The sequence below is a fragment of the Cryptomeria japonica genome, chromosome 11 (assembly GCF_030272615.1).
Source record: "Cryptomeria japonica chromosome 11, Sugi_1.0, whole genome shotgun sequence".
NCBI lineage: Eukaryota > Viridiplantae > Streptophyta > Pinopsida > Cupressales > Cupressaceae > Cryptomeria > Cryptomeria japonica.
The window spans coordinates 216,622,913-216,767,091 of NC_081415.1; the positions used below are offsets into that span (position 1 = coordinate 216,622,913).

At 37.4% G+C, this 144,179-nt stretch overlaps 1 protein-coding gene and 1 pseudogene across 1 annotated transcript; one reads left to right on the plus strand and one right to left on the minus strand.

The window, feature by feature from the left end:
• Positions 1–30,659: 30,659 nt before the first annotated feature.
• On the plus strand, positions 30,660–90,456 carry LOC131078447 (probable LRR receptor-like serine/threonine-protein kinase At1g56130; annotated as a pseudogene).
• Positions 90,457–96,499: 6,043 nt separating this feature from the next.
• LOC131068769 (uncharacterized) lies at positions 96,500–97,493 on the minus strand. The gene is made up of 2 exons (XM_059214513.1): positions 97,124–97,493; positions 96,500–97,047 (listed from the first exon to the last, which is right to left on the minus strand). Exons 1-2 carry the CDS (start codon positions 97,491–97,493, stop codon positions 96,500–96,502), a joined length of 918 nt encoding a protein of 305 aa, XP_059070496.1.
• Between the last annotated feature and the right edge of the window lie 46,686 nt (positions 97,494–144,179).

A 144,179-nucleotide genomic window follows, 5' to 3' on the forward strand; every position in this document is an offset into this window, starting at 1 on the left:
AGGAGGTGGAACAATCAGCTCCACCAACCCATTCATGCAGCAAGGTACTTCCTCAACCCTCGTTTTAGGTTTGGGGGTTCTTACTCAGATTCAAATGGAGAAGTCATGGAGGGCCTCAGTACATGCATTGAGAGGATGGTACCTGATGTTGAGGAGAGAGCCCTCATTGTGAGTGAGCTCCAAAATTATGAGGGAGGGAGGGGTAAGCTATTCTCTTCAGAGCTAGCTAGGAGAGGAAGAACCACTCAAACCCCAGGTATAACATTTGCCATTTGGATTTTGGGATCTAAAGACTAAAATGATTGATAAATTATGTTTTCTTTTTTCTTACTAACTTTTCCATTTTATTTATTTTGCAGATGCTTGGTGGCAAAATTGGGGTGGAAACACCCCACATCTCAAAAAATTTGCCTGAGTCTTATGTTAGCCTTGCAGCTCATCCAATTGTGAGCGCAATTGGAGCTTGTTTGAAGCAATCCACACGAAGAAGAGGAGCAAGTTAGTGCAGAAACAGCTCATTGACCTTGTCTACGTGCAATATAATCTTCGATTGCGCGTAAGGAAGGTAGAGGAACTAGAAGGTGGTCCAATTGACTTGGATGATATAGATCCTTACAGTGATTGGACATCACAAGAGCAACCTCCATTGTTTTCCGACACTGACATCACTGATTTGGAGAGGCAGGCTATGGAGGAGGGGGGTGGATTTGGTTTCAGGCTGGATGACATTGAGGAGGATGAGGATGAGGATGAGGATGAGGATTCATTGCCAGTGCCAGAGGCAGGTGGAGACATAGCTTCATCCAGGATGGAGGATGAGTCTCAATCAACCATACCGAGCGAGGAGGCACAGTCACGCCCAGTCTCACAGCAGACTTATACGACTAGACAGTCTAGACCCTCTAGTTCTACCTCTCCCCAAGTTTTTGCTAGAGCTAGGAAGAGGAAGTTGTAATTGTAATTTGTAATGATGTATTTACTTTTGTTTTTACAAAAACTATTTAGTAATTTACTATTTTGCTTCCAGGCTTCCAGCCATCAGCATTCCTCATGAGGATGCGATTTTGTAGACACTTTGCATTTAAATATATCTAGAATCAGCTTGTTTCTTTTGTGTTATCATTTATTGACTCATTGGATGCATCTTCTCATTAAATTTTGCAAAAAAAAATGCATTTTTTACTAAGTTTAAGCGTGTTTTTAAGTTGCCGAGTTTTTTCGAGTTTTTCCCGAGTTTTCGCCGAGTTTTTTTCCCAGAGGCTTAGCGAGTCGAGCCGAGTCGCAAGTAGTTCAACTATGGTATCACGTACTCCTTCAAACTCTGTCGTTGTCCTTTGTGTTAACGCCAATGGAGGAACACGAGATTCGGGGGCATGTTGCAATGGTCTTAGCAGGTGATCAATATATCCCTTAGCTTGCTCAGCACGAACTCGGTACATATTTCTTTTAGTAGTCATTTTGTCGAGTTGTCTGAGCATATTCTGTACGGAGTCCTTGAACTCCTCCCTTTCTTGTTCTTTGGTGGCTTGCCCTATCGGGATGGTTGCAATGCTATAATCGGCCAATGCAATTTGATCTGCTGGCTTATCGATAGGTGGGGTGGCGATATGGATGGTGCGGTTCCTCTGCTCATCCTTGGTGATGCGGGAGTAGGTCTTGAAATTTTTATTTCCTTTGGAATTGTTTCCCCTATGCGAGAGAAGATATCCTCCAAGTTGATAGGCGTCTTGACGACTGCCTTCCGCTGTGCATGAGCAATTAGCCAATCTTGAGGGATGGCCTGCCCGGATGTTATGGCCAAATTCCCACTTTGTTCCTTAGAGGTTTCAGCTGGCCCACTGCTGATTTGTAATTGATTTGTCATAGAAGAATAGATGCAATATCCAGCCCTTTACTTATAGCTGAGTTGTCTCCTACCTCACTGAACAACTGTCGGGTATCCCCATGTGATGGTTGTTCTTCAGTTCTGTCGAGCTCGTGGGTCTCATCCGCCTTGTGTTCTCCTTCGACGGTGGTGTCATCTTTACCGGCACTATTCAGTTGCAATTCATGCCGACTCCCCTGGGTGAGTTCATGCATATCAGCCTCTTGATTAGGCGGAATTTCTCCTTCCTCAACTTGATTTCCAGGTTCACTAGAACCAATGATCCTTACCTTTGCATCTAGCTCATCTTGTGCTGGAGGATCATTAGCCTCGAATGCATCAACATCGCTCTGGGAGGGCGGAGCAGGTATATAGTCAAGCTCAACAATGTCATCCTCCGAACTGGGGTCCTTGGATGATGAACTGACCTCAGGCCTTCTAATAAGGATCTTTTCCCTTCTAGTTCTTTTTGATGCCCGAGTTCCTCTATTAGCTCTGGCTTTCTTCCTCTTCTTCCTGGGTTTCTCAACCTCTTCCTTTGGTGCACTTGAGGTTCCCTCATCTTCAGAAGACTGGGAATCGAGACTGCCCATCATATGGTATGTAAATTGAACTCCTTCATGGGTTAGTCTCTCAATCTGCTGGTGTAACCAATGATCGGTGTACCTTCTTGGAGCTGCCATTATTGCCTTAAAATCAGTAATCGGATCTTGAGACCAATCAATGCCTGGCAAAAGGTTCTTCATTGCCTCAAACTCCTGGACCTACAAGCAATTGCTAGAATTTGTCACTTGATCCGGGACCCAACGGTACTCATAAAGTTGCATCTGCTGCACACTTAACCTTGAATACTCACGCCGTCAGACCTCATAGTCATCAGCACAATTTCTCCAATAGTCCTCAATCGATGCCTTTGCCCTGTAGTGCCTACCATAGGCTCTTTTTGCCAAATTGTCATGATCAAAACATTTCCTTGGGAAATGTTTTTGTAGGCCATAAGATGTCAATTCAGCAAGTGACTCATCAGCTTGTACTGAATTTTTGAAATGTACATCGAGGTTACCCAAAATCATAGGGAATGTGAACCCGGACTGTTTCTTATCTCTAAGCAAGCTGCCCGCTAGATGTGATTTTCTTGCAACTTCCATAAGAATTATTTTATGTGTAATCCCCCTTGCATCAACCTGACTAGGCGCATTGTGAAGGCATCATTGACATGCTCATATTGATCAATTGCATAAGCAACGTTGTTCTTTTCCCTCTGAGCTATGTAATAGTAGTGTAGCTGAGGATAACAGTCGTACACCTTTACCTGATTGGGCCCATTCCCAATTTCACCCTTCTTGATTAATCCTGTCAGCGGCTGGTATTGGGCAAACATATAGACCAAGTAGGAGGTCATGGTGAAGTACTTTTTCTCTTCAAGTTCGACCAACTGGGTATGGATATTATCACTGATGATCTGGGCCTAGTCGAACTTGAATTTTCCGGCAAAGACCTGCTTCGTAAAGAAGAACATCCACTCCTCAAAAAAGTTAGACTGAGGGAGTCCCATAGCCCGGTTGAGTAAGGTGACCATATCACCATGCTCGTTATGAAAGTCACTTCTGGGGGTCTTTGTAGTGATTCTAATACTCGAAGGCCTTATCTCCTTATACCATTCCTTGTTTAACAACGTCCTGCGTTTAGCAGGATTCATGTCATAAGCGACTTGTGCTTCATCTATAGTTGTGGCAATGGGATTATTAGGAAATGGGATGTCAAACACTTCACCAATGGCCTCAATTGTGAAGTTAGCTAGGACCATATTCTCTAGAACCACTAATTTGGTCTCTGGTTGATAATGTCGGGCAACCTCAACTACTAGCTCATAATTCTGCACTGATGGGGGAAATCTTGCTGCCTGGGCGATACCACTTTCCATCATCCACCTAGGCTTGCCATAGGCGTTAGGAGAATATACCCGGTCTCTGAAGCCCTGAATGTCTATGTCGCCCAAGTCAGTATCACCTATGTTTTCCCATATGCTCTGGACCTTTGACTCCCTCATTCCTCCTCTTTGGTACTGGTACTTCATCCTCTCGCCTTTGCGGGGAATGTCTGACTTAGAAACCCGAGATGTTCTAGTTGCACCAGGTGTCTTAGAAGATTCTACCGCAGATTTAGGCATTTATCCTGCACAATCGGATACGGATTACGAGACGAGATGAAGGAAACAAATAGGTTAGTCAAAATAGAGGAGTAAGTTAGCATGTTAGGATCAACGGGGAAACTGAAATTTGAAGAAAGAATGACTTTCAGCGAAAGAGCCTGATTAAATTGAAATGCTATTAAGCTTCTTCGTTTAAAATTTGCTACTTGGCTATGGTTCAGGGCTTGGGTGTTTGATGATTGCCAGTTTTGCACTCAAAGTCCTAAGTTTAGTTTTTTGAAAATGTTTAAAATTGCTCCAAGTCTAAATTTTACATTCCTGGGTTAATTTTGGCAGGTTTTGCTGTTGCGCTACGTTTAATGCCTTTCAAAAGAAAATTGCGGTCTACAGAATTTCACCATTTGATTAATTCTTCATTATCTGCTTAGTGACCAGTCTTGCATTTATTTTAAATGATTTTAGAGGAGATAAAGCGAGCTTACCTAGCAAACAAGGTGTCAATCCTGCGACCTCCCCAAACTTCGAGTTAGAAGGGCTTTATGCAAATTTGGCCTGCAGGGTCGTTCTGAAAACTTTTAAGAACTTCCTTATTGCGATTTTGAACTACGGAGGGGTTTGAAAAGGCTTTGCAAAAATGAAGGGTTAAATGCCTTCTCCTTTTATCGCAACTTTCGGCCAAGAGAAGTATTTTGCAAGCTTTGAAAAAGTTAAAACGCCGCCTATGAACTGCGCGATTCTTTACTTGCCCAATTTTCGGGCCGGAGGAAACAAATGTAAATCCTAAGACGCCGCCTAGGCTTTATTTCACGACTTCCCCTCCCTTTATTCTTGCCCTTTTGCAAGATTTTGAATTTTGGTTAAAACGTTCTTCATGAATTTCGGGCCCTTTGGCCGAAATGCGAGATCTGCCTTGAGGATTTGATTTTCGGCCCAAAGCGTATATGTGAGCTCCTTTGCCTTCTTATTTTTTGGCTTAAAGGCCTGAATTTGTGAATTTTGGCCTTTAGAGCCGTTTTGCAAGATTGGACTTTTATTATTTTCGGCTCATTGACCCGAAATGTGAGACTTGGTTTTGGTGTTCAACCCCGTGGATGAAGTTCGGGATTTTTAAAATCGCGTGATTTTGGCACTTTAACTCATTTTGTGAGCTTCTTCACTTCGCGTTTCACCTTTTCGGCCCACCAGGCGATTTTGGAAAGGTTTGTAATTTTCGCGTTTTACCTTTAGCCCCCGAAAATCGACCAACTTGGCACTTTTGCAAACTTAAGTTTATGACACCTTACCCTCGCTTTAGCGTTTTCGGCAGGAATGGACCTTTTGCAAAGTTCTTTAAGTTTCACACTTTCACTTGTTTCGGCGAAATTCGGCCTAAAAGTGACTTTGGCAAGGTTTTATATTATAACGTTTTACTCACCTTTCCCGAAATTCGTCCCATAAGGCCATTTTGCAAACTTTCATTTTGATGTTTTCACTCTCTTCGCCTTGAAATTCGGCCTTTAAGGCATTTTTGCAAACTTTCACTTAACTTGCCCCGAAGTTCGGCCTGAAAGTCATTTTTGCAAACTTCTACTTAACTCGCCTTTTTGGCATTTTTGGCAACATTTGCAAGGTTTTCACTTTTGTTATGACGTTTTTATGACTTGCATCTAGCGAAATTCGGGCCAATGGCAATCTTTGCAAAGTTTCCTTCAAGTTTAACGTTTTAACTTTGGGCCCTAAAATTCAGCCTTTAAGGCCCTTTTGCAAACTTTGTAAAACTCTAACATCTGCCCCCCAAGTAGCAAAAATCAGGCCAAAAGGCCATTTTGAAATTTAAAAAAAAACTCTAACTTTACTCGCTTTCGGCCTAATTTCGGGTCAGGAAGCCCTTTTGAAAAGTTTGTAAAACTTTAACTTTGTCCTTTGATTTGGCGAAAATCGGCCAAGAAGCGATTTTTTGCAAGGCTTCCAACTTAGGCGTTTTACTTCATGGCGAAAATCGGCTCCCTGAGGAATTTTGAAAACTCTTGAAACTTAGGTGTTTTACCCACCTAGCAGATTCTCAGGCTTATGCTATAACTAGATCTCCCATGGATTGATTTTGGGCATTCAAATTGCGAGGCTTTCTGCGACATGGCCCTCGGGCCACGTGACTTAAAATCGAAACACACTCTCTCTTCAACGATTACAAAGCATACTGCTTCACCACTTCCTGGATCCAACCAAAGGGATGGCAGACAAAAATCAAAACTCGGAATTCAGTAGGACGAAGGCTGAAAACCCAAAGAGGGGGACCCTATCAGTGACAAGGAGTGTGTGCAACGCACAACAATTAACTAACTTGATGAAAAGAAACCATGGAAACAAGAGAAGGCAAATGGAAGAACACCATGCTTCAATGCTTTATTCATTTGCTTCAATTGTTATTACAACAATCTCTACTCAACAACTCCTACTCTATTCTAGCTTTACTTCTAATTCTAACTTCTACTCCTAATATCTACTTTCTATCTTACTATTTTCTAACCTTTCTAAACCTTTACAATGAGAGAGGCACTAGCCTTTCATAGATTTTACATTTTGAATCAATGGCTAGGATTTAATCCACTCAATGGCCCAAATTTTCCTTCTAGAAACCCGAACAACTTTGAATTAATGGTCTCAACAACTTCCAACCACTTTCCAACTGCCTTCAATTAATCCTACTAAAAGACAGAAGCTCACGAGGCTCAAGACACAAAAAGACAAACTTGGTAGCTGGGTGAACAACTAACTTTTGGCCCCTCTTGAATTGCATTAAATTGGGCCCAAAAGTTGTCATTTTACAATAAAATAATTGCCATTACAATAAATTCAAATTCTTGTCATCTCTAGTTGTTCAGTCTCCAGTTTTGCATGTCTCCTATAGCATATTTCTGTCTTGTCACTATCTTCTAGAAATTTTCATTGTGGTAGTGGTCTTTCATCCTCTTACTTTGTCTTTGTGGCACATTCACCGACATCTTTAGGGTTTTGATCTTGATTTCTTCCTCTTTTCATCTTGGTAATCTTCAGGAACACTTGGAAATGTTGTCTCAATTGCTTGGATCCTTGGCTCCTCCGGGTGTTCTTTATCTCTTTGATCCTTTTATCTTTCGGACTCATTTGGGTGCCATCCATCCTGCATAGACAAACAATTTCAAGGATCAATCACATTCACATGGTACTCAATCCTCATTATAACATTAATTTTCACTTGGACACACGTCATCATTCACTCTTCTACTCATAGACCTATTCAAGAATCATGGATTTCACTTAGAACTATTGGAGGATTATCCCCCTGCTATCAAATCCTTAAAACATCCTCAACCTTCCTTGTAGGCATATTTCCGACTTGTGTCTTAACACCACGTGGAAAGCCACTTTGGAACTTGGACAAAGACTGCTGCAAACGGAGAATTTTCTGATTCAAAACCCCCTAGCTTGGAGAAGGCTGCAAAGTACACCATTAGTACAAAATTCGGTCCTAGGGTAACTCTTGAGAACAGTGCCTATTCTGTTTTGAATTGTAATAAAAAAAATGAACCCGCCCTTTTCTACATATTTCAGCAACGCAAAACATTCTTTAGAAAAATAGACCTGCCTTCATTGCATACTACCATCTAGCAAAATGTTTTTAACCTTCTGACCAAACAGCACACAAATCATCATCTTGATACACTGAAAAAAAAAGTGTCTCAGTTCTTTCAGCCCAATACCCTAAAACAAAGCGCCTCTCACATAACAAAGAAAATAACCTCTCCTTGCTTCAAAACAGAACACGTCATCATGATAATTCGCTGAAAAAGAACGAACCATGTTCAAAACGGCTCTAATGATACTGCAGAAAGAAGAAGTAAACAAAACGTTAAATTAGATCGTATTTAGCCACATTTTCACGTACAAAAGATGCATATTGGAAAAGATGCGAGAATAATGAACACCTGTCCAAAACAACTCTCCTTTGCAAAAGAGGTAAGGTAGGAACATCACACACACAGCTATCAATTAACACACTTCACACAAGTAAATTGCCCAACCATCATCGTAACTTATTTCCAGCTAAGAAAAAGATATCACACAAAAACTTGAAGAATTCATCCCCTGAAGATGTAGCACACAAGCTGACAAAGCACACAAACAACCAGCTGAAATAGACACTCAACCAAGAAGCTCAAATGCAGCCACTTAAACAACATTGACATCAATGACAAAATGCTCTACAGTCTTTTTCACACACAAAGGCAAAAAAAAATGTAATCTTTGAGAATAAGAAAGCTATTTTCTTGAATACCCATTTGCCTTTGTTTCACTGTTACTTTCTCCCATGACTACTTCCTATGCCATTTTGGTGTTATATACTTCTTTAGTGCTCTCTTCACAATTAACTTGCATTATTTACCTCCTTTGGAACTCTCACTAGCAATCCCTCTTGTCCTTGTTTGACTGTCCTCTTGAAGATCTGCACTGTGTATAAGATCCACAAAGACTTTAACATGGTGACTGAACCGTCTTTGCAATTCTAAGACCTTACTATTATTGCCACAACTGTTATCATCATCTTCTCCAATGGACTGTCATTGCATCATGACCATGCACTAGTCATTGTCCTTTTGGTCACTCCAAAACTGTGACAATCCTAAGGACTGATTGTCCTCCTTATCTCTGCCATCTGCTTTATTATGGATTGGCATTTAGGATTTAAGCACTGCCTTTTGAATGTGTAAGACCTTGGTGTTAATTTTAAGTGCTCAAATGCTAGACAAACCAATTAACTGTAATCAGACTATGAATAAACAGTAATAGTAATGAAACACAAGACACAAGACACCAATACCTTGGGAAAATCTCCCTCTTGGAGGTGAAAAACCCAGCCTCAAACTATGATGTATTATCTCAATGGTATGCAATTACAACATAACAAACTTATCTTTGATTGCTGTCCAAATAGCAAGTTGGCAAGATGATAGAGGATGCAGCCCTAACCAGCAGTAGATGACCAAAGGAGCAGATCAGCAGAAGATGACTCCAATAGGCTGGAGCAGAATCATAGATGATCTTGACAACTTCGCTCAACAATGTCCTTGAAGTTCGCCAAAGTGTAGCACAACAGATTTGCTAAGTGTAGAAGAGCAGATCGCTAAGTGTAGAGGAGCAGATCGCTAATTGTAGAAGAGTAGATCACATTGCTATATCAAAAATGTATGTGTTTGACTTCATCTTGAAGTTGATTATATATATCCTCCTTTTGGCGGTAGACATCCTTAGGTCGGCTTGCAACATTATTTATTTACTGTTATATTGTTATTGCATATTTCCTACGTTGGACATTTAGGTCCAGCCCAATGCCTTTGCACATTAAATTTTGGGCCCAGCCCAATGATACATTGAATTGCCTTTCCCACATTACATTTGGGTCCAGCCCAATAACAAGTACATTGAGATAATACATATATATTTGATTGTCATTTGACTGCATCAAAGTTCGATAATTAGATATCCGAACTTAGCTAACATTTTCAACACTCCCTCTTAGCTAAGGAGGATAACTGCCACATGTCATGATCCATTCATGACTTTCATCTTGCATTGCCCGCAAGAGTGAATGTAAAAACTTCATAGAGTATACCTGCAGTAAAAAACACATAAGTATCATGAACTCATTTCATGATGTCCATCTTACATTGCCTACAGAAAATGGAACCACCTTTCATTGCTCGTAGAGGGTGGAAGAGGTTTTACACCTCAGCCTTATCCTAGAGAAGGATACACTGTCACCTTGCATTGCCCGCAGAGGGTGGAAGCTGCAAACTGAATTGCATCACTAAGATTGAGACTCCCTCTCAATCAATGTTGTGTTCTCTACCATTCCAAGCTTCTCTCTGAAGTACTCAAACTTCACCCGAGTTGGAGGCTTGGTGAGAACATCAGAAACATGTTCATCGATGTTGATATATTTCAGCTGGACAACACCTCTTTGTGCCATATCACGAATATAGCGATAATGAGTTTCCACATGTTTTGACCTATCATGAAATAGGAGATTGTTAGACATTTTAATACAACTCTGGTTATCACAATAAATAACAATGGATTCTCATGGTTGTCCAAACAACCTAGCAAGAAGCTTGCAAAGCCAAACTGCTTTTCTAGTTGCCACACTTGAGACAATGTATTCAGCTTCTGCAGTACTTAATGCAACTGAGGATTGTTTCCTACTGGCTCAAGAGATCATAGCGGAACCCAAGCTGAAACAGATTCCTGAAGTGTTTTTCCTGTCAGTAACACTTCCAGCCCAATCAGAATCAGAGTAGCCTTTCAAGTTGATTGTTGTGTTGATCGAATACTTCAGCCCATAACCAATTGTTCCACGCAAGTATCTCAGGATGTGCTTAGCTGCCACCAAGTGAACATGCTCTGGCTGGTTCATGAATTGGCTAAGTGTACTCACTGCATAGCAGATATCTGGTCTAGTGTTGACTAGATACATCAAGGATCCAATCAACTGCCTGTACTCTGAGGGATTTGTAAAATTAGAGTTAGCTACAGAAATACTCAATTTCTTTAAGTTAGTTTCCATAGAGTAGACATGGGTTTACAATCCATCATACAAAATTAGAATAATTTCATTAGATCTTTACCACACTTCTAACCCTAGATAGTAATGCATTAGACCTAGATCCTTCATTTCAAATTCAGTAGCTAATTCTTTCTTACACCTAATGATGAGACTATCTTCACTAGTTAAAAATAAATCATCAACATATAAAACCAGAATTAGCATTTCACCATTAAATACTTTAAAGTAAAGGTTAGGGTCAGCATCATTCTTATAAAATCCTAAACTAACTAAGTACTTATCAATTCTTTCATACCAAGCTCTAGGAGCTTGCTTGAGGCCGTAGAAAGCTTTCTTCAATCTGCACACATGAGTTTCTCTATTATGAATCTCATAACCTTCAGGTTGTTCAATATAGACTTCTTCCTCAATAACACCATTAAGGAAGGCAGTCTTTGTATCCATTTGATGTAATTTCCAACCTTTGGCTGTAGCAATAGCTATAATAGTTCTAATAGAAGTATATCTAGCAACAGGAGCAAATGTTTCTTCATAATTTATACCTTCCTTTTAAGAAAAACCACGAGCTACAAATCTAGCTTTATATTTCTCTATACTACCATCAACATGTTTAATTTTAAACAATCATTTGGAAGAAACAACAGACTTACCTTTAGGTCTAGGCACAACATCCTAGACATCATTCTTGATGATGGATTGATACTCTTTGTCCATAGCTAACTTCCAAACTTACTGGTTCATAGCTTCTTCTGTGCTAGATGGTTCAGCCTCAATGATGTTGCACATCATTGCAACATAGTTGGAGAGCTTCTGAGGTCTCTTACTTTCTCTAAAAGTGCCACTGGGAGCAACAAACTTTTCTGCATCTTGAATTGTGCTTCTAACCCAAAGTGGTTTTTTCTTGCTAACTGCAATTTCTCTAGGTCCATCAGTTGGAACTAGAGGCTCAGGAGGATCATCATGCTCAATAGGTTCAGGAGGCTCAATAGGCTCGCTCGGAATCTTAGGGTTAGTATCAATATCCATATTTTGATTATCATTAACTTCTTTATCAATATCACCAAGAGAACCTTTAGATTTCTTAAAGACAATATTTTCTTCAAAGGTGACATCCCTACTTACCTCAATGTACCTTTGACCAGGAATGTAGATGCAAAATGCCTTGGAAGATTCACTATACCCAACAAGGATACCCTTCTTTCCTGAGGGCTCTAACTTAGTCCTCTTTTCCTTTGGCACATGAACATAGACAGGACTCCCAAAGATCCTTAGGTGGCTGATATCTAGTTTGACTCCTATAAAAGCTTCCTCAGGAGTTACGTTCTTCAGGACACGATGAGGACATCTATTCTGAATGTACACACCAGTCTTGGATGCTTCAGCCCATAAGAAGGTCTCTAGGTCTTGATCATGAATCATAGCTTTAGTAGCTTCAACGATGGTTCTATTCTTTTGTTCAGCTACACCATTTTGCTGAGGATTCTAGGGAACGCAAAACTCCCGCTTAATTCTTGTTTCTACACAAAAGTCATTGAAGCTACTTGAGGTGTATTCACCTCCATTGTCAGATTTTAACACTTTAATTCTTTTTCCAGACATATTTTCAGCTAGAGCTTTAAATTCCTTAAACCTACTTAACACTTCATCAGATTCTTTAGATTTTAGAAAGTAAATCCAAGTCTTTCTAGAAAAATCATCTATGAATGTAACATAGTATAGAAATCCGCTAGGTGAGGGAACAAACGTAGGCCCACATAGATCAGAATGAACAAGTGCTAATTTTTCCTTAGTTCTACTTTCACTTTTATGGAATGGACTTTTAATGTTCTTACCTAATGCACAACCTTTGCAAGCATCATCATGAGATTGATTAAGTTTAGGCATACCTTTAACCATCTTTTCAAGTGAAGGAAGTGCCTGATAGTGAAGATGATCGAGCCTTCTATGCCATAGCTCGCTAGATTCAGGAGCTTCATGAATGAGTGCTCGAATGGGGTTAGCTGAAAGCTTATACAAACTGTCATATCTATTTCCAATAACATGAGCAGATTTAATACTAGATTTCTTAGGCCATGCAAGTACTTTACCCTCAGAAAATGCTATTTGATAATCTTTATCTTCTAGAGCAGAAATAGAAATTAAATTCCTCTTAATTCCAAGTACAAATAAGATATTACTAAGATGCAAAGACATACCAGATTCTAAATTTAAAGAAGTGCTACCAAAGCCTCTTACCGAATACTGAGCATCATCACCAATTACCACATGAAGGTTGGACTCTTTCTCCATCAAGTCGGAGAGATGCTCTTTATATCCCGTGATGTGTCTAGATGCACCACTGTCGATTAACCAAGTGTTGCTATTGGTTGGCACATTGCTAGACAAGGCAGAAATGAAGTAGTCTTCATTGTCTTCTGAGTTTGCAACTTCATTCAGGTTGGCCTCTCCTTGCATGGGCGAATTCTGACATTCTTTGGTATAATGTCCAAACTTGTTACATTTGAAGCAATGGACACGTGAAAGATCTCTTGGCTTCTTCCTTGAATCGAACGCTGGAGGTCTGAAGTCTATCTCTTTTGAAATTTTTCTTCTTCCAATGGCTTCCCTTTCTCCTAACATGTTGAGATGCAAGCACATGTTGATCTCCTCCATGAGAGCCTTTGTGCATTTCTCTGGCAGCTAGGCGCAAGCTTGCAAAACTCGGTGAGCCATTAGAAAACTCGCAAGTAATCGCGAGCCCTAATGGCGTGCGAGTTACTCGCGGAAAAACTCGGCATGATTTTTTCATATAATTGCCGCGATTTTATTGACGAATACTCGCCGTTAATCGCCAAAACCCGCCTGAAAACGCAGCACAAAACACGAGAAAAATGCGACTTAAGTCGCAGGCAAAAAAAAAACCTAAGTCTTTATTCCATTTCGCACGACTTCGGAAGGCAAAAAACACCACGCGATTTCCTGTAGGGTTTGCATTTGCATGCACGACCAGGTTTTTATTCGTGATTTTTCTTAGATCTTTTTGCATTTGCAGCAAGATTCGAAGTTGTATTTGTTTTTAATTTTTGTATGATTTGTATTTTGTAAAAAACTATTGTGAATTTGTATTTGTCTTTTCATTTTTGTATTACAGTATTACACTTAGTAACTTACTATTAATTTTAATTGATTGAATTGTTTTATTTTGAATTCACAATCATTTTAAATTTTAATCGACTATGTATTCACAGTCAATTAAAATGACTATGTTTTAAAATTTTAAATGACTGTGAATACATAGTCAATTAAAATAACTGTGTATTACACAGTCTCGGTCATTTGAAATGACTGTGTAATACATTAATGTACATTGTAATTAATGACTGTGTATTACACAGTCAATTGTGAAATGACTGTGTAATACAGTCATTTGAAATGACTGTCAATTGTGTAATGTCAATGTGTATTAAAATATTTCATTTAAATTTAAATTTGAAGTTAAAAACTTAAAAAAATATACAACCAATTAAAAATTTTAATTTTAGATAGTCATCTATTAATAGATGAGTGTAAATAAAATACAGTTATATAGTCATTGTAATTTTTGGATGTTTGTGATTTTTTTGGTTAACAATGTTATTGATCTCTAAATGTTGTCTCTCTTTTGCTAGGTTCTTTTCCACATCTTTTTGAAAGAAAATGGATTCAGCTTCTACAGTTAAAGTTGGTGGCAAAAAGAGAGACCCTTGTTGGAAACATGGGAGACCAGGTCCAAAATGAGGAGATGTTTTTTGCAACCATTGCAAAAAAATTGTAAAAGGTGGCATTAATAGGTTCAAATATCACCTTGCAAAAATTCAATGCCGAGATACCACAAGCTGTACGGAATGTACTGAAGAGGCTACGAGAGATGCAATAGCAACGCTTGAAGCATATGATCAAAGGAAGGGAACAAAAAAGAGAACAGCAGAGGCAATGGCAGCCCCAAGGGCAGATTTGAGTTCCATAGGGTCACATACAGATGTGGGGACATCTGGTTCTTCCCTTGGGCCACGGATACGAGCAAAGGAAACTTTGGACAGCAACATGGAAAACTTCTTTATTCCATGTAACACTCCTGGTGCACAACTTGGATTGCTTGGCACTGCATGGAATAAAGAGGCTCACCAACAAGCCAAGGTGGTGTGTGCTAGATTTTTTATCTACAACGATGTTTCGTTCAATGCTATTTCTAGTCCATCTTGGGACCAATTGGTCACTGCATTGACTGTGGCAGGTAAGGGGTTCAAGTCCCCAAGCCGTTACGAGGTAAGTGGACCGTTATTGCAGGATGAGGTCCAAAACACTCATGCATTAGTGGAAGAACAAAGGACTATTTGGGAAAAGAATGGTTGCACCATTCTTTCTGATGGATGGACAGATGGTAGGAATAGGACACTCATCAACTTTCTAGTTGCTTCAGGAGGACAGTTAGTATTTTTAAAATCAATTGATGCCTCCAATGAAGTGAAGAATGTGGAGACCTTGTGCAACATGTTGGATGAGGTGGTGATGGATGTGGGAGTGCAGAATGTCGTCCAAGTTGTGACTGATAATGCAGCTGCATATGTGGCAGCCGACAGACTTCTAATGGCTAGACATCCGACATTATTTTGGAGCCCTTGTGCTGCCCATTGTCTTGACTTGCTCCTTGAGGACATAGGGAAACTAAGTTGGGCAAAGAAAGTGGTTGAAGATGGAAGGAATATCACCAAATACATCTACAATCACACATGGGTCCTGAATCTTATGAGAGAGCACACTGAAGGTAAGGATCTTGTGCGATCGGGGGTCACACGCTTTGCTACCAATTTCCTCACCTTGCAGAGCATACTTGCTACATTGCCCAACCTGAAGCGGATGTTCGTGAGTGAAAGATGGTTGGGGAGTCCTTATGCTACAAAGCCTGAAGCAGAGAAGGTTGTGATCAGAGAAACGGGACTCGCCCAGACTCGCCCAGACTCGGCGAGTCCGAGTACGAGTCATGCTTGGCAAGTCTTAGGGACTCGGACTCGGACTCGTCCAAGTATGGCGAGTAAACTCGCCAAACTTGCCGAGTTGGCGAGAACTCGGCGAGTTTGGCTCAAAATCGCCAAACTCGGCGAGTCCTGAGCCCTAGACTTGGCTACTGGCTGGGTTAGTAAAATGACAAAAAAAAACATTTTAAAAAGTTTTTTTTTAAAAGTAATAAGTTTTTTTGGAAGGGTCAGGAGCGAAATTTGACATTTTGGTCTCTCCGTCAGGATCATTTTATGGAATATAACATTTAAGTATAAGAAATGTCACTTATACTTTAAGTTATATTCCATATATACTGTCAGGATGTTTGAGAGTGGTTTCGGGCCTCCAGGAGTTATATTCCAAAATCTAGTTTTTTGAAGGATTCTTCAGTTTTCCAGACTTAGTCAAATTTCAGGATTAGGACATTCCAGACTTAGCCAAATTTCAGGGCATTTGAAGATCAGGATGACATTCCAGACTTTATCACTCACCAACTTGACCTAGCTCGGACCTTCAAGAATGATACTCACTCACCAAGCAAGACCCAATTAGCAACAAGAGCAAAACCAGGCCCTAAGGAAGACTCTCAAAGAAACCCTAATTCAGACTTGTAATATGTTTTTTTGGCCTCGCGGGGCGCTACCCCTCAACCCCGCCCTGTATCGTGACAGGGAGTGCGCAAGGGGCGATGCCCCCCTTGACCCCACCTTGGGGGCACTACCCCCAAACCTCTGTCGAAAAATATGGGGGGAAACTACGTCGATAGAAGTAGAGAAAATTTAACCTCCAAGTCTGACATTGATTGGATCGACCAGGTAGATATAGAGGCTGAGACTGTAGCCATGGCAGAGGAGGAGTGGAGAGCACGAGCACAGACTGGAGATTCAGAGGCAGATAGTGACATGGATGTTCGTGATGTTGGTGAGCATGGCATGGTGTCATGGGGAGCGGCTATGGCAGTCGAATCATCTAGGACCTACCTTAGACCCCTTCGCAAGGGGTCGGGGCCGGAGGGTGCAGGCTCCTCTGAGCCATAGACTTCTAGTTGTATTTACCTTTGGTATTTGTATGAAACATTTGATGATGATCATATAATGACATGGATTTTTTATTCCATGAGTTTTGTAATATTGTATACATTTGACAATATTTATATATCTATGTTTGTTATTTTCTTCAGCTACAATTTGCATTTATGCTTATGTGATTGATGTATACTTGTGTATGTAATCAAATGAGCCGAGTTTGATGATGTTATTGTGTCTTTAAGGTGTATTCAATAAAGGGTGTTTGAAACAAGTTTTAAATATTTAAAAATCTATAAATTTCTTGAGTTTTTCAGTTTCCCGAGTCCAGCCGAGTCTAGAGATGAGTCTGACGCCGAGTCCGAGCCGAGTCCGAGTCCCGTTTCTTTGGTTGTGATTGCCATTTTTGATACTAATTTTGCCAAGATAGTGGAGGAGATCATCAATGTAAGTTTTGAAACTTTAACTGATGATTTATTATTTAATTTTCTAATATTTCAATCTGCTAATTTTGTTAGATTTTTTATATCTAGGTGTCGGAACTGTTGGTGAGGGTGCTACGAATGGTGGATGGGGATCATAACTCCATGGGGTATCTATACGAGGCCATGGATAAGGCCAAAGAGGCGATTCAACACTTGTATGGGTCAAACAAGACCAAGTATGAACCCATATGGCGCATAATTGATCGGAGGTGGAACCATCAACACCACCAACATATTCATGCTGCTGCCTACTTCTTGAATCCCAAGTTTTTTTACTCTCCGAGTTTCAGAGCAGATGGAGAGGTTAAAATTGGCCTTAACACATGCATTCGGAGATTAGTTGATGATGAGATCGTTCGAGACCTGATACTTGATGAGTTGCAGAGCTATAAGAAGGCCTTAGGGGAATTGTTTTCTTCACCTGATTGCAAACGTAGGAGAGCCACCTTACGAAAAGGTTAAAAAAAACATATGTTTAATTTTTACCATTTATTTCTCTCTTTAAGATTATTGAAATCTTTACAAGTTATAAATCACATTTTGTATCCTTGCAGATTTGTGGTGGGAAGATTATGGTGCCACAACACCTAATCTTCAAATGCTTGCCATTCGCATATTATCACAGCCTTGTAGTGCTTCTGGTTGTGAGCGCAACTGGAGTGTTTTTGAGAACATCCACACAAAAAAGCGCAATAGGTTGACTCAACAACGCTTGAATGATCTTGTCTATGTGTGGTACAACATTCAATTACATGAGAAGAAGGTGCTAGGGCAAGATTCACATGAAGCACTTGACTTGGATGACATTGATCCATATGCAGCAGAATGGGTTGCTTCTCCTGATGATGTTGATAATGATTTGGATCCATTCCTTACTAATGAGCAGCTGAGTGAGTTGGAGAGGGCAGGAGAGGAATGGGATGCGGAAGTGGCAGCACGTGAGGAGGAGCAGGAGGTTGATCATGCAGCAGAGGCACCTGTTAGTGTTGAGGATGTTGCCACTACTTCAGCACCACCCACCCAGTGGCCACAATCTGTTTTGAGCTTTAGTCGTAGACGCAATTTATGATTTCTTATTTTCATTGATACCAAACTTTGAACTTGATATGTAATCAGAATTTCAGAGGTTCTTGTTTTGTGGTCTATGACTCTATGAGTCTGTCACTATGATACGTTGATATGTATTGAACTCTTATTCATATGTTGCACTTGGTTTTTGGTTTATGCTATGATACTTGCATTTGTTGCTATGTATTACCAAAAAAATTTGATTTATATATCATGGAAATCATATATGTTATACAAATTTGGTGTAAATGTGTGTTTTTGAATTATATATAAAAAAAAAATGTATTTTCAAATGTTCGATAAAGTTGTCGAGTTTTGCCGAGTTTTTCACCGAGTTTTGGCGAGTCTCGAGTTTTAAAATTTTTTTGGCCTTGTCGAGTTATTGCAAAATCCAAGTTTTTCAAGCTTGGCTAGGCGAGACTCCTCTTGAATACAATCTGATTGGAGGCAATCGAAGGAAGGGAATTCAACTATTCCACTTATGCTTTGAATGAAGGGATCCCAAGGTTCGGGAAGACCATTCAACGCAATCATGACAATATCTTTGTCCACAACCTCGCTTTCAATGGCACTGAGTTGGTCCTTCAATTCTCAAAATCTTCAAGAAGAAGGACATGACTGAATCTCCTTTGCACATTTTGACTTGGAGAAGTTGTTGCCTTAGTGTGAGTGTTTGGCTGATGTTGTTGATCTCATATATCCCTTCTAGGTTTTTGAACATCTCTCGAGCTATCTTCAATTTGGAGATGACTGAAACAAGATGATCCTTCATGGAATCAATAAGGAACTTCTTTGCTTTGAGGGCATTCTTCTTGAACTGCTTTAACTCTTCCGGATCCGAAGGTTCAGTTAGATCCGTATCTTCCACAAACTGTAACAGCTCTAATTCTTCAAGGGCAACGAGGACACGAACCTTCCATGATGTGAAATTTAGAGCACCTTCAAGTCTATCCTCTACTTTCAGACCTGTAGCCATCTTGCAAAACTAAAACAGCAAACTAAAAGTGAAGAGCAACTAATAATCTGATTATTTAATGAACCTAAAGCTCTGATACCATGTTAATTTTAAGTGCTCAAATGTTAGACAAACCAATTAACTGTAATCAGATTGTGAATAAACCGTAATAGTAATGAAACACAAGACACAAGACACCAATACCTTGGGAAAACCTCCCTCTTGGAGGTGAAAAACCCAGCCTTAAACTATGAAATGTATTATCTCAATGGTATGCAATTACAACATAACAGACTTATCTTTGATTGCTATCCAAACAACAAGTTGGCAAGATGATAGAGGATGCAGCCCTAACCAGTAGTAGATGACCAAAGGAGCAGATCAGCAAAAGATGACTCCAATAGGCTGGAGCAAAATCATAGACGATCTTGACAACTTCGCTCAACAATGTCCTTGAAGTTCGCCAAAGTGTAGCACAACAAATTTGCTAAGTGTAGAAGAGTAGATCGCTAAGTGTAGAGGAGCAGATCGCTAATTGTAGAAGAGCAGATCACATTGGTATATCAAAAATGAATGTGTTTGACTTCATCTTGAAGTTGATTATATATATCCTCCTTTTGGCGGTAGACATCCTTAGGTGAAAGATCCCTGATGGATCTCTTTTACCAATCTGCTGTAATTTTTATTTATTTAAATTGATTTTTCCTGCTTATTAATATTTTCTTTCAGAAATAGACAGAAGTTGCAGAAGGGTTGAATTCTTTTTGTATTTTGATGATTTTTCAACAAGTAAATAATGAAGTACAAGTACATGAACAAAGTACTGAAAATGAAGTTCATATACAGCCAAAACAAATTCGATTCAAGGCAGATTTCTGAATATAAAATCAAATATTTGACCAGATGAAGATTTCCAATAATTTCAGGAAGATTACAATCAGGAATAATTCCAACCTGGATGCTGAAAGAGTAACATAACTAGGAATGAAGTTGTGGCAAGATTCCAGCCCTCCAAGTGCTGCACGTGGGAAGGAAAGTGGCTGCCAGGTACAGCCGTACGGCTGCCAAGTACACCCAACTGGTTAGAAACCCCAAACCCCACGCTGAACTCTGTCAGAATTGCTGAACCTCCAGAAAGAATGCCGTACAATCTCCAAGATGCTAATAGCTGCAAACAAATCCAAACCACTGTATTGGGGGCTACGTCCCAAACAGGCAAGGCATTGGGGTTGGCGTCCCAGATGCTGAAAAGCTCTTCCAGAGCCAAATCTCAAATCCAAGATGTAAAATGTGTAAAAGATAATAAGAATTAGGTCTCAACTTCCTTATAACACCTTCCCACTAAGCTCAAACCCTAAAAGTGACTCAATGGGGCGTTTAGGGTTAAAATGTTATATTTCTCATTTTAAGTTGTCAAGTGCATAGAAAATGACCTTTTTTCAAATATAAAGAAATCCGTTCACCGAAAGGATCTGAGTCAAAAGAGAAATATTTAGAAAAGTCCAAGACCTTTCCAACGAGCTATCACACCAAGGGATACGCATCCAGATGAGGCCAAAAACCCCTTATCACTCCAAAATGGCTATAAACATAGCCTTATTTAAATAATTAAACGCTAACTTAAGAAATATTTAAATATATTAAAAATATATCCCAAATAGCTCTAGAAGGCTCAAATGACTCCAAAAACCTGAAACGGAATTTGCCACCTGTCTGTGACTGAAGTCGGAAATCATGGATCAACTGGCAGTCTCATCCCTAAAATCTAGGGATGCTCCTAGAAACAAGGAAACACACCCAAATCTCCTGAAACTGAAACCATCTAAAAGGTCATGAATAACCTCACGACTGGCAACTGTCACGACCTCCTAAAATTTAGGGATACCCCCTAAAATCTAGGAACTGCTCCAAACTGGCTCCAAACTGCCTGTAAAGCCAAAATCCAATCACTATATGCACTGAATGAGTCCCAATCAACCTCTGCTAGCCTACGAGACTCCAATGATAGGCCAACTCCTCCGTCTCCGATGTCCACTCTAGAAAGGGGACATGACAAGCCTCCCCTCTCAGAGTTGCTTGCCCACAAGCAACTGAAACACCAATCCTCCACCATCCCAAATAAGATGTAAACAAATCATTGCATGTAACTGCTGCTCATCTCTGATATAAACAACATGCAATGCCCCGGTTTGGAATGGTTCCTCAAAATGCTGAAGCACCTGTGCTGTCAAATCAACACTGTCTGGGTCCCAGAGCGAAGCATAGCTCCCGCTGAATACCTCAAGTGAGCAATGGAAAACTATATCATCTCCATAGATCAAATATCCATAAATGCCAAGACCACTAGTGTGTCTGTGATCACCAACATGCATAACATCCGTCATAATATCCAATGAATGCCAATCCATGGAAGACCCTCTGTGATCTGACCCCATCTGACACAAGTGACACACAACTGCCACACACTGTTGCTGATGTGCCGGAAGATCTAATGCCAACTCACTAGACAATATATAATACTGACTAAAATCATCACTGTCCAAGCTGGCATCTAAAAATATGTAATCACCAACTAGCAATGAAACAATCACCCTGTCTAAAGAATCAGGTGAAATTGCCACATCAACTGGCTCAAAGTACTCACTAGGAGTAACATCACATAACTCATCCACGCCAGCTATCTGATGACAATCAACCTGTGGATCAACTGTCGTCCCACTCTGCTCGATAAACTGAGATGGATAGTGGGTAAACTCCAGCTCCATCCTCGTGATATTCCGAACATACCGTCCAAGTGTCAACAACCATTGTACACCCACGACTACATCTATACATCTGAAGTGAAGCAACCCATGTAGGATCCACGAAAGGAAGGTACTACACATGTCTATACCATGATCCCACACAAACCACCTGTAGGACATAAACTGCTCCTGCTGCTCTCCTCTGATATAAGTGCCATATAATCTTAATATCTGGAGCAACATACTATAATCCCTATAAGACGCTGTATCAAATGAATCAACACCTGGATCCCAAATAAAACTAAATCCACATCCATCTGTCATGAAGAGACAATGATAGTAAGAGGCATCCTCGATACCGTGTCTCTCTATAGCCATTGTGAAACCATAAATACCACCAATCTTCAATGTTGAAATGGACCCATCAATAAGACAATTTCCAACAAGCAAAGTGTGATGGAAACCTCTCCAAAACCTTTGATCAGCGGCTGCAACTTGCCCAATTTCTCCACAAGTTAGTATGTCTTCATTGGAGGATGCCAAATAAATATATTGTTTAGCCATGCACCAAATATAGTCTCTTACACGCTGATCTTCATAGCCCACTATCACATCTAAGAAAACTGAGTCACCAATTAATAAGTACATCGCTGCCCTATCATATGAAAGAGGTGACAAGTCCACAAATGAATAGTAGATGTTTTTGTTCTGCAACATGGATAAACCTTCAGTGGCTGGTCCACTATGAATGCCACCTAACAACTCATAAACTTCACACCTAGTCTTCCCAACTTGAATGTTCTCAATGCAAGGTTTCAAATTTGACTCATTAGATGAAGGAAAATTGCTGATCAAACTCAGAAAATCAAACTGATTTCTATTTCCATTCAATATATCTTTGCTGTCCTTTTCTTCCCTTGGAAGAAATAAAGATCTAATGGATGATTCTCTTTGTATCCTTGCGTCATCTAACCGATTGTGACGCTCTTTGACTCTTTGGAGGTGGTGTCTTGCTTGGGCAGCAAGCGTTTTTGCTTGGGCAACTCTATGTAACCAATCTTCGTTCAACTTTTGGCAATGTTTTATATCAGCTGCCCCAAAGTACACAAAATCAGACTTATGGTGAGTTGTATTATTTGCATCAGCATAACCCATGCTTGTACCATAAGCACCCGCAAATGTAGAATGCAAATCTCTATTCTCTTCATGACCAAAGGCTGTCATATCTTGAGGAAGATAAGTTACGTCACTGCTGTTATGGACTTCAAAATTATGATCATACTGTGGTGACAAATCTTTGGATTCACTACACACCATTAAATTTCGACTTTCCTCATGGTCTTCCCAATTGAGAAGAGGAAGTAGTGTGACAAATGAATCCAAACTTACGCTGTCCATTTCAACCTCATGTTCTTCATCAATTGCTGATTCAAAATCAGTCTTTGGGCAATTTGAAAACTCATCAAACCTCTCATGAATGTCTTGTGTATTGCTTGAAGTTACAAACTCTTCCTTCACATCTTCCACCAAAAATGATGGGACAGCGTTGTAACCAACCAAAGAGGCACCAATTGGATCTACATGTCTCTCAAAATCTTCAAATAGTTTCCTACCAATCTCACTGGTAAACATCATATCTGCTCCTCTTCCTTTGCTTCCCTTGCTCTCAATTGACTCTTGTTTTGTTCTTGGTTGATGACGTGGACTTGAAAACATCAAGTCATCTTCAACTGGTACACCCATGAATTGTGTGAAGGAAAGGTGGTCACATATCTTTTTAGGAAGAGAGCAATACTTATCATAGTTGTTCATAACTATATCATTGAATGTCTTGGCAGGAGACCTTCTCCTTGTACTTGTTGAAGGAGTTGTACCCTTAGACTGTCTGGAACTCCTTGAAGGTGTTTGTTCAAATTCTTTTCCTGCTTGTTTATTTCTAAACAACCCTGTCATGATGTCCAATTTGATTTTCAACCAAACTAAACTCAAATCTGAATTAGAACTCTTGATCTTCACCCAACAGGCTGGCAAGATCAAAGCTCTGATACCACTGAAAGATCCCTGATGGATCTCTTTTACCAATCTGCTGTAATTTTTATTTATTTAAATTGATTTTTCCTGCTTATTAATATTTTCTTTCAGAAATAGACAGAAGTTGCAGAAGGGTTGAATTCTTTTTGTATTTTGATGATTTTTCAACAAGTAAATAATGAAGTACAAGTACATGAACAAAGTACTGAAAATGAAGTTCATATACAGCCAAAACAAATTCGATTCAAGGCAGATTTCTGAATATAAAATCAAATATTTGACCAGATGAAGATTTCCAATAATTTCAGGAAGATTACAATCAGGAATAATTCCAACCTGGATGCTGAAAGAGTAACATAACTAGGAATGAAGTTGTGGCAAGATTCCAGCCCTCCAAGTGCTGCACGTGGGAAGGAAAGTGGCTGCCAGGTACAGCCGTACGGCTGCCAAGTACACCCAACTGGTTAGAAACCCCAAACCCCACGCTGAACTCTGTCAGAATTGCTGAACCTCCAGAAAGAATGCCGTACAATCTCCAAGATGCTAATAGCTGCAAACAAATCCAAACCACTGTATTGGGGGCTACGTCCCAAACAGGCAAGGCATTGGGGTTGGCGTCCCAGATGCTGAAAAGCTCTTCCAGAGCCAAATCTCAAATCCAAGATGTAAAATGTGTAAAAGATAATAAGAATTAGGTCTCAACTTCCTTATAACACCTTCCCACTAAGCTCAAACCCTAAAAGTGACTCAATGGGGCGTTTAGGGTTAAAATGTTATATTTCTCATTTTAAGTTGTCAAGTGCATAGAAAATGACCTTTTTTCAAATATAAAGAAATCCGTTCACCGAAAGGATCTGAGTCAAAAGAGAAATATTTAGAAAAGTCCAAGACCTTTCCAACGAGCTATCACACCAAGGGATACACATCCAGATGAGGCCAAAAACCCCTTATCACTCCAAAATGGCTATAAACATAGCCTTATTTAAATAATTAAATGCTAACTTAAGAAATATTTAAATATATTAAAAATATATCCCAAATAGCTCTAGAAGGCTCAAATGACTCCAAAAACCTGAAACGGAATTTGCCACCTGTCTGTGACTGAAGTCGGAAATCATGGATCAACTGGCAGTCTCATCCCTAAAATCTAGGGATGCTCCTAGAAACTAGGAAACACACCCAAATCTCCTGAAACTGAAACCATCTAAAAGGTCATGAATAACCTCACGACTGGCAACTGTCACGACCTCCTAAAATTTAGGGATACCCCCTAAAATCTAGGAACTGCTCCAAACTGGCTCCAAACTGCCTGTAAAGCCAAAATCCAATCACTATATGCACTGAAGAGTCCCAATCAACCTCTGCTAGCCTACGAGACTCCAATGATAGGCCAACTCCTCCGTCTCCGATGTCCACTCTAGAAAGGGGACATGACATTAGGTCGGCTTGCAACATTATTTATTTAATGTTATATTGTTATTGCATATTTCCTACGTTGGACATTTAGGTCCAGCCCAATGCCTTTGCACATTACATTTTGGGCCCAGCCCAATGATACATTGAATTGCCTTTCCCACGTTACATTTGGGTCCAGCCCAATAACAAGTACATTGAGATAATACATATATATTTGATTGTCATTTGACCACATCAAAGTTCGATAATTAGATATCCGAACTTAGCTAACATTTTCAACACTTGGAATGTCCCAAGAGACGTGTAAGGTTCCTTGTCAAATTTGACGTGAACCCCTGATCTTTTGCCTTAGACAATTTGACAAACACTTTGCCTGCAACCAGTATGCTTGCTGGTTTGGTGTTCCTGTTTGTATTGTTTTGGTTTTGTATGCTACAATTGATGTCTTTGAATGCTTCTAACAATGCAAGATTGACTACAATGACATAGAAATGATAAGCCAGTTGTTTTTTTTTAACTTTTCATATGCATATAACTACAGCTACTTGACAAATTATCAAATACTTGACATGCATCTATTCAACCCAATAAGAAGGTACAGCAAAAGACACTTACAGCTAATAGACATTTAGACAAACATGTGGCATGAAACCTTGTATCTCCTCCTTTAGATGCAAACCAAGTATAATGCTGATATACAACTGATCTTAATGCAATGCCAAGACTCTTGGCTTACAATCAAAGGGCGTTCCAATGGCTGATATAAAATGTGCACCTAGAGTAATATTGATGGTAGCGATCAGATTTATTCCTTTAGACAATAAAAATGCAAGTAATGAACCTAGAGTAATATGCTGTTATAAATCGATGGTGCCAAGGGAGACCTAGCAGCAATGAAGATGCCTCCGCAATGAAGAAATATGCTTAAGTCCCAAGGCGCTTTGACCTTAAGAAGACACGCCAGCCCTAGAAGAAGGTACGGCTCATCCTTGAGAAGATGTACGGCCCTGGATATGTGTGCCAGCAATTAATAAATCCAACCTTCAAGATTTATCTGCTCTTCGAAAGATTTACTCTTCAAACCCTTGAAATAAATTTCTGAAAACTTCACCAATGTGCTCTAATTTGGCCTCTTGATGAAACCAACCCTTGGCAATAATTCAGCTGGTATCTCACAGCCTCAAAATTGTACAAACACTGAAGAGTTTCCCTTCTCCAATGCTGAAATGTCGAAACCCTTGGTCTCAAGTTCATAGACAAACTTCATCGAAATGCTCAAGTGTTCAATGAAAAAATAACTCATTAAGGCCCTTTTATAACTTCTCCAATATGGCTCTATTTTCCCAAAAAGCATTTAATATTTCATTAATTCATTAAATGCCTCACCTAGACCATTTTTAATAAGTACAAAAATAATTAGAATATTAATCATTATTATTCACTTATAATTAATTATTATTAAAGTATAACTTTAATAATAATTAAATATCATAACTCCAATAATAATCATTATTTCTCAATTCTGCAAACACCATAGGGTAGCCCACTGTGTCCACTGTTCATCTGGATGCCTTACTAAAAATAGTAAGGGTCCCTCTCAATCATCCACTGACTTACTATAAATAGTAAGTGTGTGAAACTAAGTCAAATGAAGGCCAATTCTAAACCAAACTGAGTTCCGGAGAAGAGAACGCTCTGCCAACTGCCCACCAAGGCCCTCTAACCATCTTCTTTAGCCTACGAGGGCCAAAATAATAGGCTAAACTATCAAAAACAGGAACAAGCTAGGAGGGGACATCACAATATGACTGCCCTTTCATAGTGCCATAGCCATGTATCCACCTTTGCTTGACTAAAAACCCTTCTCTTTATAGAGTTTACCTGCTACTATCTTTTGGTGCTCATTTTCATGCATTTCACAAAAATGCCATGTCTTCTTTTGACTGTGATCTTGGCTATGACTGTCTTTTTAATCTCAAGGTTGTCTTTGCTGGGACTGTCATTACTCTCGACAATATGCTTCCATTATAACCATGATGTGAGATAGGATTGTCCTTAAGCTTCACTGTCACTTTGTATCCCTTGTTAGAAGTGTCTTCATGCAACTATCATATTACCTCTTCCTTGCAAAAATGATTTTCAATCACCTTCAAGACTGTGACAATTATAAGGGCTGAGTGATGGCTATCACTATCTTTGTATACCTGCCTCTACTGATTGTGCTTTTAGGCTTCCCTCATGTATAACCCACAGGGTTACAATGTCCTAAACCTCTATATTCTTTCATGCATATCCAATCTCTTGTAACTGTTCATGTCAGTCCTCTTTGTAAGGTCTAGCCTTAGATATAACTGCTCACTATTCCTATTAAAGGAGCCAATATGACTGTGTTTTACTTATTTCCTTGTATGCTGGTGTGTTCTTTCCACTATTGTCTCCTTAAGATTGCCCCTTTTCAGAATCTAGCTATCATTTGACTATCTCTTTTTCATGCTCATGAACTTGGTATTGAAGACTACACATTATCCTTAAATATGTCTTCAACACTAAATTTTTCTTTGCTATCTACTGTCAAATACCTTCATTCTTCATTATCTTCATGTTGATCTCTACTCTCTTTCATCTCTACTGCATTCGTCCTTGACAATGATTCTCATACTTTTGACCCATGTTCGGAATGCCATCTTCTTAACTATGCAAGGTATTTAGCTTTCATCATTATCACTATACATGGCTACTTGCCTAGGATTGTCTATTGTGTTTGACAAGGAAGAATGTTGTCGAACCCATGAGCTTGCCAAAATGTATTCTATTTGTATCTGTGCTTCTCTCAACCAAAAAACTGCGACCAAACCCTCTGTAAGGAATACTGCCATATTTGAAGACATACTGATATTTTCTTGATCTAGTCTCCCACTATAAGGATAATGGAAAAGAAGCTAATGTTCTTACAAGTTCCTTCTTATGACCTCTTCACCTTCCTTTTCAATATGACTAGGACACTACATACTCTTGATGACTATATTGTGGATCTAAGACAAACTATATAGCATTCCTATTTTCAAAACTCCATGGAGGAACCCAAGTAATATGCCTTACTGAAGAAGCTATCATGCTTTTATGACAATGTGAAACTCCAAGAGGTAAGATTGAAAACATAGACCTGGATACCCCCCTTCTTCCATGTGCATGGAGATGAGGATGACTAAGAAAACCTGCTTTAAAGCCCACAAACCTTTTGAGCTTCAACTGCTTCATCAAATCCCTAGCTGCCATTGAAGGAGAAATATGTTGAAAAGAAACAGTCAAAACCCTAGCTCGACCCTTGCCTCTTATTTTTGCCTCCTCTTTTGTGATAACAAGCATAATGGAGTACTTTTGGACGTAGGAAAAAACAAACTTTGACTCTTTGACCTATGAAACTTTTACATGGGGACATGGCATAAACCTCTTAAAGAAATAGAATAAACATGTAAATGTTCTCCTTTTTGACAAGCTTCAATCTCCAAAACAAACTAAGAAACTTTACAATTTAACCTTTTACAAGCTTTAGGAGCAAGACCAAGGCATGAAACTCTGATAAAAATTATGCTAAGGGCTATTTAGGCCACAAAGTATAAATAGTCTAACAATTACCACAAGTTGATCTACCTCTTGGTATGGCTGGTTCAAGTATGAGTCCATACAAATAAGGCAAGAGATCTAGCCACCTGAGATGTGTCATGATGCCATTTTGTAAAGACTAATAATTATCCTTTCCCAGGATGGCAACAAGATGAACAAAAAATCACATTATAACTCCTCAAAATGAAAAATAAGACCCAAATAATCTTAGTGCATGTAAAGTAGATCTAATGATGACATATCATGCAAACAGATCCTTTCCAAGTGCCAAAATGTTTAAGTAATTTACTAATTTGTGAAAACACAAATTTAAATAAAATATATCTGGGGTAGATTCTGGAGAAATTTCACATATGAATTTGAAGTGCTTTGAACCGCCTTTCCAATGCCGCAAGAATTGCAAAAATCCAAGATACTGGTTAAAATATATGAGCTCGCAAGAAAAAATGGAAGATCTGACTTTGACTGAATATAATAGAAATTTGATGCTGAATTTGAAGATGAAACCACAATCATTGGAAAGTGTTTAGAACCATCTTTTTGATGATATCTTGTTTGACCAATTTGAAAACCGTGCGCAAAAGTTATGGAAAAAAGAAAAATAGGCTAAATTTAGCGAGCCGACAACTAGTGAACACGGTAGTCCTTGCGACTTAATTTTTACAAACTTTACTCATTGCATAATCTAACAAATACCTAGATAGTTTTTCGAGACTGAGAACAAAACCCATAAATCTTTTTTCTCAAAAATTTACAAAGAAAAAATTATGGCTGAATCTTGGTTTCTTTTGCCATTTTCTTGCTATATTGTTTTTTTGTTTTTTGTTTTTTATTTTCTCTCAAATTTTGACATATTTTGGAAAACTAAGAGTGACACAGATGGTTTTTTGTGGCTATGAAGAAACCTAGAAATTGTTTTTCTCCTAGATGATTTGATTTTTCTCCTCAAGATTGGATCTCTCAGAAAACAAACATGAATTTAGCAGATTTGGAGCTTTGATACCATGTTGGAGTTGATAGCTAACCCCACAGCTCCCAACAATCACCTCCAACCAAAACACCTATCACATCTGAAGAGAAAACGCAATGATTGATGCTATGCAACCTTGAGAGAGAGATTGATCCAAGAAAGCACGCAAGATATGCCTATATTGATTGATTACATAAACCTAGATTACAATGAATGCTTATAAAAGCATAAAGATGAAACCCTTGATGCAAATCTTAAAGAAAGATTAAAAGGGAGCTTGACAAGTGCTAAATAAAGCTCAATCTAAATATAAAAAGGAACTATGTTTAGATTAAGTGAATAAAGTAATAAAGGACCTAATTATATAAATAATTAGATAACGTCCTAATTACTCCACATAGGAAGTCATGGCTTGTAAGACGGATATACCATAACTTGATTGTAGAGTTGTAGACTTAACCAAACTAATGTTGATATGATTATTTTCTAATGGAACTATTTTAAAAAATGTAGTCAATAAAAATATAATTGTCAAGTCTTTTCTGTAAAATTTGTGCTCAAGGTTGAAACTTGATCGATGAAAACATCCCACTCATACATTTTAAGAAAAAATGTCTTTTATCATTAACTTATTTTGTCTACCATATTCTAGCAGGAGTTTCTTGATCATGTGGTAAATGCTATTCAACTATAAGAATAATCATTATTCTTGTTGACTGGACAGGTATATTGATAGTGCTGGAGTAACTGGAGAGATTCCAAGCAATTTCAGAAATCTACAGAAATTGAAGATAGTGTGAGATTCTGCAATAAATCTTCATAGCCCGTGTTCTTATGTTAGACTGACAGACTTCATAATGTGTTCCACCTATTGGGAGGATAGGCATCCTTATTTTTGTTTTGGCTTGCAGATGGGCATTTAACATTCTAATTTCAGGTGCAATACCTAATTTCATTGGAAACTGGACTGATCTGAATGATTTGTAAGATACTTTTACACAATTTAGAATTTATGGTTTCAAGTTGATGTAGTTTATTTGAAAATTAGTCCAATGTGTCAGTCCACTATACAGTCATTGGTAGATACCTTCATTTAATATATGTATTTGCATGCACATGTGTGTTCACAACAGTCTAGTTTTAATCACATATCACATCAAATTGACCTTGTAACCTCTATTGCAATAGGAGAGAAGTATAGCCCTGATGTTGCAAGGAAAAATCGCTATTGTATGATACATATATAAAATGGCACATGCATAAAAAGGAAGAGGGGTGTATATATGCATCTGTTGGTGTGTGATTGATGTGCCAACTTCATCAGCATTTGTTCATAGATTGTAGAGCTTTCCTTGACTTATTTTTTTGCACAGTAACTGTGGACTTTGTTCTCTACTATGTGATCCAACTAATCAATTACTGTAATATACAACTGGTAGAGGATGGGAAAAACTTTTAAGTACCATGTTTTCTGTTTTACTTGTGCATATGCCATAACCTGAAAACATATTATTCTTAATATAAATTACATAGTACAAACATACCTTGTACAGGCATAACTATGACTGTTTGAAGACAAGATTTCTTGGTGGTGGTTCTTGAATCTAGCCCAAGGGACTTTAAATTTATCAGCTGCTTACATTGATAAAATATTTTTTATGAAAGTATTAGCAATTCAAAATGGTGGTTTGTTAGTACGCCTAGCATTTTGTTTGCATCTTTGAAAACCTAACTAAAATTTCTATTGTTAATATAATTTAGAGCCTTTAGTTTATGGGAGAACTAGATTGTAGATTGATTTCTTGACAAAGAGATAGAAATATAACTGAATGGCATTCTTACATTATACTGATGATTGTGCTTTGAAATGAGGGCTTCCTACAAGAGGAAATAATTTGTGGATTTTTGACCAGGGTATATTAGTGGTGTTGAAATTTTCTCTCTTCTTGCCTACTATTTTGATGCCCAGTCTTTTTCTATTCTATAGATTTTGTTATATATGTTGACCAATTAGTTATGCAGGAGGATTCGAGGAACTGCACTCGAGGGTCCAATTCCTCCAAGCTTCTCCAACTTATTCTCATTGACAACTCTGCATGTGTTAGATCACTTAATTTTTGGTGGTTGGGTTCATCCTGTCTTTATTTACTTGATATTCAAATGCAAGAAGTAAATAAAATCATAATTGGACTCATACCTCCATCTTTTGAGCCATTTGGTGGATTTTTATTCTAGCAGGAGAATAAGTGACTTAACTTCAGGTGTCACATCATTGACATTCTTACAAGGCTTGAAACAATTAACTCAACTGTAAGTAAAATTACTTGCACCTAAATGGAAAGTCATGTGTTTTATTATTTGTTTATTACATAGCATTTTCTAACATATTATGTGTTGTGCAGAGTCCTGAGAAACAACAAGATTTCTGGTGAAATCCCCTCTTATGTTGCAGAATTGAGTAAATTGCAGCACTTGTAGGCTAATCTTGCATTATGGCACATTATTTTATTTGTTCTTCATTTTTATCCTTTATCTATCATGGTTATTTTTGTTCACTATAAATCAGAAAGTGCAGACACAGTTTCTATAGATTCATTACTTTCAGAGCAGTTAGACTGATTTCTTGCACTAAAGCTGATGTAGGGAGAAAATTATTACACACTCAACCACCTAATAAGTAAATGACAGAGACATAATGCCTTATACTATTATTATCAATGAAGCCTGCACCCTCTACTAAAGCTGTGAACTTCAGCTGCCTATTGAAACATGGGAACACTTCGAGGTTGTGGGTAACCTAAAGACTGAAGTGGACCTCCAGAGTAAGCTGGTTCTTTTCAAAATCTTCACCTAAACTAACAATTTTTTCAGGGAAAAAAGTGAGGAGGAAGACATATGAAACTAAAATCTAACCCTAAGGTGATGCACCAAAGTGATATGATGAAGAACTTAAAAGTAAGAAAGAGTGATACACAATATGACAGTAATAAAACTCTCTTTCACAACCCAGAAAAAGATAACCTTTGCATCAGTAATTTATAAGGAGGCTAGATAACCACAGTCCTAGGAGGAAAGAAAAAACTTTCACAATCCAAAATTGATAACTACTAACAAACAACTTATAACCTGCAAATGATTATTCCCTTGCATAAAGGCACCAAAATGAAAAGATATAGCTCCAAGGACAAGAAAACTCACAAGAAACTGCACTAAACAAGGACCCACAAGAACAGAAGAAAATGGGAAGGAAAGAACTAATTATTGCTGCAAAAGGTACCACCAATTTGTACTATTCCTGAAAATGTGTTACAAAATCATTCATTTTCTGCAGAGAGAACTCTTAAAAATTAGAGTCTGCCCAAAATAATGAACAAGTAAGAACCCTTACAATGAAGAAAGAAGGTGGTATATATGCTTTCCAAAAAGCAGATAATGAATACAAAAATCCACCTCCTCCTGGGCGAGTAGCACCAAAAAATCCACTTTCCAGGCCCTCAAATAGGTCTGAAAGGGAACACACTTGAACCAAAGTCACGCCAAACCATGTTGCTACCATAAAAGCTCCTAAATGCACCATAAATGGCCCCAAAAATCACTGACAAGCCTGCAAGCCTTTATAATGTCAAAAATATCTCCCTTTTGACTTTATCAAAAGAAAATACATTTCATAAAGTTACTTTTTTGAAATTTATTATTTAATTTAATATTTTGTTTTATTTCATGCTTATGTTTTAAAGGCAAAATGCTAATAAATGAAATAATGATGAAAATTATTAATAAAGTGATCAATTTCACTTTAATAACATTTTATTATTATTTTATTTGTTATCTTTTTTATTTTAATTATAAAAATGAAGTAAAATAAATTATTTAATTAATATAATTAAAAAAAATTTTAAAAAAAAAATCACTTTAATTAAAATGTATTTAATTTTAAACTATGCATATTAGAAGTCTTATAAAAGACATACTTATTAAGTGATTCATAATATCACTTAATAAAATATTTAGATTGAAATAAAATATTAAGTGATATTATGAATCACTTAATAAGTATTAACAATGCAAATATGACATTTAATCAACCCCTTGGCAGAAACATGAAGGGAAAAGAAAAATAAGGTAAGACAAAAGGTCTTAACCTATCGATACATATTAGGGAGAAAGGAAACCCTAAGAGCTCATTTCATTTTTTGACTTTGGCATTCGATAAAATTTTTTATCCCTATGCCATCGTGGAAAACCTTGGGCGCTGCCATGCTAGGGTTTGTTGTAGGCTCGAACTGCTATTTTTTGATGATTCAGGGCACATTTTGGGGGCCACCATGGAGATTTCCTTGTGCATTCTTCGCACTTTCTGAAAATTGGGCGTGGTTTTTTCGTACTCTTTGCCAAAAATAACAAGCTGGGCGATGATTCTTCTCTGGCCGCCATGGGTTTTTCGAAAATATTGCAGGTATCTTCTGCCATTAATGGCTGCTTCAGGCGATTTCTCTTTTTCTTACATAGCAACTTGAATTTTGAGTAATTATAAGGACTGAAAAAGGTAGAAAAAATTATAAACCCTCCCTTTGCTTTTCTAAATTTGTACTATGCCTGAAACTGTTTACAAAATCATTCATTTTCTGAAAAATGGGCGGATTTCTGGGGATATTTCACATATTTTACCTCTAAATCGGCTGCTTCAGGTTTGCTACTAAGCTCACTGGCCAGTAACTCTAGTAAAAGCCGCTGATGCTTCTTATTTTCTGAATCTCCACCTTCTGCAGCCTTTTGATCTTTCTCTGAGTTTTGGTCACAATTTGTTTTTAACATATGCATTTGTCCTTTTTATATCCTTGCCTATCAACTTCAGCTTTGATAGCTGTTGCCAGAACTGGTAGAAGGTGAGACTGTGTATTAACTTTAAATTCATCATTTAAACCCCTGTCTAAGTGAATAGCAAGAGTGGGTACTCGGAGAATAGGCTCATGGATCCTAACAAGCTCATGCCTTTATGAAATAGCATCATCAATATTTTTCTTTAGAATCACCCTTCCAGCAACTGTCAAATCTCGGTCAAACCAAGTGTGCCACAATCCACTTCCATATGTTTGAACAGCAACTCCTAGAAATCCCCCTTTACTAACATTTCAAAATGATTGTTTGTATGTATTGCTTTCTTTCTTGTTTCATAGCATAATCTGTTCACTGTGCATTTAGCCTTTCAGACTGTCAGTTTTGTGGTGACCGTCATCTTTGTATCTATGGCTTATATTGTTCACCATATGTATCCTTTTCCTCACATTTTGAGACTGTCTTGTAGCTGCATGAAGATATCCTAAACAATGACCCCTTGAAAAAATATCAATACCACCACTTGGCTGCGCATGCTTACTCTCTGCCTTGAGTATATCATTTGGTGTCTCCAACATCCAATTTATTACAGATCTCTTGTATTGCTTTTTTAATGAGCTGCTCATGAACTTGTTGAGGGACTGTCATTGCTTTGGGCTATGGATATTCTTATGATTTGCTGTCATAATTCTTTTGTGCTTATGGCTGCCTATATATATTGCTGCACTTGCTTATTTCATAGCATAGATTGCTATCTTTGTCTTTTTATGTATCGAGTCCAAGTTTGTAACATATAATGACAGTGAATTGGAAAATGACTCAGAAATTTGTACCTTAGCTGCCCCTCTCATTGCCAAATAATCTTAATGACTGCTTGAAAGAATGCGACTGCATTTACACTGCTGAGGGCTTTTCCTAAAACTGTACATTGAGTTTGAAATGATACGAGGCTCCTCATCAATACTATGACAGCTGAAAACCCATTAACCGTGGAACTATGTGATAATAATCCCCTCGATGGACTGCTGTAACTCACTATTTGTTAACAAATACTCCTCCATTTCTCATATGGCTGTGATAAAAATGGGTCTTTGCTGCTGTATACCCTTGCATTACCGTATTCTCCATTAAGCATGAATGGTGACTGTGGTGACTTTAAGCTTATATGACTGTTAAAACCATGTGTGGTGCATCTGAAAGCTGCTCCTAATTATACAGATGTATCTTTCACCTTTAAATCAGAGTATATGATCATATGTTGCTCTTAGATGCCTCCTTATTGCTTCAGGATCGCACCTATGACTGCATTCTACATGTTGCTGTGACTGATTTATAATTGAGGATTGTTGTAGGAAGGCTGTCATTCTGTTGTTCGGCGACCATTAATGCCTTACATCCTTTCATGACCCTTAAAAAGATATTAACTGTCCTTAACTACAACTATCGCGATGATCATGCAGTCTTCCTTAACTCTCTTGTGCGATGGTCTCCGTGAATGAGTGCCCCTCGCTTATGACAGTATGTTGGTGATGACATTTAGGAATCTCATGTTCTTATCAGCCTAATGCCATGAGCGACATGTACTCCTTTATTGTGTCCATCGTAGGAGACGGGTAGGGATTGTTTCACTGATATCATGATAATCTGTCTCTAATGTCATACATGCTGAGCTCAACCCTCGTGGGAGCCCATTTTTTCCCACATGCACATATTTAATTGAAGTAATCAGCGATAAAACTTTACCTGTATCTGCACATTTGGACAAATTGTTAGACAAAAACTATGAATTTTCAGATATGTTTCCTGTTGCTTCCGATACAAACAATGATTGGACTGGTATAATGCATTGTAGGAGTGGATTGTGCATGCATTGATGATGTATATACAAGGATATGGTATCCCGAGCTCTAATGCAATTCTCTTATCTTCTTGCAGACACTTGGAGCAGCAAGGGACCTCTGCAAAGGAGCTGGATATGAAGCTACTCAACTGCGGGGGGTTCGTCATTACGAGGCAATGACGGATCTCTTATCTTTGTTTATATTTTATTTTTACATGCATCATTTTCTTGTATAATGCATCATAGGTAGTCATTCCCACGGCTTGTGTGGGAGCATCTCATTTAACATTTATGAATAAAGAAAAATGTTTTTTTCAAATATGCAATGTTGTATGGTTCTTGATTGGTTGTGAACACTTGCATTTACTTGGAACTCTTTTAGCATTCTATAGTATCTCTTGGCAAAACACAAACAACAAACATGTCTCTTTAAAACTATAAAACTTGACCAGCTCCACCTGATTGAGCTGGAGAAAGAAAATGGGTAACAACTATAAGGAACCAAAATCTTTCAATGTTTCTACCTATAGGGTTAAGTCGATAAAAATAACTACATTTTTCTTGGTTTACAAAGAAATTTGTCATTTACAATAACAAAATAAAAGTCAACATTACAGCATATATGGTTCAGTGCATGTCCATGGTGGATTACAGATAAGCAGAAAACAAGTCATTCATAAGATCAACTTACAAGAGAATAATAAGGCAGATGAAGAAAGGATAAATGACAGAAAGTGTGTTTTCAACAGCTTGGTTTGGTAAGGACAAGGTGCAGGAATGCCTTACATTTGCCAATCAAAGTATAACAGCCTTGATAACGCCTACATCATCAAATACATCAATTTGAAAGGACAGTTAGATAACTAAAAGCTAAAACCTTTAATATATGACACAAGTATTTTTGCTCATAAACCACAAATGAACTTTGTTTTCTATACTTTAGTAACTAATTGTGCTGACAGAGCTGACCTGGCATTAGTTTACTTTGCTGAATAATTGATGCTTTCAATGACTCCATCCAAACGAGAATCAATCAAGAACTGTAAAACCTACAGATATCTTCATCGAACTTCGCTATAAATTTAAATGCATAGTGACATCAAGAAGACCAAAATAATGGCCAAGATTGATGTGACCAAGTTTGACCTCCTATTGACTGATTTTTCTGTTGCATCGTCCAAAGGAGCTTTTGTTTGTTTGATTTTCACAAAGGATTTCTCTTCTGTTATTGAAATTGGAAAGTGACATGACGTGCAGGATTCTCAAGATTCACATATGTGGACATTATTGGTTTGTATTTATCTGCTTTAGATAAACCTAGACAACTATATTTCTTTACTTAATTTATTTTATATATTAATGATTATTAATACCAATCAATGTTCAAATCATAAACTGCAAATATAACCATGATTAATGATTATCATAATCTAACAACCTCCCTTGATGGTCATATCTGAAAAGGCACCATACTTTTCTCTGAACTTGATTAATTTGTCTAGGCTATGTGTCCTAGTAAGCAATATTGAAGAATTTTCAGAGTTTCTACCTATTACCTCCAAGCTCATGCCCATCCTACCTTCACATTATGCCTAATCACTCATCCCACCCAGCAAGATAACTCTAAAACCAGAAAAAAGATGATTGGAACTAATAACATCTCTCTCAAGGGAGGCCATGGCCTCCAATCAGAGTCTTTTGCCACAAGGTCCAAACCGAAATTCAGGTTTTCAATTTCACATATGTTAGCATTTTAATTTGCACCTTTTAGTACAAGAAAAAAATGGATAATATGTGAAGTAAAAATCTCTTCAAATTGAAAGAGGAAGCTCCCTTATAACATAGAATGTAAAATCCCCCTTCTGAAATCTCCCGATCTTTTTTTAAGGCACTTATCTCTGATTATATGTAAACCTCTGTACTACTGTTTGATTCTTCAGATTTGCAGGTTAATGGTTTAATGCTGTTTTTGGAAGTTTAAACAAGGAACATGGCATACAAGCTTAATATGAAGAGTTCAAGACAGGCATAACAATATATTATCTAACAAAGCTATTTCTAACACCAAACGTGCTCAGAGAAATAACAAAAAGCTGACGTCATACATTCACAGCATTAACATTTGAAACAGTCAATTAAATTGATATTCAGGTCTTCTGGATAAAGCTACACAACGAAGTCATTTATGCCTAGTGTTGTAAGGTGCTAGCATAAACTTATCAGAAAACAAATCCTCTTATCTCATGCCCACAATGCACAGAAACTCCATGAATCATACTCCAACAAGCTCACATTCCAAGCAATGGAGGTAGCACGTCTAGCAAGCAGAGTCATGCAGCATGTCAAAGTACTTTTCCTTCAAATCAACAAGCATTTAGCTTCACATTTCCATCACTATGAAGTCCAGTATATACCAACATATAAACCTTCAAATGAATAGCATCTAATAAAGAAGGTTCAACTGGCAGAAAAGACCCCTTCTTTGCAGAATAGATACCGGTTTGTTGTGAGGTTTTGCGCCACAAAATAACCACTCGAACTAGTAGCAAGTCAACCACTCTAAATCTGCAAAACATCGACCTTAATTCTCCTTCAATGATGCCTCATTGAGAGGAGGAAAGGCTCCCAAAATCACACGACCTCCTTAAGAAAGAACCCAAGACTTTCAAGTAAAGGTGCAGCTAGTATAGAGGTTGCACAAAAACCCAAATATATTACCCCCCAACCCTATGACCAGCATAAAGATGGTGCCCAACACCATGTTCTTCAACCATGACTTTTCCTCTTAAATACAAGGCATCCATATGATATGCATCTTGCAAAATCTTCAAAACTCAAAATTTGTCTCTAATAGACGTCACAAACTTGACAAACTCAACTGCGAATGCATTGTGAAATACTTGAATGATATCTCCAACCGTTGAGTAGGGTAGATAGTTCCACCGTCGAAAGTAGCAATCCCTTAGGGTTTTTGGCCTAGGGTTTCAAGCTCCAAGAAGCTTTCCAAAAGTAATATGATAAAATAACTAAGCTTATATCAAATGGGCCTCTCATTGCTTTTTCATAACATTTTGGGGAAGCTTCTAGAACATATTTCAATTTTGCCACACTTTTTTAATATTCAACTTTAGCCCAGGGCAATGAAGTGACTTCATTAAATTCTTTCATAAATAACCACCAAAGTCACTTTATACAACTTATTAAATTAATTAATGAATGAATTCCCTCTTCTTTAACTATAGCCTATGGGAGTTAAATAGGCTAATTAGTCCCCATTGGATCACTCTACGAAAAGGGCCATTATAGTCCTCTCTTCTAAAAATGGCTTGCCCTTAAGCAATTGTAGATTAGGAGGTTGAAGAATCTATTCTCCCTCCCAAGTGGCATCCTCCACAAGAAGTTGTTGTGCCTTCCACACACTCCCCGTCTCCGACAAGGACCCCCCTCCCTTTGTTCGCCTCATCGAGGTCCTGCAATAATTCCTGTCCGTTTGTGTGTGTGTGTGTGGGGGAGGGGAGGGGAAGGGGGGGGAAGAGAGAGAGAGAGAGAGAGAGAGAGAGAGAGAGTGATTAAAGCTGGAGCATGATATGAAACAAGGCAAATGCATGCCCATAGATTTGAGTCTGGAAATTTAAACTACACTATGAGTAGAGGAGAGGACCAGCCTTCAAAGGCCAAGCCTGAGTTGAGACTTAAATGTTGAAGTCTCCCCCAAATTCTGGAAAGAATCCTGAAGGTCGGGTGTAAGATAAAGGGGAAAACGTCGGTGTCTACTACCTAAGAGAGAAATGGGTCGCTTATTTTTAGTATCCAAGTTTTGTCGTAGGATATGTGCTAGCCAATGTCTAAAACATAACTTCAAAATTCGGTATTTTGATAGCAATAGGATAATAACATTTTTCTCCCAACAACTTTGCAAACACTGAAACTAATATCAAAATTCATCTTTCAAGTGTTCAAAAGGTTAGATTTTAAGTGAAGTGACTTCAAAACTCGGTGTTTTTGCAACAAGAAGACGAAATGCTTTTATTTCGAAAATGTTGGAAAATACAAAAATTAATACGTTTTAAAGCATTTAAAAGGTCAAAGTCGAAGTCGTCTTTAGCAAGAGCAAAATAGAAAATCGACCCTTCCTAGACAGAGGTAAACACCGATTTTTGCTTTGAAGCATTTTAAAAAGACAGTTTTTTGACATAAGCCAAAGTCGGGTTTACTACTAAGGCGAAATGAAACTTTTTTTTCTCAGCGTCCTTGAAAATGCTGAAATTAACCACAAAATTAGTTTTAAAACATTTAAATTTTCAAAAGGCGCAAACAAAGTTTGACATTTGACAAAAAGAAAAGTAAACATTTTACAATCCTTCCAACGTTGATAATAAATACTAAAAATAGGCCCGAACTTCATGTCAAGTCACCAAGAGTCGAAGTCCTAAAGTGCTGAAACCAAAACTTAGCTGCGGCAAGCAAAATCACTAAAAAGCATTGTATTTTTTGACCTTCCTAGGCTGATGAAAATACCAAAAGAGGCACCAAAGTCAATTTTAAAACACTTAAAAGCTCAAGTTTTCAAAAGACGCAAGTTGAGTGTTATTTCCTTTGCAAATCGAAAAGAAACGTTTTCCCTTCCTTTGCTGATAAAAACACCGAAATTCTCCCAACGATTTTCAGAATCTTGTTTTGTTTAGAACATATCGCCCAAGCTCCACATCACGAGCTTAGAGAGTAAAAATGTAGCAAAGGGAAAATCATGTCATTAGGACTTGTTGTGCGATGCACACATCTCCCCATTTTGTTTCAAATGGGGACCCACTTTGGTTTAGCTTGCTGCATGAGAGAGAGCCAGTGGAGAATCATGTTCTTCCAAGCATCTCATTTCTGCCAAAAACATCAAAACGCTTCAAAACATTTACCAGGCAGTACAAAGTTCGGCATTTACAATGCCAGAGGCAAGAGAATGTCATTTTTGAAGCCTTGTTGTCCCCAAAATAAACCCCAATGCTTAGTGTTCGCAGTCAAAACCAATGAATAGAGGTTGAGTTTTTCTCTGATTTTCTTTGAAATCATTTTGTCACCACGCCTTGAGAAATACCGAGGAAAATACTGATGAAAGTCCCAAAATGTTTAGCATTCAAAATCAAAGGCAGTATAAGGAAATAGAAAGTTCGAACATAGTTAAAAAGCGAACCAAAGTGGAAATTTTGGAGGGAACGGAATAGAATCTGAAGTCTTGTCCAAAGCCAAATGCCCAAACCTGACTTTGCTCTTTGTTGACGTGGCTAAAATCGCATTGCTACGACTCTATCTGGCCAATGCAAAATAGAATTTACTCGCCGAGTATCCTATCCTCTCTTTTATAAGGAATCCCTAATGCTGTTTTAGTTGATCAAAGGCACAACCTCAAGGTTCCAAATGTCAGTTCTTGACTGCAGGATAACTCAGTTGTTTGATGTGTTTTGCTGGGAGCACAAGGGGCCTTACGGTTGCAACAAGCTGGTCTGCATCTAAAATGATGTTGTGATTCTCAGACTGCGAGATAAAAGCAAAAGAGAAGGGATGGGGGACCTAATATTAACAAGACTGGCATGCGAGTAGACGGATTCGACATAACCAATCCCTGCTTGGCCAGAATAACTCACAACCTCACAAGAATGATACAATCTTCAAGGGGACTTAGAAGATTTTCAGACTGCAAGTGCATGCCTAAGCACCCAATTTTGGCGCAGCTCAAACGGACACCTGCAATTGAACTAAAAACATTTTTTATGGCTCAGGATAACCATACACAAGGATACATAGTTAGCATATCCCCAATGGTATGAACCTGAATCCATCAATACCTGCACACCAAAAAGATCTATCTAAACTACTGAAGGAAACCATGCAAACAGAATAAAATCAAGATGATAAACACCAAATCAATGTCCATTATATTGATTCTAGCTGCCATTACAACAATTTTTGCAGCATTTCTATGCTACTCCTAATCACTAAATTCTAACCTTCTAACAATCTAACCTATTATAACTGTCTACAAAAACTCTCACCCTTTACAATGAGAGGCATCCTGCCTTTTATAGAATTTACAATTTCAATCGATGGCCAGGATTGATTGCATCCAACAGTCCTGATCTGCCCTCTGGAAGCCTGACAGCTTTAACCCATGCCTACTTAATTCTCAGTTATCCCCCCAACCATATTCTCAACTACCTACCACTATTTGGCATTAATTCGGTCAATTTGGTAGTTGGAGATAACTAACTTGTGTCCCCTCACTTTGAATCCATTAGATGGGCCCACAGACAACTCTCTTTTTCAATAAACAATTTCAATTTTTAAAAACTGAACTTCTGGAATTAAATCCAGCGGCATATCCTTCTGAGAATGCATATTTTGAACATTTTGTGTGTTCTTTGTCTTCAATCTCGTTGATGGACTTCAACTCTGTGGTTCAGGTGGTGGCGCGCTTCTCCGTGCTTCGTCTTTATCCTTTTGAGGTGCGTTCTTCATTGGTAGCGCTTGGGGTTGTTACTTTGATCCTGCGCTCCTCCATTTTCGCTTCAAGGCATTGGTCATGATCAAGGCTCCTTGACGTTTCAGGCGTTCTCCTGGTTCTTCCCAACAACGTCGTCGATCTACAAACAATCAATTTTGATCCGCATTAATCACCCTAAAAAATTAAATAGATTAATTTAACAAACACCAAATTATAAAGCGACGTTGGGTTTTGTTTTGATGCAGATGAAAGACGTTCACTCTAAAACAACCCGATCCTTTGAATTGAAATGCAAACTCGATCCCCAGGAACATTTTGCAAATTCGGCCATTTGGGACATATTACACGACTTTAATCCTCTATTTTAAATGCCTCCTTGCTTTAGAATGAAATTCGGGCTTTTGAATACAAACGAGAGAACTTTGTTATTTTGTCTCCTTTTCGGCATTTTGGACTATATTGCGAGCTTTCGTTGCTTTTCGGCTTTTATCCTCTCTTTTGCCAGTTTCACGATTTTGTTATTTGTTATTTTCGGTTTAGAGGGCAATTTTGGAGAGCTTTATCGAACTTGCATTTCGGCCTTAGAGGTTATATGTGCAACTTGTGAAGCTTTTGGAATGACTTCGGCCTAAATGGGGGATGCGCGATCTTTATTTGACTTAAGTTCTTTTTCGGCCATTTCCGGCTCATTGGTGAATTTTGCGAGAAACGTCTTTTAACCTTTTTCGGCTTAAATGTTCATCTTTGAAAACTCGGGCTTTTGACACCTTTTGCGCGATTTTAAAATATCTTAAAACACCCTTCATTTGAAATTCGGGCTACTTGGGAGGTTAGAGCGACTTGCTTCTTTTTGGAGTTTTTGGTTTTAAGGATTGATTTGGCGAATTTCGGCCCTTTGAAGCCCTTTGTGAGTTTTAGTTGTTTGCCAATTTTGGCCCAAAAGACCGAAATATGCGACTTAGAGGTTTTCGGCCTAAATGGGGGGGTGCGCGATCTTTACTTTTATATGATTTTAACTACCTCTCTTATTTCAGACCATTTCATCAATTTGTGCGATTTTCACTTTGCCCTATGACTCCATTTTAGTCGTTTATCGGCCATTTTGGGAGGAATGTGCGAACTTTGTTCATTTAGCTATATATGCCTAACTTCTCCAATTGTAAACTCGGGAATATTAGTGAAAAGGTGCGATTTTTTTCAAGCGACTCCCCTTGGTTAAGGCGAAAATACAAATACTTTCAAAAAACTTGTCTCTTTAAGACAAAATGCAAGAATTTTAAGACGCCTATGTTGTATGCCAAAGTGGGGCTTTATGAAGGAAATTTGCAATCTTCTTTTTGGAGGAAAATGTGAGACTTTGCAGATGGCTTGGGAGATTTTTGGCGATGAATGAAGAAATCAAACCATATTAGTTCCGACCTCCAACCCAATATTTTCTTCTATTTATTGATGGCCTCGAGCATTTCTCGGCTGTGCAGGGCGATGGGTCTTTGCTCGGGATTTTTTGCGAAAATGAGCGAACTTTTTGTGTTCTTTGCTGAACACACAAAATCACTGAACTTCTGAATTAGACGCCCTTAGCTACTTATAAAACTTGCGACTTTTACTAAAAAAGTGCGGAATCTCCCTCTTATGAAACTCGAGCTTTTCACGGGTTTTGAAAGGTTATTTTTGGCTTTGCAAGCCGATTTGAGAGGAGTCGATGAGATCACAAAACACATTTTACTGCAAAATACCGAAATTTTGCCCAATATTCACTGGAATTTGTGACTTTAACAGAGCCATGTTTAGCTTATGTGTTCACTATTATAGGCACTTCATTGGCTTTGAAGGCTTCAAGTAAAATTCCGACCCCATTCCGGGATTTTGGCGACTTACAGAGGATGCTAGCAAAAGCGATTTTGATCAGGTCCCTTTCTCTCTCATGCAAATTGGGCAGACTAGCACGAGGGTGTCCCTGTCTAAAGGACGGGGATGTGGGGAAAAATGCACAACACTCTCCACGTAGAATACACCAAAAATGCTGAGAACATTGAACAAGCAAAACAAAGAAGGAAAATCACATCCCTGTACAATCTCAAAAAGCCGAGAAATATCCCGATAAAAGTGAAGCTCAGGTGTTTTAGAAAATCGTTGTTTTGTCTAAGCCGAAAATCTCCTTCCAAAGGGGTCGAAAAAAATAAAGAGAGAGATAAAGTGATTCCTTATTTTGCCCTTCGCATCGCTGAATAAAATACCTATCAAGGCATTATTGATGAATTGAAATATAATGTTCAGGCTTTTGCAAAATGATTTCCTCTTTCTTGCACCTTCTATCACCAATAAACTCTCGGAGGATAATATTTAGGGCATGTTCGATAGGGTTATTCCCTTTTCTTTTGCTAGGCGCTATTGTAGATGGCAGTTCATTCAAATCGCATTTTCAAAAGTAGACCCTTTCAAAACCAAAGAGGTCGAACATAGAAGAAAACGTGGGGAAAGGAAAGTGAAATCTACCAAAAACATTTTTTATTGACGGCCTTGATATGCCCGATCAAAATACCGAAAGGGGGTGAGGCCTAAGTTAAAGTGCAAAAAAATCAAGTTGTTGACATTATTTAATCAAAGGGCTTTTGTATTCACCATTCAAAATACTAAGTAATGTTTCGAAGTCTCATTCCAAACGTTTGGAAAGGTCGATAAACTCCCGAACCAAACTTAACAAGCAGTCAGTGTTTAAAACTAGAGTGAAGAGTTCGAGCCAAGACTTTTTTTTTTAGTTGCCTTCTAAAGTGAAATGAAATTCTTGCAAAGAATACAATTAAAACATCAGACGTTTTCTTTGATGAAACACCTCTCATATTGCCCTTCACAATACCAAAAAATATATGGAAGAGCACTTTCAAAACGCATTCATAAAGGTTTAAAATTTGAATGGAAAATGATAATAAGTTCGGGCTTTGTTGCTTTTAGAAAGGCAAAAGGAAATCGTATTTTTGGCTCTCTTAATTTCGCCAGTGAAAACACCGAAATGGTGTTGAGTTTTGTTTGGAATCATTAAGTTATTAAAATATGATGAGTTTGGGTGTTGAATTTTAAATCATTTTCTCTTCTTCAAAACACTGAACAAACCACCAAAAATGCCAATCTTAGACTGTTGAGAGATGAGGATAAAAGGCAATTTTCGATCTTTATTTTTGTGCCATCAGTTGTTTTTTCACCAAGACCATGAGGTGATTTCAAAGAATCAAGGGGTGACAAGTCATCAAAGGGCCTTATGACTTAAACAAGTGCCAATTCAAAGCCAACATCAAGTTGCATTTGATTCACAAAAGAGTATACCAAAAGTGGCACTGTGACAATAATTGGGTCTATTTTAAAAATATGAGTGATTGATCTTGGATTTACTTTTCTATGCAAGATGAATGGCGTTGTGTGAGGATCGGGAAGACAAAACCACCAATAGGGTGAGAGGAGGAAACCTAGAGCACGGACTGAGGATGTGATCGTGATCAAGCCGGAAGGTGAAGGCAAAGCATGACAATGATGAAAATCCATTCACTGGATGAAAGATACAACTGTAGTGCCAAAAGACCAAAATGATGTTATTCCGAATTTCTGGAAGGCATCAACAAAACACTCAGAATGTTACAGGAAATGCAGAATCAGAAATTCATAGTTGGAATTGATAGCAAATTTAATCAGTTTGTAAAAAAAAAATTGCCTTATTGTAAAATGGCTACTTGTGGGCCCTGTTTAATGCAAAACAAGGGGTACACAAGTTAGTTATATCTCAGCTACTTGATTTGCAGAATTGATGTAAAACAAGTGTAGGTAGCTCAAGGAGTGGTTGAAAAGGTAGTTGGTAAGTTATAAGAGTTACTAGGCATGGGTTAAAGTTGTCAAGCTTCTAGAAGACAGATTGCAGCCATTGGATGACTTCGATCTTGGCTAGTGATTCAAATTGTAAAATGTATAAAGTGCCAATGCCTCTCTCTTTGTAAAGGGTTAGATTTTAGATCGTTGGACTTTTTGAGCTAGGCACTTTGTAGATTAGGAGTAGAAGTAAAGTAGGACTGCTGAGCAGAAATTGTTGTAATGGCAGTTGAAACAAATAAATGAACATTGAAGTATGGTGTTTCTCATTTGTTCTCTTTTGTTTGCATGGTTTCATTTCATTTGGTTAGTTATAGTTAGAGTCCAATGATTTTAATAGTGAAATGTGAGGGTATTTGATTTGATTTCAAGTTAATACCATTGAGGGCTTGTTGATTGTAGGTCTTTGTGTATGGTTAGTCTGAATCCAAAACTGTGCTTAGTTCAACCGTGGGTGTTTGTCTCAGGCTGTGCTAGAATTGGGTGCCTGAATGGATATCCATAGTCTAAAAATCCTTTTATCCCTTGGAGCTTGCACTATCCCTGTTGAGTTGTGAGTATATCTCTGGTTAAGCAGGGATTAGTTTGTGGAAATCTGTCTACCCATAGCACCAACTGTTACCATCATTGTCCTTAGGTTTTCTAAACCCTATCCCTTGTTTTTTTATTTTCCCTAGTCTAAAATCAAGGCATCAGCAAATGCAGGCCAACTTATTGTATCCGTAAATCCCCTCGTGTTTATGAGCAAAACACATCAATTGTTGAGTTATCCTAAGCCGTCAAGACCTGACAATTGGAACCTTGAGGTTGTCCCCTTTGATCATTCAAAACAGCATTAGGGATTTCCTTATTCAAGAGGATAGGATACTTAGCATCCTAAGCCATCAAGACCTAACAGTTGGAACCTTGAGGTTATCCCCTTTGATCATTCACGACAGCATTATGGATTTTCTTATTCAAGAGAAAATAGGATACTTAGCATTCTATTCTATGTTGACAAAGGATTAGCGTGTACTTTTCTTGTATCAATAGGACTGAAGGAAGAAAACGTGAAAGAAATCGCTACACAAAGGCAAAATCGTGCCATTGAAACAAAAAACGTGAAAGGGTAAGCTCAAAAAGAAAAACAAGGGTGAGGTCACTCAGAGCTAGTGTGAGAAAGAAAATTGTTTCCAGAGCCACACCAGAGTAAAAACATTGCAAAAGAGGAGAAAAACATAAACCGGCAAAGCTGTGCCATTCAAGGAGGAGATTTTGCCAAGAATTGTTGCAAAAGAGAGGGGAAACTCATTCAAATAACATTGCAAGGAGAGAATCACACCATTACAAGTGCGTTGCCAAAAAAACACCTCAACATCAAATCGTTGCACAGAAGGTCACGTTTTTTGGAAGGGAGTAAACAAACTAGCGCATTAATCATCCCAAGTTAGTTTTTGTTTTCTATCCTATGACTATCTTGGCAAAATGACTTAACGTTTTTGATGAAATTAGTGATGAAATGTTGCCATCAAACCCTAGGTTTAAAAACCAGCATGTGTGGTTTGCACCTTTTAGAAATTTTATTCAAAACTAACCCAATCTAAACCCTAGGTTAAACACAAACAAATCAGCTATTGAAAACAAAACTAGAAAAAATCACCATGTCGAAACAAATTTGGGATTGGCACAAATTTGAGATTGGCACAAAAAAGTGAAATTATGGATTGTTCATGGAAAACCTTCGAACTGCGAACTTTTCCCTAGGTTTTGTCAAATTCAGGTTTTTATACCATAATGCACGTTAAATTTTGTTTGACAAATTTGCTTAAGTCCCAAAACTTGTAAATAGTAATTGTTGCCTATGGAAACTGTCAATAAAACGCTTAAAACTGCCTCTATGCTTTTGCGCAATTGAAATTTGGATAGTTTTCGTCATTGTACTAACACTTGTATGCTAATGTCGTCTTTGGCAAAGCTAACCCCTGATTTTTATTCATCGAAAAATCCATTGTAATTCGCATCTGTGTGCGTAGGTAAATGCCTCCTAAGGCAGCCAGCTCTTCCAAGACACCCGAAGCACTAGGTCCATCCTAGATATCTAAAGCAGAGAATCCCCACAAGCTAGATAAAATGAAGTATGAATACCAAGGGGTGTTGCGGGAGTCTAAGATTCTAAGTGAGTAGGAGAATGTGGGGGATATAGATTTTGGGCACATTGATATCCAACAATTAAAGGATAGGATGTATGGCCTGAATCCAACCTGGAGGGTGCAGATGATGGTACAAAGTGGGTAGCACAAGCTACTGGTTTCCCACAGGTTACCCAAAATTATGAATTGATCGTGGAGTGCACTAGGCACTACAAGCCATTAGAAAGGGTAGTCTTCGCCAACAAGATGGTGATAGATGATTTTACTCCCCAATCTCTCACAGAGGTCTTTGGCATCCCTGCCTATCAAGATATGATAGTCGTACATATGGAAGAGGCCCAAGACTTGTATGATCAAAACCCAGTAAAGTGCAAAAACAAGATGAATGACAACTGGTTTAGGGAAAAGAGGCCTCACAATACCAAGATCCCCAAGAAGATTTATAGGAGTGAGTTTAATGAAGAGTATGGGAATACGGTCACCCTCCTTAGTCAGATCATGGGATTACTCCACTCGAACCTGTTCAAGGAATGGATGTTCTACTATGCAAAAGAGGTCTTTGGGCGCAAGCTCGTGCTAGACTAGGCCCAGATAATTAGTGATAACATCCATGAGCAGCTAGTGCTCTTATCAAAGAAGATGTTCACCATGTCCTCTTATGTAGTGTACATGCTAGCTCGACATTCTAGACTTATGGGGCTGATTTTCCTTGGCGAGATCGAAAACAGGGAGAGGCAAATGAAGGTACGTGAATGCTACCCCCAACTACACTATCACAACATTGACCAAAGGGAGAGGACTAACGCAACATATGTAGTGGGCTAGTATGAGAGGGTGAACGATGTCTTCACCATGTGGATGGTCAGGATAATGCAAGAGGGATTACAGCAAAGGTTATCCAAACAAGCAATTGCTTTGGTGAAGCAATACGGAGCCCAGTTTATACAATTCCCTAGATTCTCATACTTGAGAATTTATGGATTTGAGGGCTCTTCGTACAGACTCACTAAGTACCCAACAAACAAATTGGTCCTCTTGGAGGTGACTAGATAGGTAAGTGCAATGGGAAAGATCCTCAAAGAGAAGAAGGTTACAGGGGTGTCATTTCCAATGGCTACTGCAGAGATGTGTATTTGAAAACCTCTGCCCAAGCAGATCAATTGACAGAGGAGCTAACACCATAGGGTTTAGAAGAGCACACCAGTAGGAAAGGCTTTGATCCTACTAGCTAGGATGAAAGGCTTATAGGAGACATTATAGGCATAAGGCAAACATAGAGGACTATTGGATCAATTGCAACGATGACTTTGAGGTTCAGAAAAGGGAGTGTTCTCGATTGAGCTTAAATTAGATAAGGATATATGAATATGCTCGTGTCCCTGACCAGATGGACGATGATGGAAATTGCCTACAACATCATATCTATGATTTTGTCAAGGATTGTCCACCGGCCTTAATCAATTGGTCTTGGGATCCTATCACCAGCTCAGAGATGATAAGGAGAGAGCCAAAAGGGTACACCGAAGCTTGGATACACCAGCAGGCTGAAAAGCTAATGCATGAGGGTGTAAAGTTTACCTATAATTTGATGGGAGGCCTCAAGTCCCAATCCTCTGAAAGTGAAGAAGAGGCACAAGTTGCATCCCAAGGGGATGAAGGGAATGAAGATAGTGAAGAAGAGCCCCAAAGGAGAAAAAAGAAGAAAAATGCTAGCAAAGAGCCCAAGGCATCTAGAAAGTCTAGAAGGAAGAAGAACTCATCACCTGAGGCTCCTACCTGCAAGAAACTAAAGATAAGGCAACCTTCTACTGCAACCACCTCTCAAGAAGACTGTTGTTGCAGGAGATGCGACTGACATAGAGCCCCTGTCCACTCCTCTCGTGCTGCAAATGGAATTAGTCCTTGCAGAGACAATGGACAAAAAGGAGTCGAATTTCTAGCAGCAAGAGATACAAATTATTGATTTAGAGGATCCTTCAAATCAAATCGAGGAAGGAGAAATCCTACTTATAGGATTGGATGACAAAGAGGACATAGACAAAGGTACAAGACAACAAGAGATAGAGGTATATCAGCAGCCATTAAGTGAAATTGGAGAAAACTCAACTAGAGGAAAGGAGCAAGATACTGCTAAGGACCAACCTCTTTCTATGGATGGGTAGGAGAATGTGAATATTGGGTTAGTTGTAGCTTCTGAAGAGCAAGGGAAGGAAATCGTAGTCACTTCTAGCCAACCCGCACCTCCTATATGGTTGCAAACTAGGATAGAGAAGAAAACAATAGCAAGAGCATCTCTAAGTCTTGATGGCTTATTTGCTAGAGTAGGATAGCCTCAGACAAAGGAGAGGAAGAAGCCTAGGACCTACTCGAGAATAACCAGAGATGCACAACAAAATAGGGTTGTGCATGTTGTTGTTCCACCATCAGACAAATCAACTGAAGATGTGACCCGTGCTGGTTACAAAATTTTATTAGTGGAAATGGGGAAAGCAACCAAGGAGCAAGAAGTTGAAGAATTTCAGGACTCGTCTGAGGCAATATTGAGAAGACTGAAGAAAGAAACATAGGCGAAAGATATGTATAAAGCCTAGGTTGAACAAGTTGAGAAATACATTGATCACTTGCTCGAGCCATTACAGTAGGAAGAAGAGTCGTATGCCCCTCCAACCGTACTTGCACTAAGATCAATGTCCGAGTTTGAAAAGATAAGAGCTTGTTCTAAGGCAACCAGAACATGGTTCAAGTAACTAACTACAAAAGGAAATGATGTGCTCAAGGAGTTGATGATGCTGCAACAAGAGATGGACTAAAATCTCCAGTCGATAGAAAATCTCAGGGTCCATTATGATATTATCACCAAATCAATCAATGTGGCACTTCTTCTTCTAATTGCTTTGGTCAGAATCTTCACTAAAATCCCCACTGACAGGCAGATCATAGAGCCGCATGAATTCAACACCATCATGGGATGGTTTCAGGTTCCGACATTCAAGAGGGATGTTGTTGTCACTATTAATCATGACTAGGAATAATGTGAAGATGCCATTGAATACGTCAAGGAGAGTTACTCCTTACTTCTAGAGAAAATGATTGGTGATAAGAACCCATAGATGAACATTGACAATTTGAGAATCCTCTGGAAAAGTCAGCTTTGGGATGATGAGGGCCCATTTTTCATGAGTGAAATGGAAATTGCCAGCAGACTATGTGTTGCAATGAGCACATATGAATCCAACAAGCTAGATTGGAACAAAGAAATCATGAAGGTGAACAACAAAATTGAGGCCAATAAATTTCGGTTCAATAACATTTTTGTACCCTATGATTAGGAGCTAATGGCAATCTAGTTAAAATTCTAGAAATATATACAAGTAGAGTGGGCAGCGGGCCAAGATATTTGGAAAAACTATTTGGATGGTGATAAAGATTTTATATTGTAAAAAAAATATTTATTTTGGGTAGAAATAAAGATAAAACACAATGCCCAAAGTCATTTATTTCCTCAACAAGAAAAGTTACCTTTTTCTATCTTGAGCTCCGTGCAGTTCACTTTTTGAAGGAAATTAATGGCTGGTAGTTGGAGAATTAGTTGGGATGTGAAATATATCCTTAACTAGGTGTGGAGCATGTTTTTGGAGATGAATCTAGACCATTTAATGGATTAAATCTTGGCCATTCATCCAGTTTTCAAAATCTATAAAAGGGAGCTTGCTCTCCTATTTTTGTAAGAAGTTTAAGGATTGTTGCGGAAACTTTGTCAAAATTAATACAGAAACTGTTTGCAGAATGGACTATGTATGATTTCATGTGAGTGATGGTTCACCTTCTTCCCATTTGTTTATTTTTGTTTATGAATATTAATATGGAATTGTTTTTTTGAATTAGTATCTGATAGAGTCTTTTCGTTCATACCATTAGGAACTAGATCAATGTTATTTCCTATGCATGGTTAGGCTGAACTTGTGTGAATTTTAGCTTGATCACTGAATGTTGTATTGGAATGCTATATATCTTTTAGAATTCAATATATGCATCTTAGTGGTTTGAAAATCTATTTTTATCCTTTGAAGATTGCACCAGCCTTTGCAGAGTTGTGTCAAATTGGCAAAGCAAGGCTTGGTTTCTAAAGGCTCTGTCTACTGACTTGAAAACTATTTCACTTAGGATAGATTAGTCTTCTTAACCCTTCCTTTTGATATTTATTTTCAAAATCTGTTATAAAAGTATCTAACACAACATCATGAACATTGAATATTTGATGGTGGTAAGGCCTAGGAAGTTGTAAAGCTGCCTATGGAACTTGTTTTGAAAGTCTATCCTTAAAGCAGGCATAAGTCCCCGCGTGTTTACCAGTAAAACACATCAATACCAAGTTATACTAAGCAATTCAAGACCTAACGATATGAACCTTGAGGTTATCTCCTGTGATCAACCTAAATAGCACTAGGGATTTCTTCAATCAAGAGAGGGTAGGATACATTCAACATTCTATTCTGCTTTGATTGAAAGTACAAGCTTTTGCCATGAACAAAAGTCTCTCCATTTGGTAAGATATTCCTTGATCAGCCTACTCCTTAATTATCTTTCCCTAACACCTAGAACCTCATTAGGTTCCAAAGCCAATCTGCCCTCCTCATCCAAAGGAGGTAGCTCTATTGAAGAAATGATCTACTGCCCCAATGCCTTCTCAAGGCATGATATATGAAATACATTTTGAATCTTGCTATTCTCTGGCAGACCAAGCTCATATGCCACTTCCCCCACTCACCGAACTATCCTATAGAGGCCGTAGAAGTGCCACTCTTCTTCAAAGAAGATTTTGTGTAAGGCTGCAAAGGTAAGAAAACCAAATCTCCCACCTCAAATCTATGCTCACCCTTGTGTCTATCTGCATACTTAATCTATTGGTTTAGAGTGCTTTGTAAATTATCCTTAAGGGTCTTATGGATATCTTGACTCTCCTGAATCCAATTGTTGGCTTTGGGGGGCCTACTATCACCAATTGAAAAATCCAAGAATGATGGAGTATCATAACCATACAAATCTCTAAAGGGAGTCAATCTTATTGACATGTGATAGGTGTTGTTATAGCAATGTTCTCCTAGATACAACCACCTAATCCAGTCTTTTTTCTAACCCGCAACATAGTTACACAAATATCCCTCAACCCATTTATTCACAATTTGTGTTTGGCCATCCGTTTGAGGGTGATAACTCATGGTGGGGGTTAACTCAGTGCCAGCTAACTTGAATAGCTCTTACCAGAATGCATTGAGACATTTGCTATCCTTGTCACTAACAATGTTGAACACCTCTTTGAAAAGCAGTTCTGCAACCACTAGTGCCTTACACTCTGATGAGATGGCAAACAAATGAAAAAAATTAGTGAATCAATCAACTACCACAAAATTGCAATGCCTCTCTTGTAACTTTAGTAGACCAGTGATAAAATCCATAGATACACTTTTCCATTTCTGCTTTGGAATTGGCAATGGCCAAAGTAGACTAGCTAGAAAAGTGTGTTCTGACTTGTTCTATTGACAAGCCACACATTCCATAACATGACACAAGAAATCATCTTTGAGGCCCTTCCAAGACAACCTCTATTTGGTCTGCCAATAAGTTTGAAATAACTCGAATGTCCCACCAATGGAGTATTGTTGGTGTAATTATGGTGTTGTACCTTGTTAGTTCTTCACCTAGGTTCTAATTACATGTCACTTAAGCTTACTTAGGGACCACATAGGAGCATTCTGACCTTAGATGGTGTTATCATGTTATCACTTTCCACCTTATGCGGAACTTCCATCTTTCATGGTTTTATCATGTTATCACTTTTCCACCTTAGGTGGGTGATCCACCTTTAGTGGACGTAGCACACTATCAATTTTCCACTTGTCATAATCTTATACACTCCTATGTTTCACCTATGTAATAAGATTACGACATTTGTCATAATCTTATACACTCCTATGTTTCACCTTGGCCTATTTAACCAAGGGGTTTCCTATGTACTTTCAAGTTTCATCAATTCTATTGCATCTTGATAGGAATACAGTTTATTCTTGTCATATTGATTCTCTTGTTATTGTGCTTTCCATTAGGTCTCTAGATCTTGGGTGGCTACCTTCGTAGCCAAATCTTACAAGTATCATGTGTGGCTCTCAAGATTTTCTCCTTAAGATTAGATTTAGGAACCAAATAAATTTTGTCCTTGTAGTAAATGACATCATCTACTAGCTTATACCTATCATCCTAAATCTTTTTGTCCATGAGCTTACAAGCAAATGTGGTTTTGGAATAATCAATCAAAAGGTGATCCTTCCAATTAGATGAAATTTCGGCTTGAGAACTGTTACCCATTTTCATTCTCCAGCTCAATCAGGTGGAGCTGGTCAAGTTTTATAGTTTTAAGGGAACATGTTTGTTGTTTGTGTTTTGCCAAGAGATACTATAGAATGCTAAAAAGAGTTCCAAGTAAATGCAAGTGTTCACAACCAATCAAGAACCATACAACATTGCATATTTGAAAAAAACATTTTTCTTTATTCATAAATGTTAAATGAGATGCTCCCACACAAGCCGTGGGAATGACTACCTATGATGCATTATACAAGAAAATGATGCATGTAAAAATAAAATATAAACAAAGATAAGGGATCCATCATTGCCTCGTAATGACGAACCCCCCGCAATTGAGTAGCTTCATATCCAGCTCCTTTGCAAAGGTCCCCTGCTGCTCCAAGTGTCTGCAAGAAGATAAGAGAATTGCATTAGAGCTCGGGATACTATATCCTTGCATATACATCATCAATGCATGCACAATCCACTCCTACAATGCATTATACCAGTCCAATCATTGTACGTATCAGAAATAGCAGGAAACATACCTGAAAATTCATAGTTTTTGTCTAACAATTTGTCCAATGTGCAGATACAGGTAAAGTTTTATTGCTGATTACTTCAATTAAATATGTGCATGTGGGAAAAATGGGCTCCCACGAGGGTTGAGCTCAGCATGTATGACATTAGGGACAGATTATTATGACATCAGTGAAACAATCCTTACCCGTCTCCTACGGTGGTCACAATAAAGGAGTACATGTCGCTCATGGCATTAGGCTGATAGGAACATGAGAGTCCTAAATGTCAGCACCAGCATACTGTCATAAGTGAGGGGCACTCATTCACGGAGACCATCGCGCAAGAGAATTAAGGAAGATTGCATGATCATCATGATAACTATAGTTAAGAAGTAAAGCTTATCCTTTAATGTGCCAATATCAGAGAGATGCCATTACAGTGTTCCAAAAGGCTACATTTCTAGAGGTCAAAGCCATAACAAATAAGATCTTTGTCAAAAGGTAGCAATCAATAAAATACAGTCATACATGCGTTCAAGTACAGTCATGGTAAAGCTTTATATATCAGCCCAATGATAGAAGTAAGACATTTAAGGAGGCTCAGTAAAATGACAGCAGTGATAGCATTCACTATAAATATGGAAAACATAGTTGCAACCCCAAGGATATCAAGAGCAGAGACTTCATTCTTATTTCATAAGTTCAGGGGTATCATGCAAGGTGGAACTGGAAGCATAAGCAGATGGTATACGGTGCACTTTAGTACTTCCTGGAAACAGAGCAGCTAGACCATATTTACATCTTACAAAGTGCAAGGTTTTCAACTTTTAACTCGAAACAAATTTTCCAGAATAACCTCAGAATTATGGCATGCAAAGAATCAGAATACATTTCAGTCATAACAGTTAAACCATTTTCAGAAAGAGCTTTCAGAAAGGGTTTCTTTTTGATAGAATCGAAATGTCAAATTCAAGATATATGCCCCTGAAGCAGCCTTTAATGGTGGAGGTGTGCAGAATAGTTTCATAAAATAGCAGCATGGCGTCCAATAATAAATCAAAGGAAAAAATGCAGCTACAGTTTTCAGAAAATACATCTTTTAACGCCCAGTTTTCAGAAAATGAATGATTTTGTAAACAGTTTTAGGCATAGTACAAATTTAAAAAAGCAAAGGGAGGGTTTATAATTTTTTCCACCTTTTTTAGTCCTTATAATTGCTCAAAATTCGAGTTGCTATGTAAGAAAAAGGAAAGTCGCCTAAAGCAGCCATTAATGGCAGAAAATACCTGCAATATTTTCGAAAAACCCATGGCGACCAGAGAAAAATCACACTACAGCAAAAATGGATAACCCTCATGGCGGCTCTCAACACATCATAAAAGATCACACCCAGCACAGCAGAATCAGTGGAGAGAGGCATCCCCCAAAAAGAAGTTAAGGCCATGGAGATGGAAGTTGAATTTTTTTTGAACAGCGGAATAAATGCAGCCTCCAAACCCTCGCACAAAAAATCAACAATGGCAGTACCCCCTAATATGCACAGAGATCAGAAAATCGTCCGGAAATAACAAGACAAATGCCCAGCTTATTATTTTCGGCAAAGAGTATGCAAAATCAAGCCACGATAGCCTCAGTATGTGCCCAGAATCGACAAAGGTGAAGAAGGAGTCATGCTGACACCCATTAATGGCGGAAATCTGCAGGAAAGCGTCACAAATGCCCCATCTTTTTCCTCAAACCCTAGCATGGCGGCAGCAGAAGGAAGGATACAAAATATCGAATGAAAGAAATGAGACTTTTAGGGTTTTCTTTTCCCTATATTGCCATCGATACCTTAAGGCATTGCCTTGTTTCTTTTTATTTTCTTCAAGCCCCGTGAATATTTGCTAAAGAGGTCTTTTTATCCCCCAAATATCTATGCATATATTTATTAAGTGATTTGTAAAATATCAGTTAATAATATATCATATAATAATATTTATTAAGTGATATTTTACAAATCACTTAATAAGTATAGGTTGGCTTTTTAGTTTTTTAATAGATTAAATAATTAAAATATTTAATCTAGATGATATTCGATCAATCGTTTTATTAAATATTTTATTTATTATTGATATATTATGTGGCCTTTTTTAAATCAAATAATTAAAATATTTATTAAAGTGGTTAATCGAATATCATCTAAATTAAATATTTTAACTATTTACATTTATTAAAAAAAAATTTGACTTAAAGTGTAAAAGACGAAAAATAATATAAAAACTTATTAAAGTGATGTTTTATAAATCACTTTATGAGTTTTTTATTTTTATTTGCATTTTGAAGGGTCAAAGAGATATTTTTTACATTTATGAAGGCTTGCAGGCCTATCAGAGATATTTCAGAGCCATTTATGGTGCATTTAGGAGCTTTTATGGTAGCAACATGGGTTGGCTTGACTTTTGTTCAAGTATGTTCCCTTTCAAACCGGTTTGAGGGCCTGAAAAGTGGGTTTTTTGGTTCTGCTCGCCCAAGAGGAGGTAGAGTTTATTATTCATTATCTGCTTTTTTGGAAAGCATATATACTTGAGGACTTCACTTTTTCAAGGGTTCTTCTTCATTCATCTTTTTGGCAGACTGTAATTTCTAAGTTCTTTCTGCAAGAGGGAATGTTTTTGTAACATATTTTCAGGAATAATAAAGCTTGGTGATACCTTTTGGCAGGGATAATAGCTTGTACCTTCTCATTTTTTATGTTATTGTGTGTCTTTAGTGTTAGGCAGTTCTTTGTGGTTGGCTTTTGTCCCCCTTAAAACTGCACTTTCTGTTGATGCCTTATACAAAAGTACATATACTCTTGCAGGTCATAAGCTGTGTTTTCAGTAATTATCAGTCTTAGGTTGTGAAAGAAGGAGTTTTTCCTCTTAGGATTGTGATTATCCAACCTTCTTATGAAGTATTGATGCAGAGATTATGGGTTGTTGGTTAGTGTAAAAGAGCTTCATTATCACTGTTATACTGTGTATCATTTGCTTATTTGAATTTCAACATATCATCTGGTGCATCACCTTAGGTTTAGATTTTAGTTTCATATGTTCTCCTCCTCACTCTTTTCCCTGAAGAAATTGTTAGTTTAGGTGAAGAATTTGAAAAGAACCAGCTTACTCTAGAGGTCCACTTCAGTCTTCAGGTTACCCACAACCTCGAAGTGTTCCCATGTTTCAATAGGTAGTTGAAGTTCACAGCTTTAGCAGAGGGTGCAGGCTTGATTGATAACAAGAACAAGTAGAGGGCTTTCTGGAGATGGCATCAACAACAACATTCTTTTTGCCCTTAACATACTCTATGTCGAAGTCATATGCTTGTATCTTGCTAACCCATTTCCATTGCGTCTAAATTAAATCTTTTTGCTCCAAAAAGAATTTCAAACTATTATGGTCTATCCCAACCACAAATCTCCCACTTACCACATGTGGTCTAAACTTTGCCAACGTATGCATGATGGCGAACACGTCTTTGTCGTAGATGGAATAGAGCCTTTTTGCATCCTTGAGTTTATGGCTCTCATATGAAATGGGGTGCCTATTTTGCATTAGAACTACTCCAATTCCCTCACTTGAAGCATTGCGTTCCAACACAAAGGCTGAATAAAATCTGGTAAGGCCAATATAGGACAATTGCTCACCACCTCCTTAAGTCTGTCAAATGCTCATTGAGCCTCATCTGTCCATCAGAAAGCACCTTTCTTGGTGAGCTTTGTTAGAGGTTACCCTGGCTGCAAAAATCCTTTAACAAACCTACAGTCAATAACTGCATAGCCCAAAGAAACCTTGTAATTCTGTGAGTGTCCTCGGAGGTGGCCATGTCTGAAAATGCTCTCCATTCTTTTTGCTGAAACAATCCTAGGAGCACCAGTGGACATACACCTCAATACTACCTTCTTTCCATCAACTCTGAATTTAAGCTCCATGGTTTGGAAATTTTGAGAGTATTTTCTTAGGGAATGTAACCACTCTATGTCCAAGATAGCATTAGTATCCCCTAAGTCCACCACATAGAAATCATAGTAATAGTATAGTTACCCTATGTAATGCTCAGCTGAGGTACTTGCTGTAAACATGCAATATTGAATACATTTGCTACCATGAAATTGAATCCCTCAAAATCCCTAGCTTGTATGTCCCTATTTGCAACCGATGCAAGGTATATAAAATTGTGAGTACCCTCACTATTTATGAACATTGTCACTCTATGCCCTTGCAACTTTGAAAGAATTGAATCTAGATGTACTAGATAAAGTGGCAATAGTACCACTCTTTACCTCCTTAGGTGGTCGATCTTCATCTCTCAAATGCTTAGCATTTGAATCACTATGGTCATTGCCTTGTATGTATTCTGGCTTCTCCTCTTCCTCATTGTTAGATAACACCTCAATATAAGGCACCTTTCCTTTCCCCAGACACTTGTGTCCTAGTTTCCAAGGTTCCTTGTAGTTGAAACATAATTTCTTTCTACACAACTCAGTATGAATCTCATCATCTGATTTGTCCTTCTTAGGCCATTGCTTGTGAAAATGCCTTTTACCCTTATCCTTTTGAGATGAGAATCCTTTGGACTGAAATTTATTCTTGGCAGTTGCAGATTCTATGCCTCTAGCCTTCTTAATGGCTTCCTGCAGAGTGTTTGGACTAAGAGCTTTTATCCATCCTTTTAGAGGGTTTAACAATCCATCCATGAATAGTACAATCAACCTTCTCTCTAATATATCAGTGACCAAAATTGATAATCTCAAGAAATCAGCATATACGTGTACGCCGAACCCCACTATTTCAATTGAGCCAGCTCCTTAAAATGAAGTTCTAGGTCCTTATCGAATCTATGAATGAGCCTCTTAGTGAACTTAGCATAAGAATTGATCTAATCATGTCCTAGAGTGATAGTTTTGTGATGCCAACATTCATTCAAGTAGTACCATCCATGTGAATAGTAGCATATTGATTGCCTCATCTTCCGGCATGGGGTTAAGCTAAAAATAGGTATCCAATTTCTGCACTCATTCTTTTGCTATTGTCTTTCCGAACCCATCATAGTAGGGTATGATTAGTTTGTCAAACCTTTCTTTGCAATTCATTATTATCTGATCTTCCACCCCTATGAGGCACGTGCTTCATTCTAAGGTCCACATAGCCCTTGAAAGACATCTAAACCCGAAAATCTACAACTACATCCATCCAATCTTGCAAGAGCTAATCCTACAATTCCTTTAGTGTAGGTTCCTTATTAGCTTGAGGTTGGACCCATGGAGGAAAGATGGGCATGAGAGGTCTTGAAATAGTTGTTACAACATGCTGATTTGCAGTTCTACTATTTACTAAATTGTGTCCTCGGCCGGAAAATCTACAACTACATCCATCCAATCTTGCAAGAGCTAATCCTACAATTCCTTTAGTGTAGGTTCCTTATTAGCTTGAGGTTGGACACATGGAGGAAAGATGGGCATGAGATTTCTTGAAATAGTTGTTAGAACATGCTGATTTGCAGTTCTACTATTTACTAAATTGTCCCCTTGGTCATTATTTCCACCATTGTTATTGTTATTGTTATTGTTGTCGTCCTTGTTGCCCAAAATGTGTTGAGCCAACATATCCATTCTTTGATTTGTACCCTAGCCAATGAATTCAGAATGTCTCTTGGGCTAGGATCATCTCTTGCTTCTCTATCACCCATGTTCACTTCATCTAGTTTAGAAACTGCTAGAGGATTAGAATCACTTGTTCCATTGCTTAAGGATGAATCCTGATGCAAACCAAGTATACTTGAAATAGTTTCTCCCTCTGGAACTTGTGGGGGCTGCCACTGAGTTCTTCATTGTTCTTTGTAAATGTATCTCCACCCTTTTTTGCTCATAGGAAACACAACCTGGCAAAAAAAACTAGCTCTGATATCATTGTACAATCTCCCAATCTTTTTTTTTTAAGGAATTTATTTTTGTTTATATTTAAACCTCTATACTATTGTTTGATTCTTCAAATATGCATGTTAATGATTTAAAGGTGTTTTTTGGTGTTTATACGAGAAATATGACATACAAGCTTAATATGAAGAGTTCAAGATAGAAATAACAATATATTCTGCAACAAAGCTATTTCTAACATCAAATGTGCTCAAAGAAATACTGACCTTATATGTTCGCAGCACTAATATTTGAAACAAACAATTAAATTGATATTCAATTTTTATAGATAAAGTCATACAACTAAGTCATTTATGCTTAACGTTGTAAGGCACTACCATAAGCTTATCAGCAAACAAATGCTCTTATCTCACGCCCGCAATGCATAGAAACTCTACGAATCATACTCCAAGAAGCTCATGTTCCAAGCAATGGAGGTAGCACATCTAGCAAAGAAAGTCATGCAGCATGTCAAAGTACCTTCCTTCAAATGACCAAGCATTTAGCTTCACCTTTCTATCACTGTGAAGTTGAGTATATACCAATGCATAAACCTTCAAATGGATGGTGTCTAATAGAGAAGGTTCAACTAGTAGAAAAGGCCCCTTTCTTTGTAGAATAGATACTGCTTAGTTGTGAAGATTCTAACCAAGGAATAACCACTCAAACTAGGAGTAAGTTGGCCACTAGAAATCTGCAAAATATCAACCTTACTGCTCCTTTAATGGAGCCTCATTGAAAGGAAGAAAGACTCCCAAAACCACACAGCCTCCTTAAGAAAGAATCCACAATTTTCAAGTGAAGTTGTGGCTAGTATAGAGGCCACATAGCTACCCAAATATATTACCGTCCAACATATACTACAACCAGTTTAAAGATGGTGCCCAACACTATGCTCTTCAACCATGACTTTCCCTCTTAAATACAAGGCATCCAGATTCCAAACAATATGCATCTTCCAAAATCTTCAAAATTAAAAATTTGTCTATAGCAGAGACTTCACAAATTTGACACTCAACCATGAATGCACTGCGAAATACTTGAATGATATCTCCAACCACCAACTAGGGCAGATAGTTCCACTAGTGAAACCAACAATCCCTTAGGGTTTTCGTCCTAGAATTTCAAGCTTTAAGAAGCTCTATGAAGCAGTCACCGGTGAGGAGGGACCTCAAAGAGATCAATCCGGACTGGCCAGCAAGAGTAAACACAACGGAAACACAAAGATATGATGGAGGCAATGCAGAACAGATTGATTAATTGCATGAAATTGATTACATCCAACCGGTTACAACCATGTTACAACATACCGGCTCTCAGGCCTGGTAGAATAGGTCACAACCAAGACCTTGAATCAAAAGATCTATCTTCTATGTACAGTCTAGCTATCTGATTCTCTGATTGATTCATTCTAAAGCATAATTACAAATATATATATCGATCCAAAGGATCCAGTCGGCCCAAAAGGGATCAAAACCCGAAGAACAAGACCTAACATGAAAATAACAAGGTCGGCCTCCGCCAAGAGATTCCTCCGAAAAATCCAAAGGATGAAACGTAGATCGCGGGAAAAGGTCGGCCACATGCCAAGGAACATCGAAATCAACGTCCAAGGCTCCACAAATTTCGGAATGGGTTCTGGTAGATCACCAGAATAGGTCTTAGGCAACCGGTAACAAAGGAACAACCGGTAACAAGAAACTCTCATGGAAACCGGTAGCGATATCTTGCCGGAAAGTGATCCAAATGCGATGCGGTCTGAAAGCAAGAAAGATGATCAAGTCTTCAAGTGGAATCCAACTCCACAGGATCTGATGAGCGAAAATCGGGACACACAAAAAGGAAAACTGAAACTACAAATAGAAAACAAAACAGAAAGGAAAATGTTTTTGGTTGATGCAAGATTGCTGTGAACTAGGGATGCTCCTGCATCACTCTACTAAACCAATATGAGAAAGTAACCAAGCATGTATCAAATGGGCCTTTCATTGCTCTTTTATAACATTCCAGGGAAGCTTCTAGGACATATTTCAGTCTTCTCGCACTTTTTAATATTTAACTTTAGCTCGAGGAAATAAAGTGACTTTACTAAATTCTTTCATAAATAACCAGTGAAGTCACTTTATACAACTTATTTAATTATTTAAATAATATTACCCATAGGATAAGCTTTGTTGAATAATATTAAATAATTGTATTAATGAATTCTCATTTTTTGACTATAGCCTATGAGAATTACATCAGCTAATAAGTCCCACTAGATCACTCTGCAGAAAGCGACATTACATAGAACTAACCATAGACATGAGACTATGGGCAAAATATACAAAGTACTCACACTTAGCACAATATATTTTGGGATTTTTGGTGAAATGAAGTAAAATAAACTATATATCTGCCCTATCTTTTTGGCCTCAATTATGAGCACAAGATTGAGATTGGTTTTTTTGTCATAGATAGGATTTTATATTTGATGACTCGTAGTTGATGGCTATAGAAACAGATCTAAACACAACAATCACCTATCCTAATGGCTAAAAACAGAAACCAGCAAATTCATGTATACATGAGTTTAATGAACAAACTACTAACACACCTATGACATTAAATTTCTCAAATCAAATTATTGTAGTGACATACAAAACTACAACTCAAAGACTAACACCAACACAAAGCTCGACATAATTCTCAGTTTCTATTAAATCAATGGAATCTAAATACAAAGGTCATAAACACATGAACTCAAGTTGAAGACTTGAACAATAATTTCAGCAACATTAGCCTAGCATCAACTATCATTGAAAAAATCCTATGCATAAAGTGCTTAAATATTAGTTTATATTTTGGGATTTAGGATAAGATTTGAAAACCCTTCCAAAAACAAGTCTTTAAAGCTAACTCACTTATAATATCTGGAAAAATGAAAATAAAAATACTTTAAAGGAAAAACTTATCTAAATAATTTTTTTAGATAAAATTTGACAAAAAAATGATTTCTGGAAATTTGCCCCAAAAATAAATCCTTTGTTTTAAATATAGATTTATCTAATAATAGCTAGTGTAAAAGTTCCTTGAATCTTCTCATCAAGTGCAAAAATTCATCTTCAAATCTTTTCCAAACCTAGGAAGTGCTACTCCTTGTCTCCAAACTCTAATCAAACTTTCTAGTTTAACACTCCTTGCAAGAATGATAACATCTTTTTTATTTTTTTTTATTTTTGTGTCTTTTGGCAAATCGTGTTTGAATACATGCTTTAGGAGTCTTTGCCTAGCAATGTCTAATGTCCCCATTTTCGGGTTTGCAATTAACTCAGTCCTTCTGGGTGTGTGCCGAAGGTATTAGAGTGGTTATTTAATGTTAGCAGTGAGTTAAGGTTGCCAATTTAATTAAAATAATTTAATGGACAACTCAGTATAATCGCTCGTTGGAAAGAGAACAAAAAGTTTTAAATGCTGGATGCTTAACGTTGTGACTGAAGTGCTTGGAATCATTAAATATTTAAATTAATCACTTTTTGAGGATATGAATTTAATTGAATTTGTAAACTGATTTTATATTGCACTTTCTAGAAAGTTCCCAGGATTGTTATAAAAGGAGCTTGAGGGTTCATTTTTTGCATACAAAAGATTTAGAAGCTTGTAGTTTTTTCTACCAAGATTTAGACATTTGTGCTTGTGGCCAAACTCTTGCCTGTGGGATGAAAACCCCAAAATTTTATTGGAGCTGAGGACAGTAACCCCTCTTGCTTCACTAAAGCAGTTCCACATAGGGATCGACAGGGCACTAAAGGATTGAGCCGAGGTTCGCATTTGAGGATTAAGAGGATTTTCAGATTTGAATTAATTGGTTGAAGTTATAGAAATTTATGAAGTCTTTGATTAAGATAATTTCTATGGGTATAGAGATTTTTTGTAGAGGTCACTTTGCACTTGGAAGCTTGGACCATTTAAATATATTGCCAGATGTAATACATTAGGTAAGACATGGGTTTTGGATTATTATGCTGGGCATTTGAAATTCCTACAGACCGTGGAAACTATTACACCCATGTGGGGAGGATTAATATTGGCATAGAGTAGCGCTGGATGTGAGAGCTTATTACTTATGGGTGTGGGTATACCAATCCATTTTTTTGTGAAGAATGCTCATCCTTGACTGACGTGAGGATAGTCTCATCAACTCTTCCAAGCAACAAGCTTTGTGTCTGGGTGTTTCATCCAAGACAAACTGGACATAGAGATTAGAGGCAAAAAAGAGGGTCGATATAACTGGAGAGGTCATGATCTGAGAGCTGGAAGTCTCCAAATCAGTGTGAAAACCCATTATTTTCCTTGATGCACAATCTGCAAGTGATTATCAGCATTGGTGAATATTGTTGTTATTCAAAGAGGGCAATTTACTTGTCTTTAAGACAGATAAATATCTGCAGCTCTGTATTAAGTGAAGCAAAGTTCAGTCCCTATGAGATGTCTGTGTGAGCAGCAAGCTGTAGAAATTATCCTCTCAAGTTGAAGGTCAGAAATAACTTTTCTTGATCTTGTAAATTCTGAATTTTGCTTTCAATCTGAGCATTAATGCAGTTACAATACAGTTGATTATATCTTTGTGATTTAATCTTCATATGCCATGCATTAAATTGTATGAGAAACCCTACAATTCTGAAACATAAAAGCTGCAAGCAAAAACCTATCCTTCTGAAAAGCATGCAAACTGTTTGACAAAAAGATCAAGAGGGAAAGTTGAAGAAATTAGCTAGAATCAATCCTATGCAAAGTGTTTGACATAAAGTCTGCTTATTGAACTTGGGAAGAAATTTCAAAAGAAGTGGTACAACAAGGGTAGCACATTACTCATTGAAATGAAAAACATACACTTTTAAACCTCTTGTCACTTGGTCACTTTTGTTCTAATTTGAAGTTAACCTATGCTAGTGCTTTTGGTCAGCCCTTTCGCTTTTCACTTACCAAAAGCGCATCTTTTGACCTACTAAGCTGCTTTTTCACTTGAAGAAGCAGTTTTGTTCCAATTTGAAGTTGACCTATTCAAGCCTTGCTACTTTTCACTTAAGTGATCAAAAGCAAACTTTTTGACCTGCTCAGCCACTTTTTTTGGCAAAGAGGACCAAGGCATGAAATTTTGGTCTTGGAACCATGGCAAAACCATGTAAAATGTAGATTTTTTCCTTTAATGTCATTTTGCATGACATAAATTTTTGTCACTTTCACTTGGCAAAAATTCCTAAATTGTGTGCTTTTAGATTATAACCATGGCAAAACCACTTAACGTACATGCTTTTGGGATTATAACCACTTTTCTTACATAGTGGTTTTTCTTTAGAAGCTTTCTTTTGAGAATGGTTAGCCAATTAAAAGAACGATAACCACTTTTATTACATAGTGATTTTTCTTCAAAAGCTTTGTTTTTTTTGTGTTTTTTTAGATAATGTTCTGCTTCAGCCAAGAAGGAACTAACAAATGCAACATCTTTACTAATAACTGCTGTTATAGAGGTTACCCAATGACAAATATGCTCAATACATCAAATATAACAATATCTTCAATACCCAGATGGACAAATCACATTATTCATTCAACCAAAATACTCATAGGCTGCAATAAAAGCTTCAAATCTGATACAATTTTACAGCAGCAAATATATAATCTGTCTAATGACCAGAAATTATATCTGAAATAGATACATTAAATCAAGTCTCTAGATGATGTATTATAATAACTAATACTTTTAACACATACTTGGAAGCCAATTTTTGCTACAGGTTTGAAGTTTTCTCTGAACCAGCAAACTAGGGTTTTGATAATAGCTCCAAATCCCTCTAAAATTTGCACTTCTCCCCACAACAATTGATATCCCTGTCTTTGCTAACCTTAGACACTACCAATCATGTCAAGAAGCTGTCCAAACCCTAGGCATTTGGCTCTCAAACTCCCATGTCCTTCCTCAAAGCAATATGGCCAACCAAGGAGAAGGTACAGCCAGCATTAATGGTGGAAAATATGCAATTTGTGTTATCAAATCTGTTCCTTCCTCCTTGCAATATTCACAATAAATCCTCTATCAAATGCACTAGACATAAAAACTGAAATCTATGCAAATAAAGATCTTGCATAGTTCCTGAGTAAAACCACCTAAAAATCCACTAGGAAAGATATTTCACTTTCACAACAGATGTCCTCTATGAAGGTTTTCATCCTCACAAAGCCCTTGGAAGAACTTTATTCAATGAGCAATATCTATTCATCAATTCTCCAAAAACATGAATGTCAAGAATGAGGTCCAAAAATATTTTTATCTCCTCAAAATCTGACGCCCATCTTGGGAATTAATGTTTATTTTATTTAGTTTTAAGCTCCCTTATGTCTCCCACATTAGACACACCTTTTAAAATAAAGCATTAATTTACTTTTTAGAATAACCCCTTAGGTCTCCTTAGTGACTTAGTTAAATAAAATAATATCCCCTGATTAAATTATCACCAAATCATCAATAAATGTAAGCGCTAACCATTCTGAAGTGAAACTGCTACCAACTGACCAAAGCTAACACTTACTAAAAATAGTAAAAGCGGACCAAATGCCCAAAAAATGCTCTAGACAGTGTCAATAGGAATCTCCTGATGTTATGAGCTCAAAGCAACACCTAGAAATTGTCATGTCCCCATCTTTATGCTTTGATAATAAATGGATTTATATTTAAAGGCATGATGAAGAAATAATTATTTGAATCGGTGATTTTTATGAATGCTTGAGGGCAAGCATTTTCAACGAGGTGAAATTGTGATGTCCCCAAACTGAACCTCAACAAGTATTGTTAGCATTGAGAAAGCTCCTTGTATTATCTTTTTAATAAGTTAATGCAATTGAAACCAAATAATTTGATGACGATGTATTGAGAATAATCAAGATTATTAAATGATGAATGTGTAGCAGTTTGATAGAAGAAGAAAGAAATCTTTACTCTTTGGCCAAACATGAAACATATATGCTACACTCTGAGCATGACAAACTCCCTTTGGAAACAAGTGATGCTAGTAAAATGCTAGATTCATTTATGAAGGATATTTACCAAGTGTTATATGGACCGATCTTCTTATTGAAAGAAAAAGATTAATTAATGAAGAAATATAAGTTAACATAGCAAGTCGTAGTAAGCAAGCCATATGAGGAATAGCGATATCTTCTAAGGGACCCCGATCCATCATACAAAAGATATGCTACACAAGAATATTGTTTTAAGGGGGGCATCAATTAATAATCTAAAAGGTATAGAAGTTTGGTATAATTATCCGGAAGATGAGATATATTTGTCTCTATAGTGGGACCGGTTCACATAGTAAGAACATGAAATACTCTGTTCATACCACAGTAAATATCACAGGGCCATCGGGTATTAGAATTAATTCTAATAATGAACGATACATTCAGAAAAAGATATATTTGGCATCAGTGGTTATGGCAAACAAATGTTTATATAACTCTGGAAAAGGGCATTGATGTGAGCATCTATATTCTTGCAACCGATCACAATGGGCAAATACGATTACTGAATGTGCTGAAATTGGAGCGATATTTGCATCAACCATTTCCTTGATATTTAACAAAGGGGAGCCTACATTATATTTTGGAAGGAAGGAACGGAGCAGTAGTAGCACAAGAGAAAGAGCATCTATGCAGCAGTAAACATGACGAGATTAAATGGCAAGGTCATATCTATGATGCGACTAGAAGACGATATCATTAATCAGGTCCAAGAAGATGCCGATACTACCAAGTAGTACGTGTTTTTAAGTCAAATAATAAAGGAATTGATATTTAATAGTAAATCGATAATAAACAGCAACTAATTTGTTAACAAACTAATATCTAAGATGCCGATACTGCCAAGTAGTACGTGTTTTTAAGTCAAATAATAAAGTAATCGATATTTAATAGTAAATCGATAATAAACAGCAACTAATTTGTTAACAAACTAATATCTAAAATAGCACAATAATAGTCATCGATTAAGCATATGAAGTAAGGGATTAGACACGTCTCCTTCATAGTAACTCTTCATTCCATGAAAGACGATATAAGAAGGAAATCCCAAAATTATTCAGAGGAGGGAGGAGACACACAGAAAGGAGGACTGATTACCTTGGCATTCAAATTACTACTGGAGGTAACTCTATGCATATTCTGTAAGGGAGGCAGCAGATATGTACCAATACACTATATAATCACAGCATCTTGTCAATAACTATAGTCATAGTCACAGTACATCTGTATATTCACAGATTTATGATAATATTTCAATCATATTCACAGTATCTATGGTAATCCAGCATTATGAAAATAATGTTAATCCACTTCATAGTACTACTGTATTTTCACAGCACTATGATAATAATTTTAATCAGATTTATAGAATCACAGAAAATTAATATAGATACAACATGATAATATATGAAGCTGAGCATACTCTAAACCCTAGAAACAATTAATCAGAATATAGATACAAATTAATTCTAATTCATTGAAATTCTATTTATAAAGTAATAAATCTCTGCACTCTCAATCTTATTTGAATAAAGGGAATTGAGCAGATTAGATCAGAACTGTTATTAAGTTACAGGAATTGGCAGCCTCCTAATAGGGGACATTATAGAAATGTTAGAGAAGTTGAATTGCAAAGTCTCCAAGATCTAAGGAGTTCCCTAACCATGCCATATTAGCCTATGGGAAACCAAGGAATAGGCTAATCGTCACTAATTGCCAACTCCTTAGGAATGGGACATCACAATTTGCATTGGGGCTGAAAATATTTTTCAATGCCTCGTTAATGGTGTAAAGGAAACCTCACTACAGTCTCCCATCAAAAGATCAGTTGACAAATAAATCATGGTTTGTCTAATTAAAAATGTTATATCCTGAAAATGAAGGCTTGGTATTTTCCATTTGCAACAAAATTGACAGCATTTTTGAATGCCTTATTATGTTTTTAAGAAAATCTCAAGCTCAGTTTCCCAATCAAACAAGCAAAAATGACATAGCAAAAAATAAAAGATGGTGATTCTTCATTTGCAACAAAACTCAAAATAATTTTGAATTCTTTATGTTGGTCAGAAAACCTCAAGTTCAGTCTTTCATGAAAGACCAGTTGATGCATATATTACAGGCCATCTCATTAACTTCAAGTTGTATTGATAAAGATAAGATTTATCTAAGTTAAGAAAAATAAACTTCCATTCAAAGGAAAGTTTAGATGCTTGCGCTATATAACACCCTTGATCTTGTCAATCTATTATTAGCATACATCCCCTTATTTTAAAAACAACTTGGGTATTTCTTTCTTCATATAACATCAACATACCTGTTATTTACTTGATATTCATATCTCGGATCATTTCATTCAATAGCACGTATACTGTTAAAAGTATTGAGTACTGAGTTGTAAAACAATTATCTACTGCTAAATAACCTGATCATATTACACTACATATGAAAGAAGCCTCTCTTATGCTTCTACATATTTCCACTTTACTGAGAGTCATACTAAAGATATGCAGAATAACTTAATGCATCAAATTGTGTGTTATAGATGGCTTGACATTTCACAGAACTTGATCTTCTTCTGGTCAATTATATAAGATTATGGTATCCAATTCCTACTTAGAGAACTGGTTCCGTTCTATTCCTTTTTATTAGCAAGTGTTTTTTTAAGGTATCGTGTTAGTTATACTTATAACTAAAAGAATCTTCTTCTCTTGATTTGTATGTAAGTTGCTTATCATTTATGGTTGTGATAAATTCTGTCGACAATTTTAATGTTCTGTGATGCATATAATAACTGGAGGAATTGAGTTTACGGTGTTCACTAAGCAATAGTGTTGATATGCAAAGCTTCAGGGGCCAGAAATTTGGAAAAAGAGAAAATAGAGTCTAGTTTATGATACATATTTGATGTTTGTGATGAATGATCTTATATGCCTACATCTAATTATTCTGAACTATATGTTATGTTAGGGACTTGAGTTTTAATAATTTTACAGGAGAGTTTCCTACTTCGCTTCAAAATTTGAGCTCTTTGAATTTCCTGTAAGTGAATTTTCTTGAAAAAACTATATTTATTCAAAACCTAGGTATATTAACAAGTATTTGCATTCCACAAATTACCTTACTAATCTCATTGTGGGATTTGATAATGTGGAACTGTTTGAGCACAACTTATATTGCACCAATTGCAGGTTTCTTGGAAATAATTATCTGTCTTGGAAGCTTCCTTCGCAAATGAATTCAAATCTTACATACATGTAAGATCTCTCTTTCTCTCTCTCTTTCAAATGCACCAAGATATGAGCATGGATAGCTGACTTGTAAATTAGTGCATATAATATACATGCTTGCGTGGTCTCTCTCTCTGAAATCCACAGAGATATGCACATGGATACTTGGCGTAATTGTAAATTAGTGCATGTAATATGTATCCATTTTCTCATTGACTAACTGATGCACATATCTCAAGATGCTTGCACATAAATAAAATTTAACATGCATTGTATTGCCTCTACCACAAGAAGGTCAATAATTGCACTTTACGAGAAGTACCATAGGAATTTGTATAATGCCATATCTTTGCTGGGGGCAAAGCAGGCTGGTTTGTTGGTTGGTTACTACTTGAATTCCAATTGAAGGATATAATTCATGAAGTCAAAAACAACACAAGGTCTCAAAACAACATAAGCTCCAAAACCATGGCTAAGTATATCCACGAAACTTGACCTAACTGCTAACAAAGTTTAGTTGAAATTAGTCCTTTATAATGTTCTTTTATTCATCATGGGAGCAGTCTTCTCTAAATTACTTTCCTTTCAGAACCATTTACTTTTGTTTTGCAATTTGAAAATGTTAAATGCACATGAACATTACAAAGAGAGCATTCTTGTGTGAAAATTCTAGAAACTAATATAAACTAATATTGTAGATAGCTAGTATTTAAACCAGAGAAAAAATCTTAAATTTTGGTTATTAAAAAACTAAAGAATACAAATTACATGCTTCTCCAAAAATAAGCATACCTACTTACAAAAATCAAACATACTGAGTGCAAGATTTTAATGAGGGAGAGCAAAAATCGGTGCAGAATGAGAATCTTCATTCTGCATTGCCCTTAATTTCATTTCCATTTTTCGTTAATGTAAAATTCTGTTTTTTTGTAAAGACCAAGAGGTACATTCACTGATTGAACAAGGACAATTCATCAGATTGTATAGGTGAAGTAGAAGTCCAGCTGCAGTTATTTTGATGGCAAAAAATGAAATCAAGAGCCCTGCTCTGTTATTTTGATTTTGGATTAACAAATTCATGTGCAGAAAAAATACCTTTTTTCACATTTAAATGGCAGTAGAGAAGATGAGAGTGTCAAATCCTTGCATTAGGTTTTTATCCTCATCTAATAAAATGTAGAAATTTTAATGCAAATGATCTAGTGAGTCAGTAAGGAGTTGGACAATAAATTTTGTATACCTTTAGTTGTGTTCTTAGATTCTTGGATATGGTGTAGCATCTGTAGACTACATAATACATTTTCAAACTCTCCAAAGTTTCAAGTGGATATAACAAGCTATTTTGAATCTTTATGCTGATGTTTTTTTTATGACACCTCGAACACAAAATAAAATACCAAGTATTATATCCTCTCTTTAACAAGGAAACCTCAAATGCTAAACTTTGTGATCAAACAAGGCAACTCCAAGGTTTTCTTAGGGATATCCATCAACACATGCAAACGTGGAATGGTCTTATCCTTAACATCTTGAAATTTATCACATAATACAAGTATGGCCTGAATTCTGTCCTGAATGAATGCAACTTTACCATATGCTTGTACCAAATCCTCAATGAATGCATTTGCCTTATCAAACGCACTTCTAATCCATTTCTTCGTTGCTTTATCCCTTCCAAATCTTCAATTGATTACTTTGAAACTGTTGCAAGAGGGACAAATGTTCCTTTGGCTTGCTGAATTGGATTCATTAAGTGTCGTATGTAATCCTCCAATTGTTGGTTTTCCGCTCTAAGCTGATTTCCCTTTTCTTCAGCTTTCCTCAATCTTTACTTGATCACTTTCACGGATTCATCAAATTCCTCAATCTCTTGTTCCTTTGTTGTTGGTCTCAAACCAACTGTTGTAACCTCATACTCCTCTAGAGTGATGTCATCTTTTGTTGTATTAACCTTTGGAATTACAACTTGCACCAATTGGGATCCTGAACTCTCTTTTGTAATCTTGGAATATTTCTTTGCTTGCTTCTTCTCTACAGTCTTACCAATCCTATTTAGAAAATCCTCTAAGTCATCATCTAGATTGCTCTCTACTATAATCTTCTTCTTCAATCCATTCCTTAACCATTTAGGAACCGTGCATTGTTCAATATCTTCACTTCTTCATTTTATTGAAATCCTTGAAGTGTCAATATCATTCCTTCATTGAAATCTTCATCCAAAAAACCCATGTCTACATTCGCCAAGATTTCCTCAATTGGTATTGTTGGTTGCTCCATCAAGCGATCATCAAGAAGAACCTCCACATTTTGAGAAGGATTTCTCTCTTGATTTTGTTGTTGAGTGGACTCCAAGGATTCGTTCACACCTTGACCTCCTGGAACACTTGGATGAATTTCAATTTCCTTTCGTGATTCACTCTCCGCAACTGATGTTACATTTCTATCAATGGAAGAGGCAACTTGTTGCACAGAAAAAGTGTTGGCTGATGAGTGAGTCATTCCAAATTTCTACTTCTTCTGTGGTGGTTCTTCATTTGAAACTTCTTTTCTCTTTGTCTTCTTAGCCCATGAAGTTTCGCATGTCCTTTTTCTTGTGACTTTCACTATCTTGTCTGCCTCTTTCCTCCCTGGTACTGATTTCATGTTGTTCTTCATTTATTTCATCCTTGGAGGATTGTGATTCCAAGTTTCCCATCAAGTTGTAGGTTAAAGGGATATTTCTTTCTTGCAACCTATTAACTTGTTGATCCACCCACTTTTGTGATATGTCATAACTAGCCTCATTAATACATTCAAATCTACTACCTCCACCTCAGACCAATTAGGGGCAAGAAGAGGTTTGCCCTTTTCTTCTTCAAAACAGCATTGAACACAATTGCCATCATCCTCCACCTAATCCGAGACAAGGAACAAGTGGCACACTCTAGCCATCTGCACGGACAATCTGGAACACATTCTCTTCCTTATTTCAAAGTCATCCATAGCATCTACCCAATAATCCTCAAGGTGTTCCTTGTGCCTGTATCTCCTTCCAAAAGATTTTCTGATCTTGTGGTAAGGATCAAAACTCATCCTTGACTCATATGTCACAAGGGAATAAAACTCTTCCTCAAATGCCTCGGCTGCTTGATGTGAATGACATGTCTCGATTGAATTTCCAAGGGAGATTGGAAAAACTATCTAGTCCTTGTGCTTATTCTTTTGGATCTTGTCATACATGGACAATTGCCTTGTTACCTCTAGCAATATCATCTTGTCAATTGGGAATCTTGGAAGTCTATAGGGGGATGATGAAAATCCTTGCATTCTAATATAGGTGAACTTTGGAGACTATATAAACCATGAACCATACCTCTTCACCAATTTCTTAGCATCTTGTGATAACCTCTTATGAATGCCTCCTTGTAGAGTTCGGACAATGTACATGGACAAGGCATTTTACCCTCCTGAAATGAGCAGCATTGTTAAGGTGTAGTTGAGGATAACATTCGTACAATTTGAATTGTCTTTTTCCATTCCCAACAAGTCCCTTACATGTCCATCCTCTACATCTATAAGTTCTCACCAACATGTAGACTATGTATGAACTCATGAAGAATAATCATGAATGTTCCAAGTTCCTCAACTGTTCATCTAGGTTATCACTAATTATCTTGGCCCAGTTGATCTTCACCCTGATTACTATTTCCTCAATAAAGTAGAACATCCATGGCTCAAAGTTAGATCTTAGAAGCTTGAGGGCATCCCATTACCCGGTTCAACAAGGTGACAAGATCCAAATATTCCTCTTTGAAGTCGGACCTAACAAGTCTCTTTGGCATTTTGGAATGATGCCTCCTTGGTTTCAACATCCATGTATTGTTGATGATTTCTGCACAAGAATCAAGTATGTTATTGTGCATCTCCAAAGTTTCCTCCTTTGTTTTGTAGACTATGGAATTGTACCTTGGAATACTGAAAGCCTCCGCAATAGCCTCATCTGAAAGATAAGCCAACACTCTACCATCCGGAGCTACCACATGTCTCTCCTTAGGATCATAATACCTCACACATTCCACCATCAACTCAGTGCACTAGATTGCAAGGGGGAAACCGGCGGCTTGCACAATTCCATTCCTCACCATCCTCTTAGCTATCTTGAACGGATTGTATCCATGACATTTTCTCCTTGAATTCATCCATGTCGACATGTCCAAAGCTGGTGTCTCCAATCTTCTTCCATTTTGAGACGATCCTTGATTTTCGAGGACTCCTTTGTAATCATACTTCATTTGTGTTTGTCTTGAAACTCCTCCGGCTCTAGCACCTAACATTTTCCTCGTGAAAATAAAACACCTTAAGTTACAAGAATGAAAAGATGCTAAAATGATTTCAAAATATTTTAATGTAAATGCAAGAAGTAGATGTGATAAAATGATGAAAACTTTAACAAGTTCTTGCATATGGACACATGTAGAAGGATTTTCTCATAAAATTATCAATGAAAATCACAAAAATCATCCACCTTATCTAAAATCCAGAAATGTGAGGAAATCTGATTAAAATTCTGATTTTTGAAAGAAGTCTTGCTCTTGAACAAGCCTCAATTCGCTTTCACTCTTCTCAAATGCACACCTACTTTTCTTCAATCCACAAATTTCACTTGGGGGTGATGATGTAGGTCTAAAATTCTCTCCAAGTTAGGCTTGTTTACTTCTCCTCTGGCTGGAGATTCACCTTTCTTAGGTCTGATCTGGAAATTTGAATTAGGTCTACACAATTCGCCCTAGGTCTGCTGATAAATTTCACGCTAGGTCTGCCTCCAAGATCACTCCAAGGTCTTATCCACAAATTCACACCCTCAAACTGATTAAATTCACTCCAATCTGCAAGATAATTGCTTGAAAATCTGATAAAATTCATCTCAAGTCTGCCTTAATTCACTCAGCTCAGCTCCTTATAATTCGCCTTGAATGAATTGCAATGAATTGATGTTGAAATGAAAGAGTTTGATCTCGTTTTATAGCATCCATTAATCTTGAATTTGTAATTCCCAAACAAGGCTGACCTAGTCTAGAATTGTTTGAGATTAAATAAATTAGAACCCACCCCAGGTCGGCTATGCTTGATCACTTGTTTTGGCATTTAAATTTAAAAACTTCCCTCCAAGAAGGCCGACTTGGACACTTATCTCCCTAGGCAGGTTTTCATGCTTGTTAAGAAAAAATGCAAAGGGCAGGTTTGAGGTGCACCTAAGGACAAGGCAAGGCAGTATTTGATGATGCATAGGGACAAGTGCTTAGCGCGTTGGAAGTGCACTTAAGGACACACAAAGGCGGCTTTTCATGGTGCATAAGAACTAGTCTTTGAGTGCTTTTCCATGTGTGAAGGGACAATGTGCTAGGGCAATTTTAAGTGAGGAGGACCAATGATGGGCGCATTTGAGGTGTGCTAGTGACTTCATTGAAGGTGATTTTCCTAGATGAGCAAGGACAATGCAAAGTGAGATTTCTAAGTGCACAAGGATAAGTGCTAGGCGGAATTCCTAGGTGCCCAAAGACAAATGTTGAGCAGCTTTGAGGTGTGTTCAGAACAAGGATAATGCCATGCGTAGATTTGGTGTAGACAAGGACAAAGAACAAGGAAGGGCGGAATTCCACCTCAAGAAAGGACAAAGCAGGGTGCCTTTGAAGGGTGCACAACGACAAGGAAGGGTACAAATCCCATGTTGCCTTGAGGATAAAACTAGGCGCAAGTGAAGACTAGCCAGGGACAATTGATAACACTTCCATGATGTGATCAAGGACAACGAGGGACGCCAGAGAAATTTCTAAGGGAAATCCACACATTTTCATTGCATTCCACATTTCATCCTTGAATTTGAATTCCAACTCTAAACTTCTATACCTTAGACAAGGATTTTCACAAAAAATCTCCTTATTTCCTATCTTGTCAAGGTTGGAAAATCCAACCTTGACAAGGAATTTTCCTTGTGAAAACATTTCATCCTTGAATATTTAATTGTTCATCAACACTTAGCACTTCCAAAACCTTAATCCTCTTGATGACTTTACCTGACAACTTTTGCAACACTTTTTGCATTTTGACAACTATGACAACATTTTGCAAAATTGACAATTTTTACATCTTTACAACTTTCTTGCTCCGTGACAACATTTTGCACTTCTCAGAATCTCGCCCTCAATTCTCAATCTTTACACTTGTTCAACAATTTTGGACTAGGACAGGTGACTTGATCTCATCCTTAAAAACAAATTCGCTATCAAGACTCAAAATTACTGCCAGAAACACTAAATCCTAGCAAATGACTAGACTACTAAGCAAAAAGAGGGGGTCCCCATTTGCAATGGGGTGATGTGTGAAAAGGTCACAACACTTTCCTATAACAAAGTGTCTAATTGTGAGGGCCTCTAGACTAAGTTTCTCAAATATGATGTGGATTCGCTTGCTTGCCCCATTTCACATGTTTTCAATGGGTGATTCATTTCGAGATCCCTTCTACTTGGTTGCACCATATTTTCCACCTCATTTACAAATCTAGGGATTTCTCTAATTCAAATAATTAGAGGATAGTTATGAAAGGGTGTAGTTCTATGAAATTTTATGCCATTGTAATGTCCCCGTTTTCGGGTTCTCTTGTAGTGCAGTTCAGCTTGATTAGAGGAGTAATTCGATGTCACCAGTGAGCTCAAAAGGTTCAATGGAGTTATTTGACACTGTCTAGAGAGACTTCAAACAATTTTTCCATTCTTACTATTTGTAGTAAGTGTCAGTATAGTCACCGATTTGATCAGTTGGCAGAGTTACTATTTTTAGTTAGTTGATGATTGCTTAAAGTGATGATATCTTGGCGACTTATGGAGTTTTGAGATATTTTTTAAAATTATGTTAAAGTATTAAAGTTAAATTAAATATTTAACTTAATGTTATTTAGGAAGTGTAGTTTGAGTAGTATATTTCTACTGCCCAACTTACTATGCAAATTGTTGGAGGTACTATTTTTTTTATATTGTAATAACCTCCGCTATTGCTAAACACAGAATTTCCCGTCTTTCATCCGAAGTTCAATGAATGGACATTTAAACAAACAGTTTGCATATTATTGACGAATAATTATTGAGTTGTGAGAAATTGATTTTCATAAACACGTGACTTGAAATGTGATATACAGATTTTTACCATCAATCAGAACAACTCAATAACGAATAACCAGAATGAAATTCAATAACAGATATCCAGAACGAATGCTTATCAAAGATATTCACTGATTCAATAAACAGAAAACAGATTGCACATTATATAAACTTTGTGCCGAGCAATAGGAATCTGACCTTTTTGTGCTGTTAACAACGTAGTCAGTGGAACTTCACATCCAACAGCATATAAAGATATTGCTTTTCCTGAATTAAACCCACGATCTCCAAACTTCTTTTCAGAAAATTGAACGAAGCTTACGCCAAAGTAATCTCCTAGTTTTGATATGCAATGCTCCAGCCGTAAATATGAAGTTGTGTCCAGGATGAAGAGAATCCGCCAGAAATAAGTAGAATCGCACCTTATAAACTCACGCCAACTTGGAATGGTCCACGCAATCACCCAAAATAATAAAGTTTGTTTCATTGCTCAGCGCCTTTGGTCTTTTTGCAGGATTGTTAATGTCATTGCTGGTGCCGTTGAAACTCAAGCTGCGCTTTCATGTCTTTGTTGGTATCATTAAAACTCAGACTGCTTGTGTTCTTTCAGTTTTCACGTTTAATAGTTGGTATGCTCTTTCAGCTGTCATTTTAGTCTTTCTACAGCTGTTGTCTTGTATTTTCAGGTTCCGAGTTATGCTATGTATGCAATATCTAATGACCTACATTCTACAGCTTTATATTGCTGATTATGTAATGGTCTACAGCTTTGTATTGCTGTTTATGGTACTGTTTCGACAAATATGCCATGTATTATCTGACAGTCTTCTATTTATAATTTTAATAAAAATAAATAAACATCCACAACTTTACAATAATTGGCTCATTTATAATATTAAATTTTCCATCATTCCTAAGTCATTGTCAAATGCTTTCCGAATATTTTTCCAGGGGTCCTCTTCAGATAAATTTCATTAAGTCCGGTGATTAAATATGTCCACAGATTTATTATAATCTATTTGCCGAATATTAAATGTTAAATAATAATAACCTGTACACGATGATTTGGAATAATTATAAATATCATTGCCCAAATACTTCCGGCACACTGGTTATTGAGGCTGAGTAAAATATACTCCTAGAATAATATCTGTTTGATCAAATCATAACTTTTATTCTTTAATTCAATAAATCACTAAGAGAACTTCAAATTGAAACTTAACAAAATATATCTCTAAGATTTATACTAATTAAAATTTGAAATTTATCTTTTTAAAAGATATACAAATTTTTTCGTGGAATCTAAATGTGAACTCCTCACAAATTCACTACAAATATCAAGTTGGGTTTTGCCCAACCTATCTAGACTTGAGGGTTTTTGTCCCCAAACCTACTAAAAGCCACAACTCTCCAAACTCTTCTAATCGTTGTCTTTTGCATTCCAAAGCTCCTTTTAATAATGCTTTCTAGCAACGGATTCTTCTAATTAATTACTAAATAAATTATTTTCCTAAAAAGAAATCACTTAAACTTTAAATAATATTAATTAATTATTAAATAAATTAATAATTAATCAATTATTACATTGCTACCAAAAAGGGACATTACATATATAAATATTTTGGTGATTTTTTTTATCTACTTTCTTCTATTACCCTATTTCCAAGTGCTTGATACTTTTTCTTAGTGAGGTTAAATTGATCCAACTTCCTTCTTTCAATTCACCACAAATGTTAGAAGCATTGAATTCCCTTTGGATACTATTTATTCACACATAGTTTAATCTCCCCATTCATGGTCATTCCAACATTTTTAATTGCTTTAGTTTTCTTGGAGAGTACCATCCTTTTTGGAATAGAGTTTAGCTTTTGTCGTTGTGTTAGTTTTTGTCGTTGCGTTAGGGGAATCAAGTTGAGTCTATTGATTCTTTTTGGGTGGAGTTTCAATATTTTGAGAGTAGGAATATTCTATTTTTGGAAAGTGAATTTTAATTAAAATTGATCTCTAGTGAGCTTCAAAGTATGTTGGTGTATTCAAAATTCATCTTTGGGCTATTTTTGTATTTTTCACAACTTTGACTAGATGTGCGGAAAATAATTTAATAATTAAATAATTAAACATTAAGTTGGCAAAAAATTAAAATTAAAATTAAAAATAACTTATATTAATTATTTAATAAGGTGAATTTCAAAATTTCAAGTTACTAAAGTGCCAAAAAAAAAAGGTAAAAATAAAATAAACTCAAAAGGATTGTTATTTAAAAAGTGAGTTTTAAAGTATAATTTTTAAAAAGTTGTTTTTGGGAGTTTGAGATGTTTCTTAGCTCTTTAATTCCTAGGACAGAAACCCTATGGACATTAGGTTTTGATAATGAGAGATCTACCTTCTTTGATTTGTAGGTGGAACCATTTAGATGTCACACATGTATTAAGAATTTGCATGTAATGGATTTGTGTTGAAAGTTATATTATTTTCTCAAAAATTACAATGTTGTTTGGGCAAAAAGGAAAGATCTCATATTATTGTGTAGTGCATGTGTAGTAATGAGATAAATTGAAAATAATATTTTATAGTTTTTTGTGTGCTTGTCTCTTTGTCATATATGAAATATATTATCTTTGTTCATTTAATCACAAAAGCATCTCAAATCTCTCTTGCAATGTTGTTCACTTGTTAAAGCTAGTCATCAGCATCAAACTCATAACAAGTAAAAGAGACACAATGTTTAGTAAATTCTTAATAACTTGGAAATAGTACAAAGCTTGGAAGAGTTATGAAAGATGGAAATTACTATTGAACCTTGAGGAGTCAATGAAAATATAATTGAGATGTAGAGTACATATAACTCTAATGGAAGGAATGCTTGTTTCTATGCTCTTGACTATCAATGTTTTTTTATTTAATGAAACATTGACACTCTTATAGAATTGTTTTAGGTGTTAACTAGAATTTGTAAAATCCTCTTTGATTATTTCATTTAACCGCGTCTTTAATTTTTAACTATCACCTTCTCTAAGTATGGGAAATTGTAAGCTAAATTAAGTTGTTCTAATACAAGTGTGCAAATCAACATATAAACTTCCAATAGAAGTAACTTGTTTTTGTATGGAAAATTACCACAAACAATTTTAAAATTATGTTGAACCTTCAATAGATGTAACTTGTATTTGTATGAAAATTATCATGAATTATTTTTAGAATAAATAGCTAGCAAGCATAAGATGTATCAAATAATATCATTAACACACAGATTAGTAGCCCATGAATCATTTTCAGAATAGATAGCTAGCAAGCATAATGTGTGTCAAATAATATCATTAACACACGGATTAGTAGCCAACATTGTATGAAGGTTTTTAAGTCCTTTGATAACAATTGTTTTCTTGAATGAAAGCATTTTATTTTTCATTAGGAGCTCTCCCTCATGTGACCAATATATTAAGATCAATCAAAAAGCCTTTCTCTCATATTTTATGCTTTCATAGAAGATGTATTTGTTGCTTTTTGGTATTTCTATTTGCAATTTTTATTTTATATGTTTCAAAATAGGATCATTGAGTTAACATCAATGTACTCAATTTTTTTTTTTTTCCGTTTATAGTTAAATTGGGCTAATGGAAGCACAATCTTGAACTATCCAAGTTTCTTTATTTTTTGAAATCTCAGTTTTGACTTTTACCTGTAATTTGGACTTACTTTAGTATTGATGTCCTATGTCCCAGAGATCTATCTTACAATCAATTCAATGGAACTCTTCCAACCTGGTTCAATGACACAACTTTGAAAGCGTAAGTCAAGGGAAGTGGATAGCTTTATTTAAACCAAGTCATTAGTTAGACTTTTCAAACTCTTTAGTAATTGATCTGATAAAAGTCTACTATTTTGCTACTTTTCCTCTATTTATACCTTTTTTACTTTCATTTTTGTCTAATACATGCACCTTCTCTTGTCGAGTATAAATGTCTTTCTTGTTGGGAATTATATCCAACAAGGTTCTTCTATAGATTCATTTTGCAACATGTGAAATTTAATTTTCTCTATGTGCAGATGTAGGAAATTACTTGGATATAAACAATACAAATAATGGTTAAGAATATTCATTTATTGTTTAATATTGAGCAAACATTACAATCACACCTGTTCACATTCTACTACATAAAAGGAAAATTTTTACATTATTCTTTTTTAATCTGATACATTAGGTTAGATTGTGTATGAATTCAAAAAAAATATGTCAAAGCTTAAACCTACATCTATTTATTATATTCCTAGATATAAATTGTTCCTTTAAATTAGCATGAAGAACACCATACATTCAAGTCGATGGCAATGTTTTTTTACTGTAGACTTGCCTCAAGTAGACTGGCTTGCCTTCAACGGACTTTTCCTTGTAATAAAGGAACTCCACATTGTAAGTTATTCAAGTTATTTTATTTTATGTATATCCAATTGTATTGAGGAGTTAATAGGACCTTACACCTAGGAGGTGGAGATATTATTTTTCAAGCTGGTTAGCAATAACAAATTATATTATGAAAGTTAAATTTTTGTAGTAGGGAAAAGATGATAATATCAAACTTTAAATCAGTTTTTGTAGGCAAATGAACAAAAGCCCAAAAGGAAATAGCTAGAGAAGATACCACGATTCAATGAAACTAAATATAAAATGAGAGAAAACACATAAAAATGTATAATTTAAATAAATAAGTTGTTTGACTCTATTTTGTTCAACAAATTTGTAAGTGCTAACTAACTTAATGTAATAACAATTCCTCAATATTACTATTTTTTGTTTTACAAGTGCTAACTCAATTGACCAAGCATCTTCCAAATAATTTAGAATTGCCAATTTCATAACCTTTCTAACTAAAGATGATTGCTATCTGGCTTGATAGTGTATCTTTTGTTGCCTAGTGACTTTATTGGTTCTTCTTGTTTGGGCTTGACCTTTCTAGGTCTTGTTTTGTTGTTTCATCTTGTTATTTAGGCTTGGTCCCACATAAAATTTGAAGATATGCTTTCTACCACTCTCTTTTAAATTATGAAAAGTGATAATGCCCTTACTCATAAAAAAGGGTACCTAAATAGATACTTTATCTTTTGTGTGGACGTCGATGTGGATGTTGCTTCCTCACACATAGGGGCAAAGTCACTTGTGCTTTTAAGAGACTCCTAAATTTTGGTGCAATTTTAGACTTTTGTCCACTATTTCCCGAAGATTAAAAAAAAATTCTAAAAAATGTATCACCTTTATTTGTCTTCAAATGGCATGATTTCTTTACATCCTTGTAGATGACAAAATATTTTAAATTTTTCATTTAGTCTTTCTTCTCACATGGGCACAATTGGGCACAATTCCACTTGTACTGTAGCTCATATATGTGCTCCGTATTCTTCATCGTGGCTTCGTTAGTTGATGAGTTGGCTTACACTTGTTTTGTCTTTTCTTGTTGATGGGAGATGACCTTGGAACAACTTTGAATGCCTTTTACTCATAGGTGTGATTCATATAAAAATAATGTTATTTTCTTTTATTTTCCAATGCATTCTTTGATTGCTCCAAATAATTGTCACCATCATCTAGAAGTAGCTCATCTCGACCTCTAACCATATGTGACCATTGAAGGATCAGGTCAAGACATGACACCTTGGATGCTTGACTCAAAATGACTACAAATTTAGATTCAATGCACAATCGATGACAAATTAACAACAAAAATGAATATCAAGTAATACATACATCGATTTTCAAATTGGATGAAACACTCGATAGTATCCACCACAATAGTTTCATTATGAGAGATCGCACTATCTTTTCTACCATCATTATTAACATACCTAAATTTCTAACCATAGACGCACCATACTTTTCAACATGATTGTGATGTGAAAGGAAGGAGTTATAATTTGTACCCAAGACCATGCAACAAGTGAACTTTCTGAACTAGTTCAGAAACTTCAATTATCTACTATTGTCGTTATTCTTTATCCAACAAGTATGATTTGACCTTGTCAAAAGTCAAAATTCAAAATCTCTCTTTCTACTAATAAGGTTCAGAGGCTTGAGAAAAGTCTCATTAGATGGTGGTAGGCTATTAATAATCAGAGCAACGATATCTTCCTTGTCCCTTAGGTTTTTGATTGTGGGACTCGATCCCAAAATGTTTTTATTTTCAGAAGATGCTTTAATAGAGACCCACCCTCGTGAAATTCTTCAAATAAAGAAATTAACCTTCCCATAATATAAATGTAAACATAACATTATCGGCTTTGGGGAAATCATGAAACATGAATAACTCAAGTAATAATAGGGTTTTCTAGTGACACTTGTCAAAATCATCCCCAGACAAACCTGCAGTCACTGATGATGAAATGAGCAGAGATGAAGATGATCATCCTGAAAGAAGACAAGAATGAGGGAGTTGAAACCGTTAATTTCACAATCTTCAGTCGACTCATCATCCACCCGACATTCCCAACATGGAGGCAACAGTCAGATTTGGAAGTACGCTTAAAGGAAGTTGCTGGGCATGCAGTTGAAACATTGTGATGTCGTCAATGATGAAGTTACTGGAAAGAAGAATGGCGATGGCTGCCCAGACTATTGTTGAGCCAATATCCAAAGTTTATTTGAAGTTGAAGTACGGGGAGATCAAGAACTGTTACTACATTATCTTTCATTCCAATCTCTTATGCACGTGCTAAATCTCTTCTGTTGCTTCAATTGAAAACTAGGACAATGATATGGATTGCTGGGATCCCCAAATCCCTCCTTTTGAGTCATTGGAATTTCCGCACTTAGAGGCAGTTTAAGGGACTTTCTTCCTTGGTATTCGTCATAAAAATGCAAAGCTCCTCAAATTCACTTGTCATGTTTGGGTAGAAGAACCCCATAATAGACATATCCAATTTAATTTCAATCTAATGATTCTACAGCTCATCAAAACAGGTTCTGAGCAACTTTTTTTTTGAAGCTATTCTGTATTTTGTCATTTTCTTCCTTATCCTTTTCATTTGGCTAAAACTTTTCCTACTGGTACCAGTGAACAAAAAAAATATCCTGGGAATTGTCTTTCAAGTGCACTTCAGTCACAGTGTCTCATTCTAGGATTTCACAGTTACTAATAAGGACTTACACAAGGTAAATTAGTGTAAAGGCATCATGTTCCACATTTCTAATTTTCTACAGACTTCAAGAAGATAGACTTGCAGGACTTCAGTACTTACAAAATCTCTAGAGTTGTGACCACAAGGATCAAATAGTTAGTTTTCTGTGGAAAAAGAAAATAAATATGTACCTTGAATCTTCTTATTTATTGAAACTGTATTCTTAATCCAGAGGATCAGATGGGAGGAAGAAGAAGAACATACTAGAAGCAAATTGACCAGTTCTTTCTGGGAAACAAACTAAAAAGCAACCATTTTCTATCAACCAATAACAATTAAAAAGATGACAATGATGCTGTTGCTTCCTATGAAATGAAGCATTCAGTTTAGTTTGGTATTGTAATAAAGTTTTTCCTCATTAAAAAGAAATGTAACCTCTTGTTTTCTTGTCCAAGGAGTGCTGGAATATTTGTTAATTTAACATTTTGACTTCAAAATTTTCAGATTCTCAATTTGCAATAAATTGTGGCAGCTTACAAAAGATTTCCCAGCTTGGAATTTCTTATGAAATTGATAATGAAACACTTGATGCTGCCTCATTTTATGTGAGTGATACACAAAAGCGGGGAGTCAGCAATACTGGAGTTTTTCTGGACAATCCAGCAGCTAGTTTTACACAATCCAGTCAATCTCAATTCACGAATATGTTAGATACAGAACTCTACCAAACGGCACGCTTATCTTCCAGTTCACTAAGATACTATGGTTTAGGGCTTGAAAATGGAGAATTTACAGTAAAACTACAGTTTGCTGAAATAGATATTCTAGACACTCAAAGCTGGAAGTCTTGGTAAACGCATTTTTGATGTTTCTGTTCAGGTATGTGTAGCCCACTTTAATTATGATTTGATTTCTATTTCCTCTTCAAACAGTGTCTATGTATTTTCTTGTTTTGTATGGGGAAAGGGAGCTACAGATAATTTTTGGCATATTTTCTGTTATGGTCCTTTGTTGTTTACAAATGTCAAGTGCGAATGACATCGAAAAAAAATTTTAGGCAATCACAATGCATGCAATCTCATTTGGATTCTTTATTTTCTCATTTGGTAAATACTAGCTTTGCACAGTACCTCAGTTCTACAACTTTTTGTCCACTGATGTTGTAGGGGAGTAAAGTATTAACAAATTTCAACATACAAGAGGAGGCAGGAGGTTCATTTGTAGCAGTTGAGCAATCTTTCAGGACAAATGTGACTGAAAATTTCCTTGAAATCCATTTTTTCTGGGCTGGGAAGGGAACGTGTTGTATTACAGAACAAGGAACCTATGGACCTTTAATATCAGCCATAAGTGTTACACCTGGTAAAAAAAAAATGGCGTGACTTCTCTCTTTATTTAATTTAAAGATGTAAACAGAGCATAATTATGTTGGGATGAGGACAATGCATAGAAACGAGCAACGCTTTAGTAAAATGCAATTTTTAGCAGTTGCCTGCAAATTTATTTACATAATTTACGACATTAAATGCATATTGGAAACCCTAGACATCTTTAAACCAGAAAATTTTATTGTGTATAGAATTCAATGCTACTGTATCGAATCTTCCACCTTCCAACTCCACTCCAAAGAAAAGCAAGACTGGAGTAGTGATTGGAACTGTTCTTGGTGTAACGGCTGCTGTTTTGACATGTCTTGTTTTTATCATTTCCTGGCGGAGGAGAGTCAGAAAGTCCTTAGAAGCACGTGGTCAGGAACAAGAAGGTAATTGAAAGAGCTTTTAGGCAGTGCAATTTCATGAATTGTATCTTTCTCCCAATTGAGTTGACTTTGATTTTGAGGAATTTCATAATGGTGTTGATACCCACCACATCTTGCTTCTTTATCACCACTTGAAGGAATCCAGACAAAACCAAACATATTCAGCTATGCTGACATGAAGAATGCGACAAGTGACTTTCATGAAGAAAATAAGTTGGGCGAGGGAGGATTTGGTACAGTTCATAAGGTATGTTAATGTGCATTATAGTATTTGCATTCACTTGTTTTAAATTTGTGTACAGATATAAACTCCGTAGAGCAAACATAACATTCTTCGTAATTTATGTTTCCTAGCAATTATTTCTCATGTTTCATGCTAATTACAAATCTCTCTTTATCTTTAAATTTGCTTTTAAAATTTATCTGATTTTTGTTGTGCTGCACTATGGCATTATAATAGGGCATTCTTCCAGATGGTAAATTAGTAGCAGTGAAGCAACTGTCAGCTGAATCTAAGCAAGGAAAGCATGAGTTTATAAATGAAGTAACTGTAATATCTGCAGTGCAACATAGGAACCTCGTTAAATTGCATGGATGCTGTGTAGAAGGAGAACACCGTATTTTGATCTACGAATGTCTGGAAAATAACAGTCTTGCACAAGCTTTATTTGGTAACAATATGGCCACACCACTTGATTTGTAAGAGTTATTTTGTACTCATTCACAACATAGCAACAAATATATGAGTTTCATGTATGCTAAATCGCAGGCAACAAAAGATCTGAAATCCACCTGGACTGGTCCACTCGACACAACATCTGCATTGGGACTGCACATGGGATTTCTTACCTTCACGAGGAATCCAGTGTCCGAATAGTCCATCGAGACATCAAAGCCAGTAACATCCTATTGGATAACTTTCTAAACCCTAAGATTGCAGATTTTGGATTGGCTAAGCTATTTGATGAAACCAAAACTCATATCAGTACCAGAGTTTCTGGCACAATGTAAGATTACCTTGAGTATTAGATTTCATTTTTGTGAAAGAGATGAAGTTTTCTTATACAAACAGTATAATGTTCTGATGTTGTAAGATCCTATGTGAATGAGATATTCTTCCGGGTCACAATCTTGTTTATCTGTTCACAAATGCTTTCTTTTCTTTTTTACATGAACGCAATTTTTTTTTTTAGGGCTGATTAATAAAACTATTGTACATGTTGAAGCTTTTACAAACAGTTGAAGTTCCCATGTCTACTTTCGCATAATCTGATTGGAAAGTGTTTGTGTTTGAAGAGGATATCTGGCTCCAGAATATGCAATGCGAGGTCACCCCACAGAAAAGGCTGATGTTTTCAGCTTTGGTGTTGTTGCTTTAGAAGTGGTGAGCGGAAGGAGTAATACAGAGACAAGCTTGCCAGAAGAGAGTATCTACCTTCTGGAATGGGTGTGTACTAATTTAGCAAAGTTTCTTCAATATGCAGTAATTATAGTTTTAGTCTAGCTTAGTCATTACTAATGACCATCACCCACTCGTCAAATTGTAGGCTTGGCAATTGCATGAGCAAAAGAGACTGCTGGAATTGATGGATCCTCAACTAAGACCAACTTACATAGAAGAAGAAGTCCTCAGAATAATTGCAGTAGCCCTTCTTTGCACACAAGCTTTGCCTACAAAACGCCCATCAATGTCTCGAGTAGTAGCAATGCTGACTGGTGATCTGGACGAAATTCCTGTTGCTTCTCGCCATGGTTACATCACAGATTGGCAGTACAACAACCATTTGGCTTCTCGAGATTCTGAAAACCTATCTATTGCACTAACACCACAGCGGAGAAGCACAGATATATTGCTCCCTGAAAATGAAGAAATGACTCCATCAATGATCCACCAGGCTTTAGGAGATGGCCGATGAATATTGAACTCAAGGAACAACGTGGAGACCTCGTCCTTGCTAATGTTCCCACATTTTGTAGTGACTATGTTTAGATGTAGTGTAGTACCCTTATTCATAGACTCCCATACAGTTGACGTCCACTAGATCCCACATCCACACATGTTTATAATGCAAGTTGATATTAAAATTTGGGAGTAGGGATATAATTGCTGGTTTTTTATATTTTAGTGTTTCATTGTATTATATAAACGCCCATACAATTGACCTCTAGTGTATCCCACATCTACAAGTAATTTTATTGCAAGTTAATCTTGAAATTTGGGAGTATGGATACAATTGCTGGTTTTTGGTTTTTATATTAGTGTTTCATTGTATTATAAAATATGTCAATTTGCTTATTATGCTGTAATTTATTGGTGAGTGTTTGTGGATGAGTTTTCCTCAATATGTGTATAATAAAATCAAGTGAAATTTAAAATTTTGGGTTTTGTTTTTAGAGTATGTGTACATATTGAAAGCACTTTATTTTGTGATTTTGTAAGATTTTATATTCACGTACAATTCATAAACACAGAGAGAATTTAATTTAACGCATGTTCACAAATTGACAACTTTGGGAATGGAAATGCAAAACAATATGTAGCTAAAAAGTATACAATGGATGTGCCTAGCCCATCTCCAGTTTGCATACAAATAGGAAAACAAAGATATACAGTTTCTTGTGCTGGTCTTTGAATGCATCTACACCCACATATTTCCATGAATGTGCCCCTACATGCAAATATTAGTATTTGCATAATTACCCCTGATATTCAAATGTCATTCAAGAATAGTAGAGTTGCAATTTATATGCAATTATGAAAAGCAAGCATCCATTTCAAACCTATACAATTGCTCACATATGAAGCTCTATCTAGGTATAAGTATTTGCATGGTTACCCTTGATATTCAAATGTCATTCAAGACTAGTACAATTGCAATTATGTGTAAATTCCTTACACATCAAGCTCTATGACATACGATTTGTTTTTATACTATTGTCAAACTAACACATCGACACTTGGTGGGTTTGTTAAATTGAATGCATTGTCTTCGATGACAAATATATCCTTAATATGGCACACAAGTTGAAAGCACATCTCAACTAAAACATTACACAAATATGAGGAGTTGCATTGCCTATGTGAGTTGGATTTCTTTTGTAGGAGGTAGTAGGTGGCATGAAATACTAATGTAGGGAGACTCTCCCTCTCAAACCACATACATGCATGTCAACAATTGACTTTCAGACTTAAATCTAATGTAGAGTACTTCTCTAACATTAATTCTTCAAAACAACAATGAATTAAATAGGACATTTACAAGCCATGATTATTGTTTCTATTAATCTTCTTGAAAATAAATTACAATGTTGTTCTGAAATAATAATTCTTTTAGCCTTAAAGGCAACATACAATCTCTCAAATATGATTACAAATCATCAAATTGATATAATATCAATACATATGCAAGAGTGAACTACAAGGAAATCATCAACCAACTCTAAAAATAATCAGGTTCAACTATCGAGCCTAGTCTGCTCCTCTCACTCTGATCTTCAACTTACAAACTAAAAAACTAAAATCTCCAACTTAACCCCTCAATATATGGACTCGTGGGGGCTCAAAGTACAACCATAAAACATTACCATGAGTAAAAACAAGGTTCCCAAAAACCATAGTAAAAATCCATACAACCCCAACTTAGTGGACAACCTTCAAACATAGTAAGTTGCTTCGCATGACCTCCACATGACCATAGTAAGTTGCTTCACATGACCTCCACATGCAAAGACTTGCAAGGTTGGGTTCCCGAATTTGGGAAGCATGCAAATGACATGTGTCAACATGCATAGGCATGCAAGACAAAAGTCACTAACTTCCAAAATAAATGCCCAAGGCATTTTTCCAAGATGCTCTTTCAACCACCATTGACAAGTGTCCACAATTTGTTTCCACCTTGCAAAGTGGGTGCATTGGTCAAGGATTCCTTCATTATGCCTTGTAACCTCCACTGACATGTGTCCAACTCCGTAGTAAGATACCACCTTAAGGACTTGGCCAAATATTTATTAAATATTTAGGCCCAAAATACATTAAATTTGTTTATTTGGAATAAGAACTTATTCCAAACATTTCATGAAAATTAAATAAAATATTTTTTGGTTGATGCAAGAATGCCCTTACACCACCAGATGCTCCTGCATCAAACACCTATGGTAAGAAATTTTTTGTGAATATGGATTCACAAAATTGAGTTGAGTGGTAGTACCATTCTTTCATATTACGAGCAACCTACAACAAACTCCATCACTAAAACAAGTACCTTTGAGAATTTTTTCTTTCTCCTCTTCTAACACCTAGCCAGGACAAGCATTCTTCTTTGACAACTTAGCTCTATAATCAACCTCTTGAATGTGGAGTCAATTCGACCATAAAACATCCACCTCCTCAAAATGTATCTCGCATTCTCCTCAAAACTTGTGGGATTTAACCCATCTTAGTCCACCCACCTCCACCAAAATACACCTACACTAAACTTTGTAACACCATACAAATCTTTTGCATACCATACATCACTAGAAAAATCCTTCTAAACTAACTCATCCATAACATGCAAATCATCATCATTCTCAAATTAAATCAAATATGAATCACTATTCTCTTATGTTGCAATCTCATCACACTCACATCCATCTTTAAAATAGTATTCAGAAAAATTAAATTTTACCTTAGTTCCATTCACTGTTGCAACTTCAACCTTGTCTTCAATATGATATATTATTATTATAATGCTTTTATAAAGGTATATTGCTATCGTAAAACTAATCGTCCACATTCAAACAAAATTAAAACAATAATCCAAATATTCATCATCCACATTCTATAACAATAATCAAGCTCTCTAACCAAGCAAGCTTCATCTTCACTACTCTCTTGAACAAGGAATCATTAGAAAACTTCATTTTCATCTTCACATCCTCATTACCTTCTGCTGCAACTTTTCTCCACTTGCAATAAGTTCATCCCACTATGTTTCTATTGTTGTAATCCTCATTAACACACCATATCTTTCTCTTTCCATTTTCAAGGCTCACAAAGCCTCAACACAAATCTTCAAACCCTCAAGTTTTGCACATGTAAACTCTCACATTCGACAATTTGTCTACAAACTTGTCTTACCACATTCATAGATTCTATTACAAACTATCTCTTTCAACAATCTATTCACAACCACGGGAACCTCAACTCCTCAAATCCTCTAAGTTGATCTTCTTACAACTTGCACAATCATCTACAAGCAAAATCTACACATTCTCCACCCTTAGGTCTTGGTGCAAAATGCCTCATATTTGGCAAGTACTTACACTTATTTGGTGTCTTACTCTTGTTGTGGAGTGTTTTCTTGGTTGTGGTTTTGATTCTTGTGAGTTCACTTGTTATCCCTTGCCTTTTTGCTTGTGGAGTGGGGCCTTGTGTGCATCTCCGACCATGGGGGGTGGACTTGAGGGTACCACATGGTTGGGTGGTGTTGCATTTTCACCCATTGGGAAATTGGAGAACTTCCTCATGTGCAGATGGATGGATTCATCATCATCTTTGTTTTAGCACTTTCATATCTTAGTTTTAGATAGTTCATAATTGTGCTATATCATGATATGTATTTATTGGAGGCCTTGTAATTGCAACTATAACTATGGTTTCCTTTGAAAATGTAATATGTAGTGGTACTGAAATTTGAAACACTCCTTGTGGAGGTTGGTGTATTAGTTTAATGTAATTGATGAGTTTAACATGATGATGCTAATGATTAGAGAAATGATAACATGTTAATGCATGGTTGATCTCATATCTAATTGAAATGTTATCATAAGAACACTTAGTTTGGTGCTTTAAAATGAACCTAGTATTAGTTGCTATTATTTCTTGTTATGCAATGGTCATTCTATTTCTTATGGTTTAGAACCTTGTTAGGTTGTGTTGTGTAAATGACGATGTTAGGGAACCCGCATGAGGACTGAGCCTTAGTACATGACATCTTCCACATATGCATTTGTAATAATGAATTAAATGATTAGCAACATTTTAATTGCTAGTATATTAATGCAATGGGTTTTTTTTTTAATCATTGTGTTGATTAGTTGGTTAGTTGTTGTCATTGTCGAGGGTTCTTTAACGGTGTGTTACATCCATCATCCATAATATAAGAACAAACAATTTTATGTCTTTATCTAAAATTATAGACTTGAGAAGCTTAAAGTGTGCCAATACATTATTTTAAAATATTATAAATGCTTATTTCCCTATGTAGTTCTTTTACAAGTAGTTTGAATACACAATTTAATAAACTTGTCGACTACTATAATATGTAACCATGCTCATGTCTACATAAACCCTTAACTACAAAAGTCACAAAGACACTTTATCATGGTTGTGTGGGGATAGGGAAATGCATTTGCATTCCTTCTTTTCATGTTTTAGATTTTCTAAATTACTTGAAATTAATTTTTAAATTATAACAAATATTGTTGTTTCTTGTTGCATTTTAGGCCTAAACACATTCCTTTCTAGTAATGTGCCACAATTTTATATGTGCTAAAGTGACATGTTATTTTGAATTTGCATGCCTCCCTCATTAGTAAAAGCCTCTATACCCTTGGCATACTCAATTTTCCTACTTTACAAAGTAAATAATCTTGAAGATAAAAAAATTATTCATTTTATTTATTTGCTTATAATAGAATTTATCCATATATCTTTCCAAGTAGCTATAATGTGCATATTTTTTACTAAAACCCTCTTTTGTGAAATTTTCCAAGTGACTTTGTAGTACCTTAATATTTACATTAGAATATTACAACAAAAAATAGACCACCATTTTTTTGCATTACAATCATGATATACACATGGTATAACTCATGCTCACACATATGATGTTGAATCTCTATAACATGCTAAATAAAACACATGATGATACTAGCAAGGGAATGGTGGCACAAGGTCAACAACGTCATATATAATCACCTGAAAAAAAAGGCTTACACAACCATTATTTGGTAACACCAACACAATAAAGGATAAAAGAGATAGGGTCTCCTCATGACTAGCAATAGAGACCTCAACACCATTATTTCACAAGGGAGACGTGAAATTTCTCCTAGGTCTCATTAGAGACTAACCAAACACACTGAAGAGCACAAGAACTCCTCAATCCATCAATTATACGAAAAAGGAAATAAACATCTTTATCCAATAATATGAGAAGAAACACTACAAAATCCTAGATATATTCACATCTTAACAGCCTAAAATAACATTTTGCTATATGAATTCTTAACTCACTCCCATTTATAAATATAATAAACATACTATATAATTATAAAATTTATTATCCGTTCAACATATTAAGCACATGATATTTTTTAAAATTGTAATTAATGTTTATAGTCAAACGTTCATCCACTATGCCATCATAAATAGTCTTTCCTGAAATGACTGATGAATCTTTCTTACATATGAAATTGAGAAAAATACAGATATTGGAATGAATATATTGAAATGATAAATTCAACAAAATTAAATTAAATTCAAATCACAGCTCTTGCAGTTGATACCAAATGTTAACAAATGCTCATATGGGAACGAATATACTGCAATCTTAATAAAAATAACCAGACAGAAGAAAATCTAAGGATAAAACATAACAACTGTGGAATCAACCATCTCAAACAGGCAATAGTAAAATAATCAGAACTAACTGCATATAACATTGAAAAAAACATTTACTATTGAAAATATCTGCGCATGATTGATGCTTACAACGTGGGAAAATGCTTCTCATGCATTGCTACACTAATCCAAGAATCTTTTATCATAACTCTAGTTTCTATTGTATGACAAAAATTTCACAGAAAAGAGGGCATAAATACTAATCATGGATTCTCGCCTCACAACTTAATAAAATATTTCATGAACCTCGCATATTGCTTCACATACTTTTACAATAAGTTACGGCCTCTTCTGGAATATCCTCATCATTTTGCTGGGTTTGGACTGCGGATTATGATGATGACGACGAGGCTTGGAGATGGCTTAGTATTGGGGTAAGCCAGGGGTGATGAATAGCTTCCATTGCAATGGGTCGCCTTTTTGGTACAAAATCTAAGAGATGAACAAGAAATTTGCTGAAATCAGCTGCATCGTCTTTGGCAAACCCATAATCCCTTTGGAGCACATTGATGACTGGTTGAAATCTTAAACTCCTGTACTCTTTTAGTTTACCACTTTCGTCAAAATAATCCTTAGAAACCTTGCTACCAGGAGAAACTGTATTGGGCATTATACCGAGGAGCTCAATCATTAAGCCCAGGTGACTTATAGCTCTTTCATGTCTATTCCGCCCCTACCGCTTAAACAAAAAATCCCCTGTGGCAAGTTCAAAAGCAATACATGCAACAGACCATATATCTACTGCCTTAGAGAGTGGAGATTGCATGAGAAAAATCTCTAGACAATTGTAGCGAGATGTTTGAACAGGACTGGTGCACTGGATATCTATTGAATAATTTCGATTGGTTTGGAACGCATTGCCCAGATCAGCTATCTTGCATTTGAGGTCAAGGGATGCACTTAATGTCCTTTCTTGCACAGCTTGGGCTTCTACACCCATCTTCTCCTCTTCTTCATCTAGAGCTACTGATTTTCCCTTCTTTGGATCTTTATCTTTGTTAGAAGAAGGTATAAGTGGGACACCAAGCTTCTTTGGGTCTTTTTCGGGGTCAATGGTGGATGGTAAAAGAATGTTTTTTGGTTTGAGATCTGCGTGAGCAATTGAAACTTCATCATGCAAGAATCGAAGTCCTCCCAAGATGTGAAAACAAATTTTCTTTACCATGTGCAATGGAAGGCCCTTCCCGCTATTATGTTTTAGAAGTGTCTTTAAATTGTCTCCTAAAAGCTCAAGAACCAAACAGACATGATTCCCATTTGGTCCAGTGTATGAAATTATCAAGCAATTTGATTACACCTTCGGAGCCTTTTGTATCAGCCTGTGATATCTTTTTGAGGATTCCAATCTCAACCTGGGCCATTCTTGTATAACTAGTATTGCTCCTTGTTATCTTGAGGGCAACATATTTGTTGAGTTGGGTGTCCCAGGCAAGCCAAACGGTGGAAGAAGTGTCGCAACCCAGCTTGGATTGCACCACATATTTATTGAAGAAATCGCCAATTTCCACAGGGTGATAGCCTCCCTGACCGTAATTGATGGATCCCTCCTCTCCTTTTCCCCTATCCATTCGCCTATATTCTGCAAATGGGTGCACTTGTGTGAATGCAATGCGTATAGACAAGATCTCTTCAATTAGAGGACCAAGTAAGGTTTCCAGCCAACCCATTATATTTTCAGTTAATTGTAGCAATCTTTACCGTTGTGGGGTTACAATAATTACGTTTTCTTTTCTTTTTTCCACCCGTTTCTTTTCAAAAGTGAAGATTAAATCGATGTAAGATCAAACTCAACTAATGTACTTTTTAATATGCATAACGAATTTTTAAAAGAATTCAAAATAAATAGTGGATTCATGGTCGATTATATATGGTGGTATATATTTAGAAAACTTAATGGTTTTATTTATTGTAGTTCTTTATGCATAAGTGAGTTTTCTATATGTGAGTTGAAGCAAGCCATACACTAATAGGATAGAGTCTTCCTCAATGTTTCTGAACGATGAGGTTCTCTTCAAAATTCAAGATCAAATCTAATATCAAATTATACACATTAGGAAAACTCAACCATGTTATTTATTTAATTCTTTATACATGAGTGAGTTCTCTATAGATGAGTTGAAGCAAGCAAAGCATTAGTAGGATAGAGTGTTCATAAATGATTCTAAACGAAGGGTTAGAGTTGTAGAGTAACTCTAAGGGATTGGGTCCTTATTGTAAAGCTTATTGATTTATTTTACTATTTTCCTATGAGTGGAAATGACTTTCCTTACTTCTATATTTGTTTTATGAAAAATTGGTCTATATTATCTTTCAAAAATCTTGAATCTCTATTAAAATTATCTTACTTATCTATATGTTTATGAATACTATTTGATAGATTTCTTGAATGTACATTAGCATTATTACATTAAATAAATGAAAAGATATACCATATTAAACTAACAATCAACAATATACAGTTACTCATTATTCATTTTTTTTTACCATAGAAAATCTATTTTGAAAAGTATATAAATAAATTATTATCATATAAATTATTTTCATTAAATATAAATTAAATTTACATGTTTGTATACCGTATGACACAAAAAAAGTATAAATATATTTCAAATCAAAATGCTATATTGAGTATCCATAGGTATTATTTGATATAGTTGTAATAATAAAATTAATATTCAATTGTTATATTCAATTAAAATATAAAATTTTTATTTGAAATGAACCAAATCTACAAATGTTTTAACAATATTTCAAATATTTCTTATACAATTAGTGATTTATAAACTCTTAAGTTTGAATCCAATAATCACAAAGTGATTGAACTACTTGAAATGCAAATGAAGTTTATTTTTAAGAGAAAACGAATTTCTAAAAAACAAATTGCACTTATAACAATTAACACAACTCTTATTTCTATCCTAAAAACTTCTAATGTGGTGGAAAAACTAGTTTTGTGGTAGTGGAAATGGCTCTGCCACCTTAACGTTAATTATTTTGGGTTACACTCAATGTTCAACTTTACTTTTATCCTCTAATTATTGTTATCTCAATTGTATAATGAACAACTAAACTCTACAATATTTCTCATATTCTCTCAAAAATCTAAAATATGTTTTACAACCAAATGCAATACCCTTTATAGAGACTTATCAAAGCATAGGTCTCATAGGCCTTAGAAGAAGTTTTTCAAATTATTCACTATTAATAGATATAAATGCAATCATGGTCATCTTTACATGTGAACTCAGTGTAATGTCCGCCAAAGTACCCCAGAGAAATATGACCATCTAAAGTGTAAATAGAGATTTTTTTATTTATTTTTACTAATGTAACATATGTATTCCAATTAAACATAAGAATTATCTAAAATGATCTCCAAGTAACACATACATCATCTAATCGTGCACATAATCAATTCCAACATAATCATAGAGGCATAATTTTACAAGTGGAAATAATCAACATTCCAAAGATTAGCTTCTCCCTAGGGCATCTCAACATCATTACTTAACTTTAAGAATATAACAACACCAAATAGCTAAAACATGTCACTTACTCACAATAGTCCCACCATTCATTTCCCTTAGGACATAGAAAATTCCTTAACTTAACTATCATGCATAAGCAAGTGCAAATCCCAATAACTTCTAAATAAGGTAAAGGAGGTCTTATTCATACTCACTATAACACTCAACTAACCTGAAAGATACCAATGAATATAATTGGAAGAATAGCTAATAACAATACTCAATTAACAAAATAACATCTCGTACCCGAGTCCACTTTTTGTCTAGTAAACATTGAGCCTTGATTTGTGTACCTGCATACTTGCTTACACATCTTGATGTACAATATAAAATATTTTAAAGATTAGATGCATAATCATCAAGATATACCACATCATTAATTTAACTGGATCAATCATTAATTAATTTACTATAGAAATCACAAGGGTAAACACATGACATAGGGGAGAGAGGCAAGACTAGATAAAAATAAAAAAAATGAGCCAAACCTAAGGGCCATACCTAAAGTCTCAGGGGCTCATTGAAGATGGCCTTGTCTACGTGAAAGCGCCAAGACTTCATAGTTTGACATTAAAAAAAATTCATATAAATTTATAAAAGTGGCTACATAACCCTTTCTAGGGCCTCATACCCTAGATAGTTCTCTCGTTGGCTGCCACCCACTAAGGTGAAACAAAGATGAAAACAAATAAAAACTATATCATAAGGATTCATACGGACATCTCCTCACTTAAGGATTAGACAAAGGCAATTATAAATACAATTAGCTCACAACACTAGATCATGGACTCAACAAAAAACTTAAGAAAGATTACCTCTTGAGATATGGAAATTTTAGGGTACACCACAATAGAGATTCACTTCATTGTGCTTAACTACAAGACACTAAATATAAATAAGGGAGAAAAAATAATGTTTGAAGCTTTGGTCTATACTAGGCACACAAGTATGTCCTTCCAAGAAAGTCTATACAACTATATGACATACATTTGCCCCTCTCATGCATTCATAATTGACTATAAAGGAAAATCACCTTATAGGAGCTACAAAATATGTATGAGTACATAGTTGATCATCACTAACATCCAACCCTGAACTCAAGCATAATTCCCTGACACAAATGTTGGCAATTGAGACTCATCTGGGTTAATGGTGTTGTTATTGATGCCAACACACATCTGTTTTGGTTGATCACTTATTTGGTACTCACCGGTATTCATGGCTTAGCAACCGACATTCAGGGACACCGAAAAACTAGGAACCAATACACAAAGGTTGACATAGTAGATTGATCTGGCAAACATAATGTGGAGGAAGCAATGGTCACATAGATCAATGTTTATATTTTTGTTTAAGCTAACATGTAATCACTTCGTAAATATGATTGTAAGATGACATAAGGCATGTATGTTTGTAAAGGGTATATAAGTAAGTCTGGTTAGGTCATTTTGTGTGTGTTAGACAATGTATGTAATGTGATATCATGAGAGCGATCTTGATCGACAAAATGTGAATGTAATGATCTGTAGTCAGTCTTGGTTAATGGTCAAGAGGATTGGAAAGCAAATTAGGTTATCGATAAGGAAGGGAACAGTGTTAACCGGTACAGACAGTGCTCAAACCGGAACTCATCCAGCATAGTAGATGCATTCTCTGAGTTCAGAATTTTGTTTGTAACTCCATATTTGGTGTCTGCAGTCAGTCAGACTCCTTTTGTGATGAGCAGTGCGCTCTAGGTAGTGTACCTTCCTACACGTGCGAGCCCCTTATGTAATATTTATTCATTTGGCCAGTGGATAGATATTGTGGGTCACTAATCCCATCGTGGTTTTTTTGCTTTGAGGTTTTCCACATATAAATATTTGTGTTATGGTTCTTATTCTTGTGGTTGCATCATTATTACTTTTTGTTATTTACTTCTATGCACGCCAATTATTCAGTTGTTGTGTTAATAAGGTTAAAATTGATCTCATCGAACACTGATTCACACCCCCCCCCCCTCTTAGTGTTCTTGGATTTCAACAATTGGTATCAGAGCTTGGTGCCTCAGAGTAAGTCTAACAACTTGAGGAATATTCGGAATCCGGAATCCATGGAGAGGAGTATGGAGAAACAAATCAAAGTAGCACTTGAAGATTTTGATGCTGAAAGGTTGAAGAACTTGAAGTTACAAGATGAGTTGAACTTTACAAAGAAACTCATTCTTATCCTACAAGAGAGACTGTCATCTGTTCAAGCCAGAAGAAATGAACCTTTACAAAATCAGAATGATGAAGAGAAAAATTCCCTTAAGGAACTATGTCAAAAACCGAGTCAAGAGACTGGTGTCATAAAGAATGAAATGAAAGCCCTAACTATGAGGATGTCCAAAGAGATTGAAGACCAGAAGAAGAATGAAGAAAATCTTGCCAAATCTTTGAAAGACAGATCTGATGAATACATTAGGTTGGCACATGAAAATGATATGTTGAGAACTGAATTGGTGCAATCCCAAAACAATGAGCAAGAGTTGGAAAGAATGATAATAGTCCTGAGAGGAGATTTGGATACCGCAAATGAGTATAAAGACAAATTTAGGGATAGTTCTACAAAGCTTGATGAATTATTGAAGGATCAAAGGTGCAAAGTAGACACTAGAGGTCTTGGATTTGAGCATGGAGAAAGCTCTGGTACTACAAATGACAATAATACAATCGGTCAGAAGGACAATTTGGAGAATCCACCTGTCAACTCGAATCAAAGATCATTAGTAAGGCAACCCAATGCACATAAATTTAATGGTAGATGCTCTGTTTGCAATTGTCATGGTTGTGAAGTGTGATACCTACAACTGCAACACAAACACTCAATAGATCATAACAAGCATTGTTAGCAAATTTAAAGCAAAGAAAGATAAGCATGACAAAGTGATCTATCGCCTCCTAAGAGATGCAAGTGTTGATTTTTCTCTCAGATCTAGATAAGCAATTCCAGTGACTTGACTACACCTAGATGGAGGATTTGAAATGATGATGATGCAATTAAGCTAGAAAAGAGATTGATTAAGCTACAAGATTCAACAATTATGCTAGAAAATAATCAAATTAAGCTAGATCTAAGATGCAATTTCCTATAATAACAATGCTCAAATGATATGCTAAGATGGATATGCCTATAGTAAAAATGCCTAAGATGAAAATGAGATGGGATGATTTGTGCTCCAACATGGGGTATATTTATAGGATTTCCAAGGCTAGGGGTGAGGTGGCAGGAATCAACGGTCAAGATTGAGTCTGAAGATATCAAGGGTGAAATTGGAGGAGGTTAGAGAAGAGGTTGGAGAAAGGGACACTTGTCATCTCTGTGGTGACAAGTATCAAGGAGCCTTGCTCATGAGAGGGCAAGTGTCCAAGAGAGGAGATATGTGGCCCAAAATGCCATGTGTCTCAAGGGGAGAGCATCCATGCCATAGGAGGTTAGGATGTGAAAGCTAAGATAGGGTTAGTTAAACCTAAGGTTAGATGGAATGGGTTAGGTTTAGGAGTGGTTAGGTTAGGTGGTTAGAAGTTAGGAAACATGTGGGGAATTTGAATTTAAAAATTCAAATAATAAGAAAAGGCTAATTAACTTTCAACAACTCATAAATTGATTTGTTTTAATTAATTAGGAGATTAGAAGAAATGAATTTGATGGGGGAGGATTAATTAATTTGAATTAATTAATCAAAGGGGACTATTGAAAGGGTATATGCATGGAGTTGTGGTGCCAAAAAGGTGCCACACTTCAAAAAAAAAAAATGGTCATAAGGCGCATGCCTTATGACCATTTCAAACTTTAAAAAAACCAAGTCTGCAATTTGGATGCATTTTGTATTCCCAAACCCGCATTTTAGCGATTTGGGGTGCCATTTTCTTGTGCTTTCCCTTTGTAGAAGCTTGATATTGGGCACTAAGTTGTCCATATCTCATCAAAATTCCACCATGCCATCGAAGAGCTCGAAGAGGTATGCATTTTTGTTTCCTCATTGTCATTTTTTTATTAATTTCAAGATTAAACTAGGTTTATTGATTTAAATTTATTTTCATTATCAAGAAATGAGATTAGACAAGAAAATGTTGAAAACACTCAATCACCTCCTCATGAAGACAATATTGAAGAAGAAGCACATCAAGAACCTCCTACAATCCCTAGACATCCCATAGGTACACAAGAAAACCTATTAGGTCAAATAGAAAATAGCCAAAAAGAGCTTGAAGGTTTAATCACAAGGATAAAAGATTCCACTGGAACAAACTCCCATGGGACAAACCTTTCCAATTCTTTGCAATCTATTGTATCTCACATACAATCTGTGAGTGGGCAAATAAATTTTTGGTCCAATAAGAAGGAAGAACAAAAGAAATTTTATGCTGACAAATTATCATATGCGGAAATGAAGAAAAAGAAAATTAATAAATTTGACTTGTGTGCTCTTTTTACGGACCCTCGAACAAATCAACCTTTACACTCTGGATGTAGGAGATTCCCTATTCATTGGTGTCATCATGAAAGGATTAAGAACAACTTTTGGGATAGGTGGCAGATGGTATTTGATCAGCCCCCATGCAATAATCATGAGGTACCCCAATACTTTTTGAGAAAATTGTATTGTGAGTTTGTCCTTAATGAGATCCCAAAGTATTTTGATATTCTAGATTTCCAAGGTAGAGGTGGGGTTCCTCACATGATAGAGAGGGTGCACAGTGTGACCCAAATCTCCTACCAAGACCCTTGGCCAAACCTATCATGGAGCATGTTATTATTCCTTCCATTGTGAAGGAGAGTATTGAGGTTGAAACTCTAGACTCCATTAGCTCACTCACTCAGACCCTTATACAGTATGCTAGGCCTCCAGTAGAGGGTGATGCGAGTGATGATGGTGATTCTTCTTGGCATTGAGTTCGAGCTCATTTTTGTCGATCTTGTGGTTCTCTTTGCACTTATGATCCTAATAGTTTTGAGAATGCATGTGCATGAGCAGAGTTTGCTACAAAGAACATTGTCATGACAAAATCCTTGCTGAACAAAATATTTGGCATTGATACCTAGGTGAATTTCATTACAAGTTCATTTCATTCTTTTTATTAAATCTTATATGGAAATTTGAGAATATATCTAAATTAGTAAATTATTGTGATAAAAAATCAGGGTCAAAGTGTTCACAATACTAGCAACATTCTTGCAGCACCCTTTTTCACAACTTTGTCGACTCCACAAGTATACAATGAGTGAAGAAATATAATTATTATAAGTAGATAGTTGAACCTTATGTGAATGATTTTATAATTACTCATTTTGGATGTCAAATAGTTTGATGCTAGAACTTCAACATCAACACCTCGTAGTGTATTTCATCAACAATCTTTCACCCAGGTAAACAATTTATCTTTAATGTTGTTATTAAATAATATAGATAGTTTTGGCGATTAATCAATATAATTTGTTTAATTTTCAGATGTTGACATCAGAGACTCCTCCTGCTATCCGCGCGTGAATGGAGCGTAGTGTTGCTACAGCGGTAGCAAGTTCAACTGCTTTGACAGAAGTATGAGACATATTTGTAAATTTAGTAAATTTAGCATTACATTTGTTATCTTAATAATATGTTATTGAGAATTTTAACAACACTTGTATTTAGTTTAATTTATATTGTGATGCTTACAGGAGGGGCTTGTCACTCCAGATCATGAATGTGCACCTGTTGTGGATGAACATCATGATTATTTGTATGCAATAAGTGACTATTCTATTATATGTCATTCTAAAATTCATTTTTTGTATATGCTAACATCATTCTTTTCATTGTATCAGGTGGAGTTACAAAAAGTCTGGAGAGGAGGTCGAGTGGACATACTCGAAAGACACCTGCATCATATACATCTCCATCCCCTTGACAGGAAAAGATATCTCATGATTCGTTTCCTTCCCCTAGAGGGAAATTAATAGAATAGGGTCCTATGTTGTGTGCCTATATGGAAATTTTGAACATATGTTTTGTATTACGAATATGTGACATTCTATGTCCATATGGATTTTGGCAAGCTCCTATTTGACTTTATTGGATACCATGTTGTATGCCTATATGGCAATTTTGAACATATGTTTTGTATTATGAATATGTGACATTCTATGTCCATATGGCTTTTGGAAAGCCCCTATTTGACTTTATTGGATATCATGTTGTATGCCTTTATAGCAATTTTGAACATATGTTTTGTTTTATGAATACGTGAAATTCTATGTCCATATGGCTTTTAGCAAGCCTATTTGTCTGTATTGGATATATTTGATAGTTTTAATGGTATACAATGTTGCATGAATTTGTAGCTTTTTGGTTAATGCAAATCATTTATCATGGTTATCCATAATTGCAGTACAAATGATTAAATGAATAATTGCACAAAGTTTATTGTTACTTAAGCTTTGAACCTAAATATGTGTTTTTAATCCAAGACACAAGCTTATGGAGATCAACACAAATTCAATAGTTATAGTCAAAATAAGACTATATAAAGGAAACATGGAAAGAACCAAAATTAGACAATGTAAGATACCATTGTACCAATACCCATTCTTAAAAAATTGCATAGCCCATACACTTGTATTCATCTAATGCATGCACTTAAGCGATTTCACTGCTAGGGTGTGGCCTGCAACGATCAGATGAGTTGGAGAGAAAAATGAAGGCATTACTAGCATAAACCCAACCACCCCGACGCGTACAAGCTGATGGTTCGGTGCCGCGACGAGCAGATTGAAAGATGGGGCATTGTGCAACTTTTCATTGAACTCATCTGACGCTTTTTATCGCAATCGAGAAAGTGTCACCACGAGCAACTGGATCCGAGTCTACCTAAAATGAGAGAGGATATTTTAGAGTACCATAACATGACCCCATAAGATTAGATGACTTGTTCTTATGATTAACGGGCGCTGAGAAATGTGATGCCGAATATTGACAACTTTGAGCAACTTGAGCACTTAGGCAATTTCACTGCTAGGGTGTGGCCCGCAACGATTGGATGAGTTGGAGAGAAAAATGAAGGCATTCCTAGTGTAAACCTAGCCACCCCGACACATACGAGCTAAAGGTTCAGTGTCGTGATGAGCGGATTGAAGGATGGGACATTGTGCAACTTTTCATTGAACTCATCTTACGCTTTTTGTCGCAACCGAGAAAGTGTCACCACGAGTAATTGGATCTGAGTCTACAGTGCCATAATACGACCCCGTAGGATCAGATGACTCATTTTTATGATTAACAGGCGTCGAGAAATGCGATGCCAAATATTGACAACTTTGAGCAACTTGAGCACTTAAGTGATTTCGCTGCTAGGGTGTGGCCTACAATGATCGGGAGAATTGGAGAGAAAAATGAAGGAATTCCTAGTGTAAACCTGGCCACCCCAATGCATACAAGCTAATGGTTCGGTGTTGTGACAAGTGGATTGAAAGATGGGGCATTGTGCAACTTTTCATTGAACTCATCTAGCACTTTTTGTCGCAATTGAGAAAGTGTCGCCACGAGCAACTGGATCCGAGTCTACCAAAATCGAGAGAGGCTTTTTTAGAGTGCCATAACATGACCCCGTAGGATCAAATGACTCATTTTTATGATTAACGGGCACTGAGAAACGTGATGCCAAATATTGACAACTTTGAGCAACTTGAGCACTTAAGTGATTTCACTGCTAGGGTGTGGCCTGCAATGATCAGGCGAGTTGGAGAGAAAAAAAAAAGGCATTCCTAGCATAAACATGACCATCCCAATGCATACAAGTTAATAGTTCAGTGTCGCAACGAGCGGATTGAAAGATGGGGCATTGTGCAACTTTTCATTGGACTCATCTGACGCTTTTTGTCTCAACTGAGAAAGTGTTGCCATGAGCAATTGGATCCGAGTCTATCTAAACCAAGAGAGGATTTTTTAGAGTGTCATAACATGACCATGTAGGATCAAAAAAATCATTTGTATGATTAATGGGTGCTGAGAAATGCGATGCCGAATATTAACAACTTTGAGCAACTTGAGCACTTAAGTGATTTCGCTGCTAGGGTGTGGCCCGCAACGATCAGGCAAATTGGAGAGAAAAACGAAGGAATTCCTAGTGTAAATATGACCACCCCAATGTGTAAAAGCTGACGGTTTGGTTTTGTGATGAGCGGATTGAAAGATGGGGCATTGTGCAACTTTTCATTGAACTCATTTGACGCTTTTTGTCGCAACCGAGAAAGTGTTGCCACGAGCAATTGGATCCGAGTCTATTGAAATAGAGAGAGGAATTTTTAGAGTGTCATAACATGACCCCATAGGATCAGATGACTCATTCTTATGATTAACGGGCGCTGAGAAATGCGATGCCGAATATTGACAACTTTGAGCAACTTGATCACTTAGGCGATTTCGCTGCTAGGGTGTGGCCCACAATGATCAGACAAGTTGGAGAGAAAAATGAAGGCATTTCTAGCATAAACCCAGCCACCCCGATGTGTATGAGCTGATGGTTCGGTGCCGCGACGAGCGGATTGAAAGATGGGGCATTGTGCAACTTTTCATTGAACTCATCTGACGCTTTTTGTCGCAACCAAGAAAGTGTCGCCATGAGAAACTGGATCTGAGTCTACTGAAATCGAGAGAGGCTTTTTTAGAGTACCATAACATAACCCCGTAGGATTAGATGGCTCATTCTTATGATTAACAGGCACTGAGAAACGTGATGCCAAATATTGACAACTTTGAGCAACTTGAGCACTTAAGCGATTTCGCTGCTAGGGTGTGGTCCGCAATGATCAAACGAGTTGGAGAGAAAAATGAAGGAATTCCTAGCATAAACCCAGCCACCCTGACGCGTACGAGCTGACGGTTTGGTGTCGCGACGAGTGGATTGAAATATGGGGCATTGTGCAACTTTTCATTAAACTCATCTGATACTTTTTATCACAAGCGAGAAAGTGTCGCCATGAGCAATTAGATCCGAGTCTACCTAAACTGAGAGAGGCTTTTTTAGAGTGCCATAACACAACCCCATAGGATCAAATGACTCATTCTTATGATTAACGGACGTTGAGAAAAACGATGTCGAATATTGACAAATGTGAGCAACTTGAGCACTTGGGCAATTTCGCTACTAGGGTGTGGCCCGCAATGATCGGACGAGTTGGAGAGAAAAATGAAGGAATTCTTAGCATAAACCCAACCACCCCAATGCATAGGATCTGACGGTTTGGTTCCATGAGGATTGGATTGAAAGATGGGGCATTGTGCAACTTTTCATTGAGCTCATTTGATGCTTTTTGTTGCAACCGAGAAATTGTCGCCACGAGCAACTGGATCCGAGTCTACCAAAACTGAGAGAGGCTTTTTTAGAGTACCATAACACGACCCCATAGGATCAAATGGCTCATTTTTTATGATTAATGGGCGTCGAGAAATGCGATGCCAAATATTGACAACTTTGAGCAACTTGAGCACTTAGGCGATTTCACTGCTAGGGTGTGGCTTGCAACGATCAGGTGAGTTGGAGAGAAAAATGAAGGCATTCCTAGTGTAAACCCACCACCCCGATGCGTACAAGTTGATGGTTCGGTGCCGCGATGAGCGGATTGAAATATGGGGCATTGTGCAACTTTTCATTGAACTCATCTGATGCTTTTTGTTGCAACCGAGAAAGTGTCACCATGAGCAACTAGATCTGAGTCTATCGAAACCTAGAGAGAATTTTTTAGAGTGCCATAACACGACCCCATAGGATCAGATGACTCATTCTTATGATTAACAGGCACTGAGAAACGCGATGCTGAATATTGACAACTTTGAGCAACTTGAGCACTTAAGCGATTTCATTGCTAGGGTGTGGCCCGCAACGATCGGGTGAGTTGGAGAGAAAAATGAAGGCATTCCTAGGATAAAATAGTCCACCTTGATGCATACAAGCTGATGGTTCTGTGCCGTGATGAGCAGATTGAAAGATGGGGCATTGTGCAACTTTTCATTGAATTCATCTGACACTTTTTGTTGCAACCGAGAAAGTGTCACCACAAGCAACTGGATCTGGGTCTACCTAAAATGAGAGAGAATTTTTTAGAGTGCCATAACATGACCCTATAGGATTAGATGGATTGTTCTTATGATTAACGAGCGTCGAGAAACACAATGCCGATTATTGACAACTTTGAGCAACTTGAGCACTTAGGCGATTTTGCTACTGGGGTGTGGCCCGCAACGATTGGACGAGTTGGAGAGAAAAATGAAGGCATTCCTAGCGTAAACCCGACCACCTCGATGTGTACGAGTTGACGGTTCGGTGCTACAACAAGCGGATTGAAAGGTGGGGCATTGTGCAACTTTTCATTGAACTCATCTGACGCTTTTTATCGCAACTGAGAAAGTATTGCCACGAGCAATTGGATCTGAGTCTACCAAAATCGAGAGAGGATTTTTTAGAGTGCCATAACATGACCCCATAGGATCAAATGGCTCATTCTTATGATTAACGGGCGCTAAGAAATGTGATGCCGAATATTGACAACTTTGAGCAACTTAAGCACTTAGGCGACTTTGCCGCTTGGGTGTGGCCTGCAACGATCAGATGAGTTGGAGAGAAAAATGAAGGCATTCATAGCATAAACCTAGCCACCCCGACATGTACAAGCTGACACTTTGGTGCCGCGACGAGCAGATTGAAAGATGAGGCATTGTGCAACTTTTCATTGAACTCATCTGACGCTTTTTGTCGCAATCGAGAAAGTGTCGCCATGAGCAATTGGATCCGAGTCTACCTAAACCAACAGAGGATTTTTAGAGTGCCATTAGAAGACCCCATAGGATCAGACGAATCATTCTTACATGTCACTAACATCGAGAAAAACAATGCCGAATTTTGACAATTTTTCACACTTTGAGTGATTGACAACAAATGAGCCATTTTTACATCTTTTACCATATTAGCCTAAAACTTCATGAAATGATCCCATGTGATCTCTAATGGTCCAAAATGACATTATTTACATAAAATCTCACAAAACAAGACAAAAACACAATTTTTTATATTACAATGCCTCGAGTAGTCGAAAATACAAGTCATGTACATATATCCAAATAAGATTGATATTACAATTTTTTACATTTACATTTAATCCAATGAACCATCTGGATCTTCTCTACTCTTTATCATGTCTAGTGTGGCCTCATGGTCAGACTCATAAACCTTCCATAGGTTCTTGTTTAGTGGTCTACCCCCATATTTGATCAAATGAATATTTGAAGCTACAACAAGGTTAGAATAATGAAAAATCTTCCTACGTGTCTCGAAGTCCTTGAACAACCACAAGTTAGACTTCTTCACTGGCTACCTTCTAAGCCATGTACCAGTAACAACTACTGATCCTGTGGGGTACTCAATATTTTCTCCATCTACCACAAGGCCATCCAATTTCTTTTTTGCATCCACACAATGACATAGGTAATAATATGTTCCTTCTTCATTGTCTTCAGCTGCAATAACTACATAAACATGCCCTGCAATGATAAAGTGAGAAGAATTTAGCAAACAACTAAAGTAAAATATTAAAGTACAAAAAATTGCATGTGGATAATTTACCTGGTTGGACTAAATCTAAGACATGGACAAAGTCAACCGATGCTTCCATTTGTGTTAGTTGCAGTGCACTCGGAGGTCGATATGTATCAAGTGGGATTAGAGGCCTCTACATCATTCATCCACCCACTCCTTTGACTCACACTCATTATAGGCACCATCTCTACATGAAGAACAATAACAATAACTCAGAGGTTATATGGTGTCCTAAGGGGTCATATGACACTATATGACCCGTTAGGACACCATATGACCCCTTAGGACACCAGATGACCCCTTAGCATACAATATGGTGTCGTTATGGGTCGTATGGTGTCCTAAGGGGTCATATGGTATCCTATGACCCCTTAGGATACCATATGAGCCTTTAGGGGTCGTTAGGGATCATATTGTGTCTTAATAGATCATATGGTGTGTTATGACCCCTTAAGACACAATATGACCCCTTAGGACACCTTATGTTGTCATTATGGGTCATATGGTGTCCTAAGGGGTCATATGGTTTGCTAAGGGATCATAAGACACCTAATAACTGCTTAGGATGCCATACGACCCATAATGACACCATATGGTGTCCTAAGGGGTCATATAGTGTCCTAAGGGGTCATAGGACACCATATGATCCCTTAGGACACAATGTGAACCCTAACAACACGTAAGGGGTCATATGGTGTCCTAAGGGGTCATATGACACTATATGACCTATTAGGACACAATATGACCCCTTAGGACACCATATGACCCATAACAACACTATATGGTGTTCTAAGGGGTCACATGGTGTCCTAAGGGGTCATTAGGACACCATATGACCCCTTAGGACACAATATGGGCTTGTTAAGTGTCATAGTGTCGTGAGGGGTCATATTGTGTCCTATGACCACTTAGAACACAATATGGTTTCGTTATGGGTCCTATGGTGTCCTAAGGGGTCATATGGTGTCCTATGAACCCTTAGGACACCATATGACCCCTTAGGTGTCGTCAGGGATCATATTGTGTCTTAACGGGTCATATGGTGTGTTATGACCCCTTAAGACACAATATGACCCCTTAAGACACCTTATGTTGTCATTATGGGTCATATGGTGTCCTAAGGGGTCATCTGGTCTCCTATGGGATCATAAGACACCTAATGACCGCTTAGGACACCATACGACCCATAATGACACCATATGGTGTCCTAAGGGGTCATATAGTGTCCTAAGGGGTCATAGGACACCATATGACCCCTTAGGACACAATGTGAACCCTAATGACACGTAAGGGGTTATATGGTATCCTAATGGGTCATAGGACACTATACGACCTATTAGGACACCATATGAACCCTTAGGACACCATATGACCCTAACGACACTATATGGTATTCTAAGGGGTCACATGGTGTCCTAAGGGGTCATCTGGTGTCCTATGACCCCTTAGCACACCATATGACCCCTTAGGACACAATATGGTGTTGTTATGGGTCGTTGGTGTCCTAAGGGGTCATATGGTGTCTTATGACCCCTTAGGATACCATATGACCCCTTAGGTGTCGTTAGGGATCATATTGTGTCTTAAGGGGTCATATGGTGTGTGATGACCCCTTAAGACACAATATGACCCCTTAGGACACCTTATGTTGTCATTATGGATCATATGGTGTCCTAAGGGATCATGAGACACCTAATGACCACTTAGGACACCATACAACCTATAATGATACCATATGTGTCCTAAGGGGTCATATAGTGTCCTAAGGGGTCATAGGACACCATATGATCTGTTAGGACACAATGTGAACCCTAACGACATGTAAGGGGTTATATGGTGTCCTAAAGGGTCATATGACACTATATGACCTGTCAGGACACCATATGACCCCTCAGGACACAATATGGGGTTGTTAAGGGTCATAGTGTCATTAGGGGTCATATTGTATCCTATGACCCCTTAGGACACCATATGACCCCTTAGAACACAATATGGTTTCTTTATGGGTTGTATGGTGTCTTAAGGGGTCATATGGTGCCCTATGAACCCTTAGGGCACCATATGACCCCTTAGGTGTCGTTAGGGATCATATTGTGTCTTAACGGGTCATATGGTATGTTATGACCCCTTTAGACACAATATGACCCCTTAGGACACCTTATGTTGTCATTATGGATCATATGGTGTCCTAAGGGTCATATGGTGTCCTATAGGATCATAAGACACCTAGTGACCACTTAGGACACCATACGACCCATCATGACACCATATGGTGTTCTAAGGGGTCATAGGACACCATATGACCCCTTAGGACACAATGTGAACCCTAATGACATGTAAGGGGTTATATGGTATCCTAAGGGGTCATAGGACACTATATGACTTGTTAGGACACCATATGACCCATAACAACACTATATAGTGTTCTAAGGGGTCGCATGGTGTCCTAAGGGGTCATCTAGTGTCCTATCACCCCTTAGGACACCATATGACCCCTTAGGACACCATACAAACCCTTAGGACACAATATGGTGTTGTTATGGGTCGTATGGTGTCCTAAGGGGTCATGTGGTGTCCTATGACCCCTTAGGACACCATATTACCCCTTAGGTGTTGTTAGGGATCATATTGTGTCCTAACGGGTCATATGGTGTGTTATGACCCCTAAAGACACAATATGACCCTTTAGGACAACTTATGTTGTCATTATGGGTCATATAGTGTCCTAAGGGAAGACACCTAATGACCACTTAGGACACCATACAACCCATAATGAAACCATATGGTGTCCTAAGGAGTCATATAGTGTCTTGAGGGGTCATAGAACACCATATGATCCCTTAGGACACAATGTGAACCCTAACAACACGTAAGGGGTTATATGGTGTCCTAAGGGTTAATATGACACTATATGACCTGTTAGGACACCATATTACCCATTAAGATACCATATGACCCATAACAACACTATATGGTGTTCTAAGGGGTCACATGGTGTCCTAAGGGGTCATCTAGTGTCCTATGAACCCTTAGGAAATCATATGACCCCTTAGGACACAATATGGGGTTGTTAAGGGTCATAGTGTTGTGAGGGGTCATATTGTGTCCTATGACCCCTTAGGACACCATATGACCCCTTATAACACAATATGGTTTCGTTATGGGTCGTATAGTGTCCTAAGGGGTCATATGGTGTCCTATGAACCCTTAGGACACCATATGACCCCTTAGGTGACGTTAGGGATCATATTGTGTCTTAATGGATCATATGGTGTGTTATGACCCCTTAAGACACAATGTGACCCCTTAGGACACCTTATGTTGTCATTATGGGTCATATGGTATCCTAAGGGGTCATAAGGTGTCCTATGGGATCATAAGACACCTGATGACCGCTTAGGACACCATACGACCCATAATGACACCATATGGTTTCCAAAGGGGTCATATAGTGTCTTAAGGGGTCATAGGACACCATATGACCCCTTAGGACACAATGTGAACCCTAATGACACGTAAGGGGTTATATGGTATCCTAAGGGGTCATAGGACACTATATGACCCGTTAGGACACCATATGTCTCCTTAGGACACCATATGACCCATAACGACACTATAGGTTATTCTAAGGGGTCACGTGGTGTCCTAAGGGGTCATTTAGTGTCCTATGACCACTTAGGACACCATATGACCCATTAGGACACCATATGACCCCTTAGGTGTTTTTAGGGATCATATTGTGTCCTAACGTGTCATATGGTGTGTTATGACCTCTGAAGACACAATATGACCCCTTAGGACAACTTATGTTGTCATTATGGGTCATATGGTGTCCTAAGGGATCATAAGACACCTAATGACCACTTAGGACACCATAAAACCCATAATGAAACCATATGGTATCCTAAGGGGTCATATAGTGTCCTAAGGGGTCATCAGATACCATATGATCCCTTAGGACACAATGTGAACCCTAACGACATGTAAGGGGTTATATGGTGTCCTAAGGGGTCATATGACACTATATGACCTATTAGGACACCATATTACCCGTTAGGATACCATATGACCCATAACGACAGTATATGTTGTTCTAAGGGGTCACATGGTGTCCTAAGGGGTCATCTAGTGTCTTATGACCCCTTAGGACACCATATGGGGTTGTTAAGGGTCATAGTGTCGTGAGGGGTCATATTGTGTCCTATGACCCCTTAGGACACCATATAACCCCTTAGAACAAAATATGGTTTTGTTATGGGTCGTATAGTGTCCTAAGGGGTCATATGGTGTCCTATGAACCCTTAGGACACCATATGACCCCTTTGGTGTTGTTAGCAATCATATTGTATCTTAACAGGTCATATGGTGTGTTATGACCCCTTAAGACACAATATGACCCCTTAGGACACCTTATGTTGTCATTATGGGTCATATGGTGTCCTAAGGGGTCATATGGTGTCCTATGGGATCATAAGACACATAATGACTGCTTAGGACACCATACGACCCATAATGACACCATATGGTCTACAAAGGGGTCATATAGTGTCCTAAGGGGTCATAGGACACCATATGACCCCTTAGGACACAATGTGAACCCTAACGACACGTAAGGGGTTATATGGTATCCTAAGGGGTCATAGGACACTATATGACCCATTAGGACACCATATGACCCATAACGACACTATATGGTATTCTAAGGGGTCATTTGGTGTCCTATGACCACTTAGGACACCATATGAACCCTTAGGACACCATATTATCCCTTAGGACACAATATGGTGTCATTATGGGTTGTATGGTGTCGTAAGGGGTCATATGGTGTCCTATGACCCCTTAGGACACCATATGACCCCTTAGGACACAATATGGTGTCGTTATAGGTCGTATGGTATCCTAAGGTGTCATATGGTGTCCTATGGGGTCATAGGACACCATATGACCCCTTAGGTATTGTTAGGGATCATATTGTGTCTTAACGGGTCATATGGTGTGTTATGACCCCTTAAGACACCATATGACCCCTCAGGACATCTTATGTTGTCATTATGGGTCGTATGGTGTCCTAAGGGGTCATATGGTGTTCTAAGGGATCATCAGACACCATAAGACCATACTGAAACCATATGGTGTACTAGGGGGTCATATGGTGTCCTAAGGGGTCATAAGACACCATACGAACCATACTGACACCATATGGTGTACTAAGGGGTCATATGGTGTCCTAAGGGGTCATAGGAAACCATATGACCCCTTAAGACACAATATGACCCCTAACAACACCTAAGGGGTCATATGGTGTCCTATGACCCATTAAGACACCATATGGTGTCGTTATGGGTTGTATGGTGTCCTAAGGGGTCATATGGTGTCCTATGACCACTTAGAACAACATATGGTGTTGTTATGGGTCCTATGGTAACTGAAGAGGTCATATGGTGTCCTATGACCCCTTAGGACACCATATGACCCCCTAGGACACCATATGACCCCTTAGGTGTCATTAGGGGTCAAATTGTGTCCTAAGGGGTCATATGGTGTCTTATGACCCGTTAGGGCCTAGAGAGAGGAGGGAGTGAGGAAGAAACTGAGGGAAAGAGGTGAGAGAGGGAATTAGATGGGTGTAAGGATGGAGAGGGAGATAGCTTGAGGGATAGGGGAATAAGGGAATTGTGAGAGCTAGAGAGGGGAGGGACAAAGAAGAGTATGTATCTATAAGAATGAAGAGCCCGAGAAGAGGTAAGGGGAGAGAGAGAATATGAGGTCTAGTTCATAGAGAGAGATGGAACTACGAGGGAAGGGAGATAAAGAAGAGAGAGGTGAGATGGGGGTTTCTATGTACACATTTGGTACTCTCCCTATTTGGCACGAGCTAAATGTGGAATATGGACCACATTTGGCGCATGCCAAATGTTAAAACCCATTCATCACATTTGGTGCATGCCAAATAGGGCAAGCACCATATTTGGCACGTGCAAAATGTCCCACTTTGGGAAACACCAAACCTATGGGTTGGATTTTCCTTGGGCATCCAACCTAAAGGTTTGGATGACCATTTCAGGTTAGAGACATGTTTTTATCAGAACATTGAAAATATTGACATATTTTTGGTCGTGCTCTTCGTCAGGTTGCATGTATTTCAATGAAGTTTTAAAAAATACCGTGGTAAACTTGAGCTCCCTCTTAGCTATCCAACAATATAATTTATTTCAAATTTTGATTTTGTTAAGTCTTTCATCTATAATTTCTTTTGTTGGCGTGTCTGTTTTTTGTCAAAAACCAACATGCACTATTTTGGGTATAGATTTTTACACGTTCATCAGATTTTGAAAGAACTTACATTTTTAGAAACTAGACTCCATTCTACACAATTAAAAAAAAAAAGTTTTCATTTTTGATTAGTTTTCAATGATTTTAGGGGGCAACACGCTCAAATTTATGTTTTTCAAGATGTGTCCATTTCAAAAATTAGTAAAAAATAATATACTCATTAAAAAATTAGCTGAAAAATCTGGCATACACTACAAGGTGTTAGCTAATTTCTCACAGAAGCGATTTTAAAAATTCAAAAAAAAAAGTTAAACATTTTACAAGGGCCACAACAGATGCTATGTTACATTTTTTGCATAAAAATAGGACCACTTTTTGTGGGCCCCCTTTTTGAAGCCCTTAATCTCCACCATTTTCAAAAGAAATTAGTAGTTTAGAAATTAGACTTGAAGCACTCCAACTCTTGTTCTTGTTGCATCTCCAAATTTGAAGTGTAATTAGGTTCAATTTCTCGTTGAAGTTCAGACTTTGCTGATTTCAGAAAAAAAAAGTGGCATCTTAAGACCCCCTTTTGGTACCACAACTTGGTGCACATACCCAAAATGAACCTATTAAATAAATCCTTAGATTTATTAATAAGTAGATGAATGGGAGAATTTAATCAAATTGCTAATGAATTCAATCAAATTGGGAAGGAGGATTAATTAAATAATCGCTTATTCAATTAATTATCTTCAGACCATTTTTAGGTGTATACATTTTGCCCCTCTTTGAAGCAATGTGTGATGATGTGTTGATTCAAAGATTAATTTCATTTTGATTTGATAGGATGTCCCAGACATTGATTGATAAATTGTGGTACAATTATGCCCCCTCGGGAGATCAATTGAGATAATTGACTTGTGGAGTGTTTGGACGATTGCGAAATTGATGTCTAGATGAGAAAAAAATTGATGTCTGCGACATTGATTGATGAAAGTGTGAGTTATTTGATCACGATGGTGTGGTTCTTGATGATTGATAGATCTTGATAAATTTCAACAAGTTCGATTAATTTGATAAGATCAAGATTTAGTCTGGTTTTAGGAATGACACCTCCTGTATAAGACAAAGGTGATCAAAAGCGTCTGGTTTCAGGAATGATATATCTTGTTTAAGACTTGATCATAACATCTAGTTCTAGGAAAGATACATCCTTTATAAGACATGATAGAATAGATCAGATGTGATCGATGGCTAGAATGGATAAGTTTGATTGGATAAAGAATTGAGAGTTTGTTGATATCAAGTTGCAGGACAATTTAGATATGTTGATGTTGGTGTGAGATAGATTTAGCCTTGGATAAGATGAGCTTGTGGGATCCCATGTAGGAATGAAATGCAAGCTAAATGCCAATGCAAATGCTAATGAAATGAAAAACTACGATCGGATGAGTCACTGGGTTATTGCGTTTTGTCATCATTGAGATTTGGAAAATGTGGGAAGTGAGTGCAAACATCGATGGTATAAGTAAACCATGATGACCCGAGCACTTCTTTCCTGGATTTTGATATTGCAAGTTAGCACAAGCATCGAGGTATAATTAAACCACGATGACTTGAGTGTTGGTTGCATAAAATAAGAAGTATTAACCATTTCTATATGCAAATCGGAAATGTCTTCGATGATACTCCGATGATCATGTCCCGAGATAAACTTCCACCTACTAATGATTAATTTACAGACAACAGACAAGAAAAATATCATGTTCCTTCCTTGTTCCTCTAGTCAAAGACATCCTGGAGTCACTCAGAAATCATGATAGCGAAAATCAAGATAGTAAAGTTGAACCAAAGTGTTGAAAGCAGTATCCAAAATATATCATCCATTGAAAAATGTGCGATGTGCCTAAACTAACGTGTGATAGCTTGATGGTTAACAATTTGATTTCATGTTCAACGTTGGATGTGTCTCAGTGTTTTCGCTTGACAAGTGTTGTCTAACTATTAGTTTCCCTATTTGATTAAGCTAAAAAATGATCATAAATTTTGCCCCCAGCTAGGTGTAGGTTTTTGCCCCAAGCCTAGAAATAAAGTCATTATGATATACCCAATGATCCAAACCATGGTGAGAAATCAGCTGCAATGTCTGCGTATGTACAAAGGCTTTATGATGGATATGAACAACGCTAATGGAAATAAATGCAAGGGGAAGGATGCATGAACTAATAGATGGAAGATCTAGCTGATAGATAGTGCTTGTTTGCCAAGTTTTCATCATCTGTTTTTATTGCACTTTCTCATATTTAAATTTTTTTTTTTCACTGTTTTTGTATTTTCTGCTTTTTCACTGTTTTTGGATTTTTCTGCTTTTTCACTGTTTTTGGATTTTTCTGCTTTTTCAGACATAAAACTTCTTCAGATGCATGCTATTGATGGGTTCCTCGAGCTGATCCCCATCCTATGTTGATAGTTGATATGCTCCTGACCCAAATACTACTGTGACCACAAATGGTCCTAACCAGTTTGGTTCAAACTTCCCTTTCTTTTCTCGATCTGCTTGGTTGCATGGATTTTCTATAAGTACTAGTTCTCCAACTTGAAGTGCTCTTAGTTTGATCTTATGATTGTGTAGCGTCGTAAATTGTACGCACTTGCTAGGGTGGTACAATTTCACACCTAGTTTAGCACCCGCCTTAGTGCATTTCACATTTTGCATTGCATTTCTCCTTTAGCACTTAATTAATCAAATTAATTAGGTCTAAGGTCCTATTTCATCGTCCTTTGCATCATAAAGTTGGGCCCTTTCGTTAAAGTGTGCCCTTTTCATCTTATTCCTCCAATACATCACTCAATCAAAAACCCTAATTAAGTCCTATTTCAAACTTGGGGGCTTGGTTTCGGGGGTCAAAACATCTTGAAATCACCTGTGACTTCGGGATTCTCTCTAAAATCATCATATCCGACGGCCTTGAAAATTTGGTGAAAAGTTGTCGGGACCGTGGCGCCCGGAGTGCACATGGTCCCGAACATTTTTCTCAAAATTTTAGGAGCACAATCCAATCATAAAATAAAGCTTAACCCCAAGAAATTGGCAGGAAATTCAATCTCTAGGTCGGCCAAAAGACGAAATTACGATCTAGGGTTTCCTACATAAGAGCTCTCTTTCTTCATTTGAAGGGATCCGATTTTTGTTTTCAGGAACCTCATATGCAGCGAAAGAGCAGATCTTTGAAGACTTCAACAACATTCAGCATCCTTCTATCAAGCATTTATCAATTTCATTCATCCATTTAGTGCTTGGAAGACATTGAAGAACAATAGGAGATTACCGACTGAAGATTGGCTTGTACTCCTCCCTTGAGGGTTGGGTATGATTTCATATTGTTTTCATGTCTTTGCATAAGCTTCAATATATCCTTTATTCATGCTTTAGATCACTTTGCATCTTGATTTAGAGCATTTACATTATCATTTACAAGCAATTAGGGTTTACTTTCTAGGTTGCTCTAGTTTGCTTTCTTGCATTTTAGGACCTTGCACACACACTAGGTCTGCACACACAATACATTTTACAAAAAAACTTGGCTATTCGTGGAGGTGGAAATCACCAAAGCGGGGGTTTGACTAAGGCAAAACCCTATATAGCCGCCCATACCCTTCTCAGATATAAGTGCAGGTTTCGGGACTCGGACGACGCTGCAGGTGACAGATCCGGGAAGAGCAGGTCGAGACAACACTCCACATCAAATTGCAGAGCAAAAGACCTGGACAGGGGCGTTGGGTTCCCTGGTCCTGACAGGACAGGGGCGCTAGGCACCCTGGTCCCTGGGACAGAGGCGCTGGGCGCCCTGGTCCTCCAGACAGACAACATTTTTTGACATTTCTGACAGTTTTCCAAAGTGCAAAATAGCAGTTTCAGGTGCAGTTTTCGGGACAGAATCAAGACAGTGGCGCCCGCGCCCCCGTCCCGAATATTTTCAATCAGATTTTAATTCCGGGTACGCATCTGCATTCTTGTTTTGTCCTTGTGTTTACAGCTGTTCATTGTTTAATCTCAATCGTGCAATCTTGTTATTAGTTCATTCTTGCATTTTGGGATTAGGGCTTGAACTTGCATCATTTGATCTTCCAATTTCAACAAAGGAATAGAAATCCTAATAGGTAGCCCGTGGCTCTCTCTTTCACAAGAAGAAGTAGCCAATTGTGTGATACCTCTAGGCTCTTTCGTATTCCGTAATGTGTGTCAAAAGGTAGGATTAGGGCATGTTAACCTAGTCTCGCTTTTTCCCCTACACATTTTGGTGAACCCGACGTGAAACTATCATTGCTTCCTCTTGCATTGCATTTGTTAGATCTAGATTTAGATTTAGTGTGTTTTCATTTCATTTTCATTAAAAAGAAAAAAAAAAAAAAAGGTGTGTTTCTTTGCATTGTGTTTTTAAATTTTATGCAACCTTTATTTCAAAATGTTAGATTTTTATTTGCAAAATGTTCATGCTTTTGATGATTATTATGAGTATAGCCAAGATGAATTAGATGAAGCTTTAGATGAGTTTTTAAACCCTAAAGATGCCAAACCTTCATTTTACCAAAAACTCATAAACCTTGTTACTATGCCATTTAGATGTGATGAGAAAGATAAGTCGAATGGTTCCTCTCAAGGGTACATTCCTATCAACTCTTCCACTGAATCTAGTAACATGGTTGTGTTTAATAATCCCCTCTATGAGGAGATGTCTCCTTTTGAATCAAAAGATAAACCTTTTAATCGATATGATCATGCTTTGTTGGATGATGCCCTTGATGACTTTGTGGCTTTATCGAAATCTTTAAACAAGAACAAGACTTCTAAATTGGTTAACATGATAAACTCGAATGAGCATAACGAGCCTCTCTTTGAAGTCCAAGGTGCTTATCCTTCTCCCACCTTTCAAGTTCCTAAATCACCTCTCCTTACTGTCCAAGGAGGGTATGATCATGATTCCTTTCGTACCCCGAATAAACCAATCATCACCGTGTAAGGAAGAAAACCTATAAGTCCTTATAGTTATGCCAAGCAAATAACTAGAGAGAGTTATCATGCGGTTGCCCATACTTATCACACCAGAAATAATAGGCAGCCTAATCCTCCTCCTGTTATTCCAGTTTCTCTTCCTAATCGTCAACCAATTCTTCCACAAGCTCCCCGTATTTCACAAGTTATGGGTAAGGAATATGATCTCATAGAACAACTTAAAGCTACCCCTGCTAAGATATCCCTTTGGGATTTGATTCAAACTTCTTCCGCTCATCATGGAATGTTACAAGATGCCTTGAAAGATTTGAATGTTCCTCCACCGAATATATCTAGTAATATAGCATCTTTGGTTAACTCTGTGATGAATCCTAAAGCTCAAATTGTGTTTACCCAAGATGAGTTGCCTACTAGTGAAATTCAACAACAATATGATCCCTTGATGATTGTGGTTATCATGAAAGACACTGCTATAAGACGAACACTAGTAGATAATGGCTCTGGCCTTAATGTGTGTAGCATCAATCTATTGCATAAAATGAATGTGGATACATCTCTCATTGAGCCTGACTCTCGTCCCATTCGAGGCTTTGACAATGTGGCTAAGACTTCATTAGGTATTATCACCCTACCTCTCACAGTGGGACCTGTTACTTTGCCTACTCCTATCCATGTTATGTCAGGAAATTTAACATACAACTTGTTATTAGGGAGGCCTTGGATTCACAGTATGCAAGCTGTCCCCTCTACATTGCATAGACAAGTTAAATTCATCTATAACAATAAGACATATACCTTGATAGGTGATACTTATTTCCAAGCTTGTCTACAAACATCTACTTCCAAAGGGGGTTCTTCTAAGCCATCCTCGTCTAATGATGACTCTTTAAACAAGATACCTATCGATGAATCCTCACTTTCTGATGATCAAAATTCTTTGGATGAGTCTGGAGCTCCTGAAGAAGATTCTTCTTGACTTGAATCTACACATAAGAAGGATTTTGATCTTGAGAAGGTTCTCGAAGAAGACGATTGGGGATCTCTTGATTTCAATCCCACCTTTGTAGGTGAATATAAGGTTCCTTCTAGAGAGCTTAAAGTTGAAAAGAAGGGAGTTAAAAATCAATCAATCTTACCTGAACCTATGAGTAATAATTTTGTGGCTGCTTCTCAAACTTCTTCTCCTCACACCTCTAATTATGAAGAGTTTGATTCTTTGTCTTATGAAAAACCACCTCCTCTTTCTGAAATGGCTGATCGTTATGGTCGTGGTTTTCGCATTTTTGCTAAGCATGGATCTCATGGAAAAGGTTGTGGTGCTCATGAACAAGGGATAAAAGTTCCTCTGGAGACTAATTTTCACAATTATGCCTTTGGACTTGGCTATAATCCCTGCAAACGCACTAAAGCTTTTAAAAGACCATGCATTAGTGTTAATGCTATTTCTACATCTCGATCAATACAATACCCCGAGTATATTGATGGGGATCCTTCGTGTGCCTGTGCTTTGGATGTCTTTCCTACCGATGATGCTTTAGCTGAATTTTTGGGAGCCTATGACACTCTTCCTCGTTATCATCACAATAGGGGACTCCCTTATTGTTTGAACACTGAAGCCTATTTTGGAAAGGAGATTGATAATGATGAGATTGTGAAAGAATTCCCTTAGTTAAAGGATACTCCTCAACAAAGTAATCTTCTCATAAGTGACACCACTGATGTTAAGATGGATCCTTGCAATAAAGAGAAAGTTATTAAAATTGGAAAATGTTTGGATGAAGAGGAACAAAAATAATATGAAGATTTATTGCATGAATTCCCCGAGATCTTTGCTCTGACATGCCTGGTATAGATCCTAAGATTGTTACTCATAACATTGTCTTAGTTCCTAATGCTAAGCCCGTGAAACAAAAGATTCAAAAAATGAATCCTAAGGTGGCTCTGCTTGTTAAGGCTGAGATTGAAAAGTTATTGGAGGCTGGATTTATCCGCCCTATTGACTATTCTCCATGGATTTCAAATATCATCGCTGTGGCTAAACCAGATAACAAAATAAGAATGTGTACCGATTTTCGAGATTTGAATAAAGCTTCCTTGAAAGATGATTTTCCTCTTCCCAACATTGACATGATAATTGATTCTATGGCAGGACATGCCTTGTTATCCTTCATGGATGGTTTTTCAGGATACAATCAAATTTTCATTAACCCTCAAGATCAATTTAAAACCGCTTTCACCACTCCTTGGGGTACGTTTTGTTGGATAATGATGCCTTTTGGACTTAAAAATGTTGGCGCAACTTATCAACGAGCGATGACCCTTATCTTTCATGATTATATGCATAAGATCTTAGAGGATTATGTTGATGATATTTTAGCCAAATCTATTCTTCGCATAGATCATGTTAAAATCCTTCATCAAATCTTTGAAAGAGTTCGTAAATATCACATGCGCTTGAATCCCCGGAAATGTGTTTTTGGCGTGGATAGTGGAAAACTATTAGGATTCATAGTTTCGCATCGTGGGATTGAGGTGGACACTAAGAAAATAGATGCTATTGTCAACATGCCACCTCCTCGAAATGTGTCTCAACTTAAAAGCTTACAAGGAAAGATTCAAGCCATTCGTAGGTTCGTATCTCAACTTGCGGATCGTACCTTTCCTTTTACTCAACTTCTTAAAAAGGATATCACTTTTCAATGGAACAAAGGTTGTCAGCAAGCATTTGAAGATTTAAAAGTATATTTGGCTAGTCCTCCTATTCTTCAACCTGCAGAACCTTCTAAACCTTTCCTTCTGTATACAGCTGCTTCCTCTCATGCTCTCGCAGCATTGTTGGCACAACATGATAAAGATGGTAAGGAATGTCTGGTTTATTACATAAGTCATACCTTACTCGATTATGAGACCCGCTATTCTGTGATAGAAAGACAATGCTTGGCCTTGGTGTTTGTGACTCAGAAATTGAGACATTATCTTTTAAATTCAGAAGTCCACGTCATGGTAAAGTTTGATCCTTTGAAGCATCTTTTCTCTAAAACTGATTTATCAGGACGCCTAGCTAAGTGGGTTATGATGTTAATTGAATTTGACCTTAAATTTTTTTCACAAAGAGCAATTAAAGGACAAGCATTGACCATTCACTTAGTTGAGGCCCCTTCACCTTTCTCCTTCCCTAATTCTAAGTCTTTTCCCGATGACTTCATTATTTCTATAGAGAAAGATGAAACTTGGGAATTATACTTTGATGGTTCTAAGTGTCGTACGGGATCGGGGGCAGGTGTTGTCCTGATTTCTCCTACAAGGAAATATATTCCCTTATCCTATCGTCTAAATTTCCTGTGTACCAATAACATTGCTGAGTATGAGGCTCTTATAGCGGGAAAAAAAGAAGCCTTAGCTTTGAACATAAAACACATACATATTTATGGAGATTCACAATTGATTATAAGACAAGTAACAGGACTGTATCAAGCAAAACAAGACAAATTATCACAATATAAAGATCTTGCTATCTCTTTATTACAAAAATTCGATTCTTATACCATAGAACCCGTTCCTTGAAAAGATAATCAACATGCGGACGCAATGGCATGTGTGGCTTCTCTTGTATCTTTAGAGGACCCTGTGGTTGATCTTAAATTTGTTATTCACAACCTTATTTCTCCAGCTATTGTAGACGATTCTAGCTTGGTAACATATTGTGACTTTGTAGATTCAGATGAATGGTATTCGCATATCGTAAGATATTTGACTGATGGTACCTTTCCTGATTCCACCAATAGGAACACTAGGGCTAGAATCCACAAGCTGTCTGCTAGGTATATAATTCTTTCTAATGTCCTTTACCAAAGGGGTTATGACGGTCTTCTCCTTCGTTGTCTTAACAAATCGGAAATCCCCGTTGCTCTTGAAGAGGCACATTCAGGTGCCTGTGGGGGGCATTTCGGAGGCAAATCCTTGGTTCAAAGATTGCTTCATATGGGATACTATTGGCAAACTATGCAGAAGGATTCTTTTTCATTTGTTAAGAAATGTCATCAATGTCAACAACACAATAATCTGATTCATGCTCCTGCCCAAGAACTTCGTTCTCAAGTAGCTTCTTGGCCTTTCTCCGCATGGGGTTTGGATCTCATTGGTAAAATCTCTCCTCCTTCATCTCAAGGACACACCTTCACTATAACCGCAACAGATTACTTTACGAAGTGGGTAGAAGCTATTCCCCTTCGCTCTACTACTGCTGAAGTGATTTGTCAATTTCTTTTAGAAAACATCATTTCTTGATTCGGGATACCTTCCGCTATAATCTCAGATAATGGGACATCATTTAAGAACAAGGACATGAAGAAATTCCTCGAGAAGTATCATATCAAACACCGATTTTCTACACCATACTATCCTCAATCAAATGGTCAAGCCGAATCATCCAATAAGATAATTGAACAAATTCTTCGCAAAACCGTGAATAAGCATGGTAAGGATTGGAGTAACCAGCTAATCTATGGTCTTTGGGCCTACTGAACGAGTGTACGAATTGCTACAGGAACTACTCCTTATAATCTTGTTTATGGTGCTGACGCTATTATGCCTTTAGAGTTAGAGATTCCATCACTTAGGGTTTCTCTCAAGGGTATAGTAGATGATGATTCTTATAGAGAACAACGACTTCAATAGCTTGAGATGCTTGATGAATAGCGTATAAACGCTCTTGAGCATATTCAAGCATATCACAAAACTCTACAACGAAGCTATAATGATAAGGTTATTCAACGTTCCTTCTCAGTAGGTGACTTAGTCCTCTATGAGAATCAGCGCAATGTGAATGCCTTACCTGCAGAAAAGGGAAAATTTAGTCCTAATTGGCTTGGACCATATATCGTTATTGAAGATTATGGATCAGGTGCTTACAAGATAGCGGATGTAGACGGTACGCCTCTTAAAGAACCTATAAATGCTATGCACTTGCGTAGATATTATGCTTAATTCTTCATTCCTTATTTATCTTCTTTTCAGTTCTTCAACATTGGGTAATATGTTAGTATCTCCTAATTAGAGCAAAATAGAATTAAATGTTATGGTGTTTAATCTATATTGCTTCGTTCTTGACAAGCGTGTTTCTTTACTTTATAGTTTGTCTTGAATTCATTTATGTAAATTGTAAAAGATTTACATTTCCATTATGCTAGCATATTATACAATGTCTTTATGTGTTAAGTAGAATCGTATCATGTTGTGTTTAAGTTCAAAATTAAATCACATTAGTTATATGATTCTTAGACTTAATGCATATTTCTTCCCTATCATCAATGTAGTACTTGATTAAATATTTTAATTAAGTCACACATGTATCAATTTAATCATGGAGCATTGAGAAATCAATCACATGGAAATTAAATCCTGAACATACATGTACATCTACCAAATGTATTAGATTTAATCAGAGCAAAATATACATTGTTTTAAGCATTAAAGATAACACATTTGGGACAAAAGAGAAGCATGTATATATATATATATATGTGGATCATATACAAATATAGGTCACTGTACATCCAAAATGTGACCTATCCTACATCATAAAATCATCTCCTATCCCTAGGGCTGGTGGCTGGAGAGTGTCGACTAGATGCTCCCTCCTGATCCGGCCGTGCAGGTGGACCCATAGGTGTGCAGCGCGATATAGACCGCGGGTGACTCCAAGAGGAACTCCTACGATCCCTATCCATAAGGATTGCACGATAGGAGGAAGCCTCGACCTGAGCAGCTACTAGATCTCGCCACGCCCACTGAAGGTCCTCTGATAGGACTCTCTCTCTCTCCCTCCATATGTCTACCTGTACTCGGAATGGGGAAAACAAATCCTCATGTCGACCCGCATTCCCCTGAGGCCTATAAGCAATCTGTGAGGAACTCAGGATCTGTGCCATCATGGAAATGTCTGTCACTGCTTGCTGAATCAGGGAATGCCACTCCTGCACATTAGTTGTAGCAGTAGAATAGATTTTTGTTAGTACCATTCTATATCATCAAAACATTAATCAATCAATATAAACCTACTATACCTGGATCTCCCTCATGCCAGTAGGGATCATGATACGGTAGCATCTGTGACTGGGATCTACTAGGCTCCCCTCGCTCGACTAATCTATGCATGATGGGTGTAGGCTTGGTGGTACTAGGAACAGGTCTCCGTATCGCCTCGTGTTCCCCCTTTTGGGGAATAAGTGGAGGATCCAAAGCTATGGTATCATCTCCTGAATGGTGGGGAGCTGCATCTGACCCCTCCTCATCAACTCTATCCTCTTCCTCCTCCTCATCCTCCTCATCATCCTCATCCTCGTCCTCATCTGTATCTTCACCTGCATCCTCCTCATCCTCATCTCTATCCGTGTCCTCCTCCTCCTCCTCAGCACTAGGCTGATCTCCTGTGGGTGGATCAGGATCTCCTGCCTCCTCATGACTCTCTCCCTCCTTTGGCTCCTCTGACCTGGATCCCTGGTCCTCATCTCGGTCTCCATGTCTCCATGGGCCTAGATGGCTTGTCAGGTGATTTGGTGGAAAGATAGGCCCTGGGTATGATCTCATAAACCATGAGACATACCTGCGCTGTGCTCCAGGCTCTGCAGAATAATCAGTGACTACATCCTGATTGGATCCCTCTATATCTGTAGTCTCGATGTCATCTATCGTCGGTCTCGCTACTGCTCTAGGTCTAGGAAGGACTTGTGAGTGTTGAGTATAGATGGGCACATCTGCTGGAACACACTGCTCTAGCCCAAACTGCCTCCGTACTCGATCGAAGTAGAATGGGACTATGATATGTGAATATCGTCCCCGCAGTAGGCGGTTCCTCTGTAAGCATGCTAACTGTCTCTCCATCCCATCCCATCTATGCATCCGCAGATAGGGTCTCCACACGGTCACCTCGGCTGTCAGTCTATCAAATATCACTCTCCAATATAACAGATCTCCAAATCTCCACTCGCTGGTAAGTGGATAAGAAAACACCTTAGGTCACTTGCTAGCCATACTCATCGAAAAGCCGACAGGCTTGGTGAATGTGAAGTGCTCAAATACCCACACCTGCAGAAGTGTGCATGTCATCAAGCTACAACCCTATCCAAACACATACTCCTCAAGGTCGTGATAGAGATGTGCAAGCATACTCCAACCCCAAGCATACACTCTCCTGTGCCTCTCCATAGCTCTGATGCACCATGTGAGACCCCCATGCATATGTGTACCTCGCCCATTAGGGTAGACGGCTAGTGCTATGATGGCGATCATAGGGTGTCTCACAAGGGGCACCTCTCCTGTAGGATGTAAGAGCCAGCTGACCATGATGCAACCTCTTGTCTCGCTCGGCATGACTCTCCCTATGCAATATACCTGCTCTCTCTGATGGTCCTCCGCTGACCGATCAGTCACGTATGTAACAGTAGCTCCTCTGATAGGAAGATGAAGTATGCGGTACACATCCTCAAGTGTAACCGTCAGCTCCCCTACTGGAAGATGAAATGTGCATGTGTCAAGATCCCATCGCTCCATCAATGCCATCAGCATCGCAGGATGGAACCGAATGGCTGGCATGAGGATTGCATACCATAATCCCATGATCAATAATGTGTCTCTCTCTACCTGAGTCAGCTGCGGAATCTGATCTTGCAAACTACGAAGAATATGTCCCACCATATGCTCTCTCATGTATGGGAGACCCTGCAACATAAAAACATAACTGTAATCAGTACTCAATCATCAAAATCACTCATGCAAATTGTCGAACATCGTATGCTAACCCTGAAATCCCTCGCCAAGTCCTGATACGGACCATGGCACCCTGATTGGGACCATGGCGCCCTATCAGGGACCAGGGCGCCCTGTCAGGGACCATGGCGCCCTGAAGAGACCATGGCGCCCTGAGGGGACCAGGGCACCCCACAGGGACCATGGTGCCCTGGGTGGGGCTCGGGTCGGACTTCAAGGCCCGCAAACAATCACAGAAAGTCAAAATGCAGAAAATCAAAAGTCAACGCTCAGTCAACTCACCTCGTCCAGTGGCTCGTCGTCGATCACGGCCTGGTGCAGGATCTCAATCCTCGTGGGACACTCCAGTCATCGTGAAGGCATGATGATGGCTATGTGGGCTCTGCTGCAATGAACAATATTCCGAAATCAACAAAGTGACAAATGCAAATGTCACTTTCAAAGTATATACTTTCATTTCTTTATCTTTACTTTCGAAACCCTAATTTTCCTCTATCATTCATTTCATCATAACTTGAGTTTGGGAGATGCGATTTTTGAGCCATTTGTTGCATAGGAATCGTATTTTCATTCCCCTACTCTCGGGATGTTCCAAAAAGTGCTCTGATGAAGCCTATTCAGTGAACATCCCTCATCAATACTCTCTTACACAATTTGTCGTAAGTAAACATGCTACCCTGTTTCACCTCCCTAATAAGCAAGTCAAAACAAGGGGGGGCATATAGCTACTCACAAATTTCATCACTTTCCTTAGTAAGCATTAGGTGATTTTGTGATCTAACATGTGTTTTGTAGGGTGCGGTTCCTAACTGTGTACTGCAGATACCGCTGGGGGCTTCGTCCGACAACTTATGGATATATCCTTTTTCAAATGATGTTTACTTTTCTGTACTTTAGCTTGCATATGCACGTAGTACTCATATGACCACTAAAGTGGGGGCTAAATGTAGCATCGTAAATTGTACACACTTGCTAGGGTGGTACAATTTCACACCTAGTTTAGCACCCGCCTCAGTGCATTTCACATTTTGCATTGCATTTCTCCTTTAGCACTTAATTAATCAAATTAATTAGGTCTAAGGTCCTATTTCATCGTCCTTTGCATCATAAAGTTGGGCCCTTTCGTTAAAGCGTGCCCTTTTCATCTTATTCCTCCAATACATCACTCAATCAAAAACCCTAATTAAGTCCTATTTCGAACTTGGGGGCTTGGTTTCGGGGGTCAAAACATCTCGAAATCACCTGTAACTTTGGGATTCTCTCTAAAATCATCATATCCGACGGCCCTGAAAATTTGGTGAAAAATTGTCGGGACCGTGGCGCCCGGAGTGCACATGGTCCCGGACATTTTTCCTAAAATTTTAGGAGCACAATCCAATCATAAAATAAAGCTTAACCCCAAGAAATTGGCGGGAAATTCAATCTCTAGGTCAGCCAAAAGACGAAATTACGATCAAGGGTTTCCTACATAAGAGCTCTCTTTCTTCATTTGAAGGGATCCGATTTTTGTTTTCAGGAACCTCATATGCAGCAAAAGAGAAGATCTTTGAAGACTTCAAAAACATTCAACATCCTTCTATCAAGCATTTATCAATTTCATTCATCCATTTAGGGCTTGGAAGACATTGAAGAACAATAGGAGATTACCGACTGAAGATTGGCTTGTACTCCTCCCTTGAGGGTTGGGTATGATTTCATATTGTTTTCATGTCTTTGCATAAGCTTCAATATATCCTTTATTCATGCTTTAGATCACTTTGCATCTTGATTTAGAGCATTTACATTATCATTTACAAGCAATTAGGGTTTACTTTCTAGGTTGCTCTAGTTTGCTTTCTTGCATTTTAGGACCTTGCACACACACTAGGTCTGCACACACAATACATTTTACAAAACAACTTGGCTATTCATGGAGGTGGAAATCACCGAAGCGGGGGTTTGACTAAGGAAAAACCCTATATAGCCGCCCATACCCTTCTCAGATATAAGTGCAGGTTTCGGGACTCGGACGACGCCGCAGGTGACAGATCCGGGAAGAGCAGGTCGAGACAACACTCCACATCAAATTGCAGAGCAAAAGACCTAGACAGGGGCACTGGGTGCCCTGGTCCTCCGGACAGACAACATTTTTCGACATTTCTGACAGTTTTCCAGAGTGCAAAATAGCAGTTTCAGGTGCAGTTTTCGGGATAGAATCAGGACAGTGGCGCCCGCGTCCCCGTCCCGAACATTTTCAATCAGATTTTAATTCTGGGTACGCATCTGCATTCTTGTTTTGTCCTTGTGTTTACAACTGTTCATTGTTTAATCTCAATCCTACAATCTTGTTATTAGTTCATTCTTGCATTTTGGGATTAGGGCTTGAACTTGCATCATTTGATCTTCCAATTTCAACAAAGGAATAGAAATCCTAATAGGTAGCCCATGGCTCTCTCTTTCACAAGAAGAAGTAGCCAATTGTGTGATACCTCTAGGCTCTTTTGTATTCCGTAATGTGTGTCAAAAGGTAGGATTAGGGCATGTTAACCTAGTCTCGCTTTTTCCCCTACATAGATTGTAACTGCGATACATTCTTTGCTGATATACCTTTAAATGATCAAAGGCATTTTGTCTTCATTCATGAATCAATTCTAACTCTTGCAATCTAGATACTCGTTGTTCTTCATCCAGGATAAGGCCTTTTAATAATACTCAGAGAGAAGGTATCTCTACTTCAATTTGCAGTTTTGCTTCTAATTCATAAACAAGAGAGAAAGGTATGGCACCTGTTGGTGTGCGGATACTAGTATGGTAGGGCCATAGAGAAGGGTTCAATTGAATATGCCAATCTCTGCCAACATCATTCACTGCATTTTTGAGGATTTTCAGAATAGTTTTGTTTGATTCTTCTGCTTGCCCATTTCCTTTTGGATAGTAGGGTGTGGAAAATCTGTGTTGGACCTTGAATTTCTCACATACCTCTTGAACATCCTGATTCTTGAATGGTCGCCCATTATCTGTGATAATGGTCATGGGTATTCCATAGTGACATATGATGTAGTTCAAGATAAATGCAACACTTTGTTTTCTTGTGATATTGATGAGAGGTACTGCCTCAATCCATTTTGTGAAATATTCTATAGCTACAAGGAGGAATTTGTGACCATTGGAGGAAGAATGATTTATCTTTCCTACTAGATGAAGACCCCATTGGTAGAAAGGCCAAGATGTTGCCAAAGCATGAAGTTTTTGTGCTAGTGCATGAATCAAATTTCCATGGATCTGACATTGTTTGCATGTTTTAGCTATCTGAAAAGAATCTCGTTCCATAGTTGGCCAATAATAGCCAAGCGTACAAGTTTTTTTGAAAGGGTAAGACCACTTGAATGAGTGCCACAAATGTCATTATGGACTTCATTTAAGGCCTTCTCAGATTCTTCTTGCTTGAGACATCTTAAAAGAGTATCGTCCAGACCTCATTTAAACAGGGTATCTGCAACAAGAGTATAATGGGAGGATTGGCGCATAAAGTTTCTCTTTTGATTTTTTGACAAATTGGGAGGTAGGGTGTTATCTTTCAGGTATGTGTAATTTTTTCCATAGTGGGAGGAATCATGCCCAACAAGGTGATAAATAGTTTGGGAATCGAGACAATTATAAGCAGGGTAAAACAACTCTTCCACCAGGAATTCATAATGCTCTTGATTTTCTTGTGTCTAAAGGAGAGAAGAAAGTGTTGCCATGACATCTGCTGCTTTGTTGACATTCCTTGGAATTTGTTGAAAAGTTATTTCTACAAAATATTTCTTCGAATCATCAACCATCTTCTTATAAGGCATTAACTTTGCATCCTTTTTTTGGTAATCGTCATTAATTTGATTGATGATGAGCTAAGAGTCTCCAAATACTTGAAGTTGTGTAATGTTCCATTCTATAGCCACTTTGATCCCTGTAACCAAAGCTTCATATTCTGCTGTATTCTTGGTGCATGGAAAACTTAATTTGTATGCTTTCAGAATTGTATGACCTTGTGGTGTGATGAATAGAATGCCTGCTCCTGATCCATGTTGTGTTCCATTATTGATGCCTACTCTTGGATTAATATTTAGGTGATGTATTATAAGATCTGGATCTAACCCTCTAATGTCTGCATATGACCAGGTAAAATTGATTTTCCATCTTTTGAAGAGTTCCAAATATCTTTGCCTTGCTAGTTCTAATAGAGAAGCTGCTGGATATAGATCAGTTGTGCCAATGTTAATTGCCTCTGTCGGTTCTATTAGGATAGATGACCTCTCTTGATAGTATTCAGGTAAGGTGTCAAATCTCCCATCTTCCGGTGCCTCGAGGACGTTTTCACCTTTAGATGTGTCCTTTCTTTTTTGTTTTTCTCGATCTAATGTTGCCAATAAATGGTTTTCAACATTAGACCTGATATTCTTTTCTTTATTTGCACTTTTGCGACTAGGAGATTTGGCACCCACTTGACTCGAAGATACGTTAGCAGAATCCCCAGTGAAAGTTGTCGCGGGTTTGATTTCATTAAGATATAAGGATATGGCATGATCATTAGGGAAGGTATTAATGGCAGTATGTCCTTCATTTTCCCAGTCCATAGGTTCAGGAGGGATTAAGGATAAAGGGTCCTCATGTTGAATAGTTTCAAAGATATTAGGGGTCATGATAGAGATGTCAAAGCTTTTAGTATGTATTTCCATTTCTAGAACGATACTCTCATCATAATGACATCGCGCAAGTAGCTCCTGATTGTCCTCGATTAAGTCCAAGTCAACTAAATGTGATTCTGATTCAAGTGGACTAGTTCCTAACGTTTGTCCTATATACATGTGAACTATATCAACACCTACATCTTCTTCATCCCTTTCAATTTCAAGTTGCTCTTGTTTGTTTTTCCATGATAGAAAATATTCTCCATTCCCTCAATCTCTTAGCTGCATTTGTTTTTTCATGCTTGAAAAAATTGATGCAAATGATTGTTCCTTGGATTGTGTGCTTGAAGATGTTGCCTCTCTATTATGTGGAACAATGATCTCTTGAGCTGGTGTTATATTACTACAACATTGGAATGGATTTAAGTCTGCTGAGATTGTGATTTCCTGCCCATTGTATGGAAATTTTAGGCATTGATGATATGTTGATGGTACAACTTGTATGTCATGTATCTAGGGTCTTCCCAAGAGTATGTTGTATGATAAGTCCATGTCTAGAACTTGGCATGCTGTGTATTTCTGCAAAGGTCCCACTTTGATGGGTCATATCATAATTCCTTTAGAGGAATTCTCTTCTTCATCATATGCTTTGATTTTTATCTTTTTTGGGGGATCAACTACATCTTCTGAATAACCTAGAGCACATACAAGAGTCAATGAGCAAATGTTTAAGCCAACTCCTCCATCTATTAGGACACATTTAACGAGAGTTCTATGAATGAGGACTTCAATTTGCAAGGGAGCATTATGGGGATGTTGCAAGGAATCAATGCTTAGATATGAATGAGATGGGCTTTGAATAGGATCCTCTAAAATAGGTTTGATGGCCATTATGGATATCCCTTGGGGAACTTCATCTTTGGGTGTATTGTTTGGTGATGATGCTATGGAAGGTTCTTGCCATTTTTTAAGAGGTGTAGGAATAGATGCCTTTGGAGAGTCAATTTTCTTATGGAGGGATGAGCCATTGATAGATATAGGTGTGTGTTTTCGATCTTCCTCATCAAAATCCTTTAGGGATCTCTTTAAGAGTTGCATAAAAGAGTCACCTTTCTTTGAATATGTATTTGAATCCTTGTGAGGTTTTGACAAAGTTGGCTTTTGATTTTGGACTTGTTTTATTTCTCTGATATGTTGGCTTTTTATGTCTTCTTGTATTTTGTTTTGGTATGCCATGTTGCTATGATCTTCAGCTATTTCAAAAGTTTTTGATTTTCGTTTCTACGATCTTATGTCTTTGCACTCTAGTTAAAATGGGCATACACATGTTTTGGATATTGTGCAAGGATTTGATTGTTTAAAAGTTGTTTCGATAAGTGATCAACTGTGAAGGTAGATATGATAGAGTGCAATGATGAGTTTGATAAAATCCAAGTCTAATAGAAATGATATATCCTACCATGTGGGACAAGGTTATCTTGACCAAACATTGTAGTTTGGTGATAGAGGATGATAGATCCTGATGAGAAACTATGTTTGAGTGATCAGTTTACCAAAGAGTGTGATAATACACTTTGAGATGTTTAAATTTGGAACTTGTTGAGGGTGACTACATGAAAATATTGAGTTGTCTATTTCTAGAATCCAATTTGATAGATGATAACTTGACCAAGCAAACCAAGAAGATAATCTAAGCACAAAGTGACATATATCAGGTGTTTAGGCTCATTGTAAATTAACCAAGCAAAAATGACAGATTTGAAAAAGGCATGCAAAAATGACAGCTCTGGACTGACAGATACAGAAATTCATACGACAGTTTAGACAAACCTGGATGATAAATTATTCAGGCCCATACGATAAACTAGAAATCTCGCATGACAGATGCAAAAAATTCGTACGAGCTTTCTCAAAGAACCAGACGACAAAAGATAACAAAAAGTTTTTTGCTAAGATGAATCGTACGACTATTCTCATTGGAACATATGATAAACTAGATGCTTCATACGACAAAACTACCAAACTCGTACGACAAAGGACAGAACAGAGACAAAAACTTTGTTTGGACCAATTTTTTATTAATGAAGTTTGATGTTTTGCTTCTGTTTTCTAGTTTATAGATGTCTGATTTTCTATTTTAGGGATGAAGACACAACAAACATGTGATATGATATGTGATCTCATGCACAACACACTAAATCCTAAGGAAATTGGCTGAGAGAGAAAACCTTTGCTTGCAAACTTAGGTACACACCCAATAGCTAATTAGAATACGACCGCTGAGTCTCATGCAATTGATTCTAAACACCGTATTATCCGACTCCAAACGCTAATGGGGGAAAAATATGGCAAGTGTCTTGGGAGAGTTACTATCTCTCTTTCACAAAGAATATCCCCCTTTCAAAGGTGAATTGGGTAGCTTCTAATTTAATTGGAACTAGTAAGGGATCCGTTCAGCACGTCGAGGTATAAACTCAATTAAGAGGTCTCCCAGCCTTGAAAACCAAGGTTTGATATACCCGAAGGTACGAAGGAGAGTTATTCCTGAGCACTTTTGTTGACTTGATTTTCATCAAATCATGTTTATTTTATAGTGGGTTTGAGTCCTTGGCATTAGTTGTTCCCACTCGGATTGTTCCCCTCTCACCGACCTTAATGGCTTTGGCCTTATAGGCTCCTCGGGAGGGCAGGCCTGCTAAAGATATGCACTATTGAAAGAAAAAGACGAGTCTGGCTTTCTGATCACCTAAGAAAGGTGAGAGCATACTCGCCTATCATCAAAAAACATAAGACATTTTTGTTCATTTCCATTAGCACAATGAGTGTGCCTAGAAAAACTTAAGGAATACACAAAGTTTGGTTGAGTTCTTTTAGGCAACCTGCAAGATAGATATGTTAGTAATCAATGTTATTTTTATGAAATGAATCTTTGACAAGTGTAATCTTCGACAAATTGTCCTGCAAAAAATGAGTTAGGCTATCAAAAAACTCACAAATAGGCCAGGGTTAACATTATTAATAATAAAATTGAAGCTTGAAAACCCTAAAATGCAATCTATTTTGAAAACACAGAAGCAGAATTTTGTATGACAAAATTTACCTGTTCGTACGAGTGTAAAATGGAGCTCGTATGAGTATTCGGTATCCTTAAAAGCTCGTACGAGTATTCTAGAATGCTCATCTAAGTACATAAAGGAGCTCGTGTGATGCTGGAAAGGAGCTTGTACGAGATTCTGAATCAGACCCGACCAGAAATGAAGATTTGATGATGCTTAAGAGGCCAAAAATGAGATTTCCAACCCCACGGTGGGCACCAAAATGTCATGGTTGTGAAGTGTGATACCTGTAGCTGCAACACAGACACTCAATAGATCATTACAAGCATGGTTAGAAAATTTAAAGCAAAGAAAGATAAACCATGACAAAGCGATCTATCACCTCCTAAGTGATGCGAGTGTGGATTCTGCTCTCAGATCTGGACAAACAATTCCAGTGACTTGACTACACCTAAATGGATGATTTGAAATTATGATGATGCAATTAAGATAGAAAAGAAATTGATTAAGCTACATGATTCAACAATTATGCTAGAAAATAATCAAATTAAGCTAGATCTAAGATGCAATTGCCTATAATAACAATGCTCAAATGATATGCTAAGATGGATATGCCTATAGTAACAATGCCTAAGATGCAAATGAGATGGGATGATTTGTGCTCCAACATGGGGGATATTTATAGGATTTCCAAGGCTAGGGGTGAGGTGGTAGGAAGCAACGGTCAAGATTGAGTCTTAAGATACCAAGGGTGAAATTGGAGGAGGTTGGAGAAGAGGTTGGAGGAAGGGACACTTGTCATCTCTTTGGTGACAAGTGTCAAGATGCCTTGCTCATGAGAGGGAAAGTGTCCAAGAGAGGAGATATGTGGCCCAAAATGCCATGTGTCTCAAGGGGAGAGTATCCACACCATAGGAGGTTAGGATAAGGAGGTTAGGATGTGAAAGCTAAGATAGGGTTAGTTAAACCTAGGGTTAGATGGAATGGGTAAGGTTTCTAAGGAGTGGTTAGGTTAGGTGGTTAGAAGTTAGGAGGCATGTGGGGAATTTGAATTTAAAAATTCAAAAAATAAGAAAAGGCTAATTAACTTTCAACAACTCATAAATTGATTTGTTTTAATTAATTAGGAGATTAGACAAATGAATTTGATGGGGGAGGATTAATTAATGAAAGGGGACTATTGAAATGAACCTATTAAATAAATCCTTAGATTTATTAATAAGTAGATGAGTGGGAGAATTTAATCAAATTGCTAATGAATTCAATTAAATTGGGAAGGAGGATTAATTAAATAATCTCTTATTCAATTAATTATCTTCAGACCATTTTTAGGTGTATACAACAATAAATTTGGTCATATGGCAAGTCAATACAGAAGTAGAGCAAATCAAAATAATAATTAAGGTATCAGTCAATGTTCTAATTGCAAGAAGTATGGTCATAGGACAATAGATTATAGAATGAATGTGAAATGTCATGCATGTGGAAAGTTTGGACATATGGAGCTAACCAATGTAGGTCAAGGAATGATCAAGGATATAGCAAGGAAATTCAGAAGAACAATGTCACTTGCTATGCATGCAACAAAATAGGACACATTGCTAGATATTACAGAAGTAAGAATTCACTGGCAAAGAATGATACATCCAATGAGAAGGGAAAGAAAAAGGTTGATGAAATCTGAAAATCTCATTCTAAACAATGGATCAAGAAATCTAAAGATCAACTGTCAAAGGGAAATACACCGGTTACTCAACCGATAGAGCAGAATGTTCCTGCACTGATAGGAAACTCATCTGGTAACTAAGGAATTAGTCTTAGAGGAGGAAAATTAGTGATAGATCTTGCATTACCATCGGTAGAGGTCTGAAAGCTTGTTTCAGACTTTCGTAAAGTGAATCTAAAGGTTCATCAGGGGAGAAGTAATGGATTTTGAATCTGGTATGATATGCTGACATGCATTTATGTCAATGAGAAATTAGGGTTTTGGAGAATAAAAGGGAAGAGATAGTTCATTTTTTATCTCACAACATTCAGAGTGAAGCAAAGTGAGTTTAAGGTGACCTAAGGCGATCGAGAGCATTTGCAAGCAAATTCCAGTACACTCAGAGCAGATTTACAAGAGTTTTCACCATTGAAGTTTCAAGGTATTTTCTCAGTTTTCAAGATATATTTTCAATCGCAATGGCATCTGGATCTACTCCCACTCTGAAATTTATGGCTACCCCTATTGTGGTCGAGATCAAGGATCATCCATGCCTTGTTTTCAAGAAATATCCGTAGATTGCTAAGGTTGATGATTCTGTAGGTGTGTTTTTTAGGGTTCCTGATGGAGTGCTCTTTGTTGAGGATGTCTGGGCATATATTCACTGCACTTTGGAGGAATTGGAGACACCTGAAATCAAGAACAAGTACATAACTGCATTATTGGATCAGAATAGGTTAATCAAATTGAAATTTCGAAGTTCGAAGGATCAAGGTTTCACTGATATTTTGGAAATGCCTGAATTTGAAGATGAGATAATCCGATATGTGCTGAGACACATCCATGGAGAATTCATGTGGTTAGATCATCCCTACAAGATCACAAAGGAGGTGATTCATGTAATCACTAGTTTACCCCAGGTTGGATAGACACCGAGAAAGAAGAAAATTTCAAACAACGAGGTCAATAAGTTAACCAACACTACTTTTGACAATCAGTCAATGAGGATAAACACAATTTGGGACAAAGATGTTCAATTTTCCAGTATGATTATTGGGTACAAGGTAACTTAATCAAACTGACTAAATTATGTTTCTAGCTCCTGTATATATTGTGCATACAAAATGATTAAGGATGATGAAAAGTATGATCTATGCCAATGGATGTGTGATGAGTTGATTTTGAATCTTGAGAAAATTAAGGGAGAAAAGAAAGGAGTATTCCGATATGGAAATCTTACAGTTTGTCTAATGCTATTCTTTTTGAATGAGACCCTAGGTTCTGGTAAAAGGCAATGGGCCTTTGACATACTGGTAGGAAAGCAAATAAAGGATTCCCTTAGAAATCTTGGACATGATATAGATTCAATTTTATGGGGTTACTTCAAATATTTTCAAAAGGCTATGAAGAAGAGGGACCAGGTACCAAAACATATTGTAGATGAATATTCAACAAATATTTGTTTTATGGTTAAGAAGGATGAGACCCTCACAAAAGCTGTTCAACCAAGACCAGTATGGGTTACAGAGATGGGTTATGAATTTCTTACCCAAATTTTGGATTCATATGCAAAAATGCTTCTGGATGCTCCAGTAGATGAATCGAAGAAGGCCTTTGGGACTGATAAACAAAAGAAATTAGAGGTGCAAATCGGTTTCAACAAGAAGAAGAGAGAATGTCAGATCAAGAAAGTGGGAAATTTGTATAGAAGATATCATTTGAGATAAAATAGATCATTGGTTTATCAGACTCATCTTTTTTGGAAGCTCAATCTTCACTAGTAGGAACAACCGACAAAGGTGTATTAAAAAGAAAGAAACCTAAAACATTCATTGCCCCAGTTGCTTGTGGATGTGAAACAGAAGATGAGCCCTCTAAAATTCCCAAGACATATATGATAATTCAAAGGAAGAATCCTGAGGATCCAAAGCAGAAAAACAAGGCAACCCCTCCGACACCTAAGAAGAAAATTTTGAAGGAAAGGAAATCAACTGAGGAGAAGAGACCGATAAAGGACACTCCTCCACCATCCGAGAAGGAGAAGAAATCAGAGGTGGACAAATCTCTAGCATCTGTTAAAAGCATAAAGGTCATCTCTCCTCTTTCTATTGCTAAATTAATAGATCAAATAACTAAGGATGGGATTTTGAATAACATACAACATTATTATGAACATATGGATGATAGTGAGCATAAAGAAATAGAGGAAGCAATTTTGTTATATATATATATATATATATATATATATATATATATATAAGAAAGCCCTTATAGAGATAGAAAGGTAGATACTGACAGATTTATACAATAAATTAGATACTAGAAGATTATCAGCTAGTAAGGAAGACAAACACATAAAAGTCAAGAATTACTAACCATTTTTGGAGCAATATCAGAGGAAGAAATGAATAAGTGCCTAGAAGTTGCTAACAAAATAATTTTCCAGAGTAGGAATTGACATGTTAGTTTAATGGTTGGTAGGGTAAATGAAATTGTCAAGGAAACTCATGAAGCATGGGGAAAATACTTTATTGATAATCTGAAATTATTCACAGCACTGGAAGTTCCTCATAAGTCTGATATTCCTGACATCCCGGTAGATGCTAAGGGAAAGGGTATATTAGGTGAGGCCCCGCCAGTTTTGGAAAAAGAAAATAACCGAGGACATTCCTATGGAAGAACCAATTGTATAGGATACTGAGGTAGGATTACCGGCTATTGAATTTGTATAGGTTGAGTAGGTCACACCGGAACAAATTATTCTAGATGTAGAGATAATTAATATTGAGGCAGATAATAAACAAGTTGAGGATATTATACCTCTGGCATCAAGTGTACATACAAAGGATATTAAGGTAGAGAAGGTTACTGCACCAAGTGATGAAGTCACCAGTGCAAGTCAATAGGTTGGTGATACTAACAAAATTTTGGGTAGTCATTTATTGTTGGCACTTGACACTCCCGGTCAAGTTGATTTTGGTAAGAAGAATATTGAGCAACTGAGCAGTTTTGAATTAATGTTTATTGCATCTTAGAAGTTAAGGAAGGAAGGATATGAATATAAACAAGTGATTGAGCAAGACATTCTAGTTTTGCAACAATTTGCACTGGAATATAAGATCAATCAGATTGGAAGTCCATCTGGTAAGCTGAAAGGTTTGACATAGCACTTTTCTAAAGAGTTAAATCTCTACAACAAGTATCAAATCAACAGCTGATAGAAAGGCACAATGTGGCTAGACTGGTCACCTGTAATAATATGATTGCATCTGACAAGATTAGTTTAATAGAGGAATTAATAAGGATTGATGAAGCTCTTCATCAATGTAGCCATATCTACTGGTCTTGCACTAACACAACAAATTTAACATTAGACCTGGATAATAAGATAAAGGCAAATAAGGAGAGAATTGAACAACTTTTAATTAGTTTTGATAGTACTGAGTCATTGACCAAATCTATTGATGGTCAAACTTTACTTCTTGAATCTGAAATCTTAGCCTTGGAAAAGGATAAGGACATGTTAATCTGGTGAGTAAGAGAGCTAAGAGGATTGGTTAGTCCTTGACTAAATACATTGTTACTTCGTAAGGGAGAGTGTATAGAAAAGTCGGGTAAGCCCATACCGACAGGCCTAACAAACATAGACTCAACTCATGCTTACATTTTGAATGGGTTGGTATCCATTTTGAGGACCTTGAAATCTGGTTGGAATACTTACTTGACATTTTTGAAGGGTTCTTATCCAGATATCTTCAAGCACATACAGATCCAATAATCAAAATTTTGATTTCATTCTTTCATTCATTATTCTTTTCCTCTCCCTTTGTCATTGATGTCAAAGGGGGAGAGGTTGATGTGGAAAATGATTAAGGGATATAAGCAGTAATGCATAGCTCAAGATAAGAAGTAATGTATAGCTTAGGGGGAGTAGGATCATTTCTGGAGATCAGTTTTGAGGTGGAACCAGAACAACACTTCATTGATCCATTTTTCACATGATTGTTGCCATTAATGCCAAAGGGGGATATTGTTGGCAATTGACACTCATCCGAGTTAATGGTACTGTCATTAATGGCAACACACATCTATTTTGGTTGATCACTTATCTGATACTCACTGGTATTCATGGCTTAGCAACCAACATTCAAGCAATTAACATTCAAGCAATTAACATTAAAGCAACCGACATTCAGGGGCACCAACAAACTAGGAACCGGTACACAGAAGCCAACATAGGAGATTGATTCGGCAAACATAACATGGAGGCAACAACAGTCACACAGATAAATGTTTTTTTTTGGTTAGGATAACATGTAATCACTTTGTAAATATGATTGTAAGTCGACATAAGGCATGTGTGTTTTTAAAGGGTATATAAGTCAGTATTGTTAGGTCATTTTGTGTGTGTTAGACAATGCATGTAATGTGATATCATGCGAGTGATCTTGATTGACAGAATGCGAATGCAATGATCTATAGTCGGTCTTGGTTAATGGTCAAGAGGATTGGAAAGCGAATTAGGTCACCAATAAGGAAGGGAACAATGTTAAGCGGTACATACAATGCTCAAACTAAAACTCATCTAGTATAGCAGATGCATTCTCTGAGTTTAGAATTTTGTTTGTAACTCCATATTTGGTGTTTGTAGTAAGTGAGACTCCTTTTGTGATGAGAAGTGCACTCTAGGCAGTGTGTCCTCCTGCATGTGCAGGCCCCTTATATAATATTTATTCATTTGGCTAGTGGATAGATATTGTGGGTCACCAATCCCACTGTGGTTTATCCT

Coding starts and splice junctions, on each gene's coding strand:
- LOC131068769 (XM_059214513.1), bottom strand. CDS start 97,493: ATGGGTTGGCTGGAAACCTTACTTGGTCCTCTAATTGAAGAGATCTTG. Junction 97,048..97,123: donor TGATACAAAAGGCTCCGAAG/GTGTAATCAAAT, acceptor TTGAGCTTTTAG/GAGACAATTTAAAGACACTT.